General features: G+C 42.1%; 1 long non-coding RNA gene across 3 annotated transcripts; it reads right to left on the bottom strand.

Annotated features, from left to right (window-relative positions):
* Positions 1-54928: 54928 nt before the first annotated feature.
* Positions 54929-99635, bottom strand: LOC130272602 (uncharacterized). 3 transcript variants are annotated; one of them, XR_008843639.1, is made up of 4 exons: positions 99578-99635; positions 62036-62206; positions 55873-55999; positions 54929-54944 (listed from the first exon to the last, which is right to left on the bottom strand). It is a non-coding gene; the product is annotated as an uncharacterized LOC130272602 (long non-coding RNA). The 3 variants fall into 3 exon arrangements; XR_008843641.1 differs by lacking the exon at positions 99578-99635 and adding an exon at positions 99330-99364; XR_008843640.1 differs by lacking the exon at positions 99578-99635 and adding an exon at positions 97520-97580.
* Between the last annotated feature and the right edge of the window lie 44544 nt (positions 99636-144179).

The raw sequence follows: 144179 nt of genomic DNA, 5'->3' as shown, positions 1-144179 counted from the left end.
TGGGGGGGCTGTAGTTAAGCAACAGCTGGAGTCTCCCTGTTTGGGAACACACTGCCAGAAAGGCTCTGTTCCCATTATGCAAAACGCATAATGGGGGACATTTATCAAAACATGTCCAGAGGAAAAGTTGCTGAGTTGCCTATAGCAACCAATCAGATCACTTCTTTCACTTTTAACAAGGCCTCTGCAAAATGAAAGAAGCAATCTGATTGGTTGCTATGGGCAACTGGGCAACTTTTCCTCTGCCAAGGTTTTGATAAATATCCCCCAATGTGAACAGAGATCTGTCCCTCTGCCCTTGGACTACTACTCCTATCATGGGACAGAGCCTGTCCCATGATAGGAGTAGTTGTAGTACCACAGCGCTGCTGAGGGATGGCACTTACACATCCCACGGCTGCGGGACTTTTAGGACTACTACTCCCATCATGGACAGACTCTGTCCATGATGGGAGTTATAGTCCAGGGGCTGAGGTGCAGATCGCATCAGGTCATTCTGCAGAGACCAGCTGCGATCCGCATTTAGGTTATCAAGCCGGCGGTACATGCGTCTACACTGCGCTGCCGCCGGCTTCTATATACACGGCTCATAATTCATAATTCCTGCCGGGAGAGGGGAGCTCTGATTGGTCAATAGCCATCCACCAATCAGAGCTCCCGTGTTCCGGTGGGGAGATTATGAAATATGACAATGTATATACAAGCTGGCGGGCAGCGCAATGTAGACGCATGTAAGGCCGGCTTGTATAGTTAATAAATGCGGATCATAACAGATCTCCAGAGAATGATCTACTGCGATCCGCATTTAAATTAAAAAGCCGGCGGTACATGCAGCTACACTGTGCTCCTGTGCTCCTATATATACTGACATAATTCATAATCCCGCCACTGGAACACGGGAGCTCTGATTGGGGGATAGCTATTGACCAATCAGAGCTCCCCTCTCCCGGCGGCGATTATGAATTATTACAGTGTATATAGAAGCCGGCAGCAGTGCAGTGTAGCTGCATGTACCGTCGGCTTTTTAACTTAAATGTGGATCGCAGCACATCATTCTCTGGAGATATGTTGAGATCCGCATTTATTAACTATACAAACCGGTGGTACATGTGTCTACACTGCACTGCCGCCGGCTTCTATATACACTGTAATAATTCATAATCCCCGCTGGAACACGGGAGCTCTGATTGGTGGATAGCTATTGACCAATCAGAGCTCTCCTCTCTCGGCAGCGCGGATTTTGAATTATGACAGTGTATATAGAAGCCGGCGGCAGTGCAGTGTAGACGCATGTACCGCTGGCTTGTTTTCTTAACCCCTTAAGGACCGGGGTTTTTTCCATTTTTTACACTTTCGTTTTTTGCTCCTTGCCTTTAAAAAATCATAACTCTTTCAATTTTGCACCTAAAAATTTGCGCACAAAAAAGACGCAAAAAAAACACAAAACAGCTCTATATACAATGATAAATCCCCCCTTAGTGTTTATATATTTAATGTTTGTAAATATTAGCATTTTTTTCTAGGGGTTGGTTTAGCACATTATGTTGGGGTTTAGTTTAGGTTGGGTGGTGGGAAAAAGGGGGATGGGGGTTTCTATGGGACTCTATATATACAAAAATTGCTGGACTGGTTCATGGGACCAGCTCAGGGCCAAAAAATAAATAAATAATATTTTCCGTTTGTGGTGGTTTGGGACACAAATTAATTATTTATTATTTATTTATTTATTTTGGGTGAGAAAAATGCAACCGGGCCAGGGGTTTTTAGTTTAATTATTAGTATTAAGGTTATAAATATTATGACTATTATTTGGTATTATTATTATTATTATTATTAATAAGTAGTGTTTAGTAGTTTACATTTGTGGTGTTGTTATTATAGTGGTGTGTTTGGTGAGAATGTGGCTGGACCAGGAAATACTTTGATGGACATTTAAAGGGGTACTCCGGTGCTTAGACATCTTATCCCCTATCCAAAGGATAGGGGATAAGATGCCTGACTGCGGGAGTCCTGCCGCTTGGGACCCCCGTGATCTTGCATGCGGCACCCCGTTTTAATCAGTCAACGGAGCGCGTTCGCTCCGGGTCTGATTACGGGTGACCACAGGGTGGGCGGCGTGTCATGCTCCACTCCTCAATGCATGCCTACAGCTGTCACGCCCCCTCCCATAGGCTTGCATTGAGGGGCGGAGCGTGATGTGACATCGGGGCGCAGGCGTGACGTCACACGCCATACGCCCTGTGGTCGCCCGTAATAAGCGTGTTCGCTCCGAGGACTGATTACAAATGGGGTGCCGCGTGGAAGATCACGGGGGTCCCCAGCGGCGGGACTCCCGCGATCAAGCATCTTATCCCCTATCCTTTGGATAGGGGATAAGATGTCTAAGCACCGGAGTACCCCTTTAAGGACTTACATGGACTCATATGGAGGTATATATTGTATGTTGTTGATATTATTGTTATGGTGTCTTTTATAATTATTGTAATGTTTTATGTTTAAAAAAAATCTACAGGATATTACTCAGGATGAGTACAGGATAAGTAATGTAATGTATAGTATGTACACAGTGACTTCACCAGCAGAATAGTGAGTACAGCTCTGGAGTATACCAAATGTTACAGCTCTGGAGTATACTAATTGTTACATCCTATAAATAATATAGTAACATCAGGTATACTCCAGAGCTGCACTCATTGTTCTGCTGGTTGGGTCAATGTATAAAATTATGATGTATGCCACAGTCATTGAGAAAGAGGTGCAAGACCTCGAAAAGCGTTTGACATGGCGAATAAAGAAACTTTGAATTTATCAAGACGTACTGAATTCTTATTCCAGCCATGGTTGGCTGGGTGGTGACCAAGGCGGCCATTTTGAAGTTGGCCATTTTGAATCTAACTTTTGTTTTTTTCAATAGGAAGAGGGTCATGTGACACATCAAACTTATTGGGAATTTCACAAGAAAAACAATGATGAGCTTGGTTTTAACGTAACTTTATTCTTTCATGAGTTATTTACAAGTTTCTGACCACTTATAAAATGTGTTCAATGTGCTGCCCATTGTGTTGGATTGTCAATGCAACCCTCTTCTACCACTCTTCACACACTGATAGCAGCACCGCAGGAGAAATGCTAGTACAGGCTTCCAGTATCCGTAGTTTCAGGTGCTGCACATCTTGTATCTTCACAGCATAGACAATTGCCTTCAGATGACCCCAAAGTTAAAAGTCTAAGGGGGTCAGATCGGGAGACCTTGGAGGCCATTTAACTGGCCCACGATGACCAATCCACTTTCCAGGAAACAGTTCATCTAGGAATGCTCGGACTTGACACCCATAATGTGGTGGTGCACCATCTTGCTGGAAAAAATTCAGGGAACATGCCAGCTTCAGTGCATAAAGAGGGAAACATATAATCATGTAGCAATTTCGCATATCCATTGGCCTTGAGGTTTCCATTGATGAAGAATGGTCCCACTATCTTTGTACCCCATATACCACACCATACCATCAATTTTTGTGTTCCAACAGCCTTGGAGGGATCTATCCAATGTGTTAGAATCCATAATGTGCTTCCTTTAACTTTTTCATGTAAATGTTAATAAAATGTGAAGTTAACTATAACTATATTGTGCTGCACTTCTATGGTCTCTGTCCAATAGCTACGTTGGTCATGTTAAAGCATTTTTGTAGCCCTATAGCTAAAACTATGATGAACCATGATTAAGCTGAATTCTATAGTGAACATTACTCAATAGACATATTTTTCTATCATTCCCACAAGGCAGGCGGATGAGCATGATGCTGCTACCACAATGATGTTATGAGAAATTACATATAAAGGGAGACTAAACATACAAACAGCCTGTCAGTACAACAAGATGGGTGTTGTGGATGGGCTCATTGTGGTTTAAGTCATTGGGTTTCTTAATTTCTCTTCATTACTTTTACTGCTAGATAAGAAGCTCAATACTCCCTTTACAACTTGAAGATGACATAGAGACAAATAAATACAGTCTAACATTTGGCACCTATGTCAAAGGACCATGTGAGTATTTGTTTGGCATCTGTGGGAATTACTGGAAAGCCTTCCAAGACATGTAATTTGACTGTAATGTAAATGTAAGAGTGACTGTGAAACATTCTTCTCCCATTTATTGTACTCTGGCTCTAATATGGGAGTTTTGAGAGTAAGCTGTACTGTCATTTATCTAAGCGTTCCAGTACAGTTCCCTCTTTCTTCATCCCAACTATTTTAAATAAAGCCCCTCAAATACTAAACATACATGACAAAATTTCTTTGTTGGAGAATTCAATATATTTAATTGAACTACATTGTGTTACGCATTTAAATTCACATAGTAACATAGTTCATAAGGTTGAAAAAAGACCGTAGTCCATCAAGTTCAACATATAACCCTAATGAGTCTCTACTGAGTTGATCCAGAGGAAGGCAAAAAACCCTCATACTAGAGGTAAAAATTCCTTCCCGACTCCAAATATGGCAGTCAGAATAAATCCCTGGATCAACGTTCTGTCCCTATAATTCGAGTATACATAACCAGAAATGTTATTATTCTCCAAAAATGCATCCAGACCCCTTTTGAACTCTTTTACAGAGTTCACCATGACCACCTCCTCAGGCAGAGGATTCCACAGTTTCACTGCTCTTACAGTAAAGAACCCCCATCTGTGCTGGTGTAGAAACCTTCTTTCCTCTAAACGTAGAGGATTCCCCCTTGTTATAGATACAGTCCTGGGTATAAATAGATCATGGGAGAGATCTCTGTATGGCCCCCTGATATATTTATACATAGTTATTAGGTCTCCCCTAAGCCTTCTTTTTTCTAAACTAAATAACCCTAATTCTGATAATCTTTCTGGGTACTGTAGTCCTCCCATTTCCCGTATTACCCTGGTTGCACATCTTTGAACCCTCTCCAGCTCCACTATATCTTTCTCATATACTGGTGCCCAGTACTGTACACAGTATTCTATGTGTGGTTTGACTAGTGATTTATATAGTGGTAGAATTATTTCCTTGTCGTGGGCATCTATGCCCCTATTGATGCACCCCATGATTTTATTTGCCTTGGTCGCAGCTGCCCAACACTGGACACTACAGATAAATTTACTGTTAACTAAGACTCCCAAGTCCTTTTCCACATCAATCGTCCTAAGTGTGCTCCCATTTAATACATAATCCCAGCCCAGATGTTTCCTCCCTGTGTGCATTACCTTACAATTCTGTCACTTCTTAGCCCAAACCTCCAACCTATCCAGATACATTTGTAACAGTGCACTGTCCTCTATAGTGTTTACCACTTTACAGAGTTTAATATCATCTGCAAAGATTGTTACTTTACTATTCAACCCCTCTACATGTTTAGATCTACAGCCTACTAGTGGACAATTGGGACATCTAATGTCTTTTTGAAAAAAGAGGTGAACATTTTGGCAATTCTAGATATTAGACAAAGGGTACGTTAACACGTGTAAATTTTGCTGCATATTTTGTGGCAGATTTTCCTTCCCATTGAAGTCAATGGTTAGAAAAATCAGCAGCAGAAAATCTCCAACAAAATGTGCACATGTGAACATACCCTTAGGGTACAGTATCACACATATAGTATCTGATGTGAATTTTGCTGTGTTGAATTTGCTGCTGATTTTGCTACCCATTGACTATAATAGGTAAGAAAATCTGCTCCCAAATATGGCATGTGTGAACATACCCTTAAATAATTTTTCTGTGCATTTTACAAACATGGCCTATTCACAGGATACACCATGAATGTCTGTAAGGCAGATCTGCAGCTCAAGCATATATATATATATATATATATATATATATATATATATATATATATACACTTTGCAATTGGCTCAGTTCAATGTGTAGTGGTGGTGGCAGGTTAATGAAGCAAAGCTTCCATTGAAGTGAGTGGGAGCTGAGCTACCATAACCATGCACTACCATTATGCATTGAAATAAGCCAACTGTTTACAGTCCTTTTCACAGTGCAGTGTGGGTGCTGAACAGTTGACCTAAGGGGTCAATCAATTTTGTCCAGAAAACCCCTTTTATGAACATAACCAAAATTCCTTATACTTTCTATAGTCATTACCAAAACAGTATAACACAGATGGAAGAAGAAGCCTTGCAGAAGTGAACACCATCAGACAGGGACAGAAAAGGCAGAAAGCATGAACTAGTTTAATACAAAAAATGGGATAGTTACATATAGAGATGGGCGAATTGAAGCTGACGAAGTTGTATCCGTTCCAAATTCATGAAAAATTTTATTCTGAATAAATCCGAATTGCCTCGTGCTTTGTGGTAATGAATCACTTCATTGACTACATTTTGTGCAGGCCAGGGGGCTAAAATGGTGGCTACACATGTGAGGACATGGGGCAAGGAAGTCTGGGAAGGGGGGTAGGCGGAATTACCCTGAATCACATGGTGGCATGCAGCCTGTCAGCAGCCAGCCAGCCCTGTGAGGCCACAGCCCTATATATTCGGCAGCCATTGCTGAAGACAGGCATTTGCTGAGAGAGCAGAGACTGTGTGTGCGCACTACAATACAGATTTTTACAATGGCGAATCCATTCACCTCAAGCTCGCATTTGTTCTGGCTAGAGAGAGAGCAGACACTGTGTGGTCACTAATCAGCGTTACTGACAATACAGATCAGCACTGGGGAAATCCATTGACCTCAAGCCAAGCAAGGAGAGTTTAGAAGTCGTTTCATAGTCTGCCAAATAAGATCATGACAGGAAGCACTGTGACTCCCCATTCAAAGACTGCAAGCAACCATAGTGCAGGCAGGGACAGTTCAGAAGTTGTTTCAGAGTCTGCCAATTGAGTTCAGAACTGGGAGTAATCCCCATTCAAAGACTGCAAGCAACCATAGTGCAGGCTGGGAGTACGCTTTTTTCTGTTGCAATGGTACTGCGGTGTATTACTGTACGCACTCCGCAGTTCTACGTTTTTTTCTGGTTAAAGCTAATAGGGGGCAGTTAGTTTAAAAGCACTAAAATACTTATGCACTAGATTGTTACGCTTATTTCTGGTGCAACCGTACTGGGGTGTATTACTCTAAAAAAAAGTGAGATATATATACGCACTCCACAGTTCTATATTTTTTCCGGTTGAAGCTAATAGGGGCAGGAAGTGTAAAAGCACTAAAAGACTTAAGCATTAGATTGTTATGCTTATTTCTGGTGCAACCGTACTGGGGCGTATTACTCTAAGAAAAGGGAAATATATACGCACTCTGCTGTTGTTTGTGTTTTCTGTTATAAGCATATAGTGGCCTGTTAGTGTAAAAGTAGGGATATATACACACACATTAAGTGATCCGCAAGTTTCTGTTGCAGCTGTATAGGGGCGAATTTCTCTATAAAAAGTAAAATATAGATGCACTCTGCTGTTGTACGTGTTTACTGTTTAACCTCTTAACCCCTTAAGGACCAGGGGTTTTTCCATTTTTGCGCTTACATTTTTTCTTCCTTACCTTTAAAAAAATCATAACTCTTTCAATTTTGCGCCTAAAAATCCAAATGATGGCTTATTCTTTGCACCACCAATTCTACTTTGTAATGACTTTATTAATTTTACCCAAAAATGTATGAAGAAATGGAAAAAAAATCACGGTGAAACAAAATTGAAGAAAAAACACCATGTTGTAACTTTTGGGGGTTTCCGTTTCTACGCAGTAATTTTTTTGGTAAAAATTACACCTTTTCTTTATTCTTTAGGTCCATAAAATTAAAATTATACCCTATTTATATAGGTTTGATTTTGTCGTACTTCTAGAAAAAATCATAACTACATGCAGGAAAATGTATACATTTAAAACTGTCATCTTCTGACCCCTATAACTTTTTTATTTTTCCACGTATGGTGCTGAATGAAGGCTCATTTTTGCACCATGATCTGAAGTTTTTAGCGGTACCATTTTTGTATTGATCAGACTTTTTGATCACTTTTTATTCATTTTTTCATTGTATAAAAAGTGACCAAAAATACACTATTTTGGAATTTTTTTGCGCGTACGCCATCGACCGTGTGGTTTAATTAACAATATATTGTTATGATTCAGACATTTCCACATGCGGCGATACCACATATGTTTATTTATTTATTTTTTATTTTTTTCAGAATAAGTATTTATTAAGTTTTGAAAAACACAAAAACACGGGTAAACAATTGTCAGAGTCAAATGACAATCAAGAAGTCATATACGTTTACATTGCGGCATGGTATAGTGTAGTTAGAAGATTCTTCACATGTCCAATCAAGAAAAACACAAGAAAAAGGAACCAAATGGTAACTAAAACCAAGCAGTAAGACCACAGACCTAGTGGCGCAACACAACAAGGTGTCACAGGTACAAGGAGTGTAATATATAAAGTATTGGTCTATATTGTACAATAACATAATCAACAAGTGGATCACCATGAATAAGTAGTCCCATGTCAGGCAATGTAACATAGAGAACTAATGAAAATCAGAAATATGTTTTTTTTTTTTTTCCAGAATAAAATTTTATTACAGATTTTTACAAAGAAAAAACAATAACATAGCACCGAAAAGTGCGGTAATACAGTAGGCACAGTGCGCCATGTAGCAGAACACATGGAATAACAAACAATGAAGTCTCAAAAATCACAAATCAAGAATATACGGAACTGCATATGAGTCATGAGGCGGCGCTTTTATCATCAATGCAGTAATGTAGCCATATAGACATATTCTTTCAACATCTGGAGTTCCGGTGAAACTCAAGAGGGTACTAAAGAAGTAGGAGGGGAGGGTAAGGGAGAAAGGAAAGAGGGGAGAGAGCAGCATCAAGTAAAGAGATGAAATAGTATGGGAAGAGGAGGGGGAGGGACAGGCAGGATGAGGGGGTGTGAGAAGTGGAGAGAGATTGCAGCAACCACAAGGGGACAACTACAGGGGGACTAGTAGAGGAGGTCATAAGGACCAAAAGTTCAGTCAGAGCCAGTCTGACTGCTACCCTAATGGGGGTGCAGTGGGAGGGGCGCCAAAAGGGCAACAGGTATGAAAGTAACACTAAACAAGGGTGTTTACCGATGAACACACCAGGGGAAGTGGAGGAGGGGCCTAGTGTACACTAGTGGGCATCTCAAACCACCTAAGTGGTCAGAGACATGCTATGGGTAAGGGCAATATAAGCTCCAGGGCTCTAAATGAAGGCCAATTGTATGTTAGGTAGGGTGGGGTAAAACAGGTAACTGGGTTGTGAGACAAAAGCAAGCGTGATGACACAGTAGATTTAAAGAAACAGAACATTGTCAGCCACGTTTGGAGCAGGAACTCCAATCAGGTAGGAAGCAGGAACCAGGATCCCAAAAGATACTCGGGTCAGGTTTTCTGTTTCTGCCTCTGAGGCAAAGGAGCAGGAACAGCGGAGTCCATACTGGGGTGGCGAGGGTGACTAGTAGTTACGCTGTAGGAGGCGAGAGTGGACTGTTGTAGAAAAAGTGAGTCCCAATCAGGTATGGAGATCTTTGGCAGCTTGAAGGTTGACAGAAACATCGGCAGGTCCCGTGGACTTCTGAGGGTGGCCGCAGTGGAGCCATGTCTGGCTATAAGCGAGAAGGGGTATCCCCACCTATAGATTATTTTGCCGAGTCTGTAGGAGAGGCTTCAGTGATGCCCTGAGGCGCAATGTGCGCAGGGAGAGGTCAGGGAAGAGATGGACTACTGCACCGTTGTAGGTCAGATATTTCAGGTCTCGGGCCTTGCGCATCACCTCCTCTTTGATTGTGTGGTGTTGTACCCTGCAGACAACATCTCTGGGTTTGCTCGGATCCGGATTTTTGACTTTCAGCGCTCTATGAGCTATATCAAGCTCGATGTAAGTGTCAGCCGGTCGTTTCAGGAGTTCATTAAAGATTATTTGGATCGCACTTTGTAGGTCTTGCGAGGTGACGGTTTCGGGGAGCCCCTTAATGCGGATATTGTTCCGCCGATTCCGATTGTCAATATCGTCAAGGTGGTCAATTGTGTCAGCCTGGGATGTTTGAAGTAGTTTGGTGGTCAACTTCAGGTCTTCCAGCTCTGAGGTCACAGTGGAGTGGAATTGTTCCAGGTCTTTTACTTTTTGAGATAGTTGCGAGACCTCATTTTTCACTGGCTGTAAATCTTTCCACCAAGCGAACTTGAGGTCACTGGCCAAAGAGAGCATGTCCATTTTAGTGGGCAGGAGAGCCAGGAAGGCTTGGAGCTCTGGGTGGTTTTTCAGGGTGTTGACCACCATCTCAGGTGAGGGTAGGTTCGGGTCCACTAGCGGTCTGGCAGAGGACAGGTCACTCTGCAAGGTGGCGGAGGTGGAGAGTGCTGCCTTGAGAACCCTCGGACGAAGAGTGGATAGCATGTGAGCGCCCATGCTGCTGTGACCGTTGGTGAGTTCTGAAGAGTTTCTTCTTGGCGGGGGGACTGTCGCCCCAAAATGGCGGTGGGCTGTCCCCCTCCATGGAGCCTCCACTGGATGTTGATGGGTCAGAGTCCATGTGCACAGGGCTGCAGGTGAAGCAGAGGGTAGAACTTGGTGCAGGGATGGGGCAGGCCTCATAGGGTTAATAGCTTTCTGAGAGGCAGCAATAGTGACAGAAGAGAGAAGAGAGTCCTGTGGTACAGGGGACAGGCTAGAGCCCTGTTCATGCAGTGCTGCAGCAGAGTAGGTCAGGGGTCTGGTGTTACCCTGATGGATCAGAGGTGAGTGACTAGGCAGAGGTGCAGGGATGAGAGCACTTGGGTGCAGAGGCTGGGCTGTTGCGGAGGCTCCCAGTGAGTCCTGATGGCGCCGGCTGAGGGAAGCTCCGGGCAGGGAGCGTGCAGCCCCTGTCAGGGGGGCAGCGCTCGTCACTGCTCCCTGAATATCGTGAGCCTGCTCGGGTCTAGGGGAGCCGGTACCTGTCTGGGGTTGCTGGTGCAGCGTGGAGCTATCCGTCTCCACCGCTGCCGTTTTCGGGTCCGCCATTCCTTCCTGCATGTTCGCGCCGTCGTGTGCAGAGGGGGAGCAGGTGTATCTTACACTCTGGGAGGACACAGGCTGAGGCCGCACCGCCGTCTGTGGAGGGAGCAGTGGGTCCGTGGTCCGTGCGCAGCGACCGTGAGGCTGAAAGTAAGCTGTGATGGCTTGCGCCGAGGTGAGGGGTTCTACAGGTGCTTTAGGCTTCCTTTTGTTCTTGTTCCTGATGCCCATAACCTTCTTTAATGAACCTTTTTTCAGCAGGCACTCCAGGAACACTAACAAGTTGCGTCCATCTTCTAGCGCGCCAGTCCACGACCCCCCATATGTTTATTTTTATTCTTTTTTACACTGTTTTTTTTTTAAATGGGAAAAGGGTGATTCAAACTCTTATTAAGGAAGGGGTTAAATGATCTTTATTCACTTTTTTTTTGCAACGTTATAGCTCCCATAGGGGGCTATAACACTGCATACACTGATCTTTTACATTATTCTCATAGGAAACTATTGATCAATGATTCTGCCGCTTGACTGCTCATGCCTGGATCTCAGGCACTGAGCAGTGTTTCGGCGATCGGACACCAGGAGGCAAGGCAGGAGACTCTCCTGCTGTGTCCCAGCTGTTCGGGATGCCACAATTTCACTGCGGCCATACCGGAACAGCCCCCTGAGCTAACCAGCATTGTTTTACTTTGACTTTAGACGCAGCAAACTTTGAACGCCGCGTCTAAAGGGTTAATAGCGTGCGGCACTGCAATCAATGCCGCTAGCTATTAGTCACGGCCCCCGGCCGTGGCCCCGCGTTATAGAAAGGGAAAGGACTCAGGACGTACCGGTACATCCTGGGTCCTTAACAAGGTCCCGGTCCCGGTAAATGATGCGAGGTCACGCCGTGACGCCACGTCATACCAGGTTGGTCCCGGGGGCTAATGATAGCCAGGACCCTGGGCTAATAGCGTGCGGCACTGATCGTGCCGCGCGCTATTAACCCTCTAGACGCGCCGATCAAAGTTGATCGCCGTGTCTAAAATGAAAGTGAAAGCTTCCCGGCAGCTCAGTCGGGCTGATCGGGACCATCGCAATAAAATCCCGATGTCCCGATCAGCTAGCACGCGAGCCGAGGTCCACTCACCTGTCTCTGTCGTGTCACCTGTCTCCGTCGTGTCCGATCGGCGACTGATTGCTCGAAGCCTGAGATACAGGCTTGAGCAATCGACCGCCTAGAACATCGATCAATGCAAAGTTATGGCTTTGCAGGAATCAGTGTAAAAGATCAGTGAGTGCAGTGTTATAGCCCGCTATGGGGGCTATAACACTGCAAAAAAAAAAGTGAAAAAAACAGAGTTAATAAAGGTCATTTAACCCCTAATAAAAGTTTGAATCACCCCCCCTTTTCCCATATAAAAAAAAACTGTGTAAAAAAAATAAAAATTAACTTATGTGGTATTGCCGCATGTGGAAATGTCCGAATTATAAAAATATATCGTTAATTAAACTGCACTGTCAATGGCGTACGCGCAAAAAAAATCCAAAATAGAGTATTTTTGGTCACTTTTTATATCATGAAAACATTTATAAAAAGCGATCAAAAAGTCTTATCAATGCAAAAATTATACCAAGAAAAACTTCAGATGATGGCACAAAAAATTAGCCCTCATACCGGCCTGTACGCGAAACAATAAAAAAGTTATAGGGGTCAGAAGATGAGAATTTTTACGTATACATTTTCATGCATGTAGTTATGATTTTTTTCAGAAGTACGACAAAATCAAACCTATATAAGTAGGGTATAATTGTAACCATATGGACCTACAGAATAAAGATAAGGTGTCACTTTTACTGAAAAATGCACTGCGTAGAAATGGAAGCCCCCAAAATTACAAAATGGCATTTTTACTTTGTCGTACAATGAATTATTTTTCCATTTCACCATGGAGTTTTTGGTACAATGACTAATGTCACTGCAAACTAGAATTGGTGGTGTAAAAAATAAGCCATCATATGGAATTTTATGTGCAAAATTGAAAGCGTTATGATTTTTTGAAGGTGATGAGGAAAAAATGAAAATGCAAAAACTGAAAAACCCTGCGTCCTTAACCCCTTAAGGACGCAGGACGTAAATGTACGTCCTGGTGAGGTGGTACTTAACGCACCAGGACGTACATTTACGTCCTAAGCATAACCGCGGGCATCGGAGCGATGCCCGTGTCATGCGCGGCTGATCCCGGCTGCTGATCGCAGCCAGGGACCCGCCGGCAATGGCCGACGCCCGCGATCTCGCGGGCGTCCGCCATTAACCCCTCAGGTGCCGGGATCAATACAGATCCCGGCATCTGCGGCAGTTCGCGATTTAAATGAACGATCGGATCGCCCGCAGCGCTGATGCGGGGATCCGATCATTCATAACGCCGCACGGAGGTCCCCTCACCTCCCTCCGTCCGGCTCCCGGCTTCTCCTGCTCTGGTCTGTGATCGAGCAGACCAGAGCAGGAGATGACCGATAATACTGATCTGTTCTATGTCCTATACATAGAACAGATCAGTATTAGCAATCATGGTATTGCTATGAATAGTCCCCTATGGGGACTATTCAAGTGTCAAAAAAAATGTAAAAAAATGTAAAAGTAAAAGTAAAAAAAAAGTGAAAAATCCCCTCCCCCAATAAAAAAGTAAAACGTCCGTTTTTTCCTATTTTACCCCCAAAAAGCGTAAAAAACATTTTTTATAGACATATTTGGTATTGCCGCGTGCGTAAATGTCCCAACTATTAAAATAAAATGTTAATGATCCCGTACGGTGAACGGCGTGAACGAAAAAAAATAAAAAAAGTCCAAAATTCCTACTTTTTTAATACATTTTATTTAAAAAAATTTATAAAAAATGTATTAAAAGTTTTTTATATGCAAATGTGGTATCAAAAAAAAGTACAGATCATGGCGCAAAAAATGAGCCCCCATACCGCCACTTATACGGAAAAATAAAAAATTTAGAGGTCATCAAAATAAAGGGATTATAAACGTACTAATTTGGTTAAAAAGTTTGTGATTTTTTTTAAGCGCAACAATAATATAAAAGTATGTAATAATGGGTATCATTTTAATCATATTGACCCTCAGAATAAAGAACACATGTCATTTTTACCATAAATTGTACGGCGTGAAAACAAAACCTTCCAAAATTAGCAAAATTGCGTTTTTCGTTTTAATTTCCCCACAAAAATAGTGTTTTTTGGTTGCGCCATACATTTTATGATATAATGAGTTATGTCATTACAAAGAACAACAGGTCTCGCAAAAAACAAGCCCTCATACTAGTCTGTGGATGGAAATATAAAAGAGTTATGATTTTTAGAAGGAGAGGAGGAAAAAATGAAAACGTAAAAATTAAATTGTCTGAGTCCTTAAGGCCAAAATGGTCTGAGTCCTTAAGGGGTTAAGTGGTTAAAGGAAAACTGTCAGCTTGCTTCCCCCCGCAATAACCAGTGGTACTGGCTGGCCGGATCTGCCGATATCTTTGATTTTCCCTATAAGCTAATTAAGTGCTAACTGGCACAGGCGGAACAACTGGCACTCTGACGTCAGCGGCCGCAGCGCCACCCAGTTCATTAATATTCCTCCCCTCCCTCCGCCTCTCCCTCTTCATTACAGAGCGGGAGAAGAGGGAGAGGCAGAGGGAGGGGAGGAATATTGATGAGCTGGTGGCGGTTTAACTGTGCCAGTTAGCAGCCAGGACTGCTGGTTAGTGCAGGGGGAGCAAGCTGACAGTTTTCCTTTAAATCATATAGTAGCCTGTTAGTGTAAAAGCAGGGATATATACTCACACATTGAGTGTTCTGCAAGTTTCTGTTACAGCCGTATAGGGGCGTATTTCTCTATAAAAAGTAAAATATAGATGCACTCCACTGCTGTACAAGTATGTCAGGCAGAGGAGTGGCAGAGGCCTAAATTTATCAAGTACAGACAGAGGTTGCAGCAGACTAGGGGCGAGTGGCAGCAGAAGTCGCAGCAAGAGGTCTGAGCTCCCGGTGTCAGCTAGCAGTCATGTCTCGACCAGCAACCCAGCAGCCATCATTGATTGGTTAACTCAATCATCCACTTCATCACAAGTGACATCCAACACTCCCAGTCAACAGTCAGTGGGTTCCTCAGACTCAACCCTCAGCAGTCCCTGTCCGGACGCAGTCCCTGATGGCAGATGCTGTTCCATCACGCAGAAAAGTATTGTATGCTGTGGGCTCAGCTCCACTATACAGTGAGGACGATCAACTAGAAGACGGTCAGCAGCTACGGCCCAGCCAAGATGTGTAGAAGACATCTGCCGTCTCCTCCGATAGGCGGGCAAGTAGTGATGAGGAGAGTGACGTGGGAAGTGGTGTTGCCAACATTCAGGCTCCTGAAACAGACACCATTAAGGAACTTGATGACATCAGTGATGTGCAGACACAACTCGAAGATGATGAAGCCGATCGCACTTTGGAGCCAGGTGCAGAAGGGGCTTCCTCATCATCAGGAGAAGAGAGTTACAGGTTGCCCGTGAGGCAGCAGCTGAGTCAGCAAGGAGGTAGCATGGTTGGGAGTCAGCACGGTAGCAGCAGTAGGAAGTCTGGAGCCAAACATGCCCGGGAGAGACCACCTGTTTCGCGGCAGCCTACCTGTCCAGGTGGTTGCGGAGCAGGGGTTCCCAGAGACTGCGGCAGTAGCAATCAGTCAGTGCGGACTGTTGGGGGATAATCAGCTACTTGGCGGTGTGGCAGTTTTCTTTCAAGCATCCGGAGGAGGTTAACATGGCCACATGTAAGATATATTGGCAGAATGTGAAGAGTGGCCTGGTCCCAAAGTTGGCACCACGGCCCTGCGTCAACATATGCAGCGTCACCATAAAGTGGCCTGGGAGAACAGTGGCTCCTATGCTGTGGTCCAGCCTGCTGCAGCAACCGCTGCATCACCCATTGGCACACCGCTTTCTGTTTCAGCCAGCCAAGGCTCCCCATCTCAGCCAAAGGGAGCTGTCTGTCATTCCCATCTTCTGTTGGTCCAGATGCTCCTGCTCCTCCTACTTATCATCAGTCATTGACAAGCGGTTCCTAAAATGTTCCCCCCATCTGCAAGACATCCTAGCAATGGGCAGGAATTTTTGCATGCACTTCAGCCACTCGTACAACAACAAAGCACACCCTCCTTGAGCTGCAGCGTCAGAACGGCATCCCCCAAAATAGTCTGATATGCGATGTTTCCATCATTTGGAATTCCACCCTCCATATGTTGGACTATACGAGCAGAGAAAGGCCATCAACGATTACTTGATGATCCAAGCAGATAGGGGCACTCCCCTGTGTAACTTCGATGTCAACCAGTGGCAGCTCATACGTGACACCTGCAGTTTGCTCAGGCCCTTTGAGAAAGCCAGATTATTTGTCACCAGGATTACTCGATGTACGACGTCATTCCACTTCTTCATTTCCTACAGATAGTGGAAACAATGTCTGGTCAAGGTACTGGAGACGTGGCACCTACATCTTACGACCACATACCTCTGTCATTGTGCCACCCTCTGGTCTCGTCATTCTGTTGCCACATCCAGACTCTGTCATTGTGCCGCTCTGCAGCATGGATTCTAATAGTGATGCCTGTAATCTTTATGTCATTCTGAATAACAGTATTATTTCACTAACACAGCATACTCCGTAGGCATGTTACGGCAAGGCAAAGGGTTCTACACCCCTATTGGGGCTCTCTGTAGCCCGGAAATAGCCGTTTTTAATAAAAATTTGCAAATAAATTCGGATTGAGACGAAAATTGGGCGAATCAGCCAAATAGAATTTTTCAAAAATTCGCCCATCTCTAGTTACTAGTGTTGAGCGCGAATATTCGCAATTCGAATATTTATAGTGAATTTTGCATATTCGCAAATATGGCAAATATAGCACTATATGGTCATCATTACAAATATTCGTAATTTTTTTTCACACAGAACACATCACAGTGATCTCATCCCTTCCTGCTTCCAGCTTGTAGTCTAAAGAAGGTTCCTATACTATTTACTGTATTAGACTGGAGCGCCAATATTCACGCATATGAGAATATGCGAATATAAGAATATTTGCAAATATCCTCATATTCGCGAATATCGTCACAAAAATTATGTAGGTAGAGAGATATTGACGATATTCGTGAATATGACATGACAATATTAAAAATGAAAAATGTCATAGACCCATTATCACTTCTGTATGGACCAAGAATAGACCAAAAATTAGGAGATAGATGGATAGATAGGTAGATAGTTATCCGCATGCGCATATGCGCATGCACAATTACGCAAAGCGAAAATAACCGTGAATATGTCAAATATGCAAATTTAGCGAATATAGGACTAATATTCGTCCATATGTTCGTGATTTATTGCAAATTCCAATATGGCATATGCTACTCATCACTACTAGTTACATACATAGCAACCATTTCACTTGGTGGTGTGCAAAGTCCATTAAAGGAGATAACTTGCTTAACATCTAGTGAATTGTGGGACAATAAATGAGCTACAGGTGTTATGTTGAAGTCTACTAATATTTTGTTGAATATTCCTTGGCAATGTTAAATACTTAAAAAAGGCAGAAGCAAAGTCAACAGACAACTTGCTGCTTGATGCATTACAATAACATAAATTATCTGTTATATCATGGCACTAGCCAGATTGGAGTGTAAAGGTGGTCAGTCATCATACACCTTCCTATGCACTTATTTGGCTAAAAGATATGTCTCACAATCCACCCATAGCTAACATATGGAATCCTCTGTCAGTAGCTTATCTTCCAAAGAACAAAATAATTGGGCATTGAAGTTAAAATTTAACATGCCCAATCTTTCTTTCCCACATATACTGTATATAAAGATGTCTTGAAGTATCTGGCACCAAAAGGGCTGAATGAATTTATGACTGGCTTATATTTATTGTAATACATGAGCCAAACAGGGAAGTCTAATAAATCCCCCCCCCCCTTCTTTTTTTTTTTTGCAGTCACGAGGAGAATTAATCCGGCTCTGGTTTTCATTACAATAGGGGCACTTTGTTGGTAGTGCTACTGTTGCTAGTACAGAAGACTTGTGCAGTAGCCCTTATCTAAAAGGGGAAGAATGATGCTTGCTAGGCACTCGCTTAGTATGTAGAGTATTAATAAGTAACCAATGCGGACAAAAAAATAATAAAGAATACTGTCTTTATTTGCCAAAATAAATGGACCTGATGAAGAGGTAAGCAGTCATCTTGAAACGTGTTGTCCTTTATTTTGGCAAATAAAGCCAGTATTCTTTATTATTATTATTTTGTCCACATTGGTTACTTATTAATGCTCTATCTATCTATTTATTTATTTATGTAGCAAGACAGTGAGAGGAACAGTGATCAGGCATATTTTCCCAATGTAGCTTCCAGGTTTTCGGAAGTGCATATCTCATTCAGGGGAAGCTGTGAGGGATATGGGAAATCTTGAAATGGTTAACATCCCTGATAAGACTTAGTTTGTTTAGAACTTTCATAAGTCTTATTTTAAGACCTGGATTTTATAAGATGAAAGGCAGATTGGTAGTGGGGCCTTTCTTCATCTGCCTGGGCCAGTCCATATTTTAGTGTGGCCCAGATCAGAACAGGTGCTGAAGACAGCTAGTCCCTGGGCTTTAAATCTAAGTGAGATATAGTCTGCAAGTGGAATCTGTTGCACTGAGGGGAGTTTGAATCTGGTGGTTTGCATCCTCAAAAAGGGGACATTGTGATCTTTGTGGGTAACACATTTGTTGTCTACTTTGTTGAGTGGGTGGTAGTAAGCCACCTGTATAGACAGGAAGGTTTTCTGTATAATTAGTCTTGGGCAAGTATGATTTATTTAGTGTTGTTATTTAGTGGATGTTATAAGTGTGAAAGCTGTATTATTGTTTGCTGAAAATAAAAAACAGAAGAAGCTCTGTTTGCTTCCATGTCCCTGTCTCTTACTGCTGTTTGCTTGGATATATGGAGCTAATCTCCCACTCTGTGTAGTTAAGGTAACATCTGTGGTAAAGTGACTGAAAACCAAAGCAAAACTGACTTAGTTACCCAGAATAAGTAATCATAGGACTATTATTTTCCAGAACCAAATTTGAAATGTGCCTACATAATATGGAGACATCAAAGCAAGAAAAAACTTTTTGTGTGCTGACATTTGTTGTGAAATAATGGGGGTATGTTGTAAAAGCTACTTGTGAAACCTTCAGAATAAATTTGGTGAATCTGGTCCACATAGAAAATACATTTTGTGTTGAGTGAAGCAATTCAAAACCCCTGGATGTTTATGTCATGGGGGAGGTCCGGACCACCCAAAGACTTCAGAAGAGACAGTAAGGAGGAATTGTGAAGTTTAGTCAACCAGGATGACTAGTATTGAACTACAGATGCCACAGAACACGGTAGGGCGTATCTTACAAAAACCTCTGCATTGTAAACCATACAGATGAAATATTGTTCATTTCCTTTTCATTTCTTCATTTACTCTACCAGAATGTTGGATCAACCACCCCACAAACACAGATTCACCAATGTTTTACAGATTTTCTAATCTAACACTCTGCAACTTCTGTCTATGGACTTACATGAAAGACACGGTGTATCTATCTGCACCTATACAATCTCATATGCAACAAGCTGTAATTTACTGTGCATTGATTAAGGTGCATGACACCTTTCTTTTTTAGCCAGCATAAACTTTCCTAACCTATGCGCATTACATTCTTTACTGTTACTGGCTTATCAATTGTCCATCCTTAAGGTAGGTACTAACCAATGAATACAGAAATCTGACATTTTGAGAAGCTTTGACCCAGTCACCTAGCCATCACAATGTGGCCCTAGTCAAAGCCACTGAGATACTTAAAGATGCCCATTTTCACAAATTTTTTATATTAATTTCAAGAGCTGACTGTTCACTTGCCTCCTAATATATTCCATCCCTTGTCAGATGCCATTGTAATATGAAAACCAATTGTATTGATACTCTTTACAATGGCAGCAAAAGTTTCCTAAACATACAGTACATGCACAATCTGTATCTATATAACAAATCTATAAAGCACTAGCAACAAATGTTATATAGTCCACTAGTTTGCCCAGCAGCTTCACTGAAGCTTACTGAGGACCATATACAAAAGCAATACTGGAGGGAGAGGGAATAGTGAGCCACCTTTAAAGGGGTACTCCCCTGGCAAGCGTTCGGAAGTAAATATTACAAAGCTGTTTTTGCGCTTTGGGGGTTGGCCCCGCCCCTCATGACATCAAGGCCATGCCCCCTGAATTCAAGTCTATGGGAGGGGTCGTGATGACCTTCGTGCCCCCTCCCATAGACTTGCATTGAGGGGGAGTGGTCGGGAGTGGTCGAGATGTCATGAGGGGTGTGGCCGACCCCGCAGCGCGAAAACAGCTTCAGAACATTTACCTCCAAATGCTGGCCAGTGGAGTACCCCCTTTAATCTATATATATATATATATATATATATATATATATATATATATATATATATATATATAAAACTCAATGTGTGTATGTATGTATGTATGTTCCACAAAAACGTTCACACGGCTAAAGATATTAACATGAAACTTGGCACACATGTTACTTATATGTCAACAACAAACATAGGATAGGTGATTTAACCCTTACACACCCCCATTTGCCAGGGGCGGGGTTTATGTTTAAAGTCCCATACAAGTCTATGGGAAATATATGTTACTGCATAACTTCCAAACGGCTGGAGATATTTCCATAATACTTGGTCACATGTTACTTATATGTCCACTTAAAATATAGGATAGTTAATTTAACCCTTAACTACCCCCATTTGTGAGGGTCGGGGTTTTTGTTTAAAGTCCCATGCAAATCTATGGGAAATGTATGTTCCCACCTAACTTCCGTACGGTTGGAGAAATTTCAATAACTGGTACAAATATTACGGGTCGGGATAAGAGGTCAACATAGAAGGACGGGAAAGGAGGACGGGATAGGAGGACAGGATAGGAGGACGGGATAGGAGGTCGGGATAGGAGGACATGAAAGGGAGTCGGGATAGGAGGTCGGGATAGGAGGACGGGATAGGAGGACGGGATGGATGGACTGGATAGGAGGACGGGATACTAGGATGGGATAGGAGGTCGGAAAAGGAGGACGGGATAGGAGGTCGTGATAGGAGGATGGGATAGGAGGTTGTGATAGGAGGACGGGAAAGGAGGTAGAGATATGAGGACGGGATAGGAGGTCATGATAGGAGGACAGGATAGGAGGTCAAGATAGGAGGACGGGATAAGAGGTTGTGATAGGAGGACGGGATAGGAGGTCTTTATAGGAGGACGGGATTGGAGGTCATGATAGGAGGACAGAATAGGAGGACGGGATAGGAGGTCGGGATAGGAGAATGGGATAGGAGGACGGGATGGATGGACTGGATAGGAGGACGGGATAGGAGGATGGGACAGGAGGACGGAAAAGGAGGTCAGGAAAGGAGTACGGGAAAGGAGGTCGAGATATGAGGACGGGAAAGGAGGACGGGATAGGAGGACAGGAAAGGAGGATGGGAAAGGAGAACAGGATAGATGGACGGGATAGGAGGACGGGATAGGAGGATGGGAAAGGAGGACGGGAAATGAGGATGGGAAAGGAGGACGGGAAAGGAGGATGGGAAAGGAGGACGGGAAATGAGGATGGGAAAGGAGGACGGGAAAGGATGACGGGAAAGGAGGATGGGAAAGGAGGACGGGAAAGGAGGACGGGAAAGGAGGTTGAGATATGAGAACGGGATAGGAGAACGGGATAGGAGGATGGGATAGGAGGACAGGATAGGAGGACGGGATAGGAGGTCGGGATAGGAGGAAGGGATAGGAGGTCGGGATATGACAACAATATATGAGGACGGGATATGAAGTCAAAAGCATCCTCCTTTGTTTATTTTCCTCCCCAACAAGGTTTAGGAAGGAAAAACCGGGCAACGCCGGGTACTCAGCTAGTCTATATATATAAAACTCAATGTGTGTGTATGTATGTATGTATGTATGTATGTTCCACAAAGACGTCCAAACGGCTAAAGATATTAACATGAAACTTGGCACACATGTTACTTATATGTCAACAACACACATAGGATAGGTGATTTAACCCTTACTCACCCCCATTTGCCAGGGGTGGGGTTTATGTTTAAAGTCCCATACAACTCTATGGGAAATATATGTTACTGCATAACTTCCAAACGACTGGAGATATTTCGATAATACTTGGTCACATGTTACTTATATGTCCACTTAAAATATAGGATAGTTAATTTAACCCTCAACCACACCCATTTGTGAGGGTCAGGGTTTTTTTTTTAAAGTCCCATGAAAATCAATGGGAAATGTATGTTCTCACATAACTTCTGTACGGCTGGAGATATTTCAATACCTGTTACACATATTAAAGGTCGGGATATGAGGTCAGGATAGGAGGTCGAGTTAGGAGGTTGGGATATGAGGACGGGATAGGAGGTCGAGATAGGCGGTCGGGATATGAGGATGGGATAGGAGGTCGAGATAGGAGGATGGGATAGGAGGTCGGGATAGGAGGTCGGGATAGGAGGACGGGATAGGAGGTCGAGATAGGAGGACGGGATAAGAGGTCGGGATAGGAGGTCGAGTTAGGAGGTCGGGATAGGAGGACGGGATAAGAGGACGGTATAGGAGATGGAGATAGGAGGTGGAGATAGGAGGACAGGATAGGAGGACGGGATAGGAGGTCGGGATAGGAGGTCGAGATAGGAGGTCGAGATAGGAGGAGGGGATAGGAGGATGGGATAGGAGGTTGGGATAGGAGGTCGAGTTAGGAGGTCAGGATAGGAGGTTGAGATAGGAGGACGGGATAGGATGACGAGATAGGAGGTTCAGGATAGGAGGACGGGATAAGAGGACAGGATAGGAGGTTGGGATATGAGGACGGGATAAGAGGTAGAGATAGGAGGACAGGATAGGAGGTCGGGATAAGAGGTCGGCACAGGAGGTTGAGATAGGAGGAAGGGATAGGAGGATGGGATAGGAGGTTGGGATAGGAGGATGGGATAGTAGGGCGGGATAGGAGGTCGAGTTAGGAAGTCAGGATATGAGGTGGAGATAGGAGGACGGGATAGGAGGTCGAGTTAGGAGGTCAGGATATGAGGTGGAGATAGAAGTATGGGATAGGAGATCGGGATAGGAGGTCGAGTAAGGAGGTCGGGATATGAGGACGGGATAAGAGGATGGTATAGGAGGTCGGGATAGGAGGTCAAGATAGGAGGAGGGGATAGGAGGATGGGATAGGAGGTTGGGATAGGAGGTCAGGATAGGAGGTCGGGATAGGAGGTCGGGATAGGAGGTCGAGATAGGACAGGATAGGAGGTCGGGACAGGAGGTCGAGTTAGGAGGAGGGGATAGGAGGACTGTATAGGAGGTGGAGATAGGAGGTCGGGATAGGAGGTCGAGATAGGAAGTCGAGATAGGAGGATAGGATAGGAGGATGGGAAAGGAGGTCGAGTTAGGAGGTCGAGTTAGGAGGTCAGGATAGGAGGTCGAGATAGGAGGACGGGATAGGAGGACAGGATAGGAGGTCGGGATAGGAGGCCGAGTTAGGAGGTCAGGATATGAGGAATGGATAAGAAGACGGGATAGGAGGTGGAGATAGGAGGACGGGATAGGAGGTCGGGATCTGAGGACGGGATAGGAGGTAGAGATAGGAGGAGCGGATAGGAGGAAGGTATAGGAGGTTGGGATAGGAGGGTGGGATAGGAGGTCAAGTTAGAAGGTCAGGATATGAGGTGGAGATAGGAGGTGGAGATGGGAGGATGGGATAGGAAGACGGGATAGGAGGTCAGGATAGGAGGTCGGGATAGGAGGTCGAGATAGGCGGACGGGTTAGGAGGTAGGGACAGGAGGTCGAGATAGGATGACGGGATAGGAGGACTGGATGGGAGATCGGGGTATGAGGACGGGATATGGGGTTGGGATATGACATCAATATAATGGGATGGGATATGAAGTCAAAAGCTTCCTCCTCTGTTGATTTTCCTCCCCAACAAGGTTGTGATAGGAGGACAGGATAGGAGGTCGGGATAGGAGGTCGAGATAGGAGGTCGAGATAGGAGGACGGGATAGGAGGTCGGGATAGGAGGACGGGATAGGAGGTTGAGATAGGAGGACGGGATAAGAGGTCGGGATAGGAGGTCGAGTTAGGAGGTCGGGATATGAGGACGGGATAAGAGGACAGTATAGCAGATGGAGATAGGAGGTGGAGATAGGAGGACAGGATAGGAGGACGGGATAGGAGGTCGGGATAGGAGGTCGAGATAGGAGGAGGGGATAGGAGGATGGGATAGGAGGTTGGGATAGGAGGTCGAGTTAGGAGGTCAGGATATGAGGTCGAGATAGGAGGACGGGATAGGATGACGAGATAGGAGGTTCAGGATAGGAGGTCGGGATAGGAGGTCGAGTTAGGAGGTCAGGATATGAGGACGGGATAAGAGGACAGGATAGGAGGTTGGGGTATGAGGACAGGATAAGAGGTAGAGATAGGAGGACAGGATAGGAGGTCGGGATAAGAGGTCGGCATAGGAGGTTGAGATAGGAGGAAGGGATATAAGGATGGGATAGGAGGTTGGGATAGGAGGATGGGATAGGAGGGCGGGATAGGAGGTCGAGTTAGGAGGTCAGGATATGAGGTGGAGATAGGAGGACGGGATAGGAGGTCGAGTTAGGAGGTCAGGATATGAGGTGGAGATAGAAGGACGGGATAGGAGATCGGGATAGGAGGTCGAGTTAGGAGTTTGGGATATGAGGACGGGATAAGAGGATGGTATAGGAGGTCGGGATAGGAGGTCAAGATAGGAGGAGGGGATAGGAGGATGGGATAGGAGGTTGGGATAGGAGGGTGGGATAGGAGGTCGAGTTAGAAGGTCAGGATATGAGGTGGAGATAGGAGGTGGAGATGGGAGGATGGGATAGGAGGAAGGGATAGGAGGTCAGGATAGGAGGTCGGGATAGGAGGTCGGGATAGGAGGTCGAGATAGGACAGGATAGGAGGTCGGGACAGGAGGTCGAGTTAGGAGGATGGGATAGGAGGACTGGATAGGAGGTGGAGATAGGAGGTCGGGATAGGAGGTCGAGATAGGAAGTCGAGATAGGAGGATAGGATAGGAGGATGGGAAAGGAGGTCGAGTTAGGAGGTCGAGTTAGGAGGTCAGGATAAGAGGTGGAGATAGGAGGACAGGATAGGAGGACAGGATAGGAGGTCGGGATAGGAGGTCGAGTTAGGAGGTCAGGATATGAGGAAGGGATAAGAGGACGGGATAGGAGGTGGAGATAGGAGGACGGGATAGGAGGTCGGGATCTGAGGACGGGATAGGAGGTCGAGATAGGAGGACAGGATAGGAGGTCGGGATAGGAGGTCGAGATAGGAGGAGCGGATAGGAGGAAGGTATAGGAGGTTGGGATAGGAGGGTGGGATAGGAGGTCAAGTTAGAAGGTCAGGATATGAGGTGGAGATAGGAGGTGGAGATGGGAGGATGGGATAGGAGGACGGGATAGGAGGTCAGGATAGGAGGTCGGGATAGGAGGTCGAGATAGGAGGACGGGATAGGAGGTAGGGACAGGAGGTCGAGATAGGAGGACGGGATAGGAGGACTGGATGGGAGGTCGGGGTATGAGGACGGGATATGGGGTTGGGATATGACAACAATATAATGGGATGGGACATGAAGTCAAAAGCTTCCTCCTCTGTTGACTTTCCTCCCCAACAAGGATGAGGAAGGAAAAACCGGGCAACGCCGGGTACTCAGCTAGTCTATATATAAAAAACTCAATGTGTGTATGTGTGTGTGTATGTTCCAGCATCACATCCAAATGGCTAAAGATATTAACATGAAACTTGGCACACATGTTACTTATATGTCAACAACAAACAAAGGATAGGTGATTTAACCCTTACTCACCCCCATTTGCCAGGGGAGGGGTTTATGTTTAAAGTCCCATACAAGTCAATGGGAAATATATGTTACTGCATAACTTCCAAACGGCTGGAGATATTTTCATAATTTCGATATTTCGATAATACTTGGTCACATGTCCACTTAAAATATAGGATAGTTAATTTAACCCTTAAATACCCCCATTTGTGAGGGTCGGGGATTTTGTTTAAAGTCCTATGCATATCAATGGGAAATGTATGTTCCCACATAACTTCCGTATGGCTGGAGATATTTCAATACCTGGTACACATATTATGGGTCGGGATATGAGGTTTGGATAGGAGGTCGGCATAGGAGGTCGAAATAGGAGGTTGGGATAGGAGGTTGGGATAGGAGGACGGGATCGGAGGTCGGGATAGGAGGACGAGATCGGAGGTCGGGATAGGAGGACGGGATAGGAGGATGGGATAGGAGGACGGGATGGGAGGTCGGGATAAGAGGTCAAGATAGGAGGTCGGGATAGATGAACTGGATAGGGGGACGGGATACCAGGTCGAGATAGGAGTTTGAAATAGGAGGTCGAGATAGGAGGTCAAAATAGGAGGACAGGATAGGGGGTCGGAATAGGAGGTTGAGATTGGAGGTCTAGATAGGAGGTCGGGATAGGAGCTCTGGATAGGAGGTCGAGATAGGAGGTCGTGATAGATGGACTGGATAGGAGGACGGGATAGGAGGTCGGGATAGGAGGTCGAGATAGGAGGACAGGATAAGAGGTCAGGATAGGAGGTCGTGATAAGAGGTCGAGATAGGAGGTCGAGATAGGAGGTAGAGATAGGAGGATAGGATATGAGGACGGGATAGGAGGACGGGAAAGGAGGTTGGGATATGAGGACAGGATAGAGGACGGGATAGAAGGTCGAGATATGATGACGGGATAGGAGGTCAGGATAGGAGGTCAGGATATGAGGACAGGATATGAAATTGGGATATGACAACAATATATGAGGACAGGATATGAAGTCAAAAGCTTCCTCCTTTGTTTATTTTCCTCCCCAACATGGATTAGGAAGGAAAAACAGGGAAATGCCGGGTACTCAGCTAGTTTAATTCTTAAAAATCCATGTTCAGAAGTACAGACTTACCAATGTCCTGTAAATATGTTTGCTGAGAAATCCAGCTTTCCTGGATTTCTTTACGTCTCCTGCTATACCTGGGTGACATGCACATTTCCTCCAGTATTTCTCCTGTTTTAGGCTTATAACGTGTAGTGTATACAATTGCTCTTACATTTCTTAGATTTATTCTCCAAGAAAACTACGACAGCAAATCAGTTAAACATTTTTACTAAATGTACATGCAGGAATGCTAAAGCTTCAACAAAGAACTACAATCCACTGAAAGCTTTCTGTAGAAGTTTAGTTTGGAAATAGTTTATCTTTTTCTGCCAAATATGACTGCAGCCAGTAGGAAATGTCTGAACTTTCCTTCATGGTGGCCACATTGATCCTTTTAATTTTTCTCTCTTAGACTTTTATTTCCCCATGGCTTATTTTAGAGTTAGTCTTAGAGAGTAAAGCCAGATAATTGGCTTGCTAGTTAGGATGTCCCTTTAACCTACTAAACTGTGCTATAAAGTGTCTTAGTGACTTCCTTGTGGAGGAAATGACATAATTTTACACAACGATAATATGGGGACCAATACAACGCTGTCTCGTCTACCCTTTTTACATAATTCAAAGCATTTCTCACAAAGGAAGAAAAATAGGAAGAAATGATGAATGCTTGTAATATTTTACATCGGAAAGTCAAGAGAACCTTATAAAAAATAGCAGAGTCCTTGCCTAATAGACTTTACCCAAGCTACACTTTAATGTTAATGTTGAAATATTTTGAAGCAGTGGTGTACCTCTAGGTGGTGCAAAAGTTGTCTGATATCTGGGTCCTAAAGCCGCTTTCTGTGTAATGGATTATTACTTGTCTTTAACCCCTTAAGGACAATGGACGTACTCCTACGCCCCCATTTCCGAGTCCTTAAGGACCGAGGACGTAGGAGTACGTCCTGTCCTTTACCGGCCCCCTGCCGCTAGCCGGAGGGGAGCCGGTGCCCGATGCCTGCTGAAATCGTTCAGCAGGCATCGCGGCATATCGCCCAGGGGGGTCATTATGCCCCCCCATGTCGGCGATGGCCGCAGATCGCTGGACAATTCAGTCCAGCGATCTGCGGCGATTCCGGGTCAATCGGGTCTCCAGTGACCCGGAATTACTGGCTGATCGGGGCCGTCTGACGGCCCCGAACAGCCAGAGCCTGCAGGGGTGAGGTGGCACTGGTGCCACCTCACGATCGCCCTGATTCGTCGGCCGGATTACCGGCCGACGAATCAGGGCGCCTGCTGCGGGTGTCACTCCCGCACCCGCTCCGCCCCTCTTCCGGAGGACGTGAGCGGGTGCGGGACATGCACCCCTGGTGCTGGGGACCCCGATCCCCGGCGTTAATGTTGGGATCGGGGCCCCAGGAGCGACGACGGCGGCGGCGGCGGGACTGACCTGTGCGGCGATCAAGCAGCAGCAGGAGGTGAGTGACAGCCTCCTGCTGTTGCTTAGCAACAGCTCCCAGCATGCAAAAAGGGCATGCTGGGAGCTGTAGTTATGCAACAGGAGGAGGCAGACCACCACAACTCCCAGCATGCACTTATGGGCATGCTGGGACTTATGGTTTTGCAACAGCTGGAGGCACATTCTTTCTATGGAAAAGTGTACCTTCAGCTGTTGTGTAACTACAACTCCCAGCTTGCACAAACAGCTTAAGGGCATGCCTGTTGGCTGTCGGTGACTGCTGAGAGTTGTAGTTTTGCAACAGCTGAAGGCACACTGAGTTAAGTAGCAAACCAGTGTGTCTACAGCTGTTGCATAACTACAATACTCAGCATCCCCAGCCAAAGTAGTATGCCTCCGGCTGTTGCATAACTACAACACCCAGCATGCCCTTCCGCTGTCCGTACATGCTGGGGGTTGTAGCTTTTGCAACAGCTGAAGGCACACTGGTTGCAAAACACTGAGTTTGTTGTCAAACTCGGTGTTTCACAACCTGTGTGTCTCCAGCTGTTGCAAAACTACAACTCCCAGCATGCACTGATAGACCGTACATGCTGGGAGTTGTAGTTTTGCAACAGCTGGATGTCCCCCCCCCCCCCCCCAATGTGAATGTACAGGGTACACTCACATGGGCGGAGGATTACAGTAAGTATCCGGCTGCAAGTTTGAGCTGCAGCAAATTTTCTGCTGCAGCTCAAGCTGCCAGCGAGAAACTACTGTGAACCCCCCGCCCGTGCGACTGTACCCTAAAAACACTACACTACACTACACTACACTACACTAACACACAATAAAATAAAAAGTAAAAAAACACTACATATACACATACCCCTACAATAAAAATGAAAAATGTCTGGTACGCCACCGTTTCCAAAACGGAGCCTCCTGCTGTTGCAAAACTACAACTCCCAGCATGCACTGATAGACCGTACATGCTGGGAGTTGTAGTTTTGCAACAGCTGGATGTCCCCCCCCCCCCCCAATGTGATGTACAGGGTACACTCACATGGGCGGAGGATTACAGTAAGTATCCGGCTGCAAGTTTGAGCTGAGGCAAATTTTCTGCCGCTGCTCAAACTGCCAGCGAGAAACTACTGTGAACCCCCCGCCTGTGCGACTGTACCCTAAAAACACTACACTACACTACACTACACTAACACAAAATAAATTAAAAAGTAAAAAACACTACATATACACATACCCCTACACAGCCCCCCTCCCCAATAAAAATGAAAAACGTCTGGTACGCCACTGTTTCCAAAACGGAGCCTCCAGCTGTTGCAAAACAACTACTCCCAGTATTACCAGATAGCCACTGACTGTCCAGGCATGCTGGGACTTTTACAACAGCTGGAGGCACCCTATTTGGGAATCACTGGCGTAGAATACCCCTATGTCCACCCCTATGCAATCCCTAATTTAGGCCTCAAATGCGCATGGCGCTCTCACTTTGGAGCCCTGTCGTATTTCAAGGCAACAGTTTAGGGTCACATATGGGGTATCGCCGTACTCGGGAGAAATTGTGTTACAAATTATGGGGGGTATTTTCTGCTATTATCCTTTTTAAAAATCCAAAATTTTTGGGAAACCAACATTTTAGGTAAAAATATTTTTTTTTTTTTTTTTTACATATGCAAAAGTTGTGAATCACCTGTGGGGTATTAAGGTTCACATTACCCCTTGTTACGTTCCCCGAGGGGTCTAGTTTCCAAAATGATATGCCATGTGGTTTTTTTTTTTGCTGTCCTGGCACCATAGGGGCTTCCTAAATGCGGCATGCCCCCAGAGCAAAATTTGCTTTCAAAAAGCCAAATGTGACTCCTTCTCTTCTGAGACCTGTAGTGCGCCAGCAGAGCACTTCTCACCCCCATATGGGGTGTTTTCTGAATCGGGAGAAATTGGGCTTCAAATTTTGGGGGGTATTTTCTGCTATTACCCTTTCTAAAAATGTAAAAATTTTAGGAAAACCAAGCATTTTAGGTAAATTTTTTTTTTTTTTAACATATGCAAAAGTCGTGAAACACCTGTAGGGTATTAAGGTTCACTTTACCCCTTTTTACGTTCCCCGAGGGGTCTGGTTTCCAAAATGGTATGCCATGTGGTTTTTTTTTGCGGTTCTGGCACCATAGGGGCTTCCTAAATGCGGCATGCCCCCAGAGCAAAATTTGCTTTCAAAAAGCCAAATGTGACTCCTTCTCTTCTGAGACCTGTAGTGCGCCAGCAGAGCACTTTTCACCCCCCTATGGGGTGTTTTCTAAATCGGGAGAAATTGGGCTTCAAATTTTGGGGGGTATTTTCTGCTATTATCCTTTTTAAAAATGTAACATTTTTGGGAAACCAAGCATTTTAGGTAAAACATTTTTTTTTTTTTTTACATATGCAAAAGTCGTGAATCACCTGTGGGGTATTAAGGTTCACTTTACCCCTTGTTACGTTCCCTGAGGGGTCTAGTTTCCAAAATGGTATGCCATGTGTGTTTTTTTGCTGTCCTGGCACCATAGGGGCTTCCTAAATGCGGCATGCCCCCCAAAAACCATTTGACGCTCCTTCCCTTCTGAGCCCTCTACTGCGCCCGCCGAACAATTAACATAGACATATGAGGTATGTGCTTACTCGAGAGAAATTGGGTTTCAAATACAAGTAAAAATTTTCTCCTTTTTACCCCTTGCAAAAATTCAAAAATTGGGTCTACAAGAACATGCGAGTGTAAAAAATGAAGATTGGGAATTTTCTCCTTCACTTTTCTGCTATTCCTGTGAAACACCTAAAGGGTTAATACACTTATTGAATGTCATTTTGAATACTTTGGGGGGTGTAGTTTTTATAATGGGGTCATTTATGGGGTATTTCTAATATGAAGACCCTTCAAATCCACTTCAAACCTGAACTGGTCCATGAAAAATAGCGAGTTTGAAAATTTTGTGAAAAATTTCCAAATTGCTGCTGAACTTTGAAGCCCTCTGGTGTCTTCCAAAAGTAAAAACTCATAAATTTTATGATGCAAACATAAAGTAGACATATTGTATATGTGAACCCAAAAATGTTTTATTTTGAATATCCATTTTCCTTACAAGCAGAGAGCTTCAAAGTTAGAAAAATTCAAAATTTTCATTTTTTTTTATCAAATTTTGGGATTTTTCACCAAGAAAGGATGCAAGTTACCATAAAATTTTACCACTAAGTTAAAGTAGAATATGTCACGAAAAAACAATCTCGGAATCAGAATGATAACTAAAAGCATTCCAGAGTTATTAATGTTTAAAGTGACAGTGGTCAGAATTGCAAAAAACGCTCCGGGTTATTCAGGAATAGAAAAACAGGGCTAATTTCTTCCAAAACCAGCACCACCCCTGTTTTCAGTTTGTGTGTGGTATTACAATTTGTCTCCATTCACTTCAATAGAACTGAGCTGTAATACCTGATATAATCTGAGGACAGGTGTTTAATTGTTTTTGGAAGATTAACTATACCCTACAAAATCAGTCCAGAGCTATGGAAGACCCAGTTAATCAATTTGTGCAGGCCAACCTACAATAAAGTAGGTGTTCGCACTGCGGTGCTTTGTAGCGGCCATTGTAGCTGTGATGCTTTGTCTGTAGGGTAATGTGATCCAGAGCTGGGGCTTGGCTGGGCAGCAATGCCATGGTTTGTTTAGGGACCCACTCTAATCAGGTAGCCTTGGCATAGCGAGTGACCTTGCATGTTTTGTGAAATTTTGCTCAGAAGCTATTAAATTATTGTACAAGTTGTGGATGTGTGGCCATGTTCTTTTTCTCTATCCTTAAGATCAATGCACAACAACTACAAGTTCATGCAGAAGGTATGTTTGGCAGAAAAAAAAAAACATTTTATGAAATGAATAAAACGATGTGCTAAGACACACTGTCGTTGCTCACCAAGAGAGAATGAAGGAAAGGCCTCCTGTCTCAATAAATGTAAGGAAGGCTGTGCAATATACAAATATGACACCTGATGACAAATGGAGGCCTAACTCACAGTGTTTACAAGACATGCTGAACAAAAGAAACAATGGGCGGACATTATTGCATCTTACCTGACAGCTGAATCACAAAAAGCCAGTTATGACTTCAGAGAGCAGAATGTCAGAAACTACAAGAGGCTGAAAGAAGATCCTGTCTTATCTGTGCATCACAGCTGTTTGTAATCCACTTCGGGTCCATAACTGCAGTTGCGGTATGAAAAGGCCTGCCTGTATGACCTCATCCACCTGGTTTAAAAAAGACTTGGACTAGATTACTGTATACCTGAACAGATTATGGAGAAGGTGGATGTGGATTGCTACATTTGAGCCCTCCATAGTTATTTGCAATGATGGGTCAAGTAGGAGACCATAAAAGGTCACTTTGAAAAAAAACTTTTGACATGTTGTAGAGGCATGTCAAAAGTTTTGATCAGTCAGAGTCTGAGTATTCATATCCCGACCGATTGCTAGAACAAACCAGGATAAAAGTGCACTAAGCGGGTTCTCTCTTGGCTCTGTGCCACATTACCCAGACAGATTTACAATGTAAGTTTATGTAACTGAACACTCAGACCTCACATAGGACATGTTAAAAATATATTTTTAAAGCAACTGGTACACCTTAAGGATGCTTCCAATCTGCCAACCTCATTAAATGGTTCCTACATGAGGTCCCTGCAGCACATTCAGATCCTAGGTACACCCCAATTGTAAATTCTTCTGGTAAGATAGTTTTAACTGTTCGATGAGTATAGAAAAGTGTAGATAGAAGGGAAAAGAGCTCTAGAGGTTTCTTGTGGGGGAAACACCCGATGACAGGTGGTCTCAAGTATGACAAGAGTTATAATAGTATAAAACACATTATTATAGGTAATTTTTCACATCACACTAAGTATTAAACTTTGTACATACAGTTTCTTTTAGAAGCCTAGAATTGAATCGGCACTGCCATGGAAAAAATAACTTTTTATATGTTGTAGAGACACATAATAAGTTTTGATAGCTCAAGGTCTCAAGAGTGTTCAGACACCGACCGCTCACGAGAATGACCCTGAGAGAAACTTTGCGACTTGCTCATCAAGTGAGCAAAGCTTGGTGCAAAGTGGGTATGGTATCACGTGAAGAGGACATGGAGACACAGGCACATCATATTTATTATAATTTACACCTCTAAACAGGTGACCAATCTATGCCAGCATCGGCGTAGATTTCAGTCAGAGCGCATGGGCCTCAGATTCACTAAATTCAGCATGCTTATGCACACTGATGGGGAATTATTTGAGGGCAGCTTGTCAAACACCGGACTTGATAACTCCCCCCCCCCACACACACACACACACACACCGTTAAGTTTAAAGGTTCTGTTCTTAGTAGAAATAAAAACTTCAAAAGTGAACTGGGTCAAAGACACAGGAGATCCCTGTTCCCAATGTTTTAATAGAATGTTATTTCTTCCTCTTAATGCGGCTATTTGTGAGGTTGCCTCTCTGCATGTCTCCACTGAACACTTACAGATAAATAAATAATGATAGACTGCTACATGTACTCCCCTGACCCTGAATGAGAAGCAGAGGTCACCGCACAATGTTTCCTAATGCGCCTTCTTTAACCCAGAATTTTATGTAACAACTTTACAGCTGTTGTTTCTACCAGTGAATCCAAGATTATAGTGACAAAAAAATGTGTGTTGAAATAATTTCCTAAGCAAACATATATTTTCACAGAGAGAAAGAGTGCTTTATTTATCTCATATACTTGATCTCATTACATTGCCTGTTTCTCAAGGCTTCATAGGATCATATCTTCCAGGATGAGACTTGCCCATCAGAGCTTCTGCGGTGACGTAATAATGGGCCCTAAATTGCCAAATATATCTACATCTAATATGTTGATTTAAATATAACATTGATAATATGTTCGGTTTGTGCAATGGTAAAAACAAGGTTTACAATATAGTTACAAGAGGACATTAAGATGTTCTGCATAGAGGAAGGTTAGGGAAACCACAATATAGGGAAACCTCCCCAGAGGACCACCTCTTTAAGAAGATCACCAATTTACCCAGACCAGATTTCATATGAAGGATTTCAGTCCATCAAACATAATGCATAGTCACCACTTTGGACGAGAAGACCACACCCCATAGAAGATCACTTTTTAATGCAGTTTTGGATGATCTTCTCAAAGAGGCTTCACTGTAATTTCCTCCATCTCTCGTACATAAACTCTAGTAAAATATTATAGGAAGACAACCAATCAGTAAGTATTTGGAGTGTGGGAGGAAACCAGTAGTTTTTTATTACAGTTTATACTATGTTCACATCTGCGTTGAAAGCTCCGTCTGGGGGCTTCTGTCATAAAATCCATTCAAATAACTTTTAGCAATTATGAATATATTGTAAAACATCTTTTGGGTGCCCATACCATGAAAATGGCCGATGTCTCTGTTTTTTTGTTTTAATTTTAAAGCATTTCTAACTACAAAATGGTTAAAGGGGTATTCTGGGCAAAAATATTTTATCCCCTATCCAAAGGATAGGGGATAAGATGTCTGATCGTGGGGGGGGGGGCGCCGCTTGGACCCCCTGCGATCTCCCTGCAGCACACGCATTCTATGCGGGAGCTGCGTCTCCAGTTTCGGAAACCTCCGGGTTTCTGGGACTGGGGACGTAATGTCACTCCACGCCCCCTTCATTCATATCTATGGGAAGGGGGCATGAAGGCCATCACACCCCCTCCCCTAGACATGAATGGAGGGGGCATGGCGGGACGTCGCGGCCCCAGTCCCGGAAACCCGGAGGTTTCCGAAACTGGAGACGCAGCTCTTGCATAGAATGCGGGTTCTGCAGGGAGATTGCGGGGGGTCCCAGCGTCAGGCCCCCCACAATCAGACATCTTATCCCCTATCCTTTGGATAGGGGATACAATGTTTTTGCCCGAAATACCCCTTTAATGTGATGGGTCCATCCAGCTGCTCAGATTCTTTAAGTAGCCATGAGAAGCTTCACAGGCCAGTTATAGTTGTCATATGGAACTTTCAAAACCCTTATAGCAGAGAGACTTTTTAAGATCCTAAAAATAATGCCTATGAATGGCCACAGGCAAATGAAACAGAGATATTGTGGATTCTTGAAGAATTTTTATTATTATTGAGTTACTGCCTGTAAAGAACAAAATGGTTGCTGTTAAAATGTCATTGGCTTCCAATGTCCATCACTTTCCATTTGTTTTCATAATTTTATATCCTTTTAAAACAAGAACTAGGTGACTTCTTTTTTTACTCTGGAGCAGACGATGCAACCCATATATAAACTACTCAAATCTATGAGCGTAATGGAAACCTTTACATGCTCTCCATTGAGGTAAGGTCATAAGGTCAGCTTATTCTTTAAATCAATGGGGGTCCCATCTTCCGGAATGTCATATCTGATTGACATGTCATAATTATTTAGCAGAAAATCTCTTCAACATATGTCTATGTATTTTTATGGACTTGACCTATCTACCTGAGCAAAGTTACCATCATTTTTTGGTTCCTTGCTAAACAATGAGTTGCATTGAGAAACAATAGTTGCTGGACTAACATAGTTGAATTTTTTTATAAAAAAAAAAAATATATATATATATATGTATATATATATATATATATATATATATATATATATATATATTTATATATATAGTTTCCCTTTTTATTTTTTCATTTAATTAATTGAATTGTTTTCAGACATTCATAACCCAACTCACCCACAGTTTAAGATTTACACATATAGGGGCATTTATCCTAATTGTAGGTATAAATCCTTAATCTAAATTCTGTCATGTGAGACAAGTACCAGATTCTTGTTTTTTATTTGATCAAACAATAATAATTTTAACTTAAAACATTAAAACTATTCACACGTACACTCAAGAGATAGATGGGCCTGGCCCTTGAAACAACATCTGATGACAAACGAATAGCTGTAATTTGGCTGCATTTGTTTTCGTAACCTCTGCAATATCTGAAATTGTGCTGCTCTTTTAGCCTTGTAGAAAAACAATTCAGAGGTCTCACAACTAAAGCTTTGTTTACACAAAAGAGAAGTGAGTGAACACATTATTAATAATAAATAATAATGATTAATCCTAAAAGTCTCGTGCTTTATTTCTTCTTACCATCCTACCACAAATTCATAGGTTTAGAAATCATCATGTTAAAAAAAGATATATTGTTTTGCCAGAACATTACACTACCCTCTTGCCTTAATGCATTCTAGTGCCAACTTTTTGGCAGGTAAGTTATACACACTCACTTAGTCATTTACTTAAAATATAAATGTTTTTTGATCAGTCCCGGTCATTTTCTTCTATTGCTCCAGGGTCTAGTTTTGATACATGGCAGTAGACAGAGGTCAACACGGGCACTACTCTTGGTTGCATCTACCCAGCACTTGTGCAGTAAACTGCAATGCACTGTGTTTTCTGGCTACCCTTATCATAACCAACTTTTAAAAAAATTTAACAATTTGTTAGATGTTTATTCTTCTGTGGATGGTACCAGATAAGCAAGCCTTCACTTCCTACGCTGTTGCTGGTTTATCGGTTTCCCTTTCTTACTTTATTACTTGAAAAATGGGTGGAGGGGTAGAGTTAACCCCATTACTGCTTGTAATGCTAAAATACTAAAGAAAGGAGCCTTGTGGTATGCCTCTGCAAGAGTACAGAATGTGTAATGGTCCTCATGAGAAAGTACATATTTGATGAAAGATTAAGCTAGTAGTTCCACTGTGGTCTAAGCTATAGAGAGAGTGACTCTCAACACACAGTAAATGCCCACTTACTATCTGAGGAGCTTTTGCTACATTCAGTGATTTTCTGAGTGAGAATTTAATTTATTTTCCTGTGTATCAAGGTGGGACCAGGAAGTCAAGACCAGCAGCAGTCTGGACATTTTTAGAAAAACAAAAAAATGGCCCTACATTACTCTGATGTCTTGCACTCTGCTCTATTATGGGTCAGTAATATAGTGCCCATGCTTTATTTCTGTATGTATCCAATTTTATTCACTATGAATTTGTGAAACACCTTCAGGAACTACAATTCCCTGCAGCCCTGCGAGAATGATCTCCTTCCCATCCAGAGATCACTCCACCCATTGAAGCAAAGACAGGCTCCCTTTCAACACCTGACTAGTGATGTAATGTTTCAACAACCTGGGAAAAGCTGAGACAACTCTCATTTTGTATTCTGCTAAAAATAAACATCGGGGCAAAGATCACATAAAAATTGCGAGACCACAATCAAACACAGGTACAGGTACTATATTATTATCTACACTAACTTTACAGCCCCTGTAGCATAGTCAAAAAAAATTTTCAATCCCAGAATACCCCTATAAGTCTGCAATTGTGGATTTTACAACTGCAGATCCAAAATTGGGGCTCCGCAACTGCAAATCTGCAGCAGATCTAGAGTGTGTGTGTGAAAATGTCCTAAAATTACAGGTTTACTATCATATAGTTAAAAATGTAGTTATTATAAAAAAAAAGATGAATAATATAGACTTATTCTCATGTACAGTTTTGGCTCTCAATATGCTTAGTAAAGAAGTGTGTTTTGTTTTTTTCGTGAAGATTGGAGTGTGCAGTTAAACTCATTCCCATGTGGTATATTCTGCTTTCCTGAATGAAATCTGCTGTACAGATTAAAAGAAGCAGACACAGTCTCAGTATCAATCTAATTAGAATCCATCTTTAGAATTATTTATCCTCCGTCCACTTGCATGTGCTCACAAATCCCCAGTGATAATGACTTGCATATTTGACAAATGAAGCCCGTGAGTCTCTTTAAACTAAAGTTTACCTTTAAGCGGACCAGCTGTAATAGAGTCAGAAATGTCAGCTCTTCTGAGAGAGTACTTTTCTAAAGATGGACTGCTAGTTGCTGAGAGCACCTGTTATATGATTTTACAAAAACTTACATAAAAGTAGTAAAAAAAGCTCCACACTGTATACAATTGCACAATGCACACATTATATATGACAACAAGACACATTATATCAGTTGAAAATAGAAAATTCTTGAAGTATCCTGATAACCAAACTCTTTAATTTGAAAGCCCCATTATGTCTCTTAAAGGGGCTACTCCACAAATCCTTTTTATACCAAAAATGTTATCTAATAATATTTTTTTAATAGCTGTTTTAAAGAAATGTGCAATGTTTAAACCAGTAAAATAAATTTTTTGTGTCAAATGCGTCCATGCTGGTGGGGGCAGACTCTGAACGGAATCTTCTTTCCCTTTTGGTAGCTGACAGAATAGTCCAGTATATTCCAATACAGTTTTACAATCCTAACAAGCTGAAAAAAAGGAGCTTTCCCAGTAATACTCTTGTTTTGCTTGCTCTACAGTAAACAGAGGGTCACTATGCAGAGTGGAAAGTTTAGACATGTGCAATTTGTTTCGTAACGAACACGGAACGAAACAAATTTTCCCTTTTTCGGATGTTCGTTATGAAAAGAATGCACAAAAAAAAAATTACAAAATCCCAAAAAAGCATACGAATACGAATATACAGTTAACGAATGCAGGTTCACTCACCTTTCCGCGCTGCTCGGGGCCTTCCACCGGTGGGTCCTGGGCTGGTCCGGGGCCTTCATACGGGTCTCCCTTTGACGTCGTCATGACGCCGTCACGCACGCCGTCCCGTCATCCAATTAGAACGGTGTGCGGCAGCGATATGATGACGTTGCTACGGAGGCCCAGTAAGGCCTTGCGGCAGACAACGGAGGACCGGAGAAGACCAGGAGAGCCCAGCAGAGTCCAGCGGAGTACCGAAGAGGACTAGGAGAGCCCAGCGGAGGCCCGGGGACATCATCGGGAGCAGCAGGGACAGGTGAGTAGGACTTTACTTTTTTACATTGCACGAATCCCTCAACATACGAATTACCATCGTATGTTGAGGGATCACTAGACATGTGCAGAACCAAAAATCTGAATTAACGAATGCATCCGTTTTTTAAACGAATGCATCCGAAAACGGAAAAAAAATTTGCGCATGCATCCGAAAACCGAATATGACGAATGCACTGCATTCCGAAAACCGAATATGACGAATGCACAGCATTCAGAATATTCACAGAACCGAAAAAAAACAAAAAACGAAAAGGAACATAACGAAAAAACTACATTTTGGGTTCTGCACATGTCTAGGAAAGTTACTGACAATGTGCGTCCATTAGCATTCAGTTTATTAGGTGGACATACACTTTACTACACACTTTAAACACCAGGTGGTTTTGGTATTGAATTTAACCCGTTTAGGACATTGGGTGTAAATTTACATCCTTCCTGCCTGGGCCTTAGAGTACGTTCACACGAGCGGATCCTCAGAGCAGATTGCACTTTGGATCCGCTGCTGAAGGACCGCTGTATGCTGCCTTTACAGGTGCCTGCTCGGAGTGGCAATCCACCACTACGAGCAGACACACTGCGATGTGCGAGTCGCCGCTCGCATGCGCAGTATACTCGCACATTGCGGCTTCTCTCGGCCTAGCCCTGTAAGGGGTCCTTCAGCAGCGCAAGTTTCCACTTGTTTTTTTTCCCTGCATTTTTTTGTGTGAAAAAAAGCCAGAAAAAATGCCATTGCAATTTTTTGCATTTGAGTGGAAATTGCATTTTTGTTGGGTACCAAAAGAAAAAAAAAGGATGCAGTAATGATGGAAAAAAAATGTATTTAATGAAATTCTTATTTTTTATAACAAAATTTTAATACATTTTTAAACAAGGATCAATTCATGTGGGTGGGCAGGGCACAAAAAAATTAGCCGACAATAATAAAAATGAAGTGTGTGTGTGTTTTTCACTCTTTTTTCTTTATTTTTTATATTTTTCAGGTAATACTACTACTCCCAGCATGGAACACACTGTTCCATGATGGGAGTAGTAGTTTCAGTACTATTAGACAGATCGCCCCGGGTGTCACTCCTGACATCCGATACGGTCATCCATAATATAGCAGAGATGCGGATCGGCTCTATACAGCGCTTGCATCTATGCACTTTACTCCGGGCTGACCAGTGATGTCAATAGAAATTCACATCACCCATTCATATTTTCCACCAAGAGTGGAGATTGGCCGGATAATGGCAGCTAATCCCCACTCTCAGCGGAAATATGAATGGTGAGCGGTTGGCCAGAGTACAGAATAGAGATGCGAGCCCAGGAGAAAGCCGCTCCGCGTCTTAGGGATGAAGGATAATCGCATCTGGTGTCAGGAGTGACACCCGCTGTGATCTGTCCTTAACTGCATGTACTACTGCTCCCAAAATGGAGCACAATCTGCTCCATGCTGGGAGCTGTAGTACCTAAATTAATAGACAGATCACAGCGAGTGTCACTCCTTACACCCGCTGTGATCCTCCTGTATAATGTATAGATGCAGGCGGCCGGCCGCTCTTCTATGGTCCCCTGCACTGACCTATATATACACCTATTCATATTTCCCACAAAGAGTTGTTATTGGCTGGAACCATCTGGCCAATCACAGCTCTCTGCAGGAAATATGAATAGGTGTAAATATACCGCAGTGCAGGGGACCATAGAAGAGCGGCTGGCCAAATCTATACATTATACAGGAGGATCGCAACAGGTGTCAGAAGTTACACTGGCAATCTGTCAATTAGTACAGGTACTACTACTCCCATCATGGAACAGTGTGTTCCATGCTGGGAGTAGTAGTACTACTTGCCGGCTACATTTTTAGCGCCCTGCCTGCACACATAAATTGATCCCCGTTTAATATTTATAAAAATTTCTTTAAATACCATTTTTTCCATCACTACTGTATCTTTTTTAATATATTTTTTTAATGGTACTCTACCAAATTTTATTTAAAAAAAAAGGTATCTACATCATTTTTTTGGATCGCTAAAGTCCAAAAAAGAATAAAAACAGCCTGCAAAAATGCCAAAGTTAAAACCCACTTGTCAGGGAAAAAAATTCCATTGGCTCAACTCAGTGAGGACTCATTAGGGTTATAGGTTGAACTTGATGGACTCTGGTATTTTTTCAACCTTATGAGCTATGTTACTATGTTACCATGCAGCGACTTTGCAAAACCGCCAATTAGCTGAAAACCGCTCAAAAAAAGAGTGAAAAAATGCCAAAAGGATAAAAAAAAAAAAAAAAAAAAAAGAAGAAGAAACATTTAAAGAAAAAATAATATATATATTTATATAACATTTGGCCGCAGGGTTTTTGGCCGAAAAAACACCATGTGGCAGAATTGTTGTTTTTCTTGGCGTGGAAAGAAAGTGGAAACTTAGCCTTAACACACCAGAGTGTGCATGTACGCCCTGGAGCATTAAGTGATTAGGAAGTGAGGGCAAGAGCTGAGCTCATGATTGCCACTCTTGCCTCTTGAAAACGCCGTGGACACGGCGAAACATGTAGAGGCTGGCAATTGAGTGTCTTTTAAACACACCAGCACGGACCTAGTTAATGGTGGCACTGCAGAGCCACATAACTTAGTAAAATGGAGTGTTAACTCCGCACACGCTGATGGTATACAAGGTCCGTTCTGAGATTTTAACTTCACATTGGGGGCTTATCACATTGCTTTAAGCTAACACAAATAAAGGTTATTTTTTAGGGATTGATCCATAAGGGTTTTTTTTACCCCAGGCTTATGCCCTGGGTAATTGGAATTAATAAGGGCCCCTTACTGCCATAGGGTCATTTGGATAAATTCTTACTACCCTCTATCATAACCAGCTTTCATTTTAATGTTGTCATCTGGAGTCATACTTTTGTGCAGTAAACATTTCAATTGTGCCTTTTATGTGTTCACCACAGCTTCCTTGGCTAGCCAAATAGAGGTCATGAGATTGTTGATCGCTTTACAGAGGCAAGGCAGAAACTACAATTCCCTGCAGCCCTGCAAAGAATTAGATTTTTCATTGTTAAAGGGAACCCGTCAGTTGAGTTATGCTACCCGAGCTAAGGGCATCATAACATAGGGACATGCACATTTTATTCTATGGTCTCTTCTTTATTCCAGGATATGGTGTAGGTTCAGAGACCCTACAACTGAAAGCAGGCAGTGTAAAGCCAGAAAAGTGTCACAACTGCTGCTGTCCCTGCTCTCCTTCCGATGGTAAATCCGTCAATCATCCGGGGATCGGTGGAGTAGCAGCATTGGTGCTTTTCTGGCCATGTGCTGCCTATTTTCAGATGTACACTATATCCTGGCATAAGGTTAGCACCTCAAGCAGCGGCCATATTTCCGGTGGTTTTCATTAAACCAAGGCATGCTCAGGTTCTTGCCCATATAGTGTGCAGTATATTTGTGGAATGTAGAAAAATGTGTTGTAAAACAATGTCTTTGGATAGTAAACAATCACACCTGGGCTATAAGTCCTATACTACTCCATTGGCAAATGTTATAGGAGGTCCTGAGATAGCTCAGTTGTAACATCAGCTCCAAGTAATCCACTGTTTATGGGTTCTCACATTGTTGCTCACCACATGGACAAGGTTCTCAGGGAAATGGTCTTGGAAAAGCAAATTCCAGAGAATTCACACTGAGCATGTATAATTTACTGCTCTGCTAAAACCTGTATAGGTGCAGGATTCAGCCCTTCGCCTAAACTGCATAGGGTCTGCTTCCACTTATTATAGCTACAACATTCCGATAATTAGTAGATCTGCAGCTGGGTTAGTGCAATATTAAAAGCAAACAAGTAAAAGAGTTTATAGAGTAGCAATGATGGCCAGAGGTAGGGAAAAGCTAGCAAGACACATAGGACTTGCAGGAAAGTGGAGTCATTTAAGTAAACCATGATATAGAGCTTGTATAAAAACTATTTAAAGTGAATGTTTACCTTGCACTCACTTTGGAAAATGCTCATAGAATATAGGAGAGGGGAGCATCTAGCAATGCATGAAAAACATGACATTAAGTTGATTCTAGTTAACATTGATGTTAGAGGGTTCTCTATTTAAAGTTAGGTTCATGTTCACCTGCCATTTGAGCCTTTAATTTTTTCATGTAAATTTATCCTCATTGTAAATAGTCAAGTCGGCGGACCCACTAGACTTTTTTTATATGCATATTTAGCATATATAGAGAGCTGTCAATCAATAAATAGGACTGCCCACTTGACTTCTTAGCCCGGAATGACAACAAACATATATGAATAAATGACAAGTTGTCACTGAACACCCCCCCCCCCCCCCCCCCGTCATGGAACAGACTGCACTGCATTTCCAACATGATGGCCCTCATTTATTCATTTACTAAGCTAAAACTGACTAGTTTTTGTTGGGTTATTCTGGCACATAGTGTCTGTGACATTTCTGCACCAGTCTGTGCCAGTGTGTGATGGTGTGCTCCAGGAAAATCCAACAAATCCGACATTGCATTGTGAAAAGTGAAAAAGGGTTGTGGTCTGCTGCAAATGGGGTGTGGTTGGCCCAAAAAGGGCGTGGTTTCACAACCTGGCCTATTTACTATTGGATAAATAGATAAATGGCTGGAAATCTCCACCTAGAAAGAGCTGGTCAGAAAACTTTCCAACTTGTAAATCTGTGACTCCCCATAGTAAATAGAGGGGAATCCTGCAAGTCTGAAACAACATTTTACACTAGTAAAAACCCAACACTCTTAGTAAATGAGGCCGAATATGTTCCCTTTCCATAAAATCCTAAAAATTCAAAATCCCACAAATTCATGGCATGTCTGCCATCTTCCAAGACCAGATACTAGAAAGTTCCACGTGACATGTGCAGAACGTCATTACTGTTGGTTAAATCAGTGAACTATTTTCTTTGTGAAAATATGCCAGAATGTTTTTATGGTTGTGTGGCCATAAAACTGGTTCAACTATAAGGTTGGAGAATTTTGGTAGTGTAACATTTTTAGTTTATTTTAACTGTTGTGACAGCTGCAGGTCACAGAAGCTTCATAAAAATTCATGGAAAAAATCTTCATGTAGATACCCAAATGAAATAACAACAATCTTTGAATATCTTTCAAAGGGTTATCTGGCAACTCTCTATGGTCGATGAAAAGCTGCAGCAATCCATGCACCATTTTTTCCGAAAAAATTTGGTTTGATCCGAAAATACATTTGTGGCTAATCACTATTAAAAACGGCTATTTCAGGGCTACAGAGAGCCTCAATAGGGGTGTAGAACATGCATAGGGAGTGTGCTGGGGTAGTGAAATAATACAGTTATTCAGTATGACATGCAGATTACAGGCATCGCTATTAGAATAACTGCCACAGATCGGCACAATGATAGAGTCTGGATGCACTATGGTTGCTTGCAGTCTTTAAATGGGGAGTGCTTCCTGTGATGATCTCAATTGGCAGACTATGAAACAACTTCTAAACTCTTCCTGCCTGCCTGCCTGCAGTGATGCGGGCTTGAGGTCAATGTATTTCCCCTGTGCTGATCTGTATTGTCAGTAACGCTGATTAGTGCAGACAAAGTGTCTGCTCTCTCTCTAGCCAGAATGAATGTGAGCTTGAGGTGAATGGATTTGCCACTTTAAAGATCAGTATTGTCAGTAACAGTGATTAGTGTGCACACACAGTCTCTGCACTTTCAACAAAATGTCAAGGAAGGAAATGCCCGTCTTCGGCAATATATAGGGCCGTGACATCAGTGACATCACAGGTTGAAATTCTGAACAAATTTTACTTTGACAGCTTCAATTCACCCATCTCTAAGGACCACCCTTTATGTTAAAATGTATTCACATTTTCTATTTACATACGGTCCCTTTATAACTCTAGGAGGGACATTTATCATGATGTTTAGAGCCTTTTTTTTTTCTTTTCATACTCCGGGCACACAAAAATTTACACGTGTGCCTAAGCACACTATTGTGGGTACGCATTAAAGTTACAAACCGCCTTACCTAAGCAACTTTCAATTTTCACTTTGCAGTGGTTGCGAATTTATGATGTGCAAATGTTGCACGCAGGCAAAAAAAAACGTCAACTCCAGGTATGACCTGGCTTACAAAACTGCCTTTGGTAAGTACTTTTAAAAAGTCTCAAAAAAGTCTTGAAAAAGTCTCAAATACTTTTCTGTTTTGCTTATGTCCTCTAAATGTATCAACCTCCTGTGTTAGTATGATAAATGTGTAGAACATAAGCAAAACTAAAGATAAAAGATATGCCTTTAGAACTCACTTACCAAAGGCAGCAATGACAAATGCCCTCCTATATCATATATTAGTTGGTTGTATTGAAGCATATTCATGCCATGAAACACACTTCATCACCAATATAAAAAGTATGCTTTATAACATCCAATAAAGGTACATGTCGCAATACGATCAGGACTGTCACATACTGGAAATGAAGATCTTTAGGGACATATGTAGAAAATCCATCAGCATTAAACCATTATCACATACACTGTAATCTTTAAAATGTGAACTTCCTGAAATAGTTTGGACAACCAACAGCAGTGAAAAACCAGCAAAACCATATCAAAGCAATATGAGATTGTGAGATGTCTACTGACTTATTAAAGCAGACATGCATACTCTGAAGACAATATAACCAGAAAATTTTAGACAGGGTCAGCGAGGACAAGCAGAAAGAAAGAAATTATTTTGAGCCGATCAAAAAGTTTCCAAACAAGTCATGCCAAGTAGTCTGCATCATTCCTTAATTCTCTCTTGAGGGTATTGATTAAAATGTCAAGATTCAGTAAAGATAGTTACCATGAACAAAGTATTCCGGGGGCAAAATGAATAATGTAAAATATTACTAAATAAAATACTAAGTAGAACTCTGGACTTCCTCATAGCCCCCAGGGTTAGTATTGCGACCAGATTATTGTAATGTTTGTCCTAAGTGTTATGACATTTTAGAACAAAAAGCTCTTGTTTACCTTGTATTTCAGTACTATGAACTTTTACTTATTCAGGTTGAAATATTATTTTTAGTTTAATATTTATAACATTTATTTTAATGATTTCTGTTTTTCATTAGTAATATACATTGATTGTCTATCCCTAGGATCTACACCATCAAAAAATGTTGGAGTGCAGTAGGTTCTGTGGTACAGGTCTGCAAGTGTAGCTGTGCCTGTCCTTTTAACCCCTTACATCCAATTAACCCTTTACATCCAAAACCAATTTAGGCCTCTATAAGATGGCTATTTATTTATTTATTTATTATTTTTACCATTACTCTCAGAGAGTCAAAACCTTTTATATTTTTCCTGTCAATGTACCAGTATAAGTGCTTACTTTTTTGTGGAATAAGCATGCACTGTTTTATTAGCTCTAACCCAAACCATGACAATTTTGATTGAACCTCTCCTTGTTAACACATATTGTAGGCACACGAACATTGATTCCAGCTTATATAACATAAAGGGCTTTTCTACTTCTATGATATCTCTAGCCATAGGCATATCTTCATAGGCTACAACTCTCGATGACCTGTTTCTTTATTGCAGATACTGTCAAAAAATCTCCAGAGTTCCCTATTAGAATTGTATAATTCTTCTAACAGACTGAGTTGTATGGCATTTGCCTAAGAACTTTCTGTTTCCTGTTCATTTCCTGAGAAACATGACTTTTAATGCCAGTCCCATTCACCATAGTCATACGATGCTAGTGATGAGCTCAGTCATAGACCTTGTTTTCTGCTTATGATGTTGCTATGTTTTTGTCTTGACTATATCTTCAAATGTAGTCACTGTTTTTAATCAACAAATTACCATATTGGATCCTATTTTGGTCAACATCTGTTCAGAATAGAAGTTGTATGTTACGAAAAATAATGTGCAATGTGTGGGCAGACAAAAGATCCTTTTTGTAAGAGGATACCACGCTGCTCATGGTTGGTAAATGTCCTTTTCCCACATAACAATTGCACATTCTGACTCTACCAGTATATGTACTTTAAAAATAATTTCTTATTAGAAACAGCTGCTGCATTGGCTACTGTGAAATGTCTGATTGTGTTATGCAGCTTCCTCTTTCTGACACGCTGCATTACTGATTCTTCTTAAATGAAATTTAAACAATTCGGGATGATTTCCTTGACAATTATTTTCAGGGTCACCCTGGTGGGGATTTTTTAGATCCATTACACATTTCCACCTTGGTGTGTGAAATCTAAAAAATGCTGCTTTTTTTTTTTCTAACCAATGAAAAACCGATAAGACCTTTTACAGTGAAATTTGAAGCCATGGGTTAATGTTGATTTCAAGCTTTTAATAGTAAAACATGTACAAAAAGATCTTATATTAATATGTTGTTTTTGTAAAGTGTGGCTCAAACTGACAGGGAGTATTGTTGATCATAATTTACAAGCATTCTGATATATGCGTTCTAAGTTTTGTCGAAACTTAATTTAGGGTACATTCACACACAAAGGATTTTGTACAGATTTGATGCGCTGGATTTGTTACTGCAGATTAGAAGCTGTGCTCGGTCATTTAGTTTACATTGAACTCTGCAGCAGAAAATACTGTGCATCAAATCCTGCACATCAAATTTGCTTACGTGTGAATGTACCTGTCATGCCCAAGGCCTGATTATGGAAACATACATGTGTTTTATAAGACATGGGTGAGGGGTCATTCAGATGGTGTATCCTTTGTTTTTTGTGTATTGCATTTTATTGGGTGGTCTGGTTGTTTGTTTGTATCTCCTTTGAAGTCATGCACTCTGGTATCATCATATGATCAAAGAGATAAGGGGTCAGGAAGAGAGATGCCCCACCTGGTGGGATCAGAGGGGAGGGGGGGAATGGAGTTTCCCTCCAAAGAAGCAGATAAGACTTAAAATGCTGGACTCAACTGTTGTTGAAGGCAGTGCAACAAGCTGACAAGACCATCCTAAGAACAGCTGGAACTCACTCTCATGGACTGCTATATCATCATGCTGTAATAACTTCATCTTTTGTTTTCTGAACTTGCCTTGCAAAACTCTTTCATATTTTTGTAACTGTATGTCATTTGTTTATTTTTATGCATAGCACTGTGATACCTTTTATCAGATTAAATGTTTAATTAATCAGCTCTGGTCTTTGATCTCTAAATATAGGAGCTCACCTTTCTGAAGGTAGCTCTGGTGGAAACACGTTTATCTAAGGGATAATTTGGTGACTTGCTGGGACTAGTAGTGGATACCCAGAGGTCTGGCGGCTTTAACCCTTGCACCATCACACTCTCTCTAATGTCTTGGCTGGACCGATAGGGTGTGATCGTGACAGTACCCTAAAGGGCTATTCTGGCATTTATGGAAAAAAAAACACATAGTGCTGGGGCCATAAAAAAGAAAGTAAGGCTAAACTTACCTACTCTTGTGACCTAAAAATCCCAGTTTTCAGCTTTTGGCCTTTCACTGGGCCTGTCCTGCCTGCCCCCAATATAAGAGCTAGGAGTAGGACCTGCTTGCTAAGCTAATAACTCGCCAAGACTGGAAACCACTGCACCCAATGATTAGCTGAGCTGGTATGTCCTTCTCCAAGCAGGCACGTCCTTCTCTCTTGTCTCGGACGCAGGGAGAAGACAAAGACAGAAGCAGCTGAGGATCGGAGTTTTAGGAAGTGGGAGCTGCAATGAGACATACCTAGGGACAGGTAAATATAAATTTTTTCTGGCTTTAATAATCCCAGCTCTATATGAAAGCTGGAAAATCCCTTTAAACTTGGAGAAACTTGACTTTAGTTTAATGCCAGATCAGTCAGCACTGACTAAAGCAACACGTTCTTTGTTGTAAGTCAAATTGAACTTGTGATCAGTGTCAGGCAGCACAATGAGTCATGAGTCCCTACTTTAAGGTCTTTATAGGGAAATATCAAGATTCTTGGGGTCCCATCAGTTGGAACGTTCCTATAAGATACTTAGCACCTATCCTGAGGTTAGGGGACACATTTCTTGGATGGGATAACCCCTTTAGAGAAGTTTTTATGATCTTTTTTGTGGTTATATTGCAGATCTTGATAACCTCATGGTAACACACCCAGAAAATGGTAAACCAGTGATTTGCTAGAACAGCGGGGTATGGCTAAGTTATGGACACAAGACAAAAAAGGAGTAACTCAGGAACAATTGCAGAACTAAACAGGCCACCAGGATCAAATGGTATCCTGCCAACAATGGAGAGGTGACTAACAACACTAATAGCACAGTCTGTGAAATCCATTGTCACATTTAGAAAGCACAGTAAATAATTAAAAACTCCTGTCTATAACTCCACGTGTTCACAAGACACTTGGTTTAGCAAGCCAGTGGATAGTAAGATCAAAATGGTTTCCAAAGTTCAAATCAAAGTGTATGGATATGTGCAGTACATTTGGACCAAACCAAACATAGACCAAAAGCTAATGCCAAGCAAAGCTAGTGAAATTGATGACTATTTCTAAGCTGAAATCTGTTAACAGATTGATTTCTTTAATGTTCAAACTTTTCTGATATTTATGTTATGTTTATGTTTTATATATTTATGTTCTAACTTAAAAACCATGGCAATGCTTGCCTTGCTAGTAGACATTATGGCTTAAAGGTAAAATGCTCCAGAGAGAATAAGTGACATGCTGGTCGTGCATGTGCAGTGCAATCCATTTATTATGGGGACAGTTTCCTCCATCCTTGTGATCAGGGAATATCCCACAGGTTGGACCACCACCTATAAGCTTGGTATCCCCTATGTATAGGAGATTGTTTTAATTATGTGAAGGATCTAACAACATAGGACCATCTACAGTACCAAATCATGCTCTGGCGGGTCCATGCTTTAATGCAGGGGTCTCAAACTCAAATTATCTGGGCGCCACTGGAGGTAGAGGCTGTGTGAGGCTGGGCTGCATCATGCGCCCCTCACATATATTGCTCCCATCATACGCCCCTCACATATAATGCCCCTATCATGTGTCCCTCACATATAATGCCACCATCATGCGCCCCTCACATATAATGCCCCCATCATGCGCCCCTCACATATAATGCCCCCATCATGCGCCCCTCACATACAATGCCCCCATCATGCCCCCAGACAGGCCTCCAGATAGATATAACCCCCATCATGTAGGGCTCCCCAGTAGGTACAGAGGCCCACATATAGCTATGACCCCCATCTGGTAGAGCTCCCCAGTAGGTACACAGGCCCCCAGACAGATATGACCCCCATCAGGTAGGGCTCCTAAGTAGGTATAGAGGCCCCAGATAGATATCATCCCCATCACTGATGGGGATAAAATCTATCTGAAGGCCTGATGATCAGGTAGGGGTTCCCCCACATAGATATTACCTCCGGCAGGTAGAGCTCCTATTTAAATAATTATGCCCCCTAAGAAGATAGGTTAGCCCCTGGTGATAAGCAGGTCCTTCCTTATTAGGCAAGTAATTAGGCAAGTCAAGTTTCACAGCTACAGTACTTACATCTCCCTGCTGCAGCATAAAACGTGCCTTCTTTATGGGGATGCACGCATTTGGGGACGTCATCACATGCGCCGCACAGGACGTCAGCGTCCCGGTGTCCTGTGCTGCTCATTCGATGACATCAGTAATTGAGTGCATCCCTTCAGGAAGGCTTGTTATAGGCTGCAGCAGAGAGATATAGGTACAGTAGCAGTGTTTGCCAACTTGTGAAGTATTCCAGCATTTAGCGCTGCTTGCCCGATAGCAGGGCTAAATGCCTAAAGAAATCACCTGCCCGGAGCTCTTGCCGCAAAATTTTGTTCCGCAGGCAGGGAGTTTGAGACTCCTGCTTTAATGCAATAGTAGAAATAAAATGTTTATCTGACGATAATCCCATATGGAGCTGAAATTGAAGCCAATCATTGGTCTTCATGGTCTGTTTCTTACTGATGATGAATGATGTCTTGTGTTCTATAACAGTGATGTTGTAGAATCTTATGTGTATTTCCACTGCAGAACAGCAGATCTGCAGCAGATTCTCAAGTATTAATACCCTATTGTTAGTGATTCTGCTACTTATTTCCATAATATATTTTTTCCCACAGCAAAATTTTGCCATAGAACTTCTCTTTGCATGTGAACCATGTTGTTAAACAGATATACTCACACATACTGCTGAGTTACAGGTTGGACATCAGAGAACTATGTGATTTACCTCAGCGTCTACCTCAGAAACAAAAAGATTTTTGTTGCTCATTCCTATGAAGTTGTGCAATTTATGTAACAAACTGTGTCTTCAGAATATATTTTACATTATTAATCTTTCATTGTTTTCTCTGCAGAGAAAACCACAACTGAAAAGCTTTCTTTCTTTACAACATTGGGAATATTTTTTTTTTTTTAATCAAGTCTGGATTTTCTGAGTAAATAATACACTAATACATTTTCAGCATTCTTGAGTCACTACTTTATTATCTGCTTTGAGCATTTTCTAGAATCCATTGTGTCTGAAGTCAGACTTCTTCGTGAGTCTGTATTAGGTAACTGCTAAAAGCTGTTGTCAATACCTTTCGACTACATAGCCCAAAAATGTCTTAGTATGCCTTTTATGTTAAAAGGGAAGCAGTCCTAAACCTATGCTATTTCCCTTATTTTTTTCTTCACAATTGGTGAGGGTCCCAGATGTTGCACCCCAATGGATCAAAAAGTGATGGCTTATTATGGCAATCTATTACCTTTTAAGATAGGAATACCCATTTAACAGATGCATTTCTAACATCTGGTGCAGTCGCAGGGTTACCTTTTCCTACTTCAGATCATTGTATATTGTCTACTTCAAAAAAGTATACGTTTAGTCAGAACAACTTGTATGCAGACGTTTATTCAATAAGAGATGTTGGGAGATTCCTGCTCTTAAAGCGGTACCCCAATTTCGGGCTAAGGAAATGCTCAGCACTACAATTCCCTTAATGCATTGATTTCTGTTTGCTCTTCATAACAGTTCTCCCACCGTGCCAAATATCCTACAACAGCATTGCTGCCAGTTCCTCACCCTGGGCTGTTAGGACATCTCATTTCACATCAGACTATGTGTCATATTGGGAGCAGTAGTAGGAGGGCTGCCTCCTGTCAAGGAAGTGGGCAGCAGTGGGTTCTGTTCCCTGGCCGGCTGGCTCCCAGTATTTGAATGAACACTGATGTTTAATTTTAAATACCTTGCCTATAGCTGTGAATGTCCACTCATTGCTGGCCAATCAAGGTTTTTGGCAGGGAATATAAATTTGAAAAGAAGAGTTTGACATATACATCCCAGGGAGTGGAGCGGCACAGCATGCCATCCGCTCCCCTGGTTAATAAGTTATGATCGCATCGGGTCTCAGAAGTGAGACCCGATGCGATCAGTGCCTCAGCCCCTGTACTACTAACCCCAACATGAAACAGACTCTGTTCCATGATGGGAGTAATAGTACAAGCACTGCTGCAGACAGGAGGAGCTTCTACTACCATTATGGAAAATAGTCTGTTCCATGATGGGAGTAATAGTATCCATGGCTACGGGAGTCTGTGGACAGCTGTGGATTGTCTTTTTCACTGATATAAAAACTGTACACTGATTTTGTAATGCACAATTTTGCATACAGCTTCATCAGTTTTTTGTTTCCCATTTTGGAAAAAACAGATACAAAACCGTTTTGCAAAATTGTGATTTGAATGTAGCCTTAGTCGACAGTAACAAAATATATGGCCTATTTCTTTATTATTTAATAGAAAATAGATTTACATTAACAAAATGAATCTATTTCTACAAAAATACTTCAGAGGAGAAACACAAATGAAAACAGATGGTTTACAATGAGCCAAGAACATTTTGGGCAAATAATAAAATAAAGAAAAAAAAAACATAAATCAAAACTACTTCAGAAAACTGAACTGTAAGTCTCCATAATGAAGATTTTGAAGGTAAATGGACATGAACATTTGTAGAGTAGAATATGTCATCTCATCTGCAGTCCATCATCTTCAATATCACGCTTCAACTGATTGCTCCTGTGTATTGCATTACAAATGAAACAAAACAAAGCTGTTCTGAGTATCATAACAAGTACAAAACAGTACTAAATTGGGATTAAAATGTTAAAGAATAGGTCCACCCTAGGTTCAGAATTTGTAAGGTTAAAATAGTGGGGCATTCACCAAGTTATGAACTCTAGGAGCGCTAAATTGAAGGAGCTGAAAGAACCACTTTTGCATCACGGAAAATGAAGTACAGAAAATGCGGGGGTTCTGTCTCCCAAGCGCTACTGTAAATTATAGTCGATATGCCAATAAGTACACAGGATTTTTTTATTTCGTTCGTATAAAAGGTACAACTGGACAACGCCAGCACACAGGAATCCCCACACAGGACGCCACAAAATTTTTACTGTGGACCTGAGGAAGGCGTGAGAACACGCCGAAACACGTTGTCCAGTTGTACCTTTTATACGAACGAAATAAAAGAATCCTGTGTACTTATTGGCATATCGACTATAATTTACAGTAGTGCTTGGGAGACAGAACCCCCACATTTTCTGTACTTCCTTTTCCTATATAGCTCTTTCCGTCACCCAGCACTAGGTAAAATGGACAAGGGGGAACCAAGCAGCAAGCTGTAACACTCCACCCCACACCACTCCAGAGTTACTCCATAAAATGCCACAATACTCTTAGAGGTCAGTATCACTGCATAGGTGTGGTGGTGGGTCCTCCATAAATCTCTCTTCATTCAACCAAGAAGTACAAAACCTATTACGCCAGAGAGCGCACCGCACCTTTTTTTGTTTTTTTCCCTCCCACTTTTGCATCACATGATCTCTGTCAGTTCTCCTGATTGACTAAAAGAGGTCGTGTGATGTTGACAACAGAAAGGGCAGAGATCACCTGATATGTTCTGTGACTCCATGAAACAGGAACTTGTCCTCAGTAGCGATGAGCAAGTTGACTCATATGACAAAAGTCCCTGCTTTTATTTGCTATGCATCAGTGCTTACTGTTTGGCCAATGGAGGTATTTGGCAATGCTCCTATAGTGCCGTCCATGGATGCTCTGTAACTGGCCCAGGTAGTGTAGGACCATATCTGAATCCGTGTAAAATGTAAAACAAATTTGATGAATGTCAGACAGTTTTCTCACCTGTACTCCTCAGCCTATGCAGCTCACAATGGGTGGCTACATAACATACTAAAGTGCACAGAGTCCTAAAAAGTTCTTAATTAAGTGAATTCTAGTTCAGATGTTAGGTGACATGAACAAAAGGATTTTGAGAAAGAGCCAACACATTTCTCTGTTCACATTTGATTAAATTCACTGGAGTGCTGTGGTCAACTCCAGGATTTTAACAGCCAAGCAACACAAGAGGACATAGGTTTTAATAAAAGGGGCACAGGTTTTTGCAGTAATATGATGAAGTATTACCTTACTAAGAGAGTAGTGGATGCATGGAATAGCCTTCCTGTAGAAGTGGTAGCTGCAAATACAGTGAAGGAGTTTAAGTATGCCGACACATTCTATGTATCTATGATTATTGTTTTTGATCTGCCTATCTATCTCATATCTATCTCTTTATCTATCTGCCTATCAAATTTAACAGGGTCAACTCTTACACTATTCCCCTTTGTAAAGGAAAACATTAAACTAAAGGGAAATAAGGGATTTTCTAACCCATTTTTTATTTCTTATGATCTGTGCTTACATTTGTAAAGTGATGACGTATCACTTTAATAGGCAATCAGTCATAGTCCATCACCTGGGACCACCACTAATCCTGAGAAGTTAGGGGCCTCAGCACTGATTTAACCCTTTATGTTTTTCTCTGAACAGCAGAGCTTCAGTCATACAGAGAACTGGCACTGTGTTGCACTTTCTTGCACAGTGGGTGGCCAGGAAAAAAAAAACTGTGAGGGGGAACCAGTCTTGTGACCCCTTTACTCTCAGGATTTTGGTGTGCGATCTTACGGTTTGTCCCCCCCCCTATTATAAAGTAATGGCATACCCTAACAATAACTCCTGGAGGTAATCTTTTAACTTAGAAGTAGATGCAATGATAATGAATCATCACTATCGATCATAGGAAATGTAGTCAATGCACTGTCATTCAGTCCAGTGGCAACCACAAGTGTAACACCGGTCACTATACAAAACCACTGGCTAATAATAACATCATGACTGGAATGATGTAAAAGAGCTTGTGGCTGCACTGATGTTTGACATCAGTCATGACTCTTAACTGATGACTTAATTACTCATTTTCTTAAGTGTGTAAAGTCTTGATGCATGGTTTCCTATGAGCCTCTCCCCTACTGTGAGGTCTCTTACGAGACGCTTCCTCTCACAAAGTGAATAAGTAGAGAGCAGATTACAAAGCAGACACATATAACTTTAGTGGCACAACTTACACAAAGAAAGGTCAGACTGTGATCCATGTCCTACAGATGTTTCATGGCTTTATGACATCATTCCCCCCAATGAAAGTCAGACTTGCTCATGCTTTTCATCTCAGGACTTCTGATTCCAAGCAACATGCTACAAGTGAAAGCAAAAAATATTATCTCCATCTGGTACTATGTGTTTGTGGTTAACTAGAACGATGGACATTATTCCTGCATAGTGCTTCCAACATATACAAATTATTTCATACAATACTTCAAATTAAATTTTTCTGCTCTGCTGTACCTCGTGGAAGAAAACACTAAAAAGTAACTAAAAGTAACGACTAAGAGTAAAGATCATGGACAGATTTGCCATTCAGGACTGTAAGAGATCTCTGTGACAATATACTGATGGCCACCCTGCTTTGTACAACTTAAACTATAATTTTAAAGAAGCAGTGTTATGTTAACGGAGTACTGAAGTGTTAGACACTTATCCCCTATCCGCAGGATAGGGGATACGTTTCTGATCGCACTGGGGCCGACCACTGGTACCCCCAGCGAACTCTAGTCTTTGGCTGTCCGTGCATGCTGGGAGTGGAAGTTTTGCAACACCGGTAGTGCCACAGTTTGTGACCACTGTTTAGCTGACAGTTAATTCCTTGTATTGCATTCACTGTTTTAGGTGGAAAACTATTTTAGTCTCCCATAAAAACAAATCCTTCATCTAAGGTATATAACAATATCATAACCCCTGGGGTAAAATGTCTACCACAGTGGGAAAAATAATTAGACCTGACCTTTACAGAGGGGAAATCTCTCACTTTATTTCTCAACATTCTGATAATTTCTGTAAATGTGTGCACATTCAAGACAGTTCGCTTAAGCTATATTCTAGGTGCAACAAAACCTCAAATTTCCTGTCTGACCATTTAAATTGTATTTGCCATGAAGTAGTCAGTGACCACATTCTAGTTCAGAAAAACAGTCTTGTTGATGTGCACATTGTTGCATTAGAGATTGCGGTCATAAGAAATGTCGGTAAGGCTGGGTTCACATATGTCTGGCATCCGGCATAGATGAACTCCGCCTAAATCTTGACGCAACTTATGCCGCAACCGATGACAACGTGCATCAATTGTCATCAGTTGCATGGCTTACGGCGTCCTTTGTTTCTGGCACTGGACAGGGGAACGCAGCAAGCTGCGTGCCCATGTCCAATGCTGTCCAATGTGTCCAACCATCCGGCATCAAAATTGGGAAGCTGGATGATTTTTAACTGTCCCTTTTAAATGAATGGGATCATTTTTGTATCTGTTTCCCTCTGATGCACGCTGGAGGGAAACTATCCCAGACAACTGATATATGTGGACTCAGCCTTAGAAAGGTAATGGGCTAGTGGTCATTTGTACGCTTCAGATGTGCCAGGGCCATTATATGCAAAAGACTGGTGTAACCTAGCAAAATATCCTTAGAAGGTAGGGTTTACAGTGGCACTGGTGGTTGTGGGCAGAAACCATCAATTGATGCAACCTGGAGGATTCATGGTATGGTACACAGCCCTTAGGGTTCTATGAGAAACAGGGAAAAGGAGGTTGATCTAAAGACATTCATGTATAAAAAGAGCAAAGTTCACAACAAAAATGTCAAAATATTTAATCTCATCAATAGTCTCCTCAAATAGGAGAATAGTAATTGTTCTAACATGGCATTATCACTATTCCTTGAATAAAGGCTTGAATAAAGAAAAAATGGCTGACTTTTGTTGGTTATATTTATTTATTCATTTTAACTTATTTGGCTGTTTTAATATAGAGTCTTAAAGATACCCAATTTAGAGGCCCAATAATGACCCAAATTAGGCCCAGAGGTGATTATTGATAATATGATACTGATAGCCCTTTCCATTTAAAGTTTGACATGATTTGCTATCAATTTCTGAAAAGAGAGGATTTGCTTTTGTGTACAATATTAAATGATTTGTTGTGTATTTTACTTGTTAATATCTTATCTTTATAGAATGTTATTCTTACATTTCAGGTAGTACATTTCAGGTGCTCTCACTTCATAGAAGTTTATGCAGAGTCCTCAAATGTTCACAAAATTCTACGTTCTAGTTAGAAATAGACACTGTGACCTGCTATGATTTTGTAGGGCTGCAGTAAGAATTTACACGCCAGAATTTCTGCATGGAATTCTGCATGAAAATTCTGCATGAATTTATAGCCAATACACTTCCATGGGATTCATTTGTCCCATTTACACAGCAGAATTGGTTATAAATTCATGTAGAATTTTCATGCAGAATTCAATGCAGTGCAGAAATTCTGCCATGTGAACCTGGCCTTAGTGTAGCCAATAATTGGCTTTGAGTTGTTATTGGGCACTGGGGCTGACTTTATCATGAGTTCACAAGAGCTTGGTATGTTAGACAATGGCAAATTGGCAATGTTACATGGTACTGTGGCTATCCACTCCATTCCATTTTACTACAGAAATATAACTGATCTCTCTTTCTATAAAGTAAGGGGCCTATGACTTTATTAGCCCTTGCAAGTCCATCCCTTTTCTTCTCTCTATTATGGATGTGCTGGCATAAGAATTTCAGAAAGTCCCAGAATTATAAGAAAAGTTTAGGCTGGGAAAATTTTATACTTGTTTTGTACTGTGTCTTTTGGTGGTTTTACAACAACCCTCTTGCTTGAGGCAACACATTACTGACTCATGCTGAAAAAGAAACTGTAGCCTCTCCTGGCATACCAGTTTTAGGAAATACTTGTATTCCCCATGAAATTACTCTGGAATATATATTTTTTTACAGTCCTGTGCTGTGTGCATACTCTTAGAAACGTGTTACTAAACAGCCAACTAGGTGTTATCAGATGGGTGTGGCATGTCACTACACTATCTTGCGCCATCAGTTCTGACTGGATAGTGTCAGACAGGGAAATGGCACAGCCTCAACTGGTAGCACCCAGTTGACTGTTTATAGTTATGCATTTCTAGTAAGAATAAAAGATTGACAACACAACACAGCTCTAAGAAAATATGTTCTTCAATTATGATTTAATAGGGATTGACAATATTAACTAAAATGGACAATCATCAAAAATAATAGACTGAAGCTTATGGTAAAAAGCTGTTTATTAACTTAAGAACAAGTAAATTTAAAAATAAATAAATACATAAATAGAAAATAACATGGATTTTTCACCTGATTTATTTTTTTATAGGTTTAAACATGTATGATATTCATTAAAATTAAAACTTAAACCTATTGTATGAAGGATTATTATTAAACCAATAACAGAAAGTAGGGGATACCATGCTTGATAGTTTCCTTAAAATATAAAGAAAAACACACCATGTACTACATTTAAAAGACAATAAATAGACATAATTGTATATCAAGATGATACAGAAGTCAGTGTCATTTCATAGTTAAAGGGTACCTCTCATCAAATAAATGTTTGATATATTTTAGATTAATGAATGTTGAATAACTTTCCAATTGTTACGCATTGTTACGCCGAGCGCTCCGGGTCCCTGCTCCTCCCCGGAGTGCTCGCGGCGTTCTCCTCTCTGCAGCGCCTTGGTCAGACCCTCTGACCGGGAGCGCTGCACTGACACTGCCGGCGGGGATGCGATTCGCATAGCGGGACGCGCCCGCTCGCGGATCGCATCCCAATCTGCTCACCTGTCCCGGTCCCCGGCTGTCACATCCTGGCGCGCGCGGCTCCGCTCTCTAGGGCGCGCGCGCGCCAGCTCTCTAAGATTTAAAGGGCCAGTGCACCACTGATTGGTGCCTGGCCCAATCAGTGTAATTAGCTCCCACCTGCTCCACGCTTTTTTAACCTCACTTCCCCTTCCCAGCATTGCCGGATCTTGTTGCCTTGTGCCAGTGAAATCGTTTTGTGTATGTCCCAAGCCTGTGTTCCAGACCTTCTGCTGTTGCCCCTGACTACGACCCTTGCTGCCTACCCTGACCTTCTGCTACGTCCGACCTTGCTCTTGCCTTGTCCTTCTGTACCGCGCCTGTCTCAGCAGTCAGAAAGGTTGAGCCGTTACCGGTGGATACGACCTGGTTGCTACTGTCGCAGCAAGACCATCCCGCTTTGTGACGGGCTCTGGTGAATACCAGTAGCAACTTTGAACCGGTCCACCGGTACGGTCCACGCCAATCCTTCTCTGACACAGAGGATCCACCTCCAGCCTGCTGAATCCTAACAAGCATGTTAATGAAAAATATGCTTCTTTCTATTGTATTTTTCCCGATCATTAATGTCAGCAAGCATTTCTGACTCATGCTGGAGTCCTAAACACTCAGAGCTGCCAGCCTGCTTTGTTCACAGCCAAACAGGTTGTGAACAAAGAAGGCTGGCAGCTCTGAGTGTTCTCCTTTGTGAACAAAGAACTGGTAAGGAGACCCCTAGTGGTCATTTCTTCAAAGTGGAAAATTAAATAGAAAGAAGCATATTTTTGAATAACATGCAATTGTAAAGTTATTCTGCATACATTAATCTATAATATATCAAAAGTTTTTTTGATGAGAGGTACCCTTTAATTATTAATGATGATTAATAGACACTGAAGAAAAATGACAGAATTGCTTGTTTCCTACATTTCTTCCTTAACATGACATAAATTAAATATCGTCTTCTTTTAGGAAACAAAATGGCACCTTCTCTACATCTCATAATGAGAAAAGCAAGTCCTCATACCACTGTTTTTATATTAAAATAGATGTGTCAGAACTGTCAGGAATGCCAAGTAGAAATTTTTAAAACAATCTTGGTACTGAAGGCCAAAATTATTTGGGTCATTATTGCTTTGAATCCCCCAAGGAGAAGACATTTATACTATTTTGTAGATCTGGATGTAACTGTAAGTTTGTGAAATAAAATTAGTAATAGCACTTATTTTTAAATACATTTAATTTTTTAAAAATGTTCAACTGTCTTAATGGAGACTTTAGTTTTAGCCACAAGCAGCAGATTTTTTGCAGGAATTGTAACTTAAAATTCCCTCTAATAATCTGAATGGGGTGATTCCAATTCCTTGCCCACAGATTTCTGAAAGACCAATAAAGGTGAATAGGATGGTGAAAGATATTTCCACTACAAGTATTCCACTGTAAGTGAATATAGCCTAACAACTTTTTAAGCACTGAAACAATGAAAGTAAGGGTATTTTATACAACATGATCTGTAGAGTTACTAAGTTAGATTATTAATGTACAGTATTTTTCCCAAGGTTTACAGGAAAATAGTTGTATACCCATTAACATTTGTAATTAGGAACATTTTAACAGTTTAATAAAAGACACCATCAGCTATACATATATATCTATATCTATATATATATATATATATATATATATATATGTATATATAAGAAAAGGAAGAAGCACCGTTATGCAGGATTCCAGATCCGTATGGGTGCTCAGCTTCAGGGGCAGACCGACCCCCAATGTAATATCCACAAAGAAGCAGAAGCGGCACTCCAAAGTCACAACAAATCGTGGTTTATTCACTCATCTGTGAAAGTGACGTTTCGGCTTATCAATAAAGCCTTTCTCAAGCTTTAGAAAGGCTTTATTGATAAGCCGAAACATCGCTTTCACAGATGAGTGAATAAACCACGATTTGTTGTGACTTTGGAGTGCTGCTTCTGCTTCTTGTGGATATATATTTCTTTTTTTCTGATACAAAGGTTATTGTTCAGAAGATAAGGAATACATTATTTTCTGTTAGTTTTATCCCTCATTTTTCTAGATAAGGTAATAAAATAGGTCTTCCTATGTAAAATTGTTCAGCATACAGTATTTGTCTATGTCTGGAAAAACTGTTTATATTACGGTAAAATCCTCCTAATGTTTAAGTTTTACTTCCTTCTAGCAGGACTACAGGATTACTGGAAATGCTGTTGTGTTGGAAGATGTTACAGAAAACATTGATAAATATACCACTTTGGTGGCCTCATAATGAATGTATGTATGGTGCAATGACAATGACAATAAAGAAATGGGAAAATTCCAATTTCGGTGGTAGCCTGCTCCCTGTCACTTTGTGTATATGTCCTGAAAGCCGCAATGGAATCAGCTTTCTGAATGTATCCTGCTGTTCTTTACATGTGAAAAGGAATGAGTAAGCTCAGCTGTAGAGAATGTATTCATACCTGGGTGACTCACCTCACAGACATGCATCCGAATCACAAAGGTGTTTGTCTGCTGTGGTTGGAACGTAGCTTGAATCATCTAGTGGGTGTCTGTCTGTTCATTTCTAGTGGTAAGTTGCCAGAAGAGTTTAACAAAACAGTCCCATGTGCTTGAATTCCATAAGTGTCTTTATTGTGTCTGCTTCTGCAAGTACATGTTTCACATCAATATGAAGTCAGCTGTCTACGCTATTTATAAAAGCATACTTTGCACTGCAGACAACCTCTTTTCCACACTTAGTCCACTTTTGAGATATACTGTCTTATAGAGCATATCATTGCTACCAATTTTCATTTTTCCTTATTTACATATTTTTTTAATCCATTACTGTTTACTATATATTTTTGTTTAATCAAACCTTGTTAACATAAGACAAGTTAATATAAATGTTAAACAGATATTTAAGCTTTAGGAAAAAAAAACATAAAAACAAGTCAAGATGCATACTCACCTGCCCCTGATGCCCCAATGCTGCCCCTGCTGCTTCTCAGTTCCATTCATATGTTGCATAAACTGCCTACTTAGCCAGTCACTTGTCAAGGTGTGTCAGCGCTGCAGTAAGTAACTGGCTGAGTGGGTAATTCCTGAGGGGTCAATGTGTCATAGGAACCATGAAGCAGCAGTGAGTGGTGGGACATTAGAAAGGCAGCAGGAGCTTGGAGTATATATGTTTGATTATTTTTTAAAATATTTATACTGTACAACTTGCACTATGTTATTAACTGTATGTTTAGTAGGCATGCAATATTAATACTCTGTGTGCCAACATTTTTTATAAACTATATGGCATCATTGTTTTGTACAGTAAGGTGGCACAGTATTATTTATATAATATATAATATATTTAAGTCAACACTGTTTATAAACAGTATAGCTGCATTAGTTTTTTATTTTTTTCATATAGTACTAATAATGCATTGAGTGATGGAGTTTTTTTTTTACATTCTATGTGGTAACATTAGTTATATATAAGATGTGGGTAATTTACAAACTTTATGGCAGAATTTGCTATACAGCCTATGGTAGTAGTTATGTATATGAGGTAACATTATTTATTTACTGTAAAATGGTTATATTTGTATTCACAGTTTGGTTTGCTTGATTCAGACCATAGTCCATAGTCATAGCCACTCTTCACCAATATAGATCTATTCATTGGTGTACTGCTTGATCATAGTGTTTGTTAGAAAATAGGTTTCATTTCTTAGAAACATTGTGAGGGCAGGATTCTATATGCTAGACTAGCTACACACAGTAGAGAGAAAGAAGCACACCAAAGAAGAGGAGAGATAGAATCGGGGGCAAGCCAGCTAGCCACAATGAAAGCTAACTGCAGTGATCGTTCCTTATATGTTATATAAGCTTTTTACTACAGGAAATGTATTAAATTTATATCTCAATCATCAAAAACCTAATTATTATGCTCATGTGTCATGTACTTACAAATATACACTGCTCAAAAAAAATAAAGGGAACACTAAGATAACACATCCTAGATATGAATGAATGAACTAATCGTATGAAATACTTTCGTCTTTACATAGTTGAATGTGCTGACAACAAAATCACACAACAATTATCAATGGAAATCCAATTTATCAACCAATGGAGGTCTGGATATAGAGTCACACTCAAAATCAAAGTGGAAAACCACATTAAAGGCTGATCCAACTTTGAGGAAATGTCCTTAAAACAAGTCAAAATGAGGCTCCATAGTGTGTGTGGCCTCCATGTGCCCGTATGACCTCCTACAACGCCCGGGCATGCTTCTGATGAGGTGGCGAATGGTCTCCTGAGGGATGTTCTCCCAGACCTGTACTAAAGCATCCGCCAACTCATGGACAGTCTGTGGTGCAATGTGACATTGGTGGATGGAGCGAGACATGATGTCCCAAATGTGCTCAATCGGATTCAGGTCTGGGGAACGGGTGGGCCAGTCCATAGCATCAGCCTTCCAGGAACTGCTGACACACTCCAGCCACATGAGGTCTAGCATTGTCTTGCATTAGGAGGAACCCAGGGCCAACCGCACCAGCATATGGTCTCACAAGGGGTCTGAGGATCTCATTTCGGTACCTAATGGCAGTCAGACTACCTCTGGCAAGCACATAGAAGGCCGTGCGGCCCTCCCCACACCATTACTGACCCACCGCCTAACCGATCATGCTGGAGGATGTTGCAGTCAGCAGAATGCTCTCCACGGCGTCTCAAGACTCTGTCACGTTTTTCACATGTGCTCAGTGTGAACCTGCTTTCATCTGTGTAGAGCACAGGGCACCAGTGGCAAATTTGCCAATCTGGGTGTTCTCTGGCAAATGCCAAACATCCTGCACGGCGTTGGGCTGTAAGGGCCCTTATACCACCCTCATGGAGTCTGTTTCTGACCATTTGAGTGGACACATTTGTGGCCTGCTGGAGGTCATTTTGCAGGGCTCTGGCAGTGCTCCTCCTGCTCCTCCTGCTCCGTCTCCTGATGTACTGGCCTGTCTCCTGGTAGCACCTCCATGCTCTGGACACTACGCTGACAGACACAGCAAACCTTCTTGCAACAGCTCTCATTGATGTGCCATTCTGGATGAGCTGCAGTATCTGAGCCACTTGTGTGGGTTGTAGACTCTGTCTCATGCTACCAGTAAAGAGAAAGCACCGCCAGCATTCAAAAGTGACCAAAACATCAGCCAGAAAGCATGTTTCATGGTTCATGATTTGTGTATATAATAGCATTTTTTAGATATTATTAATTTAATGCCTGTATATGTTCAACAGTATACTTACAATGATTAACATTTTTATATTAAGAATTAAAGTGTCTGTAAAAATGTTAACATTGTTTTTTTTTATGTTATTCTATACAGTTCTCTTGAAAGAAAATTCATACATGTTTCTACTCTATATCTTATTTTTAAGGTGTTTTTAGATGGTAGAATTTAAAAATCCCTCATTTTAGTGCCTGGCATGTGGGCATTTTAGTCACTGTAGGAGTTCCTTTTTCTTCTGTGTCATTGAAAGTACACACAACACTCACACGCAATACTAGCAGGCATGAAATAGGAGAGGGGATGAAGTATGGAACAGTATTTTCTCATAGGTATACAGCAGGTTAACTATATGGCTAGAAGACCCATCCTCATGACTCTAAAAAAAACAACTATGGTTAACCCTTTCTGTGCCCAGTTAATGCAGGGTGAGAGGCAGCAGACAAGAAGACCCATAAACACAGTTGGAAGAAGATATACTTATTTATTTATTTACACTTACACTTATTAATCATCTGAAAAAGGTATAGGGAATACATTTGTTATCCAGAAGTCTTTACCCTGAGGAGCTACTTTAGCAAATTTCCCCTAGTAAAGTAAATTGCAGGACAATTTTTATTACCATCATTCCCAGAGCACGATGGGAAAAGTTCTGTTGAGGCAGGACTTATTCCCCAGACATTATACAGTATGTCATGCTGACAACATGACATTGTAGCACTGGGCAATCCAGTAATTGAGTCTAACTTAATGCAGGAAGCAAAGAAAATAACAAAAATTATCCTAAATGTGTGGATTAAGGAGCTGAAATTGTAAAAATACGATAGATAAAAAGAAATTCTGTGTTTCCGTGCAAGTAGTGAAAAAAATACACTTCATGATTTCTAGAGTTATCTCCCGAAAATGAATTATACATATATATATATATATATATATATATATATATATATATATATATAATTATTGTTTTTTCATCCTGTTTGTTACTTTACTAAAATTAGGCACTCGAAAAAATAAGAAAACATATGGTCTCCATGAACAAATTGTGGACAGTTTGATTTCGTAGCAAAGTCTATATCCAGTACAACAGATGTGAAATGATAATTTGATAGCAGATGCAATTGGTTTTGTTAGGCCAGAGAAAAAGACAAACATAATTCTCATGTAAGATGGACATAAATCTGTTATTAACCTTTTGCACATTTTTGCTACACTATGCTGAGCTACATAAGTTATATTTGTCATTCCTTAATCATTAAGGATTGTCAACTGATTTGCTGGCTTAGGGTCTTTCTAACCGATAGTGACCCCTCCGCCACCCTCAACAGAGCAATTTTAAACAGTTCCTAAACATATCTCTATTTGACAGTATTGCAGCCACAGAACTAGACTAAAAAACTATCAGAAATTGGCCCTGAGAACAAAAGAGGAGTAGTGTTTAGGTAAGTATTACAAGAGCTGATGAACCCTTCATAGAAAGTCTATTGGTCATCTTTAGCTAGCCTTATCTTATGGAGGAGAGGTGAACAGAGCCAGCATCACTTGGCAAAGTGCTCAACAGAAGGAAATAAAGAACTCTGACCATTTAAATGTGTATGGGCCTCTAACTTTCTTATTTTTCCATATTCAGGGATGTGTGAGGGCTAATATTTGCGTCATGAGCTGTAGTTTGTTTTAGTACCATGTTTGTGCATATGTGACTTTTTGATCGCTCTTTATTACATTTTCACGCAGTTTGATGTGACAAAAAAAGCTGAAATTTTTCACTTTTTTTTTTTTTTTACATTTACGCCGTTAGTTGTAGGGGATTATTAACATGATATTTATATTTATGCATATTTATAGGTATTTATAGTTTGGACATTTACGCATGCGACAATATCAAATATGTTTATTATTTATAGTTTTTTACGCTTTTGTGTATTAATATATGGAAAATGGGTGATTTAAAACTTTATTGGGGGAAGGGCTTTTTCAAATTTCTTTTCACTTTTTTAAATTTTGTAATTTTTTTTTAACATTTATTTTACACTTTCTAGTCCCCATAGGGGACTATTTATAGCAATCATTAGATTTTTAATACTGTTCATTCTATGAATAGGGCATAGCACTGTCCAGTATTTTTGGATATCTTCTGCTCTGGTCTGCTGAAAGGCAGATCTGTGCAGTAGACCCTGGGAGATGGACGGAGGCAGGTCCACCTGTGTCCACCATCTTGGCAGATCTGATCCCCACGGATCTCTGCCATTACCGGCGGGTCCGCGGCTGCTGACAGCCACCGAGACCCACCGCAAATGACACGAGTGCAGCTCCTGCACTCGTGTCACAGCTGCGCCATAAATGTACAGCGATGTGCGCTAAGTGATGCTATGCAGTGCTGTACATTTACGGCGCATGGCCTTAAGGGCTTAAAGGATGACTATTACATAAAATAAAAAGAAAAAACTTAAAAAAAAAAATCTTGGTACTCATGTTACTTTAATGTCAAATAAAAATGTAAATATATACATAACCCTAACCCACTCCCTTATGTGAAAAATGGGGTTTTTGTGTTAAGTCCCATGCAAGTTTATGGGACTTCCAGTACCTTAGTCCAGTGTTTCCCAACCCAGTCCTCAAGGCACACCAACAGTCCAGGATTTTATTTTTTCCCTGTTCTATTCAAATGGAGTAACTGAAAAAACCCGGAATGTTGGTGTTCCTTGAGGACTGGGTTGGGAAATATTGCCTTAGTCCACAAGCTTACCTCTGCATCTCCTGGTTAGTGCATCAGTCCTGCCACACCCCTCCCACATGCCACATCCCTCTTGCATGCCACACCCCATCTCACAAAGGCACACCCACCATTTAAGCTACATCCATTTTATTTTCTACCCTTTATGTGCATTGGTCCGGCTTGCAAGTCATGACCACTTCCACAAAACCATGCCTCCTTCTATTTTCGGCCTGCAATCTCTTCATCACAATTCAGCCCCACCTGAGGACAGGATATGATAATAAGATATGAGGTCTGGATGTGAGGACGGGATATGAGAACGAGATATGAGGTCAGAATATGAGGACGGGATATGAGGCAGGATATGACGTCGGGATATGAGGACGGGATAAGAGGATGGGATATGAGGTTGGGATAGGAGGATGGCATATGAGGTCGGAATATGAGGATGGGATATGAGGTTGGGATATGAGGATGGGATATGAGGGCGAGATATGAGGACAAGTACTTCTTCCTATGTTGCTTTTCCTCCCCCACAAGGATAAGATAGGAAAAACTGGGCAACGCTGGGTACTCAGCTAATATATATATATATATATATATATATATATATATATATATACAGTACAGACCAAAAGTTTGGACACACCTTCTCATTCAAAGAGTTTTCTTTATTTTCATGACTATGAAAATTGTAGATTCACACTGAAGGCATCAAAACTATGAATTAACACATGTGGGATTATAGACATAACAAAAAAGTGTGAAACAAGTGAAAATATGTCATAATCTAGGTTCTTCAAAGTAGCCACCTTTTGCTTTGATTACTGCTTTGCACACTCTTGGCATTCTCTTGATGAGCTTCAAGAGGTAGTCACCTGAAATGGTCTTCCAACAGTCTTGAAGGAGTTCCCAGAGATGCTTAGCACTTGTTGGCCCTTTTGTCTTCATTGGGTTCAGGTCTGGTGACTGTGGAGACCAGGTCATTTGGCGCAGCACCCCATCACTTTCCTTCTTGGTCAAATAGCCCTTACACAGCCTGGAGGTGTGTTTGGGGTCATTGTCCTGTTGAAAAATAAATGATGGTCCAACTAAACGCAAACCAGATGGAATAGCATGCCGCGGCAAGATGCTGTGGTAGCCATGCTGGTTCAGTATTCCTTCAATTTTGAATAAATCCCCAACAGTGTCACTAGCAAAGCACCCATACACCATCACACCTCCTCCACCATGCTTCACGGTGGGAAACAGGCATTTAAAGTCCATCCGTTCACCTTTTCTGCATTGCACAAAGACACGGTGGTTGGAACCAAAGATCTCAAATTTGGACTCATCAGACCGAAGCACAGATTTGCACTGTTCCAATGTCCATTCATTGTGTTCTTCAGCCCAAACAAGTCTCTTCTGCTTGTTGCCTGTCCTTAGCAGTGGTTTCCTAGCAGATATTCTACCATGAAGGACTGATTCACACCATCTCCTCTTAACAGTTGTTCTAGAGATGTGTCTGCTGCTAGAACTCTGTGTGGCATTGACCTGGTCTCTAATCTGAGCTGCTGTTGACCTGCGATTTCTGAGGCTGGTGACTCGGATGAACTTATCCTCTGCAGCAGAGGTGACTCTTGGTCTTCGTTTCTGGGGCGGTCCACATGTGAGCCAGTTTCTTTGAAGCTCTTGATGGTTTTTGTGACTGCACTTGGGGACACTCTCCACCTAGAATATGACATATTTTCAGTTGTTTCACACTTTTTTGTTATGTCTATAATTCCACGTGTTAATTCATAGTCTTGATGCCTTTAGTGTGAATCTACAATTTTCATAGTCATGAAAATAAAGAAAACTCTTTGAATGAGAAGGTGTGTCCAAACTTTTTGTCTGTACTGTATATATATATATATATATATATATATATATATATATATATATATATATACATATATTCCCTGAGTTTAGGGAAAAAATATTCTTCTCTGTTTTCCCTTACAAATTGACTGGTTCTCAACATACATCAACACTTGTTACAACTTTTCATAGTCTACAAGTCTTTGGTTGTGAAACAATGTTGTGAAAGTAAAATGTTTTGATTATGCAACAAAGATTATACATGTGTAACCATTATTGGTATCTAAAAATAGTAAATCTAAGGAATATATATATATACACACATACTTTAGAAATCTTGCAGAATTCCAAAACAGAATCAAACAGATTGAGAGCTTTCACGGAACCATCAATTAACTTTTCAATGAGGAAAACTAAAAACTCCCATTCTGTGTCTTCTTGAAATGTTATAACCCTTCCTTTCTACATGTTTTTGACTCCACAAAAATGATTAAATCCTTTAATGAATAGAGGGAGGAAATGTTTTAAAATTTGGCCTGTTTCCCAGTTTCTCAGCTATGCAGAATGCCTCCTAGCAAACACATGTGCATACAGATGTTGTCCTTCTTACGCAAGTCCTTTTTCTACTTCATAGATGCTCTTTGGCTGTTTATGAGAGTCATGCAAATAAAGGCTATGTACATTTCTGGATGATAATCCTTAGGAAGACTGATACTCCTGTCTCATTTCACATCCTGAGACACTGTGCATCTCCAGTCTGTATTAACCTCAAACTCACTGATGTAGACATGACATCATCCCTTATCCCTTCATGCTGCTGTTACATGCTGGGAGATGTGTGTATGCACCACTAATACAGCCAAATGCACTTTGGTACCTTTTGCATAATTCCAGATTGGAATACAAAGATTTAAGTATTCAATGTTGATCACAGTAACATAGGTGAATTGGCAAAGGAATGTATAATTTTATATACTGTCTATTGTATTTTATAAAATGTCTATATCCTTTGACACCTACATAATAACTTTAATTGTTCAAAGATCATGACTGTTAATCATTACCACTGAATTTATATAGGTGTCTAGCTGTGTTAGATTAGTCATCTATAGACTCTGATGCCTATACCATAAGATGTCAGAAGCTTAGCAGTTGAGAATATAAAAAAAAAGTTATTATAAACTAAATAGCAACGTTCCATTCAATACTTTAATGAGGTCCTCTGCCAGGCGAGATACCACCTGTTCCAGCACCTGCCTCTCAGTGCCCCCTTGACTATGTAAGTGTGAATGTTTCATTTAATCAGTTATGGTTCATTGTTATCGCTCCAAGGTGTTTCATTGGATTCTTGTGATAATTCCACAGGTAATATCATCGATTTTTTTAAATTTTAATTTAAGATTTATATTAGATTCCCAAGTTTAATGTCCAGGTGTTTTCTTTGAACTAATACTGTATGACCACAAAACCTAAACTAACAAGGAGTCACATGATGGCACAATGACAGAGCCTGGAGGTGGCAGCAGCATGAGGAGACCATAATCTGGCAGAATGACACAGCCTGGAATCGGCGGCAGCCTGAGGAGACTATATGGTAGCAGAGCGACCCAATCTGACAAGACCATAGCCTCACAATAGAGAAGATTAACAATATTTTTGAAATTTTTAATTGAAGATTTTACATATATTAAAATGTTAACAGTTTAGTTTAAGGTGCCAACAGCATAAGGAAACCATATGGTGGCACAATAACACAGCCTGGAGCTGGCGGCAGCATGAGTAGACAATAGGGCTTCACAATCCCTAAGATTAAAAGATTAATTTTAAAATTGAAATTGAAGATTTATGGTTGCTAGTGCTACCATAAAATATTTTATGTAATGTCCCAGGCCCAGCAGCATTAGTAAACTACATAGTGGCTGAATGGCACAGCCTGGAGCTGATGGCAGCATGAGTAGACAATAAGGGTTCATAATCCCTAAGATTAAAGAATCATTTTAAAATTGAAATTGAAGATTTTTAAATTTGAAATATAAGATGACACTCCAAAGTTTTAATGTCCCGGGCCCCGGTGTGTGGTTACAAAGGACCAAATCTAACAAGGAGCCACATGTCGCATGGCAGCACAATGACAGAGCCTGAAGGTGGCATCAGTATGAGGAGAGTAAATAGTGGCTGAATGACCGCCTGGAGTTTGTGGCAGCATGAGGAGACCATATAGTGGCTGAAAGGCACAGCCTGGAGTTAGCGGCAGCATGAGTAGAACATATAGTGGCTGAATGGCACAGCCTGGAATTTGTGGCAGCATGAGGAGACCATATAGTGTCTGAATGGCACCACCTGGAGGTGGCTGAACCATGAGGAGACCATATAGTGGCTGAATGGCACAGCCTGGAGTTGCATGATGCATGAGGAGACCATATAGTGGCTGAATGGCACAGCCTGGAGTTGGCTGATGCATGAGGAGACCATATAGTGGCTGAATGGCACAGCCTGAAGGTGGTGAAGCATGAGGAGACCATATAGTGGCTGAATGAGACAGCCTGGAGGTGGCAGCAGCAGCATCAGGCATCCTGAAAGTGACCCGGAGTGGTGCGGTGGGTGGCAAAACCAGTACCCGGTGATGAAGGTGAGAGAAAAAAGGTCTCATGTGGAGGAATGTTTGCAACTGGGGAGCAGCACCTTAAATCTGTTTAGAACTATGCATATTTATGAAGTTCTGGTGTGGCACCATGGTCAATCTACTCTGATGCATCAGGCATTGGTGGTTGGAAATCCTGGCTGATCCATGCCTGATTAATCTTCACAAAGGTCGGTCACCACACCTCTCCTTGGGGTGACTATGAGACATGGTGGAGGATGAGGAGGCAGAGTCGCACACTGTCAACGGCATGAGAGTGTGGAGGCGGAAGGGGTGTGCCCTGTCCAAGTTGCTGTTGTGGCTGTGCAGGAACCACATTCACTCAGTGGGCCATAAATGGCATGTATTGTTCCTGACCATAGTTACAGCTCCACACGTCGGTGCTGCCTTGCACTTTGGTACACTTTGGTAGAGTGGGGTGGTGGGTGTTTATACCAGTACCTGGTGACGAAGGTGGGGGAAATGTTTTTTAGTTGGAAACAGGGAGAGGTTCCTGTGTGAGGCTGCCCTTTTTAGGATGAGTAACACTTGCCAAGAAGGGAATTAATAATGTGAGAGTAGGGCCTTACAGGGGAAGTTTTTACCCACACCTGTTACAATGGACCATACGCTGTTCCCTTCCACCTTTTAGAGGTCTTTGCATCACATAAGTATTAGGTGATATTGGTGGCACAAGGTGTTTTTTACCCACCTTTCCTTTTGTTGGATTTAAAAAAGAAAAATTGGGTCCATATATTTTATCCTAAGAAAAGTTTTAGCTAATGCATATGCTCAATACTTACTTGTGGTCTAATGCAGAGGAATTTTTGAAACCTGGAACCAGCACCTTAATTATGTTTTGCAGTATTCATGGCAGCACAATGAGAGAGCCTGGAGTTGGTAGCATCAGCATGAGGAGACCATAGAGCAGCACAATGAGAGAGCCTGGAGGTGGCATCATCAGCATGAGGAGACCATAGAGCAGCACAATTAGAGAGCCTGGAGGTGGCAGCATTAGCATGAGTAGACCATATGGCGGCACACTGACAGTGCCTGGAGGTGGTAGCATCAGCATGAGGAAACCATATGGTGGCATAATGACAGAGCATGGAGATGGTAGCATTAGCATGAGGAGACCATAGAGCCGCACACTTAGAGAACCTGGAGGTGGCAGCATCAGCATGAGGAGACCATATGGCGGCACAATGACAGAGCCTTGAGGGGATAGCATCAGCTTGAGGAGACCATATGGTGGCACAATGACAGAGCATGAAGGTGGTAGCATTAGCATGAGGAGACCATAGAGCAGCACAATGAGAGAGCCTTGAGATGACAGCATCAGCATGAGGAGACTATATGGCGGCACAATGACAGAGCCTGGAGGTGGTAGCATTAGCATGAGGAGACCATAGAGCAGTAAAATGACAGAGCCTGGAGGTGGCAGCATCAGCATGAGGAGACCATATGGCGGCACAATGACAGTGCCTGGAGGTGGTAGCATCAGCATATGGTGGCACAATGACAGAGTGTGGAAATGGTAGCATCAGCATGAGGAGACCATATGGTGGCACAATGACAGAGCGTTGAGGTGGTTGCATTAACATGAGGAGACCATAGAGCAGCACAATGAGAGAGCCTGGAGGTGACAGCATCAGCATGAGGAGACCATATGGCGACACAATGACAGAGCCTGGAGGTGGTAGCATTAGCATGAGGAGACCATAGAGCAGCACAATGACAGAGCCTGGAGGTGGCAGCAGCAGCATGAGGGCCATGCCAACTGAGAATTGAGTCTGAGGAACCCACCGGCTATTGACTGGGGTGTCGGATGTCGCTTGGGATGAAGTGGATGACCGAGTGAACCGATCAATCAAGGCTGCTGGGTTGCTGGTTGAGACATAACTGCTAGCTGACACCGGGAGCTCAGACCTCTCGCTGTGACTCCGGCTGCCACATGCCCCTAGTATGCTCCAACCTCTTCCTGCGCCGGATGAATTTAGGCCTCTGCCACTCCTCTGTACACGTCCTGGCGCTTCTTTGCCTGACATACTTATTGCGTTTATGTGGGGAGTGCAACACACTTCACTATGCTTAAAGAAGTATTTGTCTAGAACACCAGTATGTGGGGACTATTGGCTGTCCTTTCACAGTATCTAGCACCATTGACAGATTAACAGGTACAAAATAGTACACTACTTAGATGTACGTATGTGGTATGCACTTATGAGGGGAAAAAAAAGTGCTACAGTGCACTTAAAAATATGTATATTTTTGCACACCAGCAGTACACAACAGTGCTGCAGCACACAGTCACTGTGTACTAAACCCAAAATTGCACTCTCTCACAGATTATTGGTAGAGATGTCACGAATTGTTCGCCGGCAAACAGTTCCCAGCGAACTTAGCATGTTCGCGTTCGCATCGCCAGGCGAACAAATGTGAAGTTCGATTCGCCCCCTACACTTTAACATTGCGGTAAACTTTAACCCTGTGAGTCAAAGTCAGCAGACACATTACAGCCAATCAGCAGCAGTCCCTCCCTTCCAGACCCTCCTACCTCCTGCACGGACGCCATTTTACCTTCATTCAGCATGCTGCAGGCTTGGAAAGTTGAGGGACAGAGAAGCTGCTCCTGCTGTAATAGGGAAAGCAATAGCTTGGTTGCTGCTAGGTGGTGTATTCAGGGTCCACTTTACTCCTATAGCACTAGTCTAACATCTGCTTTAAGGACAGCACCCAAAAAGCCCTTTTTAGGGCTCAAATATCAGTCCGTGTGTCTTGCAACAGCTGGAGGCACCCTGGTTGGGAGGGAACCGCTGGTTAAAAGGGGTACTCCAGTGTAAAACTTAAGTTCCTTCAAGCAACTAACTACAGTATTAAAAGGGCTATAAGTTCAGTCTGTGTGTCTTGCAACAGCTTGAGGTACCCTGGTTGGGAGGGAACCGCTGGTTAAAAGGGGTACTCCAGTGTAAAACTTAAGTTCCTTCAAGCAACTAACTACAGTATTAAAAGGGCTATAAGTTCAGTCTGTGTGTCTTGCAACAGCTGGAGGCACCCTGGTTGGGAGGGGACCGCTGGTTAAAAGGGGTACTCCAGTGTAAAACTTAAGTTCCTTCAAGCAACTAACTGCAGTATTAAAAGGGCTATAAGTTCAGTCCGTGTGTCTTGCAACTGCTGGAGGCACCCTGTTGGGGAACCTCTGCTTAAAAGGGGAACTCCGCTGGCAACCTTTTTTGCTCATTGTCACACTAGTGCAAATCCCATTTGGTGTGACAGTTGTTCAAATAAAAAAATAAAAAATACCTTTTTTGGCTGTGAAATAAAACCAGTGCTGCCTAAAGGGGGGCTCTAACTATGTGCTGCCTAATATGGGGGAATCTATGTGCTGCCTAAAGGGGGGCTCTATGTGCTGCCTAAAGGGGGGATCTAACTATGTGATGCCTAAAGGGGGGATCTAACTATGTGCTGCCTAAAGGGGGCTCTAACTATGTGCTGCCTAATATGGGGGAATCTATGTGCTGTCTAAAGGGGGGCTCTATGTGCTGCCTAAAGGGCGGCTCTATGTGCTGCCTAAAGGGGGGCTCTAGCTATGTGCTGCCTAACATGGGGGAATCTATGTGTTGCCTAAAGGGGGGATCTAACTATGTGCTGCCTAAAGGGGGGATCTAACTATGTGATGCCTAAAGGGGGGCTCTATGTGTTGCCTAAAGGGGGCTAAAGCATGTTATTCCAAAGAATTTAGGAATAATAGGTGATTTATGCCCTTTATGGATTAAAACCAGACTCTGCATCAACTATGTAATTTTCCATGGGAGTTTTGCCATGGATCCCCCTCCAGCACGCCACAGTCCAGGTATTAGTCCCCTTGAAACAACTTTAATCACTATAAATCACTATTGTGGCCAGAAAGAGTTCCTGTGGGTTTTAAAATTCGCCTGCCCATTGAAGTCAATGGCGGTTCGCCCGGTTTGCGAACATTTGCGGAAGTTCGCGTTTGCCGTTCACGAACAAAAAATTTTATGTTCGCGACATCACTAATTATTGGAAATGGACTGCTGGGTATGTATTATACCGTCTACAGACTAGTATAATCAGCAGACCATTTGTTGTGGAACAAAGAGGGCAGAAAAATGTGCTACAGTACGCTTAAAAAAAAGTATTGGAGTAAAACACCAGCCGGTGATTACTTTTGGCTGTCCTTTCACAGTATCTAGGCCCTTGACAGATTAATAGCTACAAAATAGTACACTACTTAGATGTAGGTATGTGGTATGCACTTGTGAGGGCAGAAAAATGCCCTACAGCACACAAAAGCTCGTATAACCAGCAGAGGATTTGTTGTGGAATAAAGACACAGAATTGTGCTGAAAAATTATTCCTGCCTCCTCGACTAAGGTTTATGAAGTTGAGGCAGCTTGTTGAAATGTATGAGGCAACACACAGCTATCTGCCCCTCTCTGTAATACAATGAGGTAGAAAGTGACTGGGGAATTACTGGCTGCAGTAAAAATCCTTTTCAGCGGAAAAAAGAACTGCTCTCTGTCCACCAGAACGCTCATGTGACTAGGAGGTAAACGATGCTGGAAAAAACTTTTCTGTGTAACACACACAAGCTGTCCATTCTATCTCTGCAGTGTAATGAATGAAGTGACTAGCTGAAATATGGCTGCCGATTATATAGGGCTGTGACATCACAGGGTTGACTGGCTGCTGATAGGCTGCATCCTGCATGTGATTCAGGGTCATTCAGCCTACCGTTGTTCCTGCCTTCCAAGAGTTCCTTGCCCCATGTCCTCACATGTTGATCCACCATTTTAGATACCCTGGAGCCTGAACTACACTAAATGGAGTTTAATGAAACGATTTGTGCAATATAATTTTTCATGAAACTTGTAACGAATGCAGATTCGTCAGCTTCGATTCGCTCATCACTAATGTTATCCCCTATCCAAAAAATAAGGGATAACATGTCTAATTGCCATGCCCCTTTCATTCATGTCTATGGGAGAGGGCGTGACAGCTGTGTACTAGAAGACCTGGGCTTCTGTGTTCGTAAAGCCGCAGTGCCAGCCCGAAGATTGCCAGGAGTCCCAACAGCTGGACCCCTGTCATCAGACATATAGTTACATAGTTAGTTACATAGTTAGTACGGTCGAAAAAAAACATATGTCCATCAAGTTCAACCTTTGGATAGGGGACGACATGTCTAGGGACGGATTACCCCTTTAAAAGTAATGTATTACTTAGATTTTTGTACCAATTAACCCCTTCCGGAAGCAGCAATTTTCATTTTTTTGCTCAAGCATTTTCTTATGTTTCCTTTTAAGATTCATAATGTTTTATTTTTTCCTTTGACAGAGTCTTATAGGAGCCCTATTTTTTGCAGGACCATTGAACTTGTTATTGACACCCATTATGTTACCATATAATGTAGTGGGACAATTATTTGTGAGAAAAAATTTGGAAAAATAAATAAATAATAATCAGCATAAACCAATGGATTTAACCAGCGTTAGAAAAACAGCAGATTTTTGTGTGCAGGTTGGTGGTGGTTTTGAAGTTAATTTTTATTGAAGTGAATGGAGCAAAGTTGTAATACCACATACAACCTGCGGACAACAGGTGTGGTGCTGTTTTTTAGAAGGATTTGGCTCTGGATAACCCCATTAATAAGATATTTTAAATATGTTCTGTGAGATATGGGAAAAAAAGCCATACTTACCTAGACCTTGTTCTTTGTTGGTCCCCCACAGCACCCGTTCAGTTCCATCCGATCTGGTTATTTCCTGTCTTCAATCCTGCTTCTGAGGCAAGTGCTAAGTGGAGAACCTGACTGTTCAGCTAATCACTGGACACTGCTGCATCGGCAGGTCCTGCTCCGAGTGCTTGTCTTGGAAGCAGCAGGAAGACAGAAGAATGGAGGACCAGCAGGGGACCTTTTTTTTTTAAAATTCCACAATATCCCTTTTGTATAAAATGTACAAGTGAACGATCACTTGCACAATAAACTGAAATTCTTTTGTATTGTAATATACTGTCATTTCTGCCCATGGCAGGCTGTAATAAGAGGTCTAGCATGGCAGCCACAGAGGCCTTCAGATGGATGCTATTGACTGTAACATCCAGTATCAGAGTGCCTTCCAATGCTGGTTACTAATGGCAGATGTCAGCTGCAGGTAGCAGCCAGCAATCACTAAGTATGTTGGGTAGAAGTTAGAACCAAACACTGCCGCACATTTCTTTTTACTAATCTATTTTTATTTTCTGATTACATATTTTCTTTAGTCAATTCTCAGGGTATAATTTTAAGATCAGCCATCTTACCTGAACTGCTGCTCTGTTGACAGCAATTAAGATCTAGAAAATATGCTTGGAAATTACCCATTGCCTTTTTTATGATCTGTTCATAGATCAATGTGCCAGGAGAGGTAGGATGGGAGCTGTCACTATCACCTATGGTGGAGCTGGCTTTAGATTTTTAATAACTTCCATTATTCCTGTGATAACAATTAGATGGCTGCTGAGAAGTGATCTCCACAGAGTGACACTGATTTCTATCAATTAAAGGGGTTATCCAGGAATAGAAAAACAGAGCTCATTTCTTTCAAAGACAGCTCCACATCTGTCCCCAGGTTGGGTGTGGTATTACAACTTGGATCCATTCACTTCAATGGAACTGAGCTGTAGAACCACACTCAACCTGGACAGACGGGGAGTGGTTTTTTAGTAGAAATTAGCTGTTTCTCTATTCCAGGATAACCACTTTAAAGGGGTACTCCACTGGAAAACAGTTTTTTCAACTGGTGCCAGAATGTAAAAAAAAAATTGTAAATGACTTCTATTTAAAAATCTTAATCCTTCCAATACTTATCAGCTGCTATATTCTCCACAGGAACTTCTTTTCTTTTTGAATTTCCTTTCTGTCTGACCACAGTGCTCTCTGCTGACACCTCTGTCTATTTTAGGAACTGTCCAGAGTACAAGCAAATCCCCATAGCAAACCTATCCTGCTCTTGACAGTTGCAAAAATGGACAGAGGTTCCAGTAGAGAGCACTGTGGTCAGACAGAAATCAGAAAGTTAAACAGATTTTTAAATTACTTTTATTTAAAAATCTTAACCCCTCCAGTACTTTTGTACTTTGCTATATGTTCCAGAGGAAGTTCTTTTCTTTTTAAATTTCTTTTCTGTCTGACTACAGTGCTCTCTGCTGACACCTCTGTTTATTTTAGTACCTGTCCGGAGCAGGAGAGGTTTGCTCTTGGGATGTGCTCCTGTTCATGACAGTTCCTAGAATGGACAGAAGTGTCAGCAGAGAGAACTGTGGTCAGACAGAAAGGAAAATCAAAAAGAAAAGAACTTCCTCTGGAACATATAGCAGCTGATAAGTACTGGAAGGGTTAACATTTTTAAATAAAAGTAATTTACAAATCTGTTTAACTTTCTGGCACCAGTTTATTTAAAAAAAAAATGTTTTCCAATGTTTTCCGTGTACGGAAATGTTTTTAATTTATAGGGGTCAGAAGATTTTCAATTTTCAAAATACAAATTTTGGTGCATGTAGTTATAATTTTTTTTAGGTAGTAAAATAAAATAAAAGCTATACAAATTAGGTATCCTTGTGACCGTATGCACCTACAGAATAACGATAAGTTGTCATTTTTACTGAAAAGTGCACTGCGTAGAATCGGAGGCCCCAAAGGTACAAAAGGGCATTTTTTTTTCAATTCTGACCCACAAATATTTTTTTTCTGGTTTCACAGTAAATTTTGTAGTGAAATGATTGATGTCATTACAAAGTAATATTGGGGGCACTCCAGAAAAAGCCCTCATATGGGTCTGTAGGTGCAAAATAGAAAATGTTATGATTTATGAAGGGTGAGGAGGAAATAACAAAAGTGCAAAAATGAAAAATGGCCCGGTCCTTAAGGGGTTTTAAGCAATGTACATATTTTTCATTGCAAAGCCTATTACAATCTTTCCTTAATTCTACAATATGCTTTTCATGGGGAACGTGATTCACTTAGTCATAGATTTATGTTGCCTTAGGTCGCAATAAACAACAATGTTTTCTTTGGAAATTTGTCAGGTACTGCTCTATTGTTCAGTCGCCTCAATTTCCAATCGTTGAGCATGCTAGTGGGAAACATAATTGTCAATTTAGCTTGGAAATGTTTAATGTTATGTGTTCCATGTGCAGCTTTTTAAAGATCCTCACCAAGTTCTGTGTTTATGACTGTTCCAGAATAATCACTTCTACCTTGCGTCACAGGAAATAACCATAAAAGTATTACTGACATTACTTCCACAGAAGGGAATAAGATTTCAGGTGAATAATAATATAGCAATATTGGCGGTTACATGTAATCAATAATATATTAGATAATGGACTAGCTACTGTAAATCATAAGAAAATTAGAAGACACCTGGGCGTTTCACAGCCATATAAATACCTGAGGGATAATTTATCCAAGTCATGAAGGTCCAAGGTGACTTCTAATATCCCTAAAAATCAACAGTAGGGGCAAGTTCTGCTATAAAGCTTCGGAATAATAAGTAGGGACTGCTGTTTACTATTAGTCATGCTTTAACAAAAAATAAATAAAAAAAGTCAACATGATCCCCAACTGGGGAGTCACAGGAGACTGTGACGAAAATGGAATTTTTTAAGGAAGTGTTTCTTACGCAGTTGACTTCCTGTTTACTCTTTTTTGAAGGACACCTATTGGAGACAAACTGCAAGGCACAATAGTAACACTCGAGTATGTGAAGTGATTCATAATGTTCTCATGTGAAAACTGAAGATATTCTCTGTCTGCTTTACTTGATTGAGGTAGTCATTTTGTGTAGTGCTGAGTCTGAATGTACCTCAGCAATAATAGTTGTACTATGCAAAAAGTCACCGTTGATCTGTCCACCTAGATGTATATTGTTATGTCTCCTGTGTAAAATATTTGGGAATTAAGTGACTGATTATATATATATATATATATATATATATATATATATATACAATTTGTCTGTCAAGACAGGACTGAGCAATATGTCAGAAGAAATATGGTCTTCAGCGTAGCATGGATATGCTGCAGTGGGAAGATGGGTAGCTCACCTACTGCAGAATAGCCATGACCCCCACACCCCCACCCCGGTAACCATGTGCCATATCACATATTGTCTCTGGCTGCATTGGATATGCACTAAAATAAAAAGATTTGCACTACAACACTTCTGTATGAGGGTCCCCTGCATGAAAATGGAAAAAAGAAGAACACAGGGGTAACAAAAACATGTTACACAGTATTATAAATTGGTGTAATGGGATCAAAGACTAAAGAAAACTAACAAAGCAATTCCTGATGAAGATTGGTGCTGTTCCCTCAAAATGTGTTGTCCATTTGCTGTGGCATTAAACCTATTTTTATTATTTATTATTCTGCTGTCTGGAACTTTGGTTACTGCTAATTCCTATGCCTCCAGGTTAGCGCAGCTCATGTTAAGCCATAATGATATTTGATTGAGTCATCCAATCACTTGTGTATTGCTTTGGAAAGGGATTTTATTGTTTAGAGTAATAATTTGGCATGAAATCACTGTCACCAAGTCTAGTCTATTTTCATATGGCCCATTAATTTTCAGCCTGATCCTTATAGATTTTAACTCTTCAGTTGCACACTCAAAGGAAAGCTTTTATTTACTGTGTTGAAGCCAATTGTAGTGTGCTCTATACAGGTATACCTATGTATACTCTAACACACAGCAGCTTGGCTATGCATTGCTTGAATAGCTTCATATTCAGCACGTAAATGGTTTGTTCTAGTTTCCCAAAGCATCTAATTAACATTGCCTGGAATTCATTTTCAACCTGCCCTTGAGCGCCCCTCAAGGTCTTTTATATTTGTGAATCATATGTGGTTAATGGCCAAGTCTGCGTTTGCTATTCAAAGATTCTAGGGGTCTTTACTTTACACAGTATTAAAACACTGGCTTTTGGTATTTTATCTCCTGTAGACATTGTCTTTGAAGTGGTAAACCCAGTTCATCCCATTTTGTAATATGTTTGTATGAACTTCCATTCATTTTTTTTAGTTCAAACACTATTTATTTGTCTTTTGGAATATTTTTCTATATGAGTTTTCCATATAAATATCCTAACATTAAATACTAAAGTAGTAAATAATGAAATAATGTTTCTACAAAATGTTTTGAAGCATTGTTGTTTATCATAGATGGCACATTCTGTTTACTTCTACATACTACAAAGCCCTGTATACAGAGGTTTTACAAATCCTTAGTATATAGCAACACAACCTTTGTGTACTGACATTTGAGTGTGGCATGTATAAAAAAAAAATCTCCTAGAAGCTATGCTTTCCTTAATGGTTATGGCTCTTATGATCTTTTGTTTTTATTATTTTTTTTTTATTGTTGATTTGTTTCCTGAAGGCAAAAGAAAACTAACTTTCTGTATAGTCTTCATTAAAAATTTTCTACCAGTAGCTGGTAATTCAGAGAAAGATACGATAAATGCCAAATGGACCTTGTGCTCTGCGTTAAAGGTAACGGGAGGGTTAAGTCACAGACCACCTTATATAGTGGACAAAGGGAGAACTAATATAGGGGCAACTAATATAGAATAGAGAGAGAGTGCAGCTACATGGTGCTCTGAAAGAGAGAATCATATAGGCTGTGTACAAGTGTTGTCAGGAAATAGAGTTCGGAGAGAAAATTGTAGATACCTTAGAATAGGAGCAAATCCCCATAGCAAACCTCTCCTACTCCAGACAGTTCCTGACATGGACAGAGGTGTCAGCAGAGAGCAGTGTGGTCAGACAGAAAAGAACAACTCAACTTCCTCTATAGTATACAGCAGCTGATAAGTCCTGGAAGGATTAAGATTTTTAATAGAAGTAATTTACAAATCTGTTTAACTTTCCGGCACCAGTTGATTTGAAAAAAAAATCGTTTTCCACCAGAGTACCCCTTTAAAGCAATAAGGGAGCATATCTTATTCAGACTCCCTTGTTGCATATGAGAAGTTATACCTAGGACAAGCATCAGTAGAGGATTCAATATAGATAACAGGGAATCTCTGGAGCAATGGTGAGCAGGCTAGTACAGCTACAAAACTTCAAACAAAAAGCAGAATGTTTCACTTTCCCCACTGACTTACACTTTAACTGGAAGATTCACAGAAGGGGGAGTTACTTGAGTGTTTCTTCATGACAATTTAATACAGAAAACATTCTTAAATGATTCAGTGTAGAAAAGATCCTAGTGGCTTTTATGGAACAAAGAATGTCCAATAAATAAGGAATTCTAATGACTTCTGTTCAAAGTAGAAAATAGTTTAGTAAGATCTATACAATGCAGGGAACAGTCCAGCAACCACAACACAATTCACAAAGCATTCCATTGCTCCTACCAAATTCATAGAACATTGGCTTGCTCTCGATGGGTTTACAGAACTAAGTGGTTTCTGAATAAGTAGAGTTAAAAAAAAGAAAGCAGGAGTTAATTTACTTGTAAGTACTCTACTTTTCTTTCATTCTTAAATACCCTTTGTAACTGGGATAACGGATAGGAAGATGGTGATTGAGGTTTACTTTAGTGCATGGTAGATCATATGTTACCCACCTGGAAGCTTGCATTAGATATCTACAGGGGAAAAATACAATTTTGAGAGTTATTGACAATATTGAAGAGTAAATTGAGGGAATACAATAGGTTTACAGTAATGGAAGATTACTCCTCATTCTGTGCACCCAAGCAAGGGGTTTAGTCTTAAAAATGGTAGCCCTAGTTGATACTGCCTTCCCTAAAAGACAGGGAAACAACCAAGATAATATCCAGGGAGATGTTGACAAAACTATGACAAGATTGTTGTTGTATGTGATTATAGGGGATTCTACAATCAAGAGGACAGATTTTCACCAAGAGCTGCCTAATATAGGGTCAGCAGGGGTACATGAATATCTGGGAGGGGTTGGCATGACCTTACTGTTTTGATCCGTGGTGTTGTGGTGAGATCCAGTTATAGAATACACCTAGGTGGCAGATCACTTAAAAATAACATCGGATTGATTAGTATACGCAATCTTATAAAAGTTGCCTTTGAGAACTGACAAAGCATAATAAAAAAACACAATGTTTGTACATATTACATGCTTATTTTTTCACTGTTATACCTCCCACCCTTCCCCCCTTCTCTATGTATGTTACTCCAAATACCCAACAGTTATATATTATCATATTTCACACATCTTATACACTGTTATCTTTTTTTGCATCCTTTTACATTCTATACTCCCTTCGCATTCATTCATATTTATTAGGAGGATTTGGGGGGATCCATTTTTTAATAATCAAAAGTCTATCACAGAATAACAATTTATGTAACTTATTATTCTTATCCTTACTTAATTTCATCTCCGGGTCTACCCCCAATATTCCAACTAAAGGGGTATTTTTTTTTTTTTTTTTTTAAATAGAAAAATATGTGTATAACAATATCTCAGAGCCCATAAAGCCATGGTTAACTTTGTTAGGTCACCTAGAAGTGCACAAAATGACAAAAACCCTCTATGAACTGCTTTTCATTAGTGGTGTACAACTAAAAAATGTCAAACTTAACTTCCAATGAAATCAGATTTTGCACTGACAGAACAGATGCAGAACACTATCTGCAGAGTTGCTTTACTACAATTATTATATATGTGTAATTCTACTCAGTGTTGTTCACTGCTTAGTGTCTGTAAAGACTCAAGGCAGTAGGCAGGATTCTCTGGAGGTGGTGGATCCACTGGACCTGTGTGGCAGATGACATGGGCCGTGCCAGGGAGCGGAGTCTAAGGTACCGCTAGTTTTCACCAGAGCCCGCCGCAAAGCGGGATGGTCTTGCTGTGGCAGGCGGCACCCAGGTCGCTACCACTGGCACGACTCAATCACACAGGCGGCTGAGGTGAGGCGAGGCACAGGAGGAATAGGCAAGACATGGTCTGGACAGCAGGAAGGTCAGGGCTGGCGGCACAGGTGCGTAAACAGGAATGTAGCAGGAGGTCAATAGGCAGGCGGCAAGGAGCAAGGTCAGTTCACGGAATGCAAGGATCTGAAACACGGCAAGGCTGAACACAAATGCTTTCTTTAAGGTACTGGGGCAACAAATATCCATCAGGAAGTGATGGGAGGTGCAGATATTTATTTTAAAAAAACAGTGCAGGTGCAAACATAATTACAGGTGAGCTGGCCGTTTAAATCAAAGAGCTCCGCTGCGGAGGCGGGGCACGCGTGCTGGTGCTGAAAGAAGACAGAGGAAGGAGACGGGCACGGAGGTGAGAGACGGACTGGGACTGCAATGCGAATTCCAGCCCCGCCAGCTGGGGAAGTGAGAGGGGGGATGCGCTCATGGCCAGAGTGTCTGGCCGGAGAGCTAGGTCTAACAGTATCCACCCCCTTTGGTCTCCCCTTCTTTTTTAGGCTCAAAAAATGCTTGTGGAGATTACGATCCAGGATGTTCTCCTCCGGCTACTAGGATCTCTCCTAAGGACCAAATCCCCTCCAGTCAACTAAGAAAAATTGTTTTCTTTGCACGATTTTAGAGGCTAAAATTTCTTTGACTTGGTAAACATCCGAGAAACCAGAGATGGATGTGGGAGCAGTGTTCTTTTGCGAGTAATGGTTGACTACCAGCGGTTTGAGGAGAAAGACATGAAAAGAATTGGGAATACGTAGAGAAGAGGGCAAACAGAGTTTATATGAGACTGGATTGATTCTTTGTAAGACCTCAAACGGACCAGGGAAAACGAGGACCCAGCTTGTAGCTAGGAATCTTGAAACAAATGAACTTGGAAACTAACCAAACTTTATCACTGGGAGAGAAAGACAGAGGAGGTCTTCTTTTCTTATCTGCCAGGGCTTTCATGCGTGAGGAGGCAATAGACGAAGAATGACGAGTTTGTTGCCAAATGGAAGAGAAGTCTCGGACGAGTTCATCAACAGCTGGTACACCAAAGAAAACTGGAACTGGAAGAGGAGAACAAAGGTGATGTCCATAAACAACAAAAAATGGAGAAGTCCTCGTGGACTCTGAATCCTTATGATTATAGGAGAATTCAGCCAAAGGGAGTAGGTCGACGCAGTCGTTCTGATGAGCGGAAACAAAATGACAGAGATAAGTTTCCAGAATTTGATCTACCCTCTCATCACGAGATACTGAAAATGTCCATCCCGGGTATTGAAGTCCGTTTTCCATTCGTCTCCCTCGTGGATACGAATAAGATTATATGCTCCCCTCAAATTCAACTTTTTAGAAGATCTTGGCAACCCGTAGACGATCAAAAAGTTCAGAGATCAGAGGTAGTGGATAACGATTTTTGATCGTGATCTTGTTAAGTCCCCTGTAGTCAATACATGGATGGAGAGAACCATCCTTCTTCCCCACAAGGAAGAATCCTGCTCCTGCAGGAGAGGAGGGCTTTCGTATAAATCCCTTTTGGAGGTTCTCTTGGATATATTTTGCTATGGCTGGAGTCTCTGGAACAGATAGAGGATAGATTCTTCTTTGAGGAGGCATAGCTCCAGGCTGTAAATCAATGGGGCAGTCGTAAGGACTAGGTGGTGGTAGAGTCTACGTCTGCTTTCCACAAAATACATCTGAAAAATCTTGATATGGGAGGGGCATAAGAGGAAGAGAGGAGACAGCTTTTGACTGGACTGGCCCAAGACAATGATTTAGGCAAAACTGTCCCCAGCAAGTGATTTCTCCTGCTTTCCAGTCAAGTTGATGTTTAACCCCTTAAGGACGGAGCCCATTTTCACCTCTAGGACGAAGCCCTTTTTTGCAAATCTGACCACTGTCACTTTAAACATTAATAACTCTGGAATGCTTTCTGTTATCAATCTGATTCTGAGATTGTTTTTTCGTGACATATTCTACTTTAACTTAGTGGTAAAATTTTGTGGTAACTTGCATCCTTTCTTGGTGAAAAATTCCAAAATTTGATGAAAAAATTAAAAAATTTTCATTTTTCTAACTTTGAAGCTCTCTGCTTGTAAGGAAAATGGATATTCCAAATAATTTTTTGAAGATTCACATATACAATATGTCTACTTTATATTTCCATCATAAAATTGACGAGTTTTTACTTTTGGAAGACACCAGAGGGCTTCAAAGTTCAGCAGCAATTTTCCAATTTTTCACAAAATTTTCAAACTCGCAATTTTTCAGGGACCAGTTCAGGTTTGAAGTGGATTTGAAGGGTCTTCATATTTGAAATACCCCATAAATGACCCCATTATAAAAACTGCACCCCCCAAAGTTTTCAAAATGACATTCAGTAAATGTTTTAACCCTTTAGGTGTTTCACAGGAAAAGCAGCAAAGTGAAGGAGAAAATTCAAAATCTTCATTTTTTACACTCGCATGTTCTTGTAGACCCAATTTTTGAATTTTTACAAGGGGTAAAAGGAGAAAATGTATACTTATATTTGTAGCCCAATTTCTCTCGACTAAGCACATACCTCATATGTCTATGTAAAGTGTTCGGCGGGCGCAGTAGAGGGCTCAGAAGCGAAGGAGCGACAAGGGGATTTTAGAGAGTACGTTTTTCTGAAATGGTTTTTGGGGGGCATGTCACCTTTAGGAAGCCCCTATGGTGCCAGAACAGCAAAAAAAAAACACATGGCATACCATTTTGGAAACTAGACCCCTTGAGGAACGTAACAAGGGATAAAGTGAGCCTTAATACCCCACAGGTGTTTCACGACTTTTGCATATGTAAAAAAAAAAAAAAAAATGTCACTAAAATGTGGGTTTCCCCCCAAATTTCACATTTTTGCAAGGGTTAATAGCAGAAAAGACCCCCCAAAATTTGTAACCCCATCTCTTCTGAGTATGGAGGTACCCCATAAGTGGACCTGAAGTGCACTTCGGGCGAACTACAATGCTCAGAAGGGAAGGCGTCATATTTGGCTTTTTGAGAGCAAATTTTGCTCGGGGGGCATGTCGCATTTAGGAAGCCCCTATGGTGCCAGAACAGCAAAATAACCCCCACATGGCATACCATTTTGGAAACTAGACCCCTCACAGAATGTAATGAGGGGTACAGTGAGCATTTACCCCCCACTGGTGTCTGACAGATCTTTGGAACAGTGGGCTGTGCAAAATTTTTCATTTTCACGGACCACTGTTCCAAAGATCTGTCAGACACCAGTGGGGTGTAAATTCTCACTGCACTCCTCATTACATTCCGTGAGGGGTGTAGTTTCCGAAATGGGGTCACATGTGGGTTTTTTTTTTTTTTGCGTTTGTCAGAACCGCTGTAACAATCAGCCACCTCTGTGCAAATCACCTCAAATGTACATGGCGCATTCTCCCTTCTGGGCCTTGTTGTGCGCCCCCAGAGCACTTTGCGCCCACATATGTGGTATCTCCGTACTCGAGAGAAATTGTGTTACAAATTTTGGGGGGCGTTTTTCCCTTTTACCTCTTGTGAAACCAGCATGTTAGTGTAAAAATTTTTATTTTTTTACACTAACATGCTGGTGTAGACCCCAACTGTTCCTTTTCATAAGGGGTAAAAGGAGAAAAAGCCCCCCAAAATTTGTTAGGCAATTTCTCCCGAGTACGGAGATACCCCATATGTGACCCTATTCTGTTGCCTTGAAATACGACAGGGCTCCAAAGTGAGAGAGTGCCATGTGCATTTGAGGCCTGAATTAGGGACTTGCATAGGGGTGGACATAGGGGTATTCTACGCCAGTGATTCCCAAACAGGGCGCCTCCGGCTGTTGCTAAACTCCCAGCATGCTTGGACAGTCAATTGCTGTCCAGAAATGCTGGGAGTTTTTGTTTTGCAACAGCTGGAGGCTCCATCTTAGAAACACTGCCGTACAATACGTTTTTAATTTTTATTGGAGAAGGGGGGTGGGGGGGGGGCAGTGTACGTGTGTATATGTAGTGTTTTACTCTTTATTTTATGTTAGTGTAGTGTAGTGTTTTTAGGTTACATTCACACTGGCGGCAGATTACACTGAGTCTCCCGCTAGAAGTTTGAGCTGCGGCGGAAAATTTGCCGCATCTCAAATTTGCAGCGGGAAACTCACTGTAATCTGCCGCCAGTGTGAATGTAGCCTGTACATTCACATGGGAGGGGGGTCAAAACTACAACTCCCAGCATGCACTGACAGACCATGCATGCTGGGAGTTGTAGTTTTGCAACAGCTGGAGGCACACTGGCTGGAAAACCTTGAGTTAGGTTCTATGACCTAACTCAGTATTTTCCAACCAGTGTGCCTCCAGCTGTTGCAAAACTGCAACTCCCAGCATGTACTGATTGCGGAAGGGCATGCTGGGAGATGTAGTTATGCAATGGCTGGAGGCACGCAAGTACAACTCCCAGCATGCCAAGACAGCCTTATGCTGTTCCTGAATGCTGGGAGTTGTAGTTTTGCAAGATTTAGAGGGGTTCAAGTTGTAAATCACTGTCCAGTGGTCTCAAAACTGTGGCCCTCCAGATGTTGCAAAACTACAACTCTCAGCATGCCTAGCCAGCAAACTGCTGTCTGGGCATGCTGAGAGTTGTAGTTTTGCAACATCTGGAGGGCTACAGTTTGAGACCACTTAGTGATCTACAACCTGAACCCCTCTAAATATTGCAAAACTACAAGTCCCAGCATGCCCACACAGCAAACAGCTGTCTGGGCATGCTGGGAGTTGTAGTTTTGCAACATCTGGAGGGCCACGGTTTAGAGACCACTGTAAACTGTGGCCCTCCGGATGTTGCTAGGCAACAACTCACCTAGCAGGACCCGGAAGCCGCCGCCGCCGCCGCACGTGGGGGATCCCCGCATGGAGGATCGCGATCCGGGAATCGGGATCCAGGTAGGGACCTTCGGCGCCGACCCTCCCTGGACGGTTCCCCCGTTTTGCCCGGACACCGATAGGTGGGCAAAGCGGGGGAACCGAACTTTAACCCCCCCTCCCCCGGTCTGCTATTGGTCGGTCGCTCGGCCGACCAATAGCAGGGATAGGAGGGGTGGCAACCCTGCCACCAAACTCCTATCCCTTTAGGGGGATCTAGGGTGTCTCGAACACCTACGATCCCTCTTATTTTCCGGGTCACCGGGTCACCAGTGACCCGTATGACCCAGAATCGCGCAGATCGCAGGTCTGAATTGACCTGCGATTTGCGCGCATCGCGGTCATGGGGGGGTCTCAGGCCCCTCTTCGGCGATGTGCCGGGATGCCTGCTGTTAGATAACAGCAGTCATCCCGGTCCGATCACCGCTACCGGTGACGCGGCGCTCCCCGAACCCCGCGACGTACATGTACGTCGCCGCGCGCCATGTGACACTTCGCGGCGCCGTACATGTACGTCGCTCGTCGTGAAGGGGTTAATGATGTTTAAGCCATGGAAGACCGAGAAGAAACTGGAAGCACATAGAACTAAATTTTTTCCCTGTGCAAGGCTCCTACCTGCATGACGAGAGGCTCTTTGCGGAATAGCACCTTACAGTCTAGATTTTGTCCATTAACAGAAGAAATATACAAGGGCTTAGCAAGCTGAGTCACAGGAAGTTTATGTTTATGGACCAAGGAAGCATCCATGAAGTCATCAGTGGAACCAGAGTCCAAAAATATGGAAGTTAAGAATTAAAGGGGTACTCCGCCCCTGGCATCTTATCCCCTATCCAAAGGATAGGGGATAAGATGTTAGATCGCCGCGGTCCCGCTGCTGGGGACCCCGGGGATTGCCGCTGTGGCACCCCGCCATCATTACTGCACAGGGCGAGTTCGCTCTGTGCATAATGACGGGCGATACAGGGGCCGGAGCAGCGTGACGTCATGGCTCCACCCCTCATGACATCATGGTCCGTCCCCTTAATGCAACTCTATGGCAGGGGGCGTGACGACCGCCACGCCCCCTTCCCATAGACTTGTATTGACGGGGCGGGCCATGACGTCACGAGGTGCGGAGCCGTGACGTAACGATGCTCCGGCCCCTGTATTGCTGTCCCGATCTCGCTCTGCGCAGTAATGATAGCTGGGTGCTGCAGCAGCGATCCCCGGGGTCCCCAGGAGGGGGCCCCGGCGATATGACATCTTATCCCCTATCCTTTGGATAGGGGATAAGATGTCTAGGGGCGGAGTACCCCTTTAAGACTTAAGACTTGACAGACTTGAACAGGAATGGTCAATCGAGGAGAGGTAGTATTCACACCTTGGGACGCCTCTCCCACCTGTCCTAGGTGCAAGCATTTCCCGGATGCAGTGGTCTAATAGAATGGTTTTCGAGAAAGTGCTCTGGACTGGCACAATATAGGCCCAAATTCTCATTGCATCGCCAGGTTCTTTCCAGCTGCGTTAAGCGATAACGGTCCACTTGCATAGCCTCTTTGGCAAGAGGCAAAGAAGACTGTAGAAGTGGACGTTGGAACACGGGTGTCAAGTGAGGAAAACACAGTTTTTGGGCAGGTTCTCTCTCCATACAAAGTTCTTCCTGCCTCTCGGCAATACGCACATCAATGCGTGTGGCTAAATGGATTAGTTCACACAGGGTAGACGGGGGATCACGTGCAGTGAGAGCATCCTTAATTCTGCAGGACAATCCTTTTTTAACCTCTTAAGGACCAAGGACGTATGAGTACGTCCTTGGTCCCGCTCCCGTGATATAACGCGGGGTCCCACTGTGACCCCACATCATATCACGGCGGGCCCAGCGTCATAGTGAAGCCGGGACCCGCCGCTCATAGCACGCGGAACTGATCACGGTGCCGCACGCTATTAACCCTTTAGCCGCGTGCTCAAAGCTGAGCCACGCGGCTAAAAGTGAAAGTAAAAAGTGCCGGTTAGCTCAGTGGGCTGTTCGGGATAGCCGCGGCAAAATCGCGGCATCCCGAACAGCTTACAGGACAGCCGGAGGGTCCCTACCTGCCTCCTTGCTGTCCGATCGCCGAATGACTGCTCAGTGCCTGAGATCCAGGCATGAGCAGTCAAGCGGCAGAATCATCGATCACTGGTTTCCTATGAGAAACCAGTGATCAATGTAAAAGATCAGTGTGTGCAGTGTTATAGGTCCCTATGGGAGCTATAACACTGCAAAAAAAAAGTGAAAAAAAAAGTGAATAAAGATCATTTAACCCCTCCCCTGTTAAAAGTTTGAATCACCCCCCTTTTCCCATTAAAAAAAATACACAGTGTAAATAAAAATAAACATATATGGTATCGCCGCATGCGGAATTGTCCGAATTATAAAAATATATTATTAATTAAACCGCACGGTCAATGGCGTACGCGCAAAAAAATTCCAAAGTCCAAAATAGTGCATTTTTGGTCACTTTTTATATCATGACAAAATGAATAAAAAGCAATCAATAAGTCCTATCAATGCAAAAATGGTACCGTTAAAAACTTCAGATCACGGCGCAAAAAATGAGCCCTCTTACCGCCCCATACGTGGAAAACTAAAAAGTTATAGGGGTCAGAAGATGCCAATTTTAAACGTATTAATTTTCCTGCATGAAAATATGATTTTTTTCCAGAAGTACCACAAAATCAAACCTATATAAGTAGGGTATCATTTTAATCATATGAACCTACAGAATATAGATAAAGTGTCATTTTTACCGAAAAATGTACTACGTAGAAACGGAAGCCCCCAAAAGTTACAAAACTGCAGGGTTTTTTTTTCAATTTTGTCTCACAATGATTTTTTTTTCCATTTCACCATAGATTTTTGGGCAAAATGACTGATGTCATCACAAAGTAGAATTGGTGGCGCAAAAAATAAGCAATCATATGGATTTTTTGGTGCAAAATTGAAAGAGTTATGATTTTTTAAAGGTAAGGAGCAAAAAACGAAAGTGCAAAAACAGAAAAAACCCCGGTCCTTAAGGGGTTAAATGTAGCACACAGGGCCTCATCGTTCCAAGCCAGTTCAGAGGCTAGAGTGCAAAATTGAACAACGTAGTCGCCAACGGAGGAATTCCCTTGACAGAGGTTCATAAGAGCCGTCTCGGCAGAGGAAGCTTGTGCGGGTTCTTCAAAAACTGGAATTGTGGAATTCAGCAAGGAAGGCCGTTAGATTAGAGGAAACCGGATCATTACGATCCCAGAGAGGTGTAGCCCAGGCCAGGGCTTTTCCGGACAAAAGACTGACCACAAACGCCCTCTTAGCTGGTTCCATCGGGAACTGATCCGCCATGAGCTCCACATGCATGGAACACTAAGTCACAAACCCTCTACACACCTTTGGATCACCATCATACTTCCTGGATAGACGAAGCTTGGATCCGGAAGGAGTTGCAGAAACAGGGGTAGAGACTGGAGCAGGTTGCGGCTGCTGCTGCTACATGGCTAGTAGCTGTTGCATCATGGCTGACAATTGACAATTGTTGCGCCTGACGGGCTAACTGCTGCAACTGATGAACCATGACGGAGGGAAGATCCGAAACTTCTGGCAGAGATACCTCAGCGGGATCCATGGCCGAATCTTACCTGTGTGGCAGATGACATGGGCCGTGCCAGGGAGCGGAGTCTAAGGTGCAAAGCGGGACGGTCTTGCTGTGGCAGGCGGCACCCAGGTCTCTACCCCTAGCACGACTCGACCACACAGACAGATGAGGGGATGTGAGGAAGGAAGGTCAGGGCTGGCGGCACAGGTGCGTAAACAGGAATGTAGCAGGAGGTCAATAGGCAGGTGACAAGGAGCAACACAAACGCTTTCTCAAGGGCACTGGGGCAACAAAGATCCAGCAGGGAGTGATGGGAGGGCAGATATTTATAATAAAAACTGTGCAGGTGCAAACCATAATTACAGGTGCGCTGGCCCTTTAAATCAAAGCTCTTGCGCACGCGCCCTAGGAGGCGGGGGCATGCACGTGGGCGCTGAAAGAAGACAGAGGAAGGAGATGAGCATGGAGGTGAAAGACAAGCTGGGACTCACGCGCAGGTGCGTCCCGCGATGCGAATCCCTGCCCCGCTGTTTGGGGAAGTGAGAGGGGGGATGCACTCACTGTCAGTGTATCTGGCCGGAGCTCTAGATGTAACAGTGTCCCTCACAGAGATCTTCACTTAAACCTCTAAAATGGCTACTGAATCTATGTGCTGATACTATTGTAGCAGATTCTGCTTAACCTTAGTGCCCGACATTTGAGTTCTAGTCGGACAATTTTTGCTGATAAATTGTCCCTTATTTGTACCATATACGGTCAGTCTATAAATTTAATGAAGAATGTAATGCACAATGGGTCACCCAGTTCATTTCTAAATCTACATATCATGATCCTCACTACACTGTGTACTTGTTACTAGGAAAACATACACTTTGTTCTAACATATCGTAACACGAATCTACACTTTTTTTTGGCAGTGTTTATTGTAGACCATGCAGATGTGAAATACTTTCAATTAAATATAAATGGTGATGATAGGACTTTATTATTTTAAGTATTTGTGTATAAAATAAAAAGTCTTATTTCCTTGATATGTATGACACAAAGGATGTACGGCATCATTAAGCTTCGTAAGCATTGCCTTCTGAAAGTTTATTTTAGTAGAAGGGATAAATTTCATGAGAAAACCATATGTAAAGTAATACAAGTAATAGAGATGATCAGGCTGTGTAATTGCCATAAAGCAGTTTGATAGTAGTTCCTTGTGGTTCAGCTGGTTTGAAATGATGCAAATAGTCGTATTAAGGATATGTTTTCCCGAGAAGCATATCAAAGTTTAGAATTTAATTAAATTTCCTTTTATAATTCCACATATGGTTTGGCTCCAGGATGAATAAGGATTGTAAGCTAAATCAGCTAGATCAATGCAATTTATAAAAGTGTTTAACATATGTACAATATGGTCACATTTTTACAAAGTTGACTTGTACCTGGTGTATTTTAAATTTAATTTTTATAGTATTAGCTTTGTAGCTTTTACACCCTAGTCATACAGCATCCACTTTCTAGGAGAAACGAGCAGTTACTCCAACCTAGATACAGTAAAGTATTTAAAAATTCTATGAATTCCTTGCTGCTGCAGCTAAATTATTATAATTTTTTTATATAACATTTTCATCACTGAGTTCTACGAACCATAACTTTCTTATTTTATCATTGGAATAACCATATGAAGGCTATTTTTAATAACACTATGTACCATTTGATGTATAAAGAAAGTTTAAAAATAATTATTTGTAGGCTAGAATAGAACAAAGACTATTCTGTCTTTTTAGTATGCAGATTAGCATGATTATACAAAATTTGTATTTGTAGAACAAATTTTCCATGGGGTCAGCTATATTTTTAATGGTACTATTTGTATTCACGTAGGATGAACAATACAAGTGTAAATTGGGCTTATAAGGCTTAAAGGGGTACTTCGGTGAAAACATTTTTTCTTTTAAATCAACTGGTGGCAGAAAGTTATACATATTTGTAAATTACTTCTATTAAAAAATCTTAATCCTTCCAGTACTTATGAGCTGCTGAATGCTACAGAGAAAATTCCTTTCTTTTTGGAACACTGATGACATCATGAGCACAGTTATAGCAACCATGCACAGCAGAAGCATGGTGGCTCAGTGGTTAGCACTGCTGCCTTGCAGTGCTGGGGACATGGGTTCAAATCCCATTAAGGACAACAATAAATAAAGCATTATTATAATAACATCAGCAGAGAGAACTGTGCTCGTGATGTCATCAGAGAGCATTCCAAAAAGAAAAGAATTTCCTCTGTAGTATTAAGCAGCTAATAAGTACAGGAAGGATTAAGATTTTTCAATAGAAGTAATTTACAAATATGTTTAACTTTCTGCCACCAGTTGATTTAAAAGAAAACAAAGGTTTTCACCGGAGTACCCCTTTAACCCCTTAACGACGCAGGCCATAAACGTACGTACTGGTGATGTGGTACTTAACGCACCAGGACGTACATTTACGTCCTGAGCATAACCGCGGGCATCGGAGCGATGCCGGCATCATGCGCGGCAGGTCCTGGCTGTGGATCGCAGCCAGGGACCCGCCAGTAATGGCGGACACCCACGATCCTGCGGATGTCCGCCATTAACTCCTCAGATGCCGTGATCAATACAGATCATGGCATCTGCAGCATCGCGGTCACTCAACAGAATGATCGGATCGCCCGCAGTGCACGGCAGACGGAGGTCCCCTCACCTGGCTCCGCTGCCTTCCGGGAGTCTTCTACTCTGATCTGCCTTCCCGCAGACCAGAGCAGAAGATGACCGATAACCCTGATCAGTGCTATGTCCTATACATAGCACTGAACAGGATTAGCAATCGAGTGATTGCTATAAATAGTCCCCTATGGGGACTATAAGAGTGTAAAAATAAAAGTAAAAAAATAAAGTAAAAAATTTGAAAAAAACCCTCCCCCAATAAAAACGTAAATTGTCCCATTTTCCCTATTTTACCCCCAAAAAGTGTAAAAAAAAAATGATTTTATATACATTTTTGGTATCGCCACGTGTGTATATATCCGAACTATTAAAATAAAATGTAAATGATCCCATACGGTGAACGGCGTGAACGTAAAAAAAAAAAAGGCCAAAATAGCTGCTTTTTTATAACATTTTATTCCAAAAAAAATTTATAAAAAATTTAATAAAAGTTTTGTATAAGCAAATATGGTATTAATAAAAAGTACAGATCACGTCGCAAAAAATTAGCCCTCATACCACCGCTTATACGGAAAAATTCAAAAGTTATAGGTTTTCAAAATAGGGGGATTTTAAACGTACTAATTTGGTTAAAAAGTCTGCGATTTTTTTTTAAGCGCAACAGTAATAGAAAAGTGTATAATTATGGGTATCATTTTAATCGTGTTGACCCAGAGAATAAAAAACACATGTCATTTGTACCATAAATTGTACAGCGTGAAAACAAAACCTTCCAAAATTTGCTAAATTGCGGTTTTCTTTTTAATTTCCTCACACAAATAGTATTTTTTTGGTTGCCCATACATTTTAAGGTAAAGTGAGTGATGGCATTACAATGGACAACTGGTCGCACAAAAAACAAGCCCTCATACTAGTCTGTGGATGAAAATATAAAAGAGTTATGATTTTTTGAAGGGGAGGAGGAAAAAACGAAAACGTAAAAATAAAATTGTCTTAGTCCTTAAGGTCCAAATGGGCTGAGTCCTTAAGGGGTTAAAGTGTAACAGTCTCTTTGGAAAACTTTAAATGACACTAAAAAAAATTAATTGGTGGGGGTTGAGGCGCTAAGACCCTCACCAATCTCAAGAACAAGTGGGAGAGAAACAGTGCCCATCTAAGTGCTTCTAACCGTTTCTTTTAGCGGTCTTTGGAGGCCCAGGTGCTGACACACACACACACACACACACACACACTGGTTTAACCAATAAACATTTATTTATCTAGTGCATATAAGTCTATGGGCACATGATAAATAAGAGTTGTGACTTTTTATACAAAAACAAATATATTGGGGACTCTGGGATGCAATTTTTTTTTACCTGCCAAGAACCATGTCATAAAAAAAGGAAAACTGGACTTACCTCCCACCACTTCCCCTGGTGCCTCCGGTATCCACTCCCGACCTCTGCTGCAGTCTTCTTCCTGCTTCTTGTGGTCGATATATTATACTTTTGAGTCTTTAGTCACATAAACTACTAGAATCCATTCAAAGCATTTGTAAAGATCCCATAAAAATGCTAGTTTTATAAATAGTCACAACTTATAGTATACTGAACATGGATGATATGTGAACATTAGGAATGGAAAAAAGCTGAGGTGACTGGCTAAATATATGTATATGTATATGTATGTATATGTATAATGTATATATATTATCATATGGAAATCAAATTTATCAACCCATGGAGGTCTGGATATGGAGTCACACTCAAAATCAAAGTGGAAAACCACACTACTGGCTGATACAACTTGTAATGTCCTTAAAACAAGTCAAAATGAGGCTCAGTAGTGTGTGTGGCCTCCACATGCCCATGTGACCTCCCTACAATGCCTGGGCATGCTCCTGATGAGGTGACCACCTGATGAGGTGAGACACCTCAACAGTCTTTGGTACAACGTGGCGTTGGTGGATGGAGCGAGACATGATGTCCCAGATGTGCTCCTTTGGAGTCAGGTCTGGGGTACAGGCGGGCTAGTCCATAGCATCATTGCCTTCCTTTTGCAGGAACTGCTGACACACTCCAGCCACATGAGGTCTAGCATTGTCTTGCATTAGGAGGAACCCAGGGCCAACCGCACCAGATTATAGTCTCACAAGGAGTCTGAGGATCTCATCTCTGTACCTAATGACAGTCAGACTACCTCTGGCAAGCACATGGAAGGCTGTGCGGCCCACCAAAGATATGCCACCCCACACCATTACTGACCCATTGCCAAACCGGTCATGCTGGGGGATGTACAGACAGCAGAACAGATGTTACAGACAGCCTGCTGGAGGTCATTTTGCAGGGCTCTGGCAGTGCTTCTCCTGCTCCTCCTTGCACAAAGGTGGAGGTAGCGGTCCTGCTGCTGGGTTGTGGCCTTCCTAAGGCCTCCTCTATGTCTCCTGATGTATTGGACTGTCTCCTGGTAGCGCCTCCATGCTCTGGACACTACGCTGACAGACACAGCAAACCTTCTTACCACAGCATGCATTGATGTGCAATCCTGGATGAGCTGCACTACCTGAGCCACTTGTGTGGGTTGTAGACTCCGTCTCATGCTACCACTGTGTGTGGCACCGCCAGCACTCAAATGTGACCAAAACATCAGCAAGGAACCATAGGAGCTGAGACGTGGTCTGTGATTACCACCTGAAGAACCATTCCTTTATTGTGGGTGTCTTGCTAATTACCTATAATTTCCACCTGTTGTCTGTTCCATTTGCACAACAGCATGATAAATTGATTGTCAATCAGTGCTGCTTCCTGAGTGGACAGGGTGATTTCACGGAAGTGTGATTGACTTGGAGTTACATTGTGTTATATAAGTGTCCCCTATATATTTTTTGAGCAGTGTATATAAATGTAAATATATATATATATATATATATATATATATATATATATATATATATATTAGTTATGCCCTTATAATGAGCACTGGGCACTATAAAATATAAGACTTATTAAACTTTTGATTTGACACAGGTGCTGACATGATAGTCCTAGATCACATTCAAATTCCAGTATGTTGTTGAATCACATCCTCCCGACAATGACGTGCAACTAACAACATTTCTTCCCAGAAACCTTGAATACGTCAAAGAACTTTAGAATTCCACAAATACAATAATCTCAAGTTAATTTATGACAAATGCTTTGGTATGGACTTAAAAATGTCTGTGTTTACCTCAGACGATATCCTCATGTAACTTTAAATAGCGAATATCCCACAAACATTTGCGGAGTAAATTGATTAATGCCCTTTCCTCTCCTTGCATTGTTTCCTGTGGAAAAAGGAACAATCCATGGAGCTGTTATAGGCTAAACTTACTAAAAATGGTCAAGAATTGCTTTGCCTTTTGGATCATGATCTTGTTCTGATTATTTTTTTTCTCACAGAGCAATAAGTTACTTTTCCTGACTGATGTTACATACTTCAGTTTATAGAACACGTGTTGTGCCTTGTATACTCTACAGGATAACTCATTGGGGAAGATTTATCAAAACCTGTGCAGAGGAAAAGTTGCTGAGTTGCCCATAGCAACCAATCAGATCGCTTCTTTCATTTTTAACTTGCAAAATGAAAGAAGCGATCTGATTGGTTGCTATGGGCAACTCAGTAACTTTTCCTCTGGACAGGTTTTGATACATCTCCCCCAATATGTCAGATTACACCGAGTAAAATTAATAAATTTTAGTTTTATTCCATTAAAGTGCAAATAAATGAGTTGTTGTTTTTTTTTTGTATTTTATTGAAAGCGGAAAACTTGTAATTGCTGTGAATATATATATTTTTTACTTTTTATATCCAAACTCCTATTCAAGTAATCTGAAAATATAAGCACATTTGTGTTCCTATCTTTAAACATAGGAATTAAACATTTTATTTTTCTTTATTTGCATCCTAGAGTCATACACAGCTTTTGGAAAAATGTCACTGTTGTTTTTTTTTTTTAACCAAAGCCAGAAGTGGATGTAGCAGGAAAGATAGACATACATTCTTCTATTATATTTCTCATTCTTTTTAAATCCTGGTCTTGGCTCAAAAAAAACTCAAATAAGAACTGTTACTACAACAAACTTTACATAACTCAATAGTACTCTTAATAATTTCCCTTATCTTTTCTCATGAGGATCCTTTCCTGCGCCCCTCTCAAACTTATAATAAATTTTGTCTACATAAACATCAATCCTTGCTTTAATCTATTTTAGAGAATAATATTTTTAATATGGCACCAAACGTTAGTGTAAGATGTCCTGGTGTAGCAGTATTGAACTCTAAGACAGAAACTTGGTAAAGTAAGGAACTAACTACGAATGATTGGGCTGCAGACAACTTTTTGTAAAAAGATGTCGACTTATCACCTGTTAACAGTGGTATTGTTACGAGTAGCGCTGTAGCCAGACGAGCTGTCCACAAGTATACTCCTGCCCCGTCCTGCCTCTGCGGTGGTTTGCATCGCGGGAGGTGCCCTCATGCAAACGCCGGGTAGTCACTCACCTCCCCGCATCTCTGTCCCCTCTGCTGTCCCTGGCTGCTGACGTGTGCATCCCCGCCTCCTAGGTCACTTGTGCCGACTTCCTGTGATTTAAGGGGCCAGCGCACTATTGATTGGTGCTTTTCTGGTCCTGACCTTATTTAATCCCGCACTTCCTCTTGAGCCCTGCCGGATCTTTGTGCCATTCAACCTAAGAGAAAGCATTCTGTTTGTCTCTTGACTTGCCGTGTATCTGACCCCATTGCTACTTATCCTGACCTTGCTCCTGTGCTGCCTGCCCCCTGACCTCTTGCTACATGACCTGTCCTTGCCACAGTGCTGACAGTCCTGACATGCTGCCTGTCCATCACTACGACTCTGTCTCATTCCTTCTGTGCCATGCATCTCCTCAGCAGCCTTTGCGGACGAGTCGTGCCAGGTGTAGCAACCTGGGAGCTGCCTGCCGCAGCAAGTCCATCCCGCTTTGCGTCAGGCTCTCGTGAAAACCAGTGGCTCCTTAGACTCCTCTCCCAGGTATGGCTCACACCATCCACACCACCAGCTGTTACAGTAAGATCTGGCTATGGATCCTGCTAAGGTGCCTTTGCCTAACGTTGCTGATCTCGTGGCTCAACAGTCGCAGCAGCTAGCTCATCATCAAGCACAACAGCTAAATCAATTATCCGCAATGATGCAACAGCTTCTCTCCATTCAACAGCCGCAGCAGCCTTTACCTGTTCCTGTGGCTCCTTCAGTGTCTGCAGCTCCTGTGGCCTCCGTCAGCTCCGAGCTAAGGCTGTCCCTGCCGACAAAGTACGAAGGTGATCCAAAATTGCGCAGAGGATTTGTGACTCCATGCATCTGGAATTAATGGTTGACCAGTTCCCGGCAGAGCAAGCTAAGGTGGCTTTTGTGGTCAGTCTACTCTCCGGGAAAGCCCTGACCTGGGCTACTCCTCTCTGGGACCAAAATGATCCTGTATCTTCCAACTTGCAAGCCTTCCTCTCAGCTTTCCGCAGTGTTTTTGAAGAGGCTGCACGGGCCTCCTCGGCCGAAACCGCACTATGGAACCTCCGCCAAGGGGACCCTACTGTTGGTCCGCACCTTAGCCTCCGAATTGGCCTGGAATGACGAGGCCCTGTGTGCTACCTTTAAAAATGGACTTGCCGGCAGAGTGAAGGAAGCTCTCGCTGCACAAGATCTTCCATCTTCCCTGAGTGTCCTCATTCAGTTATCATCTCGAATAGATGTGCATTTTGGCAAGAGGCAGAAGGAACTTCGCCAAGAACGTGAACCAATTCGGACACATCGTCTTCTTCGTTTGGGCACCTGCGTTCCAGCGGCCACCTCAAACAACCTCTTTGCGCTCAGCCGAAGAAGCTATGCAGGTTGATCGTGTCCGTCTAACCCAGCAGGGGAGGTTCCGCCTACGAAATTAATATTTGTGTCTCTACTGTGCCAGCCCGGACCATTTCCTCAAAGATTTTCCTGTGCGACTACCATGTCTGGGAAACGCACGCACCTAGGAAATGTGGAAGAGGTGTCTCTAGGTGTAAATTCCACCTCTCTTCGATTGACCACACCGGATCAACTCTATACCTCTACCAGTGCTTCGTTCTTCTCCTCAGCCTTTCTGGACTCAGGTTCTGCTGGAAACTCTATTAACACCTCCCTGATCAAGGAATACAGTGTCCCAGTGACATGGTTCTTTAAGTCATTGTATATTTCTCCTATCAACGGAGAATGGCTAAACTATGTGGAGCAATTCCGCACTGAACCTCTTTTATTGCAAGTGGAAAAGTGGAAGTATTGCACAAGGAGAAGATCGAGTTCTATGTGCTTCCACATTGTACTTCATAACTTCTTTTCGGTCTCCCTTGACTACAACGTCACGCCCTGGCTCTAGACTGGCAAACTGGTGAAATCATCCGCTGGGGGTCCTACTGCCAGAACCACTGTCTGGCAACTCTGCAACCCAAGAGTGTCTTCCCGCCTACTTCCCTTCCTTATCAGGACTTTACAGATGTGTTCTGCGAAAAGCAGGCTGAAAGTCTTCCTCTACACTGTCCTTATGATTGCCCGATTGACCTTCTGCCTGGGACTACACCGCCTCAAGGAAAACTCTATCCCTTGTCTGTTCCCTGAAACGCAAGCCATGGCTCAATACATAAAGGAGAATCTCCAGAAGGGCTTCATCCAGAAATCCTCCTCCCCTGCCGTTGCTGGATTCTTTGTGGAAATGAAGGACGGCTCTCTCCGCCCTTGTATTGATTACGAGGGACTTAATAAAATCACTGTCAAGAATCGATACCCCTTACCTTTGATTTCAGAAGTGTTTGATCACCTGAAGGGTGCCAAGATCTTCTCTAAGCTGGATCTGCGAGGAGCATACAACCTCATCAGAATACAGGAAGGAGACGAATGGCAGAAGGCTTTTAATACCCGTGATGGGCACTTTGAGAATCTGACATTTGGTCTCTGTAACGCCCCGGCCGTTTTCCAAGAATTCGTCAATTACATCCTCAGTGATCTTCTCTACACCTGTCGTGGTCATCTGGATGATATCCTGATCTTCTCACCCAACTTGGAGCTTCATCGCACACATGTGCGACAGGTCTTATGACGTCTGAGGGACAATTGTCTCTACGCAAATCTTGAGAAATGCTTCTTCGAGAAGACAAGTATTCTGTTTCTTGGATATATAGTCTCCAATCAAGGCCTCCAGATGGACCCTGATAAGTTGCCTTCAGTTCTTAACTGTCCTCGACCTACTGGCCTGCGGTCTATACATCGCTTTCTGGGATTTGCCAATTATTATCAACAGTTTTTTCCACACTTTTCCTCCTTGGTTGCTCTGACTGTAGCTCTTACTAAGAAGAACAGTAACCCCCAAATCCTGTCTTATTGAGGCTGAAGAAGCCTTCTCTAGATTGAAATCAGCGTTTGTCTCTGCTCCAGTTTTATCAAAACCTGACCCAGAAAAACCCTTAGGAGGAGGGTAGGTGCTGGAGCTTTTCTGACCCAAAAGACCTCCAGGGGTAAAACTGTGACTTGTGTTTTTTTCTCCAAGACCTTTTCGCCTACCGAGAGGAATTATTCCTTTGGAGATCGTGAACTATTGGCCTTTAAGCTTGCCTTGGAAGAATGGTGTCACCTCGAAGGCTCTACTCATCCAGTCAATATCTACACTGACCATAAGAACTTTTGTACTTTCAGTCCGCTCAGCTTCTGAATCCCCAGCAGGCCAGGCGGTCTCTTTTCTTCTCCAGATTAAATTCCCTTATCCATTTTCGACCCATGGATAAGAATATCAAATCCAATGTTCTCTCTAGGGCTTCTGATGTGGTGGGTCTGGACTCCTCCCCTCGGCACATAGTGCCTCCTGAACGTTTGGTCTCTGTCACCTCTTGACCTACAGAAAGTTCCACCTGGGAAGTCTTTTGTACTATCCCACCTTAGAATTAAGGTATTGAATTGGGGATATTCTTCTCTATTGGCCGGGCACCCCAGAATTTGAAAATCTACTCAGCTCTTCTCTCGACATTATTGGTGGCTGAACTTGTAATGCGATGTTTCTGATTTTATCTGTTCCTGCACTACTTGTGCGAGAGACAAGACTCCACGTCTTTTTAAGCCTGCAAGCCTTCTTCAACCTTTGCCCATTCCAGAGTGCCCTTGGACACACATCGCCATGGACTTTATCACTTACCTGCCATACTCCTCTAAAAGCACAGTCATCTGGGTTGTTACAGATCGTTCTGGAGCAGAGAGAAGTCCTATGCCTGGACTTTCCTCTGCTCCTCAGCTGGCAGATCAAGGCATATTTTTCATTTACATGGTTTGCCGTTACACATTGTTCAACAGTCGCAGCAGCCTTTACCTGTTCCTGTGGCTCCTTCGGTGTCTGCAGCTCTTGTGGCCTCCGTCGGCTCCGAGCTACGTCTGTCCCTGCCGACAAAGTACAAAGGTGATCCAAAATTGTGCAGAGGGTTTGTGACTCAGTGTTCCATGCATCTGGAATTAATGGCTGACCAGTTCCTGGCAGAGCAAGCTAAGGTGGCTTTTGTGGTCAGTCTACTCCCTGGGAAAGCCCTGGCCTGGGCTACTCCTCTCTGGGACCAAAATGATCCTGTATCTTCCAACTTGCTAGCCTTCCTCTCAGCTTTCTGCAGTGTTTTTGAAGAGGCTGCACGGGCCTCCTCGGCCGAAACTGCACTACGGAACCTCTGCCGAGGCCCTGTGTGCTACCTTTAAAAAGGAACTTGCCAGTAGAGTGAAGGATGCTCTCGCTGCACAAGATCTTCCATCTTCCCTGAGTGTCCTCATTCAGTAATCATCTCGAATAGATGTGCGTTTCGGCAAGAGGCAGAAGGAACTGCGCCAAGAACGTGAACCAATTCAGACACGTCGTCTTTTTCGTTTGGGCGCCTGTGTTCCAGCGGCCACCTCAACCACCCTCTTTGCGCTCAGCCGAAGAAGCTATGCAGGTGGATTGTGCCCGTCTAACCCAGCAGGAGAGGTTCCGCCAACTAAATGAAAATTTGTGTCTACTGTGTCAGTCCGCAGCATTTCCTCAAAGATTGGCCTGTGCGACTACCACGTCCGGGAAACGCACGCACCTAGGAAACGTGGTAGAGGTGTCTCTAGGTGTAAATTACAGTGAGTTGCTTAAGATATATATACACACACACATTTATACTTTCTGTATTATTTTTGTTTCACCAAACACAAAAACAATTCTTTCTTACTAACAGCACTGCAAGCCGTGTTGATAGCAGATTTTCCTACGTTTGTTTTGGTTACCAGTGTAATACAAAGCATTTTGTTTGTATTCCTGGTAGTATAAAGATCAAGAAGGGATTTTGAATGCCAGAATAATTGGTACTTGACCCCACAGAAATGACATTCAGTATTTCCTGAACATGTAACAGTAATGGTAATACATTATACATCTGGCGTTATTGCCCTTGGATCAGACACTTTTGGAGACACATTAACCAAATTTTTTGTGACCTTATTTTAGCAGATGAGCTGGCACTTATGGCAGCTTATTGTCTGTTGGGTCTAAGCCCAGGTGGACTTGGATGGAAAGGCACACATCTGACACAGATTGTGTGTGAAGCCGAAGAAATGCACATGAATTACAACAGGTCTGTTAGAATCTCAGGTTGTTAAATAATCAACCATTTTTGTAGAGAAGAAACAATAAAACACCTGAACACCTGGTAACTTCCTAGCACTTCATGTGTTTCCCCTACTTTTGGCTGCTTTGCACATACCTTTCATTGGGTTTGTGTTTACTCACTTCATTGCATTATGCATTATTTCATGTATTACATTTTTTGACCGTCAATACAAAATTGTATAGCTCAATGACTATGAGCTGAAGTTTTGTTGCTAAGGTTTTTCTGCCATGTAATGGTCATCTTGTTCTAATCTGAGCCCCAACATTAATCCTAAAGCCTTGTATGTGTATATCATATGTTACTATCATTAAACCCAAACATAGTGATTGATAAACTGCCTGACCTGTAAAGTTATGGAATATTTGCCCATACAATTCATCAAAGGGGAAAAGCTTGGTTAGAGAAAAGGGCTTAACTTAGAAGCACAAAATAAAGGGTTACTGGTATTACTGGTTATGATGGAAGCCTCCTTCACAATTCTATTTGGAAATATGTTTGCCCTCGGTTGGATGCCATCTTTTGGCCAGCATTGGATTAATGTCTTAGTCCCCCTGTATCTGTTAGATGTACAGGGTGGCAATAAAGAGGTGTTGCTCAGGGACCCAACATCCAGTTAGGGTTATGTTTGGTCTAGAGACAGTGGGCACCCTCAACTATCAAAGGACATGGATGGGAGCACTGTCATATGGCATCAGAAGAACATGTTCCATGGTTGTGTGTTATGTACTCCCCTCATCTCTTCCCTAATGCAGTCTGAGGGCTCTCACCATCTTCCATGGAGACTCTGCCAGGTAACAACAGATTACCAGGCTTCACTAGATGTTGTTTACCTATAAAGCCTTATAACGGCAATGGAATGTAATAATGTAATGCGACCTGCCTTGAGGGAGGGGGATTCAAAACTGTTGCTTTACCTCAATAAATCAGTTTATGTTTGAAACTCACTTGAACCAGGCGTGTGTGGTGTCTAAGAAAAGGAGACTTACACTTATGGTTCTGGATGTCTGGATCACATGAACTCAGGACAGCACAAAGCTATTTAGTTGGGGGTATAAGGGCTCCGCTCCATTATACTGGTATTAATGGGGATTCTGGGATCTGTTCAATAATGTTTTTTTTTTTCTGTATGCTTCTGAAAAGGTGTGTTTGAAGCTTCTGGACCCTAACACAAAATCTGTAAGGCCACCAACTACCATGTTCATAGTTAAAAATAGTCCTGCAAAACAGCTGGAGAAAGGGTAGAGGCAAACACAGAGCAGTTGGAGTTTTGTGGGGTTTAAGCATTGCTTGGTGTTTTAGGGATAGTCCTAGGTGGTCCAAGGTAAAGCCTTAATATCCAGGGCAAAATCGAGGCATCCCAAACAGCTGGAGGACACCAGGAGGATCCCTACTTGCCTTCTGCCTGTCCGATCACCAAATTACTGCTCAGTGCCTGAGATCCAGGCATGAGCAGTCAAGCGGCAGAATCATTGACCAATGTTATCCTATGGGATAACAATGATCAATGTGAAAGATAAGTGCGTGCAGTGTTATAGCCTCCTATGGGGGCTATAACATTTCAAAAAAAAGGTAATAAAGATCATTTAACCCCTTCCCAAACAAAAGTTTGAATCACCCCCCTTTTCCCATTTAAAAAATACTGTGTAAATAAAAATAAACATATGTGGTATCGCCCCATGCAGAAATGTCCATATTATAAAAAAATTGAGGGTTAATCAAACCCCACGATCAATGGCGTACGCACAAAAAAATTCCAAAGTCCACAACAGCGTATTTTTGGTCACTTTTTATATCATGAAAAAAATAATAAAAAGCGATCAAAAAGTCTGATCAATACAAAAATAATACCGCTAAAAACTTCAGATCACAGCGCAAAAAAAATGCGCCCTCATACCGCCCATACGCGGTAAAATAAACAAGTTATAGGGGTCAGAAGATTACGTGCATGTAATTATGATTTATTCCAGAAGTACGACAAAATCAAACCTATATAATTGTCAGGATCCGGGCTGGTAGCGGAGGCTGGTGGTGGATCCGCTGTGCCAGAGAGGTGATGACGTGGGCCATACCAGGGGAACGGAGTCTAAGGAGTTACTGGTTTTCACCAGAGCCCGCCGTAAAGCGGGATAGACGTGCCCCCAGGTCGTTCCACCCAGTAGCGACTCAACCTCTCTGGCTGCTGAGAGAAGGCAAGGTACAAGAGGATCAGACAAGGGCGAAGTCAGACGTAGCAAATGGTCAGGGCAGGCGGCTCAGGTTCACAGGCGGTAGTCAGTAGCAACGGGAACGGCAACAGGCAGGGTAACACAGGAACAAGGAATGCTTTCTCTCAGGCACAAAGGCAACAAAGATCTGCCAGGAGGCTGTGGGAGGAGACGGTACTTATAGGCAGTGCACAGGTGAGGCCTAATTAAGTCCAAACAGCACTCCCTCTCACAAAGCTTAACCCTTAATGAACCACATTGGACCAGGCACCAATCACCTGTGCACTGGTCCTTTAGATCTAAGAGTCCCGGTGCACGCGTGCCCTAGAGAGCGGGGATGCACACACTGTGACGCTGGAGCGCTGCCTGGGGACACACGCTGTGAGCGCTCCGAGGCCAGCAAGATCTCTCTTCAGGACCACAGCCCTCCCAGTCGACCAGAAAGAATTTTCTCCCTCTAACCACTTTGGATGCCAAAATCTCCTTGATGGAGAACACATCTGAAGTTTCAGACACAGTAGTGGGAGAAATGTCCTTGGGGGAAAAACGGTTGAAGATTGCTGGTTTCAGAAGGGAGACATGAAAAGAATTAGGTATTCTGAGGGAGGAAGGGAGATGGAGCTGATAAACTACGGGATTCATTTTCTTCTTGATTTTGTAGGGGCCCAAGTAACGGGGACCTAATTTGTAACTTGGGACCCTATATCGGATGTACTTGGAAGACAGCCACACTTTGTCCCCAGGGGCAAAAACTGGAGGAACCCGACGTTTCTTATCGGCCTGTGTCTTCATGCGAGAGGTGGCTGCAAGAAGTGATTGGCGCGTCTCGCGCCAGATGGATACAAAATCACGGACAAAATTATCAACAGCGGGTACTTCCGAGGAGGTGGGCAACGGAAGAGGCGGCAAAGGGTGACGTCCATACACCACGAAAAAAGGAGACTTGTTAGAAGCGGAGGACTCTTTGTGGTTGTAGGAGAACTCAGCCCCCGGGAGCAGAGTACCCAATCATCCTGACGAGAGGAGACAAAGTGCCGGAGATAGTCACCCAAAATTTGATTAATGCGCTCTACTTGACTGTTGGACTGGGGGTGGTAGGAAGAAGAGAAGTCCAATTTAATCCTCAGTTGACCACAGAAGGCTCTCCAAAACTTAGACACAAACTGTACCCCTCTGTCGGATACAATGTGTGTGGGTAGACCATGGAGACGAAAAATGTGAGAAAGAAATTGTTTCGCCAGCAATCAATGGCGCAGAAGGAAGAGCAGACATAGGTACAAAGTGCGCCATCTTGGAAAACCAGTCCACAACCATCCAAATAACAGTTTTGCCATGAGAAGGTGGGAGATCGATGACAAAGTTCATGGCGATGTGGGACCATGGAGTCTCTGGAACTGGCAGCGGCTGAAGCAGGCCTGCCGGTCTCTGGCGGGGTGTCTTGTCCCGGGCGCACACAGCACAGGCCTGGACGAAATCCTTAACGTCCCTCTCTAAAGATGGCCATCAGTACCTTCTGGAGATCAGTTGTAGGGTTTTCCGAAGACCTGGATGGCCTGCCACCAGTGAAGAATGTCCCCACTTGAGTACCCTAAGACAAAGATGAGGTAGCACGAAGGTCTTGCCCGGAGGAAGAAGACGTAAATCCGCAGGAGCAGAAACAATCAATGACTCGGGAGAAATGCTATGTTGAGGTGACACTTCTTCTCCTGTGACATCTGATGTGCGAGAGAGAGCGTCAGCCCGGATGTTTTTGGCAGCCGGTCTGAAATGAATAAGAAAATTAAACCGGGCGAAAAACAGAGACCAGCGGGCTTGGCGGGGATTAAGTCTTTGAGCAGACTGAAGATAGGACAGATTCTTGTGGTCCGTAAATATGTTTACAGGGTGAACAGACCCCTCTTGGAGATGTCTCCATTCTTCCAGTGTCAACTTGATGACAAGAAGTTCTCTGTCTCCGATTGAGTAGTTTCTCTCGGCAGACGAGAAGGTTTTGGAGAAAAACCCACAGGTGACGGATCTTCCCTTTAAGGACTTCTGGGTTAGTACGGCTCCGGCTCCAACAGAGGAGGCATCCACCTCTAAGAAGAAGGGCTTCGAGGAATCCGGTCTGGTGAGGACAGGTGCAGAAGCAAAGGCGGAAGCAAAGGCGGAAAGCCTCTTCGGCCTGAGGAGTCCATGACTTAGGATTAGCCCCTTTCTTAGTCAGGGCCACGATTGGAGCCACCAGGGTGGAGTAATGTGGAAAAAATTGCCAGTAATAATTGGCAAAACCCAGGAACCTCTGTATGGCCCGTAGACCTGTGGGACAAGGCCAATCCAGAACTGCTGAGAGTTTAGAAGGGTCCATCTGTAGGCCTTGTGTAGAGATGATGTTACATAGTTACATAGTTACATAGTACGTTCGAAAAAAAGACATATGTCCACCAAGTTCAACCAGGCAATTGAAGGGTAGGGGTGTGGTGGGATATTGGGGGAAGGGATGGAATTTTATATTTCTGCATAAGTATTAATGTTATTTTGTTCCAGGAATGTATCTAACCCTGTTTTAAATTTATTAATCGTTCCTGCTGTGACTAGTTCCCGAGGTAGACTGTTCCATAAATTCACAGTTCTTATGGTAAAGAAGGCGTGTCGCCCCTTGAGACTAAACCCTTTCTTCTCCAAACAGAGGGAGTGCCCCCTTTGAGGGGGCTTAACCTGGAACAGTTTTTCTCCATATTTTTTGTATGGGCCATTAATATACTTATATACGTTTATCATATGCCCCCTTAAACGTCTCTTCTCAAGACTAAACAATTGTAACTCCTTTAATCGCTCCTCATAGCTAAGATGTTTGTTCCTCTCTCTGCAGCTCTCCGGTCAGACCCGCTGACCGGGAGCGCTGCACTGACACTGCCGGCGGGGATGCGATTCGCATAGCGGGACGCGCCCGCTCGCGCATTGCATCCCAAGTCACTCACCTGTCCCGGTCCCCGGCTGTCACGTCCTGGCGCGCGCGGCTCCGCTCCTTAGGGCGCGCCCGGGCCAGCTCTCTAAGATTTAAAGGGCCAGTGCACCAATGATTGGTGCCTGGCCCAATCAGTCTATTAGCTTCCACCTGTGCACTTCCCTATATAACCTCACTTCCCCTTCCTGCCTTGCCGGATCTTGTTGCCCTTGTGCCTAGTGAAAGCGTTTACAGTGTTTGCCTTATCAGCGTTCCTGACCTCTTGCTATCTCCATTGACTACAAACCTTGCCGCCTGCCCCGACCTTCTGCTATGTCTGACCTTGCCTCTGTCTAGGCCTTCTGTCCCACACCTTCTCAGCAGTCAGCGAGGTTGAGCCGTTGCCGGTGGATACGACCTGGTTGCTACCGCCGCAGCAAGACCATCCCACTTTGCGGCGGGCTCTGGTGAATACCAGTAGCAATCTAGAACCGGTCCACCGACACGGTCCACGCCAATCCCTCGCTGACACAGAGGATCCACATCCAGCCTGCCGAATCCTAACAATGTTCCATGCCCCATATTAGTTTAGTCGCGTGTCTCTGCACCCTTTCCAGCAACACAGTGTCCCTTTTATGGACTGGTGACCAAAACTGAACAGCATATTCCAGGTGAGGCCATACCAATGCTTTATAAAGGGGGAGTATTATGTCCCTATCCCTCGAGTCCATGCGTCTTTTGATACATGACTATATCCTGCTGGCCTTGGAAGCAGCAGCCTGACATTGCATGCTATTCTATAGTCTGTGATCTACAAGTACACCCAGATCCTTCTCTACCAGTGACTCTGCAAGTTTAACACCCCCTAAAACATACGATGCATGCAGGTTATTAGTACCCAGATGCATAACTTTACATTTATCCACATTGAACCTCATTTGCCAAGTGGATGCCCAGACACTTAGTCTATCCAAGTCATCTTGTAACCTATACATATCCTCTATAGTCTGTACTGTGCTACAAGGCTTAGTGTCATCTGCAAAGATAGAAACAGAGCTTAATGCCATCCTCTATATCATTGATAAATAAATTAAACAACAGCGGTCCCAGTACTGAACCTTGGGGTACACCACTAATAACCGGGGACCAATCAGTGTACGAATCATTGACCACCACTCTCTGGGTACGATCCATGAGCCAGTGTTGAATCCAGTTACAAACTAAAGTTTCCAAGCCCAAAGACCTCAACTTACCTGTCAGACGTCTATGAGGGACAGTATCAAATGCTTTAGCAAAATCCAGAAACACTATATCCACAGCCATTCCTCTCTCAAGGCTTCTACTCACATCTTCATAAAAGCAAATTAGATTGGTTTGACAACTTCTATCCTTAGTAAACTCATGCTGGCTATCACTTATAATACAATTATCCCCTATATATTCCTGTATGTAATCCCTTATAAGTCCTTCAAACAGTTTACCCACAATGCACGTTAAACTTACCGGTCTATAATTTCCTGGGGAAGACCTAGAGCCCTTTTTGAAGATTGGTACCACATTCGCCTTGCGCCAGTCCCTTGGCACAATACCAGACACCAGAGAATCTCTAAATATCGTGAACAAGGGTACAGATATTACTGAACTTACCTCTCTAAGAACTCTTGGGTGTAATCCATCTGGTCCTGGAGATTTGTTTACATTTACTTTACTTAACTTACCTTGTACTATCTCTACATTAAACCAGTTCAGTACATTACATGATGTGTTACCAGCATTGACCTGGCCAATGTCAGCTCCTCCTTCTTCCCTAGTATATACAGAACTAAAGAACCCATTCAGTAGCTCCGCCTTCTCTTGATCGCCCGTGACAACCTTCCCATTATCATTATTAAGGGGTCCTACATGCTCTGTCCTTGTTTTTTTTTTTGCATTTATATATCTAAAAAAATATTTAGGATTAGTTTTGCTTTCTTTGGCCACCTGTCTCTCATTTTGAATTTTTGCAGTTTTTATTACGTTTTTACAGATTTTATTAAGCTCTTTGTACTGTTTAAATGTTATAGCTGACGCCTCAGATTTGTATTTTTTGAAGGCTATTTTTTTGTTGTTTATTGCTCTTTTAACATAATTTGTCAGCCATGTAGGATTTAGTTTTAATCGTTTATATTTGTTCCCCTTTGGTATATATTTAGCTGTATAGTTCTTTAGAGTTGATTAAAAAATTTCCCATTTACCTTCTGTATCAGTATTTGAGAACACCTCCCCCCAGTCATGTCCTGTAGCGCAGCTCTCAGCCCAGGGAAATTTGCCTTTTTAAAGTTATATGTTTATGCCTTCCCCGTCTGTCTTTTTTTTCTACATTTTAAATCAAAAGTAACTATATTGTGGTCGCTATTACCAAGGTTTTCCCGCACAGTTACATTACCAACCAGCTCTGCGTTGGAAATGATCAGATCAAACAAGGCATCACTTCTTGTTGGGTCCTCCACAAACTGGCCCATAAAATTATCCTGCAATAAATTTAGAAATTGTCGCCCCTTTGAAGTTTTAGCCAACCCCCAACCCCAATCTATGTCTGGATAGTTAAAATCTCCCATTATTACCACTGTACCGGCCGGGGCAGCCCTCTCTATTTGTTTATACAGGCAACCTTCTATTTCCTCAGTGATATTAGGGGGTCTGTAGATTACACCAAATATTATTTTTTCAGTATTCCCCTCCTTTTGTAATTCAGTGATTCCAAATACCTTCAGAATCCTCACACACTATGGCATCGTTCACACTGACTTTCATACCACTTCTTACATACAGACAGACAGACTCCACCACCTTTCCTGTTCATTCTATCCTTGCAAAACAATGTAAAACCCTGCAGATTGACAGCCCAGTCATGCGAGGAGTCCTGCCATGTCTCAGTGAACACAACTATATCAATATGTTCCTCCAGTATCAAGGCCTCCCCCATTTTATTTGCTAGGCTTCTGGCATTTGTGAACATACACTTTACATTTCCATCCTTTATGTTATTGGGGTAATGTAACCAAGAAAAGGCAGGCTAGATCGTTCAAAGAGACATTTCTCAAACTTGGCATAAAGGTGATTTCTTCTCAGACGAGACAGAACCAGACGAACATGAGTACGGTGTTGCTCAAGGTTAGGAGAATAAATGAGGATATCGTCCAGATACACCACCACACAAGTGTAGAGAAGGTCTCTGAAAATGTCACTAACAAATTCTTGAAAGACGGCCGGGGTATTACACAGGCCAAAAGGCATGACTAAATACTCAAAGTGGCCATCCCGTGTGTTAAAGGCAGTCTTCCACTCGTCTCCCTCTCGAATTCGGACCAAATTATAGGCACCAGATCCAATTTGGTGAAGACCTTGGCACCTCGAAGTCGATCGAAGAGCTCTGAAATGAGTGGAAGGGGATATCGGTTCTTAATAGTGATTTTGTTTAGACCACGATAGTCGATGCAGGGTCGCAGAGAGCCGTCTTTCTTAGAGACAAAGAAGAAACCTGCTCCAGCAGGTGAGGAAGACTTCCTGATGAACCCCCTCTGTAGGTTCTCCTGAACATACTCTGACATGACTTGAGTCTCTGGTGGAGAGAGAGGGTAAATTCTTCCTCGAGGTGGAGTCGTGCCAGGCATGAGGTCTATAGGACAATCATAAGGCCTATGCGGGGGCAAAGTCTCTGCTTGCTTTTTACAGAAGACATCTGCAAAGTCCAAATATGGTTCCGGAAGGCCTGGAGGAGGTGGAGTATAAGATGCACGTTTAGCAGAAACTGGCAGGAGACATTTTCCAAAACAAGATGACCCCCAACTTCGAATCTCCCCGGAAGACCAATCCAGGACAGGACTGTGATGTTGGAGCCTTGGCAGACCTAGCAGAATCTCCGAAGTACAGTAAGGAAGAACAAGAAACTCAAATTTCTCAGAATGAAGTACTCCAACAGACATCTGGAGGGGTTCAGTACGGTAGAGAACGGTAGCATCCAGTCTCTCACCATTGACAGTGGTAATGTAGTAGGAGACTTAACAAGACGGACCACTGGAATATTAAACTTGCTTATAAGCGAGGCGTCAATGAAGTTGCAGGCGGAGCCGGAATCCAGAAAGGTCATAGCAACAAAGGATTTCTTGGCTGGGACACAGATTCACAAGACATTGTAAGGCGTGGAGAGGTAGCGTTCACAGCTAGCAACGCCTCTCCAATGTTAACTAGGTGCACATTTCCCGGACGAGGCGGACGGAGAGGACAGTCTTTTAAGAAATGTTGTGTACTGGCACAGTACAGACACAGATTCTCGTCTCTGCGGCGGTTCCTTTCTTGAGGGGTCAGGCGTGACCGATCCACATGCATGGCTTCCTTGGCTGGAGGCCCAGTAGAGGGTTGCAGTGGACGCAGGAAGACAGGAGCCGAACGAGCATAGAGTCTCATACAAACATTTCCTTTAATCTGAAGGAGTTCCTCTCGTCTCTCAGCGAAACGCATATCAATCCTGGTGGCCAAGTGGATGAGGTCACTCAGGGTAGAAGGCATTTTCCGTGTGGCAAGAACATCTTTTATGTCACTGGACAGACCTTTCTTGAACGTGGCACAGAGCGCTTCATTATTCCAGGACAGTTCCGAGGCCAGAGTGTGAAAACGGATGGCGTATTAGCCCACAGAATAATTTCCCTGATTCAGGGTCAACTAGGCAGTCTCTGCTGAGGCAACCCGGGCTGGTTCTTCAAAAACACTCCGGAATTCTTGGCAGAAGAACTGGGCAGTAGCAGTGGCTGGATTGTTGTGGTCCCAAAGCGGTGTGGCCCAAGCCAGGGCCTTCCCGGTAAGCAGACTGACTATAAAAGCCACCTTGGCGCGTTCAGTAGGAAACTGGTCGGCCATCATCTCCAAGTGAAGAGAACACTGTGAGAGGAACCCACGGCACTGCTTGGAGTCTCCATCAAATTTGTCCGGCATGGACAGGCAGTATCTGGAGCTGGAAATGGCAGCAGACTGAGTGGGTGGCTGCTGGGCTGTCAGAAGTTGCTGCGTCATGTGGACAATTGCTTCAGCAGTTGACCTTGCTGAGCGATCTGCTGAGATTGCTGGGCCACAATAGTGGTAAGGTCAGCGACACTTGGCAAAGGCACCTCAGCGGGATCCATGGCCGAATCTTACTGTCAGGATCAGTGCTGGTAGCGGAGGCTGGTGGTGGATCCGCTGTGCCAGAGAGGTGATGACGTGGGCCGTACCAGGGGAACGGAGTCTAAGGAGTTACTGGTTTTCACCAGAGCCCGCCGCAAAGCAGGATGGACTTGCTGCGGCAAGTAACCCCCAGGTCGTTCCACCCAGTAGTGACTCAACCTCTCTGGCTGCTGAGATAAGGCCAGGTACAAGAGGATCAGGCAAAGGCGAAGTCAGATGTAGCAAATGGTCAGGGCAGGCGGCTCAGGTTCACAGGCGGTAGTCAGTAGCAACGGGAACGGCAACAGGCAGGGTAACACAGGAACAAGGAATGCTTTCTCTCAGGCACAAAGGCAACAAAGATCCGGCAGGAGGCTGTGGGAGGAGACGGTACTTTTTTTTTTAAGGTGTCATTTTTACTGAAAAATGTACTGCATAGAAACAGAAGCCCCCAAAATGACAAAATGGCATTCTTTTTCTTTAATTTTGTCGCACAAAGATTTTTTTTACCCGTTTTTCTGTACATTTTGTGGTAAAATGACTAGTGTCATTACATAATAGAATTGATGGCTCAAAAATAAGCCATCATATGGATTTTTGGGTACAAAATTGAAAGAATTATGATTTTGTAAAGGTAAGGACGAAAAAACAAAAGTGCAAAAACTGAAAAATCCTGAGTCCTTAAGGGGTTAAACCTATTTACTTCAATGGTCCTAAGCTCAATAGTGCTGAAATTAATGCCGGACACAACCCATTGTCAAATGTGACAGCTATGTTTTCCTGTACAGCTACTTTAGTGGTGTTAGATTGACGTCATATTATTAAAAAAGAGCACAGAGTATCCCATTAAACTTACTTGCTTTCTACTTAAAAAAAATTATAATATTTGTGCTACAATAAGCCGTTTATGTGTTCACTGGAATAGCATTTTTTTCCTTTTATTTTTATTTTTTTATATTCATTCATTCATTTAACCAACCCCATTTAAAGCCTCTTTTTATGCCATATATATTGAAGGTGTATTCATCTGTTGTTAAAGCCAGTACTCCAATTTGGTTATGTTTGCGTTCTTTTGTTTTAGGCTCCTAAGAGATCTACAATCCGCAAATGTTGAATTGCATACGTATCTGGAAATCCATATTGAAATGCACAATGTATCAGATGTATAATGAATATTAGGTGTGTTGTAAAGATTCTATGTCCTTTTTTGGTAACACATTGACTTTAGTATATTGTGAGAATACTCGGTGATCATGTGTCTCCCAATGAATCATTGGCTGTGAGGTCACAGTACAAATGATGTCCATTTCCCGAAGTCATCTGCAGATATTAAGTTAAACATTGACAAAGGTAAGCAGCAAGGCAACCACTCTAAACAAGCACTATGATTAGTCGGTACATCCTGCCCTATGTGTTGACTCATGAATGTTTTTTACAATTAGTGAAACATTGGTCAGCTTGCACAGGAAGCACCGTTACACTTCTACCAGATCTGTTGAGATAGGGTTCTGGCTGGAAGGTCTCCTTCTCTTTGTACTGCTGATATGTATAACTGATAATTCATTTCCTGCCTTCCAGATAGGAAACAATTGAAAATTCAAGTGTTTATCTTCATTGAATCGGGAGTGGTTTATTGTAGCTGAATTATGTAACAAGCCAAATATTAAAACCTTTGACACTAAAGGATTTTGTGAATCATCTGTTATGTCTATTATACATCCACTCCTACACAGTTCATTCTTTAGAAAGCATTGAAGCTAGATAGGTTAAAGTGCATAGCTTGTGTCCTTAGAGACCCCTAATAGATTATTTTAATATATTCAATGCCAGATAGCACAACACATTCTTAGAAAAGGTCTTTTATAGTTTATATCATACTTAATAAAATCTTCTAAACCAGTTATATACAGAACCAATGTCTTGTTGTTCATGGAAGTTTATACTTCTTTTGTATACTTAGGCACATTGCCCTTCTTCTAAGGTTGTTGAATGAAGTGATTTGTTTGCTTTTTGTTAGCGAACTATTAAGTTTTGCTATTTAGACTTTGATCTGCACTATATTTTTGACTCTTGATAGAGATGGGGTGAACTAAAATGGGAGTCTGCTCTTAATGAATTACATTTTTTATTTCTCTTTATTCCCAGTGTACCTTTATTATTTTAAGTAGTTTTTTTTGTACCATTTGAGGCAGCTGTGGTATGTGACTGATAACCTGAATATTTGGCATTAGCTTCTTCCCGTCTTCCCACTAAAAAAAATGAGCATGCATGGATTCATAAAGACCTAGACTGCTTCTGAAAAGTCAGGGGACAAACTAAGGGTACCAGGGAGAAAAGGTGACAAACAAATCCAGAACCCATGGCAAACAAGAGAGTAGAGTACCTGTACTGATGATAAGGTGCACCTGGTAGGTTCTGCTCTGGTCCCCATGGGACGACTATGTTGATAGATTACTCCTGCCAAGGGGAAGGCCGATGCTGGTTGGTTAGGAGCGGGGTGGTATTTATGGAGCTCCTTTTCTCCCCTTCTTCTTGTCATATTTCCATGTGTCCTCTGTATTGTGTCTCACTTCTCCTTAGTAATTTCTTGTCTAGATTCCCATTTTGTCTGGTTGTTTGTGTTTTGATTGTTACATCAATGTTGACTGTGCTTTTTCTTTGCCTTTAACTGGTTTGTTGGTAGCAGTCTCTAGTCCCTGAAATGTTTTTTGTCTGACACTCCTCTCGGCATCCTAGAACCCTATTGCTTTATTTTTTTTACTGATTGGTTGCTATGGACGACTGGACAACCTTTTCTCTACACAGGTTTTATCCCCATTGTTCCCCATTGTTCTGCTTTTTTTCTGTATCATGTTCCTTTTTTTTACCTTTGTGTTTCATTATTGATGGAAAATATGAAAAACTTTCTAACAAATAAGCTATTTATTTAAAAAAGAGAGTAATGGATTTGCTTCAGTTAAAACCAAGATAGCATAGATAAACAACAAACAGCAGGCAAAAGGTAGAATCAACAAGAAAGGAGTTAACCCTAGTACTTATCCAATACAGTAGCCAGAGTAAGGCCCAAATATAAAGCCAATAATCTTAGCAGAATCATAGGCTCTGATATGTTAGAGTCTGTCTTAAAGTAGGAAAAAAAAATTTTTATCAAGTCAACTGGTGCCAGTTAAACAGATCTGTAAATTACTTTTATTTAAAAATCATAATCCTTAGAGTACTTTTCTGCTGCTGTATGCTCCACAGAAAATTGAGTAGTTATTTTCTGTCTGACCACAGTGCTCTCTGCTGACACCTCTGTCCATGTCAGGAACTGTCCAGAGCAGGAGCAAATCCCCATAGCAAACCTCTCCTGCTCTGGACAGTTCCTGTTATAGACAAAGGTGTCAGCAGAGAGCACTGTGGTCAGACAGAAAAGAAATTCAAAAAGAAAAGAACTTCACGTGGAGCATACAGCAGCTGAATAGTACTGGAAGGATTAAGATTTTTAAAAAGAAGTAATTTACAAATCTGTTTAACTTTCTTGCACCATTTGATAAAACATTTTTTTTTCCCACTGGAGTACCCATTTAAATCCCCTACCTAAACTTATGATTTTATGCTTAGACAGATACCTGGTTGGCTCAGTGTCCTTAATTGTGGATGGGCCAACCTGCACTTTTGGTGGCCATGGTAACCAAACTTTATTCCGATGCTGCCGCAGAGATTGGAGTGATGCTTCAAAAGGACTCAGTGTAGCCTTTGCGTAGGTATTACTTCCTCTGAAAATTCGGTCACATATTTTATAAGAAATTTGAAAAACTAAAAAAGAAAATTGGTACAAGTACAACCCCTCACCTAGGTAGTATTCAGTTGGAAGATATTTCATAGTAGTACCCTACTACTTTTAAGGTAATGATTTATTTGCTAGGCCTAACAATAATAATAATAATAATAATATTAATAATAATAATAATAATAATACATCATGGTTCGCTAACACATCTACACTCACCTCTTGCCTCAGACTGAACTTCACTTTGCATTTAAATTCAAGTAAAAATACTAAGGAAGCAGTTTGTGAACGACAAGTTGTGACTGACTTAGAACTGTTATATGGCAGAATTAATGAGGGTGGGTGGCAGAGACAACTTAAGTTTATCTTTAATTCTACAATAATGCAATACCTTAATGCATATACTGAACATAACCTCAGCTAGAAGGGAGCACTATAAAACAAGTACAAATAGTTTTTTTTATTTTTTTATTTCTGTATTGTAATCAGACTTTCATTGGTACAATAGAAAGAAATACAATGCACATGATAGAATCCATCAAACTTTAACATATTCAGAATAAAAATGTAGGGTCATTTGAGTCTTCTAATGCCTAACCTTAATTCTATGAATCATACAATCTTTGTGTTCAAGCATAATGTACATTTACCTAACGGCTGTCTTATTGCATCAGTGCATAGGATCTTAAAAATGTATTTTTAGGATGTCTTCCTTACTTAAAGAAGGGTCTAAAAGTGCAGCAGTACAGCCTCTATGGGTAAAGGGTAAGAAATAGAAGGGGGTTGATCTAACAAGCTTTTTATAAAAGAATAAGGTATAGAATAGTCACAGGTTGGTATACTTACCTATACAGTCCACATTTTTGAACATTTTGTCAGGCAAGGTAAAGTGTTACCTGGCCTAACGAAGCACCTCGGCGCGATAATGGCCCGTCACCAGCTTCATACCCCGGTGTCTCCAACACCTCCCCTGCACGCTGTACCCTGCATGTTCATGTGAACAATAAAGAAGCTATCACAAGCAAGTCTGGGTGAGTGCTCTGCATTTCTACTGTATGTGATATTTTCTACTATACCTGCTTTCTGCGTGTCAGCACCCGTAGAGACGAAACCACAGCTTCTAGGGGGCCGTGTACTGCACATTCACATTCACCTCGCCGAGACAACCTTTACAGCAGATAGTGCCGAGTGCATCTTTGTTGGAACTTTACATTTTTCATATATTTTCATGTCCAGACATTAGAAACAATAAGAATCTATATACAGCATATGCTCCAACCCAAGAGTTTGATCTTCCCTCCTAGCCCCACTGTATTGCTTTTCTCACTACTTGGGCCTTTCTAACGTATATGATCAAGGCCATCTTTAATAATGAGTGGACCCCCGTAAAACTTTTTTTGCCCCCCCCCCCCCCCCCATTCCATCTCCCCCAGCATAAAATCAAATACTCTCAACACTCTCCCCTAACCCCACTGGAAAAAAATGCTGCGGTTTGGACTCAGTCTCTAGTGGATGCCAAGAGAGACAGTGGTTCATGGGGACCCCATACTGTATTAAGCCCCAATACTGCAGTCCCGCTTAAAGTGGCAGGATGGAGTCCCAGGCGCAGCTTACATTCAACATTGTGTGCATCCTAAAGGTGCACATACAGTTACAGCCCCCCTTGCTGGGGATCTGTGATTGTTATGTCTCTGGGGCAGCTGCTTGGGCCCCCAAGGAATGACAGAGCCCAGGACAGCTGTCGCTTTTGCCCTGCATGAAAGACGGCCCTGTATATAATGATATGGGCAGAACTTCTGAAATCCACACTGATAGATGCTTATAAGATTTACCTATTGCTATTTAATAGGTGGATCACAATGCACAGTATATCACTACTCAGGGTACAAAAAGATAAGCAACCACTTGTACTATCAGAGAAGGCCTAGAGTTTGGTCTCAACAAAAAACACCCCATATGAAATCAACAATAAGAAATGATGTATAGAAAGTACATTTGAACATGTGAAGAATTCTATATCTATGTCAGGGACCATAATTGTTATCATACCAGGCAATGGTGAGTATAGCATATCAATTAATGGGAAGGTCAAGGCTAGAAAGAAGATCAATCCGATAGACCATTGCGTAAATGCATACCACCCTGAAAAATTGAGAGCAGTATTTAGTAGGGTGGTAGGGAGATGCAAGTGACCACGTGGGGAAGAAAACAAATGGGAATTTTATGTTGAAATTTTGACAGACAAATCAGGGAGAAATGAATAAATGCATGAGATGATGTATTATCCACAGTAATAGGGGAGAGTGCTTTACTTAGAAGGTCTACGGGCCCACATTTCAGGGAAAGTATTGCAAACTCCTCCATTTGGTGTTGGGCATCAATTTTAATCATACGGGCTTCAACCAAAACGGGGTTCAGTAGAAAGCTAAAGTATAAGGATCAGGAGTTTTTTCACCATTAATATTTGAGTGGCTAAATCAGACTTCCTAAGACAGAATGGAGCTTGAGGAGCCCAAAGTAGTATCAATGAGCAAGACAGCATAACAGTCAGTCCTGTTGTTATTTTTATCATGGAAAGAAGTAAATCCCTGTTTTGATTTAATTTAGGATAAGATACTCATATATGAGATGATGTGCCCATGGAGCCACCACACGGCCAACAATAGTTGATGTTAATCAGGTTAAGTTTGTACAGCCAATCAGAAGTTCTGTACCACCTGCTCAGTAGTTTAAGTTTCTTGAGTTCTCTTGAAGTCTGGCACGTCTAGAGGAACCCATGGAGGGTCTTAGAATAGTGGTAACTTTCTCTCTGAAGAAGAAGCGTTTCTAGTGCCGTCAAAGTGAACAAAGTCACAGTATATACAAAATATAAGGCTATCCAGTAAGGAAGGAGCAATTCATTTTTGAGCCAAGAAAGAGGAGGCAAAGATGGTCATCTAGATTTACAATATGAAAGAATTGCCTTAGATGTAAATGGACAATGACATAAAGTTTATGGGTGAAAGGGGGCAAAAGTAGGGATTGAAGATGACCAAAGTCAACCTATTTTAGTTCTTGTAGTTGTTTGTGAATTGTCACAAAAATGTTATCATGGGGGTGAACCCGGCCACATGGAACAAGTAATACTTCGTTACTATAGCCCCCAAGTGATCATACCAGAGACAGCAGCTGTGCAAAGGTGGGTGATGTTAGCTTAAGATTTCATCTATGTAAGTAAACATCTGGACAAAAACTAATGGAACTTTCTAACAACCCCTTTCACAAATGCTACAACAATAGAACATTTAAAAAATATATAAACTAAACATCTATACGAGCAGAAAAACTGACAGGAAATTAAAGGAGAAAGCAAGAAAGATTAACACAGATTGGGAATTTTTCCAAAAGATTTATAGCCTGGGATACACAGGCTGACAAGTATAGCCTGAAGTTATAGAAAAAAAACCTATCCTGTCTGTGTCTGCTTACTAAGTGTTTCCCCAAAAAAATCTGCTCAGTCAGTGTTTGCTAACATGTTACTATGCACGCTGCACTGATTCATGCTTGTCATAGTCATGGCTATGAGCAACCAAACAAAACAGGAGCGTTGAGCATGTTTGATAAGACGTGTCACATGGGTCAGGAGGGTGTGCGCTCCATGAGGACAGCCTGCTTGTTTTAGCCATGCTTGTGTCACTTTCTTAGCAGACAAATAAATCTGCCTGGAAGGAGTGAATAATTCTCATAAAGGATTATTACGCGCAAGGAAATGACAGCTGTGGGATTCATACTGTCAATGAACTATTATGTACAGTCATAAAATAGGGTTTCCCTAACACAAACACAATATAGCAGAGAGGGAAGACTTTAACCATGCTATTAAGTAGCTCAGCTTAGGAATAAGACTTTTCTCATAGTCGGTTTCCTGTTTTGCTCAACAAGAATACGTCATAGGCAAAGTTTACATTATCATTCTCGGCAGTGAATCACAACTACAATGGATTAGAGCATTTGAGGAATTTTACATTTAATGCTAACTAAAATAAAGACAAAAAAGGGAAAAGTGATGGGGAGGCAGAATTTCCCTTAATTTAAAAAAGAAAAAAAATTCAACAGTAAATTTTAATTCCTGATCTGTTCTTTCAAAATTTTAATTATAAAATGTTGCAGTATCTTGTAATACCTTTTTTATTGGACTAACAGCATTTTGTAGAGACAAGCTTTCGGGATTCCTCCCTTTATCAACTTGACTTGACTTGATAAAGGGAGGAATCCCGAAAGCTTGTCTCTACAAAATGCTGTTAGTCCAGTAAAAAGGTATTACAAGATACTGCAATATTTTATGATTTGCATCACTGGACTAATACGGCTACTCAAATTTACTACAAAATTTTAATTCAAATTTTGCCATTTCTTTAGGAGGGGAAATAAACTTTGCTATATCGGAGTATTCTCATATGTAGTGGAAATGCTAAGGATCATGTACCTTTTAATGCAGATTGTTAGCTGTGGATTTTCAAGCTGACTATGCAAATTATAAAAATGTAAATGTATTCAAAAACCACCGTCGCAGATTTTGCAGCAGAGCCACTGTGTTTTTGTAGCTAAATAAGCAACACTGCAGATTTCTTGTGGATTTCGATTAAAAATCTGTAATAAATACACTGCAGAATCACAACATGAATGAAGTTCCTGTAGATTTGAAACCCACACAGAATTTGTGCAGGTTTTACTGCAGCAAAATTTCGAAAATTCACTTTGCTGGTGACAAATCTGCAGTGTATGGCGAAAATTTTCCACACAAAAATTCTGTCTGGAAAATCTGCACAAAGACATAAGGCTGTTACATTGCCTAAATGTTCTCTACTTTTACAATCCCTTCCCCCCTTTACCATCAGCAGTGCCCCCCACACACCATGCACTGATATGTACTTTATAGCTATACATGCAGATATTTGCTGGTGACTGGCTCATCCACCAACACTAGCACTACCTTTTTTTTTTTTATAAAAGACCGGTCTGTAGAATGGCTGGCCCATTCCACAGACCATGCACTTTATTGAACTGTAAATTCTATACTGGGCAGATTTGAGAAACATGAAAGTCTAACTATATGAATGCTACCCTATATAACAGACAGGAGGGTACATGAAAAGCAGTTAAAAATGGCTCAATCTTTCTTAAAGGAGTACTCCGGCCCCAAGACATCTTATCCCCTATCCAAAGGATAGGGGATAAGATGTCTGATCGTGCGGGTCCTGCCACTGGGGCCCCCTGCAATCTAGCATGCAGCACCCACCTGTGAGCACTGCAAGAAGCGCTGGGTCTTATGCCTCCTGAGCATGGGGATGGAGTATCGTGACATCACGACCCCACCCCCGTGTGACGTCACACCCCGCCCCCTCAATGCAAGTCTATGGGAGGGCGCGTGACTGCCGTCACGGCCCCTCCCATAGACTTGCATTGAGGGGGCGGGTCATGATGTCACACGGGGGCGGGGTCATGACGTCATGATACTTCGTCCCCGTGGTCAGGAGGCATAAGACCCAGAGCCTCCAGCGCTTCCTGCAGTGCTCACAGGTGGGTGCTGCATGCTAGATTGCGGGGGTCCCCAGCAGTGGGACCCCCGCAATCAGACATCTTATCCCCTATCCTTTGGATAGGGGATAAGATATCTTGGGGCCGGAGTACCCCTTTAATTCATATTAATATGCAGTGAATTAATACATTTTGACCACGAAACACCACATGCATGCATTGTTCTTTGATTGCAAATCCCCTGTCTGCAGCACCAAATGACGCATCTGTACAATCTATATGACACTGTGCTTTATTAATGCAATCGGGTAAGCTTATTTAATCATTTTCTTTTTCTCATTAGCCCAATCTCCAATTCACCAGGTGTTACAGTATCTATATATCTATATTGATATCTGTCCATTATTGGACAGTTACAATAAAAATAGGGTACGCCTTGTAGCCAGCCAGTCCCTAACTGAGCCCCCAGCAGTTATTGCTGCTATAGCACTGCATTTATTCTGCACTTTTTGTACTTGTTTTATAAGGAATTGGATTAGTATATTGTATAGTGCATTACCATCAACCTACAGAAATCTATATATATATAAAACTCAACGTGTGTGTGTATGTATGTATGTGTGTATGTTCCAGCATCACGTCCAAACGGCTAAAGATATTAACATGAAACTTGGCACACATGTTACTTATATGTCAAGAACAAACATAGGATAGGTGATTTAACCCTTACTCACATCCATTTGCCAGGGGCGGGGTTTATGTTTAAAGTCCCATACAAGTCAATGGGAAATATATGTTACTGCATAACTTCCGTACAGCTGGAGATATTTTGATAATACTTGGTCACATGTTACTTATATGTCCACTTAAAATATAGGATAATTAATTTAACCCTTAACTACCCCCATTTGTGAGGGTCAGGGTTTTTGTTTAAAGTCCCATGCAAATCAATGGGAAATGTATGTTCCCACATAACTTCTGTAAGGCTGGAGATATTTCAATAACTGGTACACATATTACGGGTCGGGATAGGAGGTCGACATAGGAGGACGGGATAGGAGGACGCGATAGAAGGACAAGATAGGAGGTTGGGATAGAAGGACGGATAGGAGGTCTGAATAGGAGGTCGGGATAGGAGGATGGGATAGGAGGTCGGGATAGGAGGTCGGTATATGAGGTCGGGATAGGAGGTCGAGATAGGAGGACGGGATAGGAAGACGGGATAGGACGACGGGATAGGATTTCGGGATAGGAGGTTGGGATAGGAGGTCGGGATAGGAGGACGGGATAGGAGGTCGAGATATGAGGACGGGATAGCAGGTCGTGATAGGAGGATGGGATAGGAGGTAAAGATAGGAGGATGAGATAGGATGTCGCGATAGGTGGACGGGATAGGAGGTCGGGATAGGAGGATGGGATAGGAGGACGGGATAGATGGACTGGATAGGAGGACGGGATAGAAGGACGGGAAAGGAGGAAGGGAAAGGAGGTCGAGATATGAGGACAGGAAAGGCGGACGGGAAAGGAGGACGGGATAGGAGGACGGGAAAGGAGGACGGGATAGGAGGACAGGATAGGAGAGCGGGATAGGAGGACGGGATAGGAGCATGGGATAGGAGGACAGGATAGATGGACGGCATAGGAGGACGGGAAAGGAGGACGGGAAAGGAGGACGGGAAAGGAGGTCAAGATAGGAGGACGGGAAAGGAGGTTGAGATAGGAGGACGGGAAAGGAGGTCGAGATATGAGGACAGGAAAGGAGGACGGGATAGAAGGATGGGATAGGAGGACGGGATAGGAGGTCGGATAGGAGGTCGGGATATGATGACAGGATAGGAGGTCGGGATATGACAACAATATATGAGGACGGGATATGAAGTCAAAAGCTTCCTCCTTTGTTTATTTTCCTCCCCAACAAGGATTAGGAAGGAAAAACTGGGCAACGCCAGGGACTCAGCTAGTATAAATATAAATACTCATAAGTGATTGGCTAAGTAATAAATCAAATCAAGAACCTACAATAGTGTGTTCTTGTATAGTGCATTAAACTGTATCTATAGATATTGTCTATTTATTGATAGGATTATTTACAGGGCTCAAGTCCTGCAGGAACTCATGGGAACGGAGTTCCTGCACTTTTTCCACAGGAGGAATGCAGTTCCCATTAGCAGGAGTCCTGCAGGACCAGCCTATAAAGGGTTATTCCGCCCCTAGACATGTTATCCCCTATCCAAAGGATAGGGGATAAGATCTCTGATCACGGGGGTCCCGCTGCTGGGGACCCCACGATCTCGGCTGCGGCACCCCAGACATCCGGTGCACGGAGCGAACTTCGCTCCATGCCGGATGACTAGTGATGCGGGTCAGAGGCTCGTGATGTCACAGTAATGCCCCCTCAATGCAAGTCTATGGGAGGGGGCGTGACAGCCGTCACGCCCCCTCCCATAAACTTTCATTGAGGGGCAGTGACCGTGACGTCATGAGCCTCTGGCACTGCACCCGAAGCACTAAACGAATGCTGTGAGCAGCATGTGGGGGTCCCCAGCGGCGGGACCCCCGGGATCAGACATCTTATTCCCTATCCTTTGGATAGGGTATAAGATGTCTAGTACCCCTTTAAGTGGAAACCTAGGGTGAGTCCCCACACTTTTTTTCCCCAGGACTTGACTAGAGATGAGCGAACTTACAGTAAATTTGATTCGTCACGAACTTCTCGGCTCGGCAGTTGATGACTTATCCTTCATAAATTTGTTCAGCTTTCAGGTGCTGCCGTGGGCTGGAAAAGGTGGATACAGTCCTAGGAAAGAGTCTGCTAGGACTGTATCCACCTTTTCCAGCCCACTGGAGCACCTGAAAGCTGAATTAATTTATGCAGAATAAGTAATCAACTGCCGAGCCGAGAAGTTCGTGACAAATCGAATTTACTGTAAGTTCGCTCAGCTCTAGACTTGACCTCTGATTATTTAGATTTATACCTTTATATGAGAAACACTGTAAAACTCTTCAAATGATCGTACATCTAAAACTGATAAATCAACAGCATGAACATATATAAATTATCTTATTTCATATGCGGTAATGTGTGTCAATTGGTGATGTTTTAGAATGACTTATTCATGCATATTTGAACCACAAAAAATATGTAATTTATTTTGGAACCGGAGATAGGGGAATGAATATCCAAACTATTCTAAGCATAAAAAGTAAGTACTGAATCTTTAGGTCATATAAGAAGACTCCATTGAGAAGTATTTTGGGAAATCATGTTTCATGAAAACATGCATTTTCTGTGTGCGTCATCGGGTAATAAATATAGCAGCGGGTGTACTTTATGTGGCTTAAAATGTTAATAGTGAATCTACTGTTCTAAACTAGAGCTCAGAGTAATCGGTTATCTCAGACTTACTCAAGCTTTTTAACATTTACCCACAAAAAGTCCAGGGGGCTTAGAAGGATCATTGATGAATTATTGCTACTACCTTACCTTAAAATATCTTTATGTCTCCTTCTAATCTTTTCATACCTTGTTATCAAATATTTTAGTCCCAGCTTCAGTTTGACCAATAAACACTGTTTAACACAAGCATTTAAGAAAAATCAAAAGACATATAAATCCTAAAACTGATAGGTAGAAACACATTTATTTTAGTTGGATTAGCTCTATATTTGTGTTTCACACAATTGCCCTTTGAAGGTTGCAGACTAGATAGAGAACAAATAGCATATTTGTGAAATGTCATGCATTTCTTATCTTTGAAGATGTTTTTCTACTCTTTCAAATGTTCTTGCCAACTATGGTTATACTTAGGGGGAAAAATGAGTACACATTTAATGTGCAGCATTTGAAGCAAATGAGTGCAGCATTTAATACTAAATGTAAACCAATAGTGACCATAATAATATACCCTTTCTTGACATTATGACATTATTTTCATTATTTTTGAGTTGCCTACATACAAAACATAATTTTTGAGGTGCCTGCATACAAAACTTTTCACAAACCAACAGTAACCTTCTATGCTGGGAAAGTCATCATCCTGTCAGTTATATAGCAGGTCATACTTATAAATATCAGTACCTGAAGATTAGTTAGCTGAATATAGACATACAGATCATTATATGTACAGAGGTTATCCACTTCATGTATTTAGGCTTACACACATTCTTCTAAGTGATAAAGTTACTCTGTTAACTCAAGAAAAGTCTGGGGACTTATTTATCTTATATGCACTTTTGATAACCAGTCCAATAATGTTATGGATATTCTACGCAGTTGACACAGGGACATTCTATGTACAGATTAAGACTAGAAATGAGCAAACTTTTTAAAAGTTCTGTTCTGAGGGTTTGCCTTCAGTCATGTAACCCTTCCACTTTCTCCTTTCTGCCATGTGGCTGTAATTTTAGCAGGTTCTGCCAAATTGTCCAATGTTCGAGTTCTAGCTGAACTGAACTTTTAGCAAAGTTCTAACCAAACTCGGATTCTACAGGTTAGATTCTTTCATTCCTAATTAAAGGGGTATTCAATTGGAAAACATTTTCTTTTAAATCAACTGGTGCCAGAAAGTTAAACAGATTTGTAACTTAATTTCCACATAAGAAGAGAGGTAGATTTCACTCACCAGGAAATAGCTTCAACTTCTTTATTTTGCTGAACAAACATGTTAAAATAAGGGAGCAGTGTCAAGCAGGTATCATGGCGGAGACGCCGGGGATCCAGCGTGGAGGATCCGCCATGTTACGTCTCTGCCATGATACCTGCTTGACACTGCTCCCTTAATATGACATGTTTGTTCAGCAAAATAAAGAAGTTGAAGCTCTTTCCTGGTGAGTGCTGTCTCTTTTTATATGGATATTGAATTTGCTTTCTTCTGGACGTAGCACCCCTAAGGGATTTATGCTGCATTCACTCCACCTGTTGCACACCTATTGCCTTTAATACAGCAGTGCCAGTAGCTTTGCCTTTTCCTTGTTGAGATTTATAACTTACTTCTATTAAAAAATCCCAATCCTTCCAGTACTTATCAGCTGCAGTATAATACACAGGAGGTTCTTTTCTTTTTGAATTTTCTTTCTGCCTGACCACAAATGCTCTCTGCTGACACCACTGTCCATTTTAGGAACTGTCCAGAGTAGGAGCAAATCCCAAGAGCAAACAGCAGAGGTGTCCGCAGAGAGCACTTGGTGTAAGGCAGAAAGGAAATTCAAAAAGAAAAGAACTTCCTGTGTATTATACAGCAGCTGATAAGTACTGGAAGGATTGAGATTTCTTAATAGAAGTAATTAGCAAACCTGTTTAACTTTCCGGCACCAGTTGATTTAAAAGAAAATGTTTTCCAGTGGAGTAACCCTTTAAGACCTTAAATATATAATTATTAGGATTCTAGATTCTTCACCTGCCATATGGGAAACTGCAACAATATTGTATTCAAGTGAATGAAGATATATAAAAATGACAGGTCACACAAAAAATGACAGGTCACACAGCAAGTAAAAAGGTCATATTATCTCAAGTGCAATGTGCATAGCAACATATCCAGATAATGACTGTGAGTACCAAAGAGCACAGCATTGATCACTGTAAAATGAGTTCTTGTTGAACCAGCAGCAATGTAAAGCCTTGTTGTTTGCTAGCTGACATTTTTTTTATAACTTGAGATACGGTAGATTAAAGTGGAGAAGAAGAATTGAGATGAAGTGTTTAATGTCTGGCGCTATGAGAAATAGCAACACATTCATATATAAACATCCAGCTGCCAAAGGAACCAACAGATTGATGCAATTTCTCTTTGAGGGCTTCAAAATAGTGCTCTGTTCTGTTCCATTGGGCTTCCAGTGTTGTAAACGACAGGAATAGCATAGCCTACACACAATGTTCGCTCTAAGCCTTGGCAGCTGCTGGACAGAGTGCATCGAAAGCTGGTCAATGCTGAAACAAAGGTGGGTGAACTATGAACTATGAATATTACAACATCAGCACATCAGTCAAAAACCTTGCACTCTACAAAAGATAAATAATCCCTCCATACCATGGAGATTTATCAAAACCCATGTAGAGAAAGAGTTGCAATGTTTTCATAGCAACCAATTAGATTGCTTCTTTTTTTTTTTTTTTTTTTTTTTTAAGGCATCTAACAAAATAAAAGAAGCAATCTGATTGGCTAATTTGGCAACATCTGCACTTTTCCTCTGCACAGGTTTTGATAAATCTCTCCCTATGACATCATATACTGTATCTACTGCAAAGACCAATGTAACCATTATTCTCTCCATACAATGCCCATATAGCACTTCATACTAAGATTGTATAGATGCAATGCAGACTGTATAAGGGACAACAGTTATATCCAGTGACAGGTGACGTCTTCTCTGATCTAAGTAATTCTTTTTCTCTTATCTTTTCCATTTAAATTGGATGGCCATGAAGACTTCTCCCAAATGTGACTAATCTCTGCAGAATACAGTGCCCCATTAGTAATAGTGTCCTTACTTATAATTGCTCAACAGTTCCCCCACTCCATAATAATGCCTTCTGTGCAATGTCCTCACTGAGCCCCCATACAGTAATAATGTCCCCATGTGCCTCCATATAGTAATAATCCCCCTGGTGCCCAACATAGTAATACTGCCGCTGAACCTCATATAGTAATAATGTTGTCCTGTGCCTCAGTAGTAATAATGCCCCATGTGCACCCATATAGTAATGATGCCCCCTGTGGTCCATATAATAATAATGTCCATTGTGTCTCCATATGGTAACATTGATATCCTGTGCCTCCATATTGTAATAATATCTCATGTGCACCCATATAGTAATAATGTCCCCTGTGCCCCATAGTAATTATGCCTCATGTGCCTCCCTATAGTATTAATGTCCTCTTGCCTCATGTAGTAATACTATCTCCTGTGCCTGTATATATTAATTATGTTGCCCCATGCTTCCATATATTAATAATATTTACTGTGCACCCAAACAGTAAAAATCCCACCTGTGCCTCATAGTTATAATGACCCCTGTGTCCCCTCATAGTAATAATACCCCCTTGCCTTATATGATAATATTCCCTGTGCTTCCATACAGTAGTATTGTTGCCCTGTGCTTCCATATAGTATTATTGCCCCTGTGCCACATATATTAATAATGTCCCTGTGCCTCATATAGTAATAATGTCCCCCTATGTACCTAAATAGCAATAACAGCCCATGTGCCCACATATAGTCATAATGCCCCCTGTGCCTCCATATAGTCGTAATGCCCTATTGCCCCAATATAATGATAATGTGTCTTCCTTGTTCTTATGATAAATGAAGCTGCCCTCTTTCTATTCTGGCCTGCAGTTGGTGAGCCACAGGGACAGGATCCCAGTGCAGCCTACGAGAGAGAATGGCAGAGCAGTGAGCTGCATGTGAAAGGAGTCGGCGGAGAGGAGGCTGAAGTTTTACAGTAAGCAGGGCACCTCTAGAAGCTGCACAGCAGCACACCAATGCAGCTAAAAGAAACCATTATCAACAGAACCATTCTTGCTGTCCAGAATCCCTCTAGAACCTAAAAGACCCCATTAAAATTCAGTGAGACATTCTTCAGGCTATGCTTGAAAACAGATGCCATGTTTGTACTGTAAACGAGTCTGTGCCAGAAACACCAAAGAAGAAAAAAATTTGGCGCTTTAAATGATAAATAAGTAGATGGGCAGAGGTACCCTACTAGAATCGGTTTGAGAAGAATCAACTAGGTGCCCTATTTATTTATGTTTATACAAATGTAATCAAGTTATCATTTTTTGCAATACAGCAATAATGGGAAATAAAACATTTTATTATAACAAAAGCTTTGATACTTCTTTCTACAATGTTGTACTCTTGGCCTTCCTTGAGTGCACAAAGGACAGATATTTGACATTTCTTGCCAAATGTTTCCTATAACCATGGGCCTTTTTTCCTGATTTCTTCAGTTAAAACGTTACATAATGGAACATGTTATGAATTATGTGCATAGATATGTAATATAACAGCACTGTACCTTGAAGTGGTTATGATTTCATATTCCCCCATAAATACCACATTGATGAAAAGACTTTCAAAGCTTCCTTGCTTTGTATTGCTTTCAGGGACCACATCTTAGGACACTTTCATCAATAGAATGTTTCAAAGCAAAGGAAAGAGGTTAATCTGTGTGTACTGTATTACTCACAGTGAACCTCAAGCAATGACCTTTCAAATAAACGTGGAAAAATTCCACTTATCAGTAAAATATGCCATAGGTAGATTTTCCGCTTATTCACCTCTTAACTGGAGAAATATTTAATCCTCTAACCTAAAAATATATTACTATATCTTAAAATTTATCACTAACAGTTTAAATCTCAGAATTTTTTATTGTGTTTTTTTTTTACGTTTTCTTGTGCGTAATCCAATAATCCACACCATATAACTTGTTGCAAAATGACAGCACCCACTATACATTCAGGTGTGCTTGCCACAAAAAATTCTGGGGACAAATAATTATCTGGATGGCACCATCTGAGGGTCCTCAAAAAATGTAATCTAGCTAAAAAGAAAGTCATTATTACATAACAGACTAAGTTAAAAAGTGTGAAATATTGGACATGGTCCAACTAGACCCTTTCAAGAAAAGGTAAATTGGTAACAGTAAGAACAAAATGTCACTAAAAGGTAAATTTTTTATTAGTCGTTCCAGTGCAAAGATATTTGCAGTGTAACTGTTTGTTTTTGCATTTGTAGGTCACTGGGTGATTCTTTTTTTTTTTTTTAAGAAAAACTATGTTCAGTCAAGGGAGTCAAAACACAATTTCCAATCAAAGCATTCCTGTACAACACATTACATGGATCTAGTGCTTCTCAGCTGATAAACAAGTCACTCCAGGATTAGGGGTAGACATATACAAATGATGGACATTCCTCCTTACAAGTATGCATTTTTTTTTTGGCTTAATAAAGGAATAGGGTGCCCGAAGTATTGGAGAAATGTGGGAAAACCAAAAAAGAAATGCATGTCTAAGTCTGGCTTGAGTTTATATATACGGTGGACACACAAAAAAAATGTGATCATGCCTGGGAAAATTTCACAGGTGTTTACAGCTTGGAAACTTGGCTTGTTTTATATGAGTTGAAAGAAAGTATGCAAATGTACTGAATGTCCAATTTACTTTTATTGGGGAAAAAAAACGATTTGTGGCTACAGTCACCAAACTTACTAGATTTGGATATTTTTAAAGAAGAGAATAAAAGCAAAGATTAATAGTAAAAAATTGGTTAAATGATAAAAACTGGAAAATATATTTAAGTCTACTGTCCACTTCATTTTTGTCTAGCTTCTAAAGGACACAGGACATACCCGAATGCCCTGGCTGCCTGGCACTTGGCCTCCGGAACTATGAAGCGAGCACAGGAGCTAACAGCAACCAGGGACCTGAAACTAATGGCAGACATTAGAGATCATGATGAAGGCCGCCATTAACCCTTTAGATACCGTGATCAATAATAATTACGGCATACGAACCAGTAGGGGGGCTTTGACAGCCCTCACATGGGTCTGTGGATGAAAAAATAAAAGGACCATGGCTCTTAGAAGGAGGAAAAAACTAAAATGAAAAATGAATATTGGCTGTGTGCCCAAGGCCAAAATGAGCTGTGTCCTAACAGGGCTAATGTTCACCTAAATAAGTAATTTGTTATACAGTGGGGCAAATAAGAATTTAGTCAGCCACCAATTGTGCAAGTTCTCCCACTTAAAAAGATGAGACAGGCCTGTAATTTTCATCATATGTATACTTCAACTATGAGAGACGTAATGAGAAAAAAAAATCCATAAAATCACATTGTATGATTTTTGAAGAATTTATTTGCAAATTATGGTGGAAAATAAGTATTTGATCAATAAAAAAAGTTTTTCTCAATACTTTATTATATACCCTTTGTTGGAAATGACAGGAAATGAGGTCAAACATTTTCTGTAAGTCTTCACAAGATTTTCACACACTGTTGCTGGTATTTTGGCCCATTCCTCCATGCAGATCTCCTCTAGAGCAGTGATGTTTCTGGCTCTCACAGACCTATAACTTCTTCTTTTACAATCTCCTCTGTCCTCCACTCATTACCTGTATTAATGGCACCTGTTTGAACTTGTTATCAATATAAAAGACACCTGTCCACAACCTCAAACAGTCACACTCCAAACTTCACTATAGCCAAGACCAAAGAGCTGTCGAAAGACACCAGACACAAAATTGTAGGCCTGCACCAGGCTGGGAAGACTGAATCTGCAATAGGCAAGCAGCTTGGTGGGAAGAAATCAACTGTGGGAGCAATTATTAGAAAATGGAAGGCATACAAGACCACTGATAATTTCCCTCGATCTAGGGCTCCACGCAAGATCTCCCCCCGTGGTGTCAAAATAGTCACAAGAACGGTGAGTTAATCCAAGAACCACACGGGGGGGACCTAGCGAATGACCTGCAGAGCGCTGGGACCAAAGTAACAAAGGCTACCATCAGTAACACACTACACCACCAGTGACTCAAATCATGCAGTGCCAGACGTATCCTCCTGCTTAAGCCAGTACATGTCCAGGCCCGTCTGAAGTTTGCTAGAAAGCATTTGGATAATTCAGAAGAGTATTGGGAGAATGTCATATGGTCAGATGAAACCAAAGTAGAACTTTTTGGTAAAAAAAAACTCAACTCATTGTGTTTAGAGGAGAAAGAATGCTGAGTTGCATTCAAAGAACACCATACCTACTGTGAAGAATGGGGGTGGAAACATCATGCTTTGGGGCTGTTTTCTGCTAAGGGACCAGGAGGACTGATCCATGTAAAGGAAAGAATGAATGTAGCCATGTATCATAAGATTTTGAGTTAAAACTTCCTTCCATCAGCAAGGGCATTGAAGATGAAACATGGCTAGGTCTTCCAGCATGACATTGATCCCAAACACACCACCTGGACAACGAAGGAGTGGCTTCGTAAGAAGCATTTCAAGGTACCTGGAGTGGCCTAGCCAGTCTCCAGATCTCAACCCCATAGAAAACCTTTGGAGGGAGTTGAAAATCCATCTTGCCCAGCGACAGCCCCAAAACATCATTGCTCTAGAGGAGATCTGCATAGAGGAATGGGCCAAAATATCAGCAACAGTGTGTGAAAACCTTGTGAAGACTTACAGAAAACGTTTGACCTCTGTCATTGCCAACAAAGGGTATATAATAAAGTATTGAGATGAACTTTTGTTATTGACCAAATACTTATTTTCCACCATAATTTGCAAAAAATTCTTAAAAAATCAGATTTTATTGATGTTTTTTTCTTATTATGTCTCTCATAGTTGAGGTATACCTTACCTATGATGAAAATTACAGGCCTCTCTCATCTTTTTAAATGGGAGAAATTGCACAATTGGTGGCTGACTAAATACTTTTTTGCCCCACTGTGTTTTTAGAATATTTACACAATCTTTTACCAAACATAAAATATATGTTGTTATGACCCTAAAAGGAAACTGATAAAAGGCTTATAAGGGTTAGCTGATGATTTCTTAACCCCTTAAGGACACATGACGTTCTCATACGTCTCCATTTCCGAGTCCTTAAGGACACATGACGTATGAGAACGTCATGTGTTTTACCGGCCCCCCGCTACCATCTGGAGCGGAGCCGGTGCCCGATGCCTGCTGAAATTGTTCAGCAGGCATCGTGGCATGACCCCCCATGTCGGTGATGGCCGCAGATCGCTGGACAATTCAGTCCAGCGATCTGCGGCGGATTCCGGGTCAATCGGGTCTCCAGTGACCCGGTGACCCGGAATTATTGGCTGATCGGGGCCGTCTGCCATGCTGCCATAGCCAGCAGGGGTGAGGTGGCACTGGTGCCCCCTCACGATCGCCCTGATTCGTCGGCCGGATTACCGGCCGACCAATCAGGGCGCCTGCTGCGGGTGTCACTCCCGCAAACCGCTCCCCCCCTCTTCCGGAGGACGTGAGCGGGTGCGGGATCGGGGCCTGTTGGGATCGGGGCCCCAGGAGCAGCGGTGGCGGCGGCGACGACGAGGGACTGACCTGATGCAGCTGGATCGTTGGAGGTGAGTGACAGCCTCCTGCTGTTGCTTAGCAACTGCTCCCAGCATGCAAAAAGGGCATGCTGGGAACTGTAGTTATGCAACAGCAGGAGGCAGACCACCACAACTCCCAGCATTCCCTTATGGGCATGCTGGGACTTGTAGTTTTGCAACAGCTGGAGGCACATTCTTTCTATGGAAAAGTGTACCTTCAGCTGTTGTATAACTACAACTTCCAGCTTGCACAATCAGCTAAAGTGCATGCTGGGAGTTGTAGTGGTGCATCTTGTGGTTGCATAATTACAACTCCCAGCATGTCCGTTGGCTGTCTGACTGCTTAGAGTTGTAGTTTTGCAACAGCTGAAGGCACACTGAGTTAAGTAGCAAACCAGTGTGTCTCCAGCTGTTGCATAACTACAATCCCCAGCATTCCCAGCCAAAGTAGTATACCTCCAGCTGTTGCATAACTACAAGACCCAGCATGCCCTTCCGCTGTCCGTACATGCTGGGGGTTGTAGCTTTTGCAACAGCTGAAGGCACACTGGTTGCAAAACACTGAGTTTGTTACCAAACTCAGTGTTTCACAACCAGTGTGCCTCCAGTTGTTGCAAAACTACAACTCCCAGCATGCGCTGATAGACCGTACATGCTGGGAGTTGTAGTTTTGCAACAGCTGGATGTTCCCCCTCCATGTGAACGTACAGGGTACACTCACATGGGTGGAGGTTTACAGTAAGTATCCGGCTGCAAGTTTGAGCTGCTGCAAATTTTCTGCCGCAGCTCAAACTGCCAGCGAGAAACTACTGTGAACCCCCGCCCGTGCAACTGTACCCTAAAAACAGTACACTAACACACAATAAAATAAAAAGTAAAAAAACACTACGTATACACATACCCCTACACAGCCCCCCTCCCCAATAAAAATGAAAAACGTCTGGTACGCCACTGTTTCCAAAACGGAGCCTCCAGCGGTTGCAAAACTACAACTCCCAGCATGCACTGAGAGACCGTACATGCTGGGAGTTGTAGTTTTGCAACGGCTGGATGTTCCCCCCCCCCCCCCAATGTGAACGTACAGGGTACACTCACATGGGCGGAGGATTACAGTAAGTATCCGGCTGCAAGTTTGAGCTGCGGCAAATTTTCTGCCGCAGCTCAAACTGCCAGCAAGAAACTACTGTGAACCCCCGCCCGTGCGACTGTACCCTAAAAACATTACACTACACTAACACAAAATAAAATAAAAACTAAAAAACACTACATATACACATACCCCTATACAACCCCCCTCCCCATCCCAATAAAAATGAAAAACGTCTGGTACACCACTGTTTCCAAAACGGAGCCTCCAGCTGTTGCAAAAAAACTACTCCCAGTATTGCCTGATAGCCGTTGACTGTCTAGGCATGCTGGGAGTTTTACAACAGCTGGAGGCACCCTGTTTGGGAATCACTGGCGTAGAATACCCCTATGTCCACCCCTATGCAAGTCCCTAATTTAGGCCTCAAATGCGCATGGTGCTCTCACTTTGGAGCCCTGACGTATTTCAAGGCAACCGTTCAGGGTCACATATGGGGTATCGCCGTACTCGAGAGAATTTGTGTTACAAATTTTGGGGGGTATTTTCTGCTATTACCCTTCTGATACCTGTAGTGCGCCAGCAGAGCACTTTTCACCCCCATATGGGGTGTTTTCTGAATTGGGAGAAATTGGGCTTCAAATTTTGGGGGGTATTTTCTGCTATTACCCTTTTTAAAATTGTAAAAATTTTGGGAAACCAAGCATTTTAGGTAAAAAATATATATATTTTTTTTACATATGCAAAAGTCGTGAAACACCTGTAAGGTATTAAGGTTCACATTACCCCTTGTTACGTTCCCCGAGGGGTCTAGTTTCCAAAATGGTATGCCATGTGTTTTTTTTTTTTTGCTGTTCTGGCACCATAGGGGCTTCCGAAATGCAGCATGCCCCCAGAGCAAAATTTGCTTTCAAAAAGCCAAATGTGACTCCTTCTCTTCTGAGACCTGTAGTGTGCCAGCAGTGCGCTTTTCACCCCCATGTGGGGTGTTTTCTGAATTGGGAGAAATTGGGCTTCAAATTTTGGGGGGTATTTTCCGCTATTACCCTTTTTAAAAATGTAAACATTTTGGGAAAACAAGCATTTTAGGTAAAAAAAATAAAAAAAAATTCATATGCAAAAGTCGTGAAACACCTGTAGGGTATTAAGATTCACGTTACCCCTTGTTACGTTCCCCGAGGGGTCTAGTTTCCAAAATGGTATGCCATGTGTTTTTTTTTTTTTTGCTGTTCTGGCACCATAGGGGCTTCCTAAATGTGGCATGCCCCCAGAGCAAAGTTTGCTTTCAAAAAGCCAAATGTGACTCCTTCTCTTCTGAGACCTATAGTGCGCCAGCAGAGCACTTTTCACCCCCATATGGGGTGTTTTATGTATCGGGAGAAATTGGGCTTCAAATTTTGGGGGGTATTTTCTGCTATTACCCTTTTTAAAAATGTTACATTTTTGGGAAACCAAGCATTTTAGGTAAAAAATATCTATTTTTTTTTTACATATGCAAAAGTCGTGAATCACTTGTGGGATATTAAGGTTCACTTTACCCCTTGTTACATTCCCTGAGAGGTCTAGTTTCCAAAATGGTATGTGTTTTTTTTTTTTGCTGTCCTGGCACCATAGGGGCTTCCTAAAGGTGACATGCCCCCCAAAAACCATTTGTCGCTCCTTCCCTTCTGAGCCCTCTACTGCGCCCGCTGAACAATTAACATAGACATATGAGGTATTCCCTTACTCGAGAGAAATTGGGTTTCAAATACAAGTAAAAATTTTCTCCTTTTTACCCCTTGCAAAAATTAAAAAATTGGGTCTACAAGAACATGCGAGTGTAAAAAATTAAGATTTTGAATTTTCTCCTTCACTTTGTTGCTATTCCTGTGAAACACCTAAAGGGTTAATACACTTACTGAATGCCATTTTGAATACTTTGGGGGTGTAGTTTTTATAATGGGGTCTTTTATGGGGTATTTCTAATATGAAGACCCTTCAAATCCACTTCAAAACTGAACTGGTCCATGAAAAATAGTAAGTTTGAAAATTTTGTGAAAAATTTCTAAATTGCTGCTGAACTTTGAAGCCCTCTGGTGTCTTCCAAAAGTAAAAACTCATAAATTTTATGATGCAAACATAAAGTAGACATATTGTATATGTGAACCCCAAAAAAATATATATTTTGAATATCCATTTTCCTTACAAGCAGAGAGCTTCAAAGTTAGAAAAATGCAAAATTTTCATTTTTTTCATCAAATTTGGGGATTTTTCACCAAGAAAGGATGCAAGTTACCATAAATTTTTACCACTAAGTTAAAGTAGAATATGTCACGAAAAAACAAACAATCTCGGAATCAGAATGATAACTAAAAGCATTCCAGAGTTATTAACGTTTAAAGTGACAGTGGTCAGATTTGCAAAAAACGCTCTGGTCCTTAAGGTGTAAAATGGCCTGGTCCTTAAGGGGTTAAGGACTCAGGGTTTTTCAGTTTTTGCACTTTCGTTTTTTCCTCCTTACCTTTTAAAAATCATAACCCTTTCAATTTTCCACATAAAAATCCATATTATGGCTTATTTTTTGTGTCGCCAATTCTACTTTGCAGTGACATTAGTCATTTTACCCAAAAATGCACGGCGATACCGAAAAAAAAATCATTGTGCGACAAAATCGAAGAAAAAACGCCATTTTGTAACTTTCGGGGGCTTCCGTTTCTACGCAGTGCATTTTTCCGTAAATATTACACGTTATCATTATTCTGTAGGTCCATACGGTTAAAATGATACCCTACTTATATAGGTTTGATTTTGTCGCACTTCTGGAAAAAATCATAACTACATGCAGGAAAATTTATTTTCTGACCCCTATAACATTTTTATTTTTCCACGTACAGGGCGGTATGAGGACTTATTTTTTGCGCCGTGATCTGAAGTTTTTATCGGTATGATTTTAGTTTTGATCGGACTTTTTGATCACTTTTTATTCATTTTTTAATGGTATAAAAAGTGACCAAAAATGCACTTTTTTTGACTTTGGAATTTTTTTGCGCGTACGCCATTGACTGTGCGGTTTAATTAATGATATATTTTTATAGTTCGGACATTTACACACGCGGCGATACCATATATGCTTATTTTTTTTTTTTTTACACTGTTTTATTTTTTTTATGGGAAAAGGGGGGTGATTCAAACTTTTATTAGGGAAGGGGTTAAATGACCTTTATTAACACTTTTTTTTTACTTTTTTTTTTTCAGTGTTATAGGTCCCATAGGGACCTATAACACTGCACACACTGATCTTTTACACAGATCACAGGTTTGTATTAAAACGCCTGTGATCAGTGTTATCAGCGCTTGACTGCTCCTGCCTGCATCTCAGGCACGGAGTAGTCATTCGCCGAACGGACACCGAGGACACCGGTGTCCTGTAAGCTGTTCGGGACGCCGCGATTTCACCGCGGCGGTCCCGAACAGCCCGACTGAGTAGCCGGATCACTTTCACTTTCACTTTAGAAGCGGCGGTCAGCTTTGACCGCCGCTTCCAAAGGGTTAATACCGCACATCGCCGCGATCGGCGATGTGTGGTATTAGCCGCGGGTCCCGGCCATTGATGAGCCCCGGGACCGACGCGATATGATGCGGGATCGCAGCGCGATTCCGCTTCATATCGCGGGAGCCGGCGCAGGACGTAAATATACGTCCTGCGTCGTTAAATGGTTAAAGTGCGCCTGTCGCCAACAAAAACTTTTGATATAATGTAGATAATACCATTATTTGTATGTATCATATCTGTTTTTTTCTCAAGTTGACTTCACATTGTGTTTTCTATCCCCTCTTTTTTTTTTTTTGGTCTGAACTTTGTCCCTCCCCCTCAGCCCAGGCCTATATAATTGGCAGGAAGCTGCATTAGGGCCCTATTCCTCATTGCAGCCTCCCAGTCTCATACTGGGAGCACATGGTGAGTGAGCTTTTTACATCTGTTCCCTCTGCTGCGGTGCTGTTTGGCATCCGTTGCTGCCCCGGTGCTTTGTCTGGGGGGTGGCGCGGCTTGGTACTGGTTTGAGTGGCATTGGGGCTGCTCTGCCAGTGCGTCATTCCCCCTGTGAGCACTCGTGTTGGGGCGGTGGTGGTCGCCACTCAGTGCTGCGTCAGATTATGCTTGGGATACTAGGGACCCACTACTTACAGGTGACCGTGACGTGGCTAGTGGGCTTGCACTTCATGATCATAAAGTACACTAACGACCTGTTAGTTTATTAAATGTTTCTGAGAAGCATTAGCTCAAGGTGCATGTTGTGGATGTGCGACCATGTCTGTTTTTTCTCAAGGTGAATTATCAGTGTATGTATATTTGTTATATACATCGATTTAAAAATGTGTATATTTTTGGGTGAAAAAATGCTGTCCCTGCAGTTATTGCCTGTGTGTGTCTATGAGGAGTCCAAATACAGGAAGTGAGGGCAGGAGAAGCAGGGATCTGTACAGGCTCCTGGCTTGTCAATCATCCTGCTGTGTGAGCCAGGGGAATGTTATAGAGTCTCAGTGCTTGTCCCCCTGCTTGTCCTAAGTGCACAGACCCCTGCTTGTTCACCCACATTTCCTGTGACACACAAACAATAGCTGTAGGGACAAAAATATACACAATTTTTAACCAATGTACATTACAAATATACATACAATGGTTTTATCTACATTATATAAAAAGTTTTTGTTGGCGACAGGTACACTTTAAGCAATCACATAAGTAATAAGGACATTTTCAGGCCTCTCCAGGACCCAAGATGTCCAGAAAACCCCTTTAAAGAGGATCTGTGGTTTGTATACTAAAATTAGGTATTATATGTAGTTTTGTAGCCTTTGGTGTTATGATTCCAATGCTGTTTTTTCTAGCTACACCCCAATGTACTCAAGACATAGGGATTTTGTTATCTGGCTGCTTATTTGCAATTTTCTTAATTAGTCATAGCAGGAACTTTATTACAAAATGGGGTATTTTTTTAGGCTCAGAGAGTATGAACTGGATTCATGTCCCCTCAGTCTCATATTAACAACCCCTGAGCTTAATAAATGCTACCTCAACTTCATATTACCAAGAAATAAGTGTGCCAAGCCTGATGAACACAGTCTCACTCAAAACTTTGAGCAAAATGAGGCTCATGGAACCTTAGAATTTTGCCAGGCTCGGCTTGTGAGAGCCTGGGAACAGAACTATGATAGGAGAAGGGATAAGGTACACTTGGCATTTTGCACCATGTCAACTTTGGATGAGGTAGTAGGAACACTGAGATAATGTCAGCATTTAAAGTCTCACTCAACAACAGGTCATGGCGCAAAATATGAGCCCTCATACAGCCCCGTATACATTAAAACGGAAAAGTTATAGGTGGTCAAAATAGGACGATTAAAAGCAGTACAATAATTGAAATGTTTGTACTTGTGGGTATCATTTTAATCGTATTGACCTACAAAATAAAGAAAATATTTTACTGTAAAGTGTACAGCTTGAAAACAAAACCCTCCAAAATTTGCAAAATTGCAGTTTTTCATTTAAATTTCCTTACACAAACTAATAATTTTTGGGGTTAGCCGTACATTTTAGGGTAAAATGAGAAGTGTTATTACAAAGTACAATTGGTCGCACAAAAATCAAGCCC

Source organism: Hyla sarda, chromosome 5, assembly GCF_029499605.1.
Source record: "Hyla sarda isolate aHylSar1 chromosome 5, aHylSar1.hap1, whole genome shotgun sequence".
NCBI classification, from domain to species: Eukaryota; Metazoa; Chordata; class Amphibia; order Anura; family Hylidae; genus Hyla; species Hyla sarda.
Note: the sequence above shows the minus strand (reverse complement) of the source record. Positions and strands in the feature narration are given on the sequence as shown.